Source organism: Lytechinus variegatus, chromosome 3, assembly GCF_018143015.1.
Source record: "Lytechinus variegatus isolate NC3 chromosome 3, Lvar_3.0, whole genome shotgun sequence".
Taxonomy (NCBI): Eukaryota; Metazoa; Echinodermata; class Echinoidea; order Temnopleuroida; family Toxopneustidae; genus Lytechinus; species Lytechinus variegatus.
The window spans coordinates 32,391,833-32,503,343 of NC_054742.1; the positions used below are offsets into that span (position 1 = coordinate 32,391,833).

Here is a 111,511-nt window from a genome sequence, read left to right on the forward strand (position 1 = left end):
ATAGAATATATATCTCACGAACTAAATAATGAGAGCGCGATCCGCAAGCTTAAAATTTGTGATATTCCACCTGTGAAAACTGGACATTTAATATTTTTTTGTAACCAGGAATAGAATGAGTTCCTAAATAAACAATACTTGATGCGAGCGAGAAACGTGAGCCAAAATTTTCCGATTTTCCAACCTGAAAACTGGACATTCTAAGCATTCTTGTAAAAAAAAATAATAGCTGGGAGAACAGTTTTCAGAACTGAAGTTGCTTCCCTGGGTAAATAATATCTATATCATTATTATCATCATTCTAGGCCTACATGAAATTTCCAAAAGTTTGAGCACGTGATTCGCTCGCAACATCTCACAAGGATGCCCTTTTAACAGTAATTGACCAAAAAGGCGAATTTTACATCTTCAGATTTGATTTCTTCCCCCCAAACCGCTTGCTCGCTACGCTCGCAGAAATGAAACGTAAACATATAATTTATCAATCAGTGATCACTTAATTTTTTTTGCTCAATTCAATTACTACAAAACACACAACCTCTTTACACAGATGATAATCTCATGGTGAAAATATACGTTTGCACCAAATTGCCCCTATTGGCCCCTTTTTTTGGCTTTGCCCCCCCCCCCCCCCCCCCAGGAAAATATATTCCGCCGACACTGGTTCAAACACGCATCGTCTTCATGGCTAACTGCAAAAAGTTCTTTAAATGTCCCCTTTAGATCAGGTCAGAGCTTATATACTTAAAATTTCTGTTTGCGATCTTGCTCGCAGTTATTATCTTAATTTAGTTACATAGGCATCTCGTTTTGAAGATCACAAACATATTGCCCATCATATTAGAAAAAAAATATATAGCTCGCGCTCGCATTATTTTAAAAGGGTTTATTATGTTATTACATAGGCATAAAGCTAATTATTGACTGTTAGGACTACCCTTTCAAAGAAACAATCCAAAATCAACTTTAAACTGCCGATCGAGGAAAATGTGGCTGAAAAAAATATTGCCCCCCCCCCTATCTGACGAAAGTTGGATCCGCCGGGAGGGAGGCAGGGGGCACTTGCACCCCAAAAATGAAATAAAAACAGGGAAGTGAATATTTTCCAAAATGGGAAAGTTCCTTTTTCAAAAATAAATATGCCGTTTTTCGTGTTTTTCGAAATAAAATACTCTTTTTAAAGTATACAAGTTAAGTTTTCAGGCTGGAATATTGCAAATTTTCAGCTTGCGCTTCGCACTCTCATTCGATTGGTGAAATATGCATCCTAAAGAGGTCACTAAATGCTTTCTTTAACAGGTTCCTTTTCTGGTCACTAGGTTTAAGCTCGCGTTTTAAGTTTTTAGTTAGATGCACATCTTTTAAATGACAGCAGAAATCTGCTAGGATTTTTAAAAACTTATTTTCATTTTTTATTGAAATACCCTAAAGTTTTAGCTTGTGATTCACGCTCGCAACACCTCGCATTTATGCCATTTTAAGAATAATTGACCCCAAAAAACGTTTTACAACTTCACCTTTGAATTTGTCTTACCAAGCCGCTCGCTCATTACACTCTCTCCCGGAAAATAAAGCCTAAATATACGTTTTGCCATAATAAGAAATCACTTTAAAAAAGGTTTTTCTCTACTTAATCACTATCAAACACACAATGACTTCAAGCAGATGATAATCTTAAGGGGAAAATATCACCAAAGTGTCCATTTTGACGTTTGAGTTTCATTTTTTGGCTTTACCCCCCAAACGAAAATTCGTTCGGCCGCCCTTTAGTCCAGTCAATATAGGGTTTGACCCACCACTAATTGCAACACTTGATATTCCACTGCAATGCTTTCCAGGAAGGTCCCCTGAACAACATATTAAAAGTCCCCAAAAATCCAAGGTGTGGAAATTTTTGAAATTAGCCATAAAAAGTTAGAAAAATAAGGAAAATAGTCCAAAAATTACAAATTAAGTGTCCAAAACAAATTTATTTGAGCGGAAATTTATGATAAATAACTTTAATGAATGTTTTTAATCAAAAATGCAAACAAATCTACCTCATTTGCATAATATGCAAATAAGCATCCATATATAAAAAAAAATGTCAAGATATTGTGATTTTTCTCTCATTGACTGCTTGAAAATTTGAATAATGTTGAAATTACTATGCTGCTATCACTAAGGACGTTGAAAACATTAATATTAAGCTCAGTGTCTGTAGTGTCATTTGCATATTATGCAAATAAGTATCTAACATGTAATAAATATTCAAGAAAACACACTGGTGACATATTCCTCAAAAATTGCAAGTAGATTATCTATTGAAATTGGAATATGGAAATGCCTTACAGGAAAGTAATACCATATTAGAAGTCATTAAATAGACAATCAGGAAAATCACAAAATTTGCATATTATGCAAATTAGCCATAATAATTTGCAAGTGAGGAAAATAATCAAAAATTTGGAAATCAAGGGCGGAAAACAATATAAATTAAACGGAGGCTCATGGTAATCTTTACAAATTTTATAATTCTTCAAATAAAAAAATTGTAAATAAATCTACATCATTTGCATATATAATTATGAGCATCCTTATATGATAAAACCCCCAGAAATTTTGATTTTTCTCACACAAACAGTTAAACCCCCATTCAACAGAGAACAAGACCTCTGAAAGACTGCTATAAGACGATAAAACTTGCTTGATCTTTCAAGGGTCTTTCAATGAACTTTCAAAGATCTCCGATGTCTTTCACGATTCCTGATAGATCTTTCAATGGTCTTTATGTTCCTCGTGAGTCCCAAAACTTTTGAAACGGTTCAAAACAGTCTTTCAGTGGTCTTACAGTAAAATTATTTTTTGATGATTTTTCAATGGTCTTTCAATGAACTTTCAAAGTTCTTATTAGTCTTTCTATGATCTTTCGGCAGTCTCTCAAGCTTTTTACGGAGATTACTGTAAGACTCATGAGAGATCATTGAAATATCATCGAAAGATAAATGAAAGATCAGGCAAAGTCTATGGAAAGAATTTTGAAAGATCACTTAAAGCATAAACATCTCTGAAAGACCATTGAAAGATCTCTATATGACAGGTGTCTTTCAGAGTTCTTTGAGGGGTCTTTCTGAGTCATTCCACAACAGAGATGACAAATTTCAGTGATATTGGAGACTGCTGTATAAATTAAGACCTTGCCAATTTTTGGTCTTTGAAAGGTCCTTCAAAGGTCTCCCCTCTGTGGATCTATATCTGAAGTGGAATGTACATGTTATGCAAATAAGCATCCGGCATGTTATAAATAATAATGGAAACTTGTGATATTTTCCTCTAAAATTCCACGTAGATTATGTGTAACCTTGATGACCTTGCTTGGTTGATATTGACTTTGATGAGCAGTTACCACCGGAGCAGATACCCCACTCATGTTGTGCAATGATGAGTCAGTTCTACATGGGTCCCACTGTTTGAATGCTTGAATGCTTCATCCAAGTCTTGCTCTCTCCTTGACTTAACGAACCTTCGGAATTACGAACCTTATTTCGTTTTCGGATTAACGAACCTTCGGAACAACGAACCTTATTTCGTTTTCGGATTAACGAACCTTCGGAACAACGAACCTTATTTCGTTTTCGGATTATCGAACCTTCAGAATAACGCCACAAATGTTCGGATTAACGAACCCTTTTTCGTTTTCGGATTAACGAACATCGAGGTATAGGCAATTTACGTGTTTCGGAATTGCGAACCTTCGGAATTACGAAGTGAAACCGCTGTGTACATATCAACGCATGCGAAATGTTCGGCTGGAGAGGTTGATCTGACCCATGAAATCAATTGCCAGTGATCCACCAATAATCCACATTAAATGCAATATCGATTCGATGGACTGTAATGATCTTCATTCAGTAAGTTTTTCCTCACTCAATATGTACTCGATTTGTTTGAAAAACCACTTTCTTTTCCATGTCATAATCTATTTTACGTCCTGCACTGATTTCGAATATCTCCAGCCATCAGTCGTAATATACATGCATGTATTGTGCGGGTGTCGCCGGAAAGGATTTTGCACACGAAAAGCAGATCTGTAGGGCCTGTAACCCCCCTGTAACACAAAGCTTAGCATTGATTGTAGAGCAGTTTTCTACGTTTGATTCTATTGACTATAATGTACAATCAATCTTAAAAATCAAGTGTATGATTAAGCGTTAAATTTTGTGTTAGGGGACCCTAATATTAGCGTCCGTGAGGATTGCGAAATGTTCCAGATGGCAGGTGAGCGTAGCCCTTCCCGTTCAGTGTGAGTGCCCCATCACTGGTCAGTGGTAAGCCCTCTGTCAATGACAACGACAGTAATCCCTCATGTCACCCGAAGTGACTATCGGAGAAAACCATAAGTTTAAATAAGAACAACAATTTGAATATTTATATATTCATATACAGATTTCGCTCCAGTGCTTATCCACGACACAAAGGATATTTAAAACTAGAGGCCAATTAGCTTACTTTCAAATACCTACAATTTATTTACAAAACTTCTAACAAACAAAATCACTGGAACACTATAGTCCAGTCAATCTAGCCAGAATAGGGGGGTGACCCGCCACTAATTGCAACACTTGATTTTGCACTGCAATGCTTTCCATGAAGGTCCCCTTAACAACATACTAAAAGTCCCAAAAAATCCAAGCAGTGGAAATTTATGAAATTTGCATATTATGCAAATTAGCCATAAAAATTTTAGAAAAATAAGGAAAATAATCCAAAAATTACAAATTAAGTGTCCAAAACAATTTAATTTGAGCGAAAAGTAATGATAAATAACTGTATTCAATGTTTTTATTCAAAAGCGCCAGCGAATCTACCTAATTTGCATATTATGCAAATAAACATCCTTATATGGAAAAAATGTCAAGATATTGTGCTTGTTCTCATATAGACTGCTTGAAAACATTTCATTTATGTAGACATTTTTTGTTTTTGGTTTTGGACACTTGCTACTATCACTACAATTCATCACAATGCCTGAAAATTAATTTGCATATTATGCAAATTAGCCATTAAAAATAGCAAACAGGGAAAATAACACAAATATTATAAATTAAATGTCAAAAGCAAGCAATTTGAACAAACTTTCACGATGAATAAATAAGTACAATGTTTTTATTTTAAAAAGCTAGCCAATCTGCCTCATTTGCATATTATGCAAGTAAGTATCCATATATGGAAAATGTCAAGAAAATTTGATTTTCTCACATTGACTGTTGTTCAAATCAATATGCTGCTATCACTAAGCATGCATATTTATCCTAATATAATTTGCATTTAAGGTAAAATACTGCAAATGTGTTCTTCACGTCCTAAAGCCATGTTGTTAGTCTGACAAGATGATGGGATTGGCAAGAACAAAGCACAGTATTTGAAATTGGTGAGTAGTTTGTTAGAGCTGACGTCCGTTTCTTATATGGATGGGAACGACAGAAGGAAGGCCAAGAAAAGCAAACTTATGGCAGGTGAGATCTGATGAGTAGTCTCATTAAGAAGTGTAGCAGAGATTCCATCTGGCCTAGTAGTTTCATGCAGGTTGGTTTCTTTAACAATTTCTTCAGTAGTTTGGCTACACCCGCTTGACTAAAAAATATGTTTTCTGGCCATGTCTGGGTCAGAACAGGGTTCCAGGACTTGCAGAGCAGCGTCATCATCATCATGATCAGTGGTAAATACTAAGACTAATAATCAGTTGTCTTCCAATGTAGTCATAGCATGATAACATGATATTAAGGGCTTTCAACATGCTAGTTGTTACAGCCTGGATCATTGCCAATCCGGTCAACAAATGGTGTATTATAGGCTTGTCTAAAACCATTCTATGGTCCTAGTGTAGCAATTCTGAGCTTCACCAGATGCTTTAGGAGCTCAACATGCGCAAGCCTTCCTATAAAACTCTTCTTCCGACACAACTTATGTCCAGCGTCTATTAAATTGAGGCATCGTGTCGGAAGAAGACATGGGTAATGGTTTGGTTCTTGCCAAAGTCCTCTTGATTAACATTCAATCTCCTATGCTCGACTTGTCGGATTTCAGTACAGAGAGTTGTATGATTGTCCAAAGTACATGTGCATGACACTATGAAAGTCAGCATTCCTCCAGACTAACATCCTCAGTCGTACCATAATTTCTGACAGGTTTATTCCTCTGTATACTCACAGTATACCAATGAGTAACACAAAGTGGCAAACAAATCCTGGAATGGGTACACACTGTTTAATCATTGTTGGATGGTATTTGATGGGGATGTTAAGGGTGTTTCGTTATGTTATGCCCTCTTGTTGGAAGGGCAATCATCTGGTTTAGTCCTTCATCTGTTAACGTCTACTTGGTTGTTCATTGTCTCACTGAGGAATTTCCATTTGCCATAAATATCAGGAAATTGATATTATTTGCATACGATTTGCTTAGAAACTATAGCTACAATATTTGGAGATAGTTGCCATTCTTAGGACATTCATCAAAGAGGAAAGAACAGAAAATGGATGCTTCATCCTGAAGCAGCAACTGGATTCAGCAAGAACGTCTAATCATGATTCCTGTATCTGGGAAAGATGTCTATATACACTTTAAGCCTTTATCATGACTTTATGAATGGCTTTCATGTTGCTCGTATGGACAAATGCTCATTGGTACTCTTATAAACCATGCCCAGAGATCTCGTGATTCGAGCAAGTACTCATATTCACCACCACAAGTGGTGTGCTACAAGGATCAAATATTCGAAGCTAACAAGCTTTTATTTGTACTGGGTGTGACATCTTGTGCTGATCACTTGACAATCAAGGAGAATGCTAGCGTGGACTATACTAGCAAGAAATGCAAAGACTCTACCAAGTCAAGGAGAGAGCAAGACTTGGATGAAGCATGGAGCTAACAGCTCTATGGATAAAGCATTCAAGCATTCAAACAGTGGGACCCATGTAGAACTGACTCATCATTGCACAACATGAGTGGGGGTATCTGCTCCGGTGGTAACTGCTCATCAAAGTCAATATCAACCAAGCAAGGTCATCAAGGTTACACATAATCTACGTGGAATTTTAGAGGAAAATATCACAAGTTTCCTTTATTATTTATAACATGCCGGATGCTTATTTGCATAACATGTACATTCCACTTCAGATATAGATCCACAGAGGGGAGACCTTTGAAGGACCTTTCAAAGACCAAAAATTGGCAAGGTCTTAATTTATACAGCAGTCTCCAATATCACTGAAATTTGTCATCTCTGTTGTGGAATGACTCAGAAAGACCCCTCAAAGAACTCTGAAAGACACCTGTCATATAGAGATCTTTCAATGGTCTTTCAGAGATGTTTATGCTTTAAGTGATCTTTCAAAATTCTTTCCATAGACTTTGCCTGATCTTTCATTTATCTTTCGATGATATTTCAATGATCTCTCATGAGTCTTACAGTAATCTCCGTAAAAAGCTTGAGAGACTGCCGAAAGATCATAGAAAGACTAATAAGAACTTTGAAAGTTCATTGAAAGACCATTGAAAAATCATCAAAAAATAATTTTACTGTAAGACCACTGAAAGACTGTTTTGAACCGTTTCAAAAGTTTTGGGACTCACGAGGAACATAAAGACCATTGAAAGATCTATCAGGAATCGTGAAAGACATCGGAGATCTTTGAAAGTTCATTGAAAGACCCTTGAAAGATCAAGCAAGTTTTATCGTCTTATAGCAGTCTTTCAGAGGTCTTGTTCTCTGTTGAATGGGGGTTTAACTGTTTGTGTGAGAAAAATCAAAATTTCTGGGGGGTTTTCATATAAGGATGCTCATAATTATATATGCAAATGATGTAGATTTATTTACAATTTTTTTATTTGAAGAATTATAAAATTTGTAAAGATTACCATGAGCTTCCGTTTAATTTATATTGTTTTTCGCACTTGATTTCCAAATTTTTGATTATTTTCCTCACTTGCAAATTATTATGGCTAATTTGCATAATATGCAAATTTTGTGATTTTCCTGATTGTCTATTTAATGACTTCTAATATGGTATTACTTTCCTGTAAGGCATTTCCATATTCCAATTTCAATAGATAATCTACTTGCAATTTTTGAGGAATATGTCACCAGTGTGTTTTCTTGAATATTTATTACATGTTAGATACTTATTTGCATAATATGCAAATGACACTACAGACACTGAGCTTAATATTAATGTTTTCAACGTCCTTAGTGATAGCAGCATAGTAATTTCAACATTATTCAAATTTTCAAGCAGTCAATGAGAGAAAAATCACAATATCTTGACATTTTTTTTATATATGGATGCTTATTTGCATATTATGCAAATGAGGTAGATTTGTTTGCATTTTTGATTAAAAACATTCATTAAAGTTATTTATCATAAATTTCCGCTCAAATAAATTTGTTTTGGACACTTAATTTGTAATTTTTGGACTATTTTCCTTATTTTTCTAACTTTTTATGGCTAATTTCAAAAATTTCCACACCTTGGATTTTTGGGGACTTTTAATATGTTGTTCAGGGGACCTTCCTGGAAAGCATTGCAGTGGAATATCAAGTGTTGCAATTAGTGGTGGGTCAAACCCTATATTGACTGGACTACTCGGGCAATACGTCAGCATGGATCATGAACAACTGAAGTTAAAAGGACAAGAGCTGGATGGGTCGCTTTGGGGAATTTCAATGACATTAAGAGCAAAATGCCAATTTGCTGTAAGTCAAAAGTCTTTGACCAGTGCTATATACCGGTTACAGCCCGATAGACCGCGGGTCCGTTAGACTGCGGGTCCGATAGACCGCGGGTCCGATAGACATCGGGCCCGATAGACCGCGGGTCCGATAGTCCGCGGTGTGTGTAAAATTATGATCAGGATATAGTGAAATCCAATGTCAGCAAGAGGTCAAAAGGTCAATGATACGAGTCCATGGGGTTCTATAATGATGACCCGGACAATCGCCCCTGACATCTACTTCAAGGAAAACATTATCCCCATATTTTTATCGTCGGGGACTGTTAACCCCCCCCCCCTCAAATTTACCCTCTAGACGCCATACGGGGCCTCGAAAATGCCATCGACTTGACGACATGGCGAGATACTTTATCTTGCCATGTCGACTTGAATAAGTTACATGTCAACATGGCGATATATCGGAATTCTTGCCCGGGACTTGTACATTTCATATCTCTCCATGCGGACATATCGACTTGACAAGATATCGCTATGTCGAAATAATAAGCTTATTAATTACTTAGGCGGCGGAAGCGGGGGGGGGGCCTTTCCCCCCTAAATTTGAGGTGGGGGGACGGTCCCCCCCTAAATTTTTAGTTGAGAACCTTTTTTTTGCTCGTCAATTTGTTTTCTACGTCCCCCCTAAATTGAGGTAGACCCCCCTAAAATATTTTTGTCCCCCCCCCCTAATTTTGGTTGATAACCTTTTTTTTTCCTTGTCAAAAAATTTTGGTGGTCCCTCCTAACATTTTGGTTGATTTGCTCGTCAAATTTTTACCTGTGTCCATCCCAAAATTTCAGGTGGATCCCCCTAAATGTTTTGCCTTCCGCCGCCAATGATTAATTAAGACATGGTAAGATAAAATACCACGCCATGTCGTCACGTTGATGGCATTTTCACAGCTCCTTACGAGGGGTAAATATCTGGGGTAATTGTCTGGAGGGTAAATTTCGGGGGGGGGGGTATCAGTCCCCGGCGGTAAAAATATGGAGATAATATTTTCCTTGAAGTAGTTGTCAGGGGGTGATTGCCCTAATTGGGTTATTGTTATAGAACAATGAAATGTCATGAAATGTACTGTATATCGATTCTGCTGTATTAATGTATTGTCATTTTTTCAAGCAATCTGCTGATGATGACAATCCTTCTCCTGCAAATTGTAAATGTTAACTAATTTGGTATGAGATCAGTTTTGTTTGTAATGATAATTTTAGTACACTTAGTTATGATTCATGCCAAAAAAGTTCTCAATATACTATGTTTGTTATGTTATGGAAAATGTATTATATACGAATGATGTAATTGCAGAAGTAAACAATAAAATAAAATCAAATCAAATCAAACCCAGGCGCGGATCCAGGATTTCGTGGGGAGGGAGGGGAGGGGGGGGGTAAATTTGACCTGATGTTTGGCGCCCATGTGTACTTTTCGAAAAATGGCGCCCACTCCCTCCCGGCCAGGCTAACTTAAGTGCCTTAAAGGGATTTTGAATTATCTTATAATCACATTTAAAAAAAAAATAAAGACCACTTTCTAATGTGTTCTTGCAAAAGAAAATCCATGAATATATAATGTAATATCAATGGGAGCGCGAAGCACGAGCGATTTTGGGGGTTTCAATTTGTTTTAACTTCTCACCAGAGTAGGCCCTACTACTCGCATAAAATTAATAAGAAGTTGGCAGTTGGGGAAGCGAGCAAGCAAATATGTTGACATTTTTATTACAAAAATACAAGGTTGTGATAGATTTTGACATAATATTTGGAAAATGATATTATATTTCATTCTAATCCCTTTCCTTTTCTCTCTATTTTCTCCTAGTCTCGATTCTCTCTTTTTTTTTGGGGGGGGGGGCAAAACGCCCATGTCCTAACAGTCATTTCGTAGATTTACTTTTTAAGCAACATAAATGTGTAATGATCTCATAAGCCCTATGCAAGCCAAAATTCATGTATTTTGTCCTGAAAATTTAACATCATGGGCAATGTTTGTGAACCTCAACAGGACGCGTATGTAACTAGATAGTTGCCACGAGCGCGAAGCGCGAGCAGAAATGTAAAATATTAGTTCCGACCTGGTCGAAAGGGACCTTTTAAGGATGTTTTGCAGTTAGCCATTAAGACGATGCATATTTCAACGATTAAATAATGCGAGCGCGAAGCGCGAGCTGAACATTTTTGATATTCCAACCTAAAAGATGAGATTTCAAATCCCCCAATGGGACATTCGATTCATGTTTGTCAATCATGAAAAAAGATGGGTAATTTTTGGAATCTTCCTACAATAATAATGCGAGCGCAAAGTTCGAGCAGAAAACTTTTGATATTATGATCTGAAACTGGATAATTTTAGCACGTTTTGAATCAAGCTTTGTATCTCAAAAAACATGCGTGCGCGTGTTTTAGAGTTAGACAGAATCCTGGCATTCTGAATATACATTTCATTTTTCATCATAAAAGTCAATAATGCGAGCGCAGAGCCCGAGCTGAAAATAATATTAGAAATTCCGATATGAAAAGGATCAAATTAAGCACTGTTTACAGCATTGCGTATATCGGGAAATTTAATAGCACTATATAAATGATGCGAGCGCGAAGCGCGAGATGACATTTTGTAATTATTTTAACCTAGGATCGAGACATTTTAGGCCTAAAGACATTTTGTCATCATATAAGAATGATCACAATCTTCTATTTATTTTCCTAAAACTTGTCGATATTTATTTCTGAAAAAGGGACAATTTAGTTATTATGAATTCATACAAATTTTATGTCATATTTATTAACCTATTAAGCCTAATGAGTGTGTGAAATTTGTTGACAATGCACGAGGCCTGAAAACTGGATATTTTAAGTATATTTGTAATCATAAATAGGATTCATTGGTTGATATTATTTTAGCAAATAATGCGAGCGCAAAACGCAATCCGGAATTTTTAATGGGGGAATTTAAGTAGTTTGTTAGAGAATTAGGTATACATAACTCACCAATCAAATGCGAGCGCACAGTGCTGCGCTCATAGGCCTTTATTTTTTTTTTTACAATCGAGACACCTGAAAAAGGATATTTATATAATCTGAAATATAAAAAGACAATAGGTAGGCCTACTTGGCTAATAGTGCTAGCGCACAAAATGTTGCAAATGTTGATTCACACCACAACACGGACATTTTCCAGAGCACTTAAAAAACATAAATTAGTAAATCAAACACAATAATGAAAGATCGATGTCCGAGCTGAATGATGTTTTGTATATTGATGTAAAAACTTGATATTTTAAATTAAATATCAGCCTATTTACCAAGATATGTATCTCATCGAACAGGCAATGCGAGCGCGATGCGCGAGCGAAACTTTAATATAGTGACATTAATTATTTTCAAAAATAGTTTTCCAAGTCTTCTCCTGACCTTATTTTATTCACTCGTCTTCCTCCTTTTATGTTTCGTCTTCTTTTTCCCCCTTTTCTACCCCCCCCCCCCGTTTTTCCCAATTTATATGCTCCGCCTATGTTAGTAGTTGTTATGATGAACACGATGCATATCTATTGAGAAATGAATGCGAGCACGAAGCGCTAGCTGAAAACTTTTATAATGATGAAATGAAAAATAATTTTTCAGTTGTCAGGTTAGAATATCAAATATTTTCAGCTTGTGCTTCTCGTTCGCATAAAAAAATGTGAGGTCGGGATGCAAATATAACTAAACAATTCATTGATGCCAGCGCAATTCGCGAGCTCATTTTTTTTTATATATATATACTGACTTAAGAAATACTATTTTAAGGTATAATTCCTATTCTAATTGCTTGTCCTTTTTCTCTTCCCTTTTTCTGTTTCTTATCCTTTTTTTGCGCCACCATGGGGGGAGGGCAAAATCTTTGCCCCTTGGATTAGCCTATGTATGTTGACTTGAAAAACACTTACATGTGGGATTGATGCAGAGGATGCATACCTCATTAATCAAATATTGCGAGCGCGTAGCGCGAGCTGAATTTGTAAATAACCATTTCTGTGACCCTGAACAGGATATCTATCTCGCTATAAACAGACTTGAAACTCGAAAACATTGTGTTTGTCTATTATCGTAAAAACGGGATATTTCAATTCAGCCGCATTAATTTAAGCTTTTGGGCAGGACATATATTTCACTATAAACAGGCCATACGAGCAATGTTGCGCCTCCTGTCGAAAATGATTTTGCATGAAGCCCCCTAAGTTCAAGATCAATTTGGCGCCCTCGGTTGAACATAAACGTGGCGCCCCTATGTGAAATATAACTTTGCCCCCCCCCCCTCTGAAACATGAATTTGTCGCATTATGGTCAAAATTCAAATTAGCGCTCCCCTAGTTCGAACATCAATTTGGCGCTCCCATAGTTCGAACATCAATTTGGCGCCCCTTCCAGTTCAAACATCAATTCGGCGCCCCATAGTTCGAACGTCATTTTTGCGCCGCCTAATTCGAACATCACATCGACGTCCGGGTCTAATTCCCCTTCCTTTCTCTTTCTTTCTCTCCTTCTTTCCCCCTCTTCCTCTTTCCTTTTCTTCTTCTCTTCTTTTCTTTCCTCCTCTCTCTCTCTTTTTCTTCTCTCTATTTTTACACTTTCTTCTCTATTTTTCTTGTCTTCCTTTCACCCTTTTCTTTTTTTCCCATCTTTTCTTTCCCCTTTTCTTCTCTTTTTTCCCCCGTCTTTTCTTTCTCTCTTTTCCTCTCTATAATTTCTCGTTTTTCTTCTCTTCCTTTCCCTCCTTACTCTCTCTTTTTTCTCCTCTTTTTCCCTCTCTCTTTTCTTATCTTTCTTCCCATCTTCCTCTCTTTTTAAATATTATTCTCTTCCTTCCTCTTTTTCTTCTTTTCCTTTTTCTTTTCTTTCTTTTCCCTCTTTCTCTTTCCCACTTTTCTTTTCCCTTTTTCTTTTTCTCTCCTTCCCCTTTTTTCTCTTTTAATCTTTTTCTTTTCTCCCCCTTCCACTCCCTCTCTTTTTCTTCTCTTCTTTTCGCCTCTCTATCTCTCTTTTTTCTTATCTTTCTTCCCATCTTCCTCTCTATTTAAATATTCTTCTCTTCCTTCCTTGTTCTCTTCTTCCTTTTCCTCCTTTTCCTTTCTTCTTTCTTTTCTTCTCTTCCTTGGCCTCCTCTCTTTTTTCTCTTCTTTCCCCCTTTTCTTATCCCTTTTTCTTTTTCTTCCCTTTCCCTTTTTTTCTTTTTTTTTTTCTTCTCTTCCTTTCTCCCTCTTACTCCCTTTTCTATTCTCTTCTTGTCCCATCTTCCTCTCTCTCCTTGTTCTCTCCCTTTTCCCCTCCCCCCCGCTTTTTTTGAGCTGGGGTGCATGGGGGGATGAGGGCAGTTCCCCCTCGCCCCCCCCCCCCCCAGGATGTGCACCTGATAGAACCCCATGGTCTCACATCATTTGACCTTTGGACCTCTCGATGACATTTGAAATATCTGATCATAATTTTACACACACTGCGGTCTATCGGACCCGCGGTCTATCGGACCCGCGGACTATCGGACCCGCGGTCTATCGGACCCGCGGTCTATCGGGCCCGCGGTCTATCGGACCCGCGGTCTATCGGCCCCGCGGTCTATCGGGCCCGCGGTCTATCGGACCCGCGGTCTATCGGGATGTCCCCTATATACCGGCAGTGTTATACCTGACCTATGGTTCTGAAAAACAGTATGGAAATTATAATGCTACGGATATCAAAACGTGACATGTAAACCCGGAGCCAGACTAGCTAGAGTATATCAAAGCAATTAAATCAATAAAATGGAGATAGGCTGCCCCCCCGGGGGGGGGGGCACTTCCATTGACGAGTGGATACCATGCGCGAACATGGGGTCTCGAAAAGCACCCTAAACACGTATTTTCCATATTCTGAAAATACACGTACCCTAAACAAGTGGCGTCTCAAACCCTACCCTTAACAAGTATTGAAATCAAAACGATACTCTTGGCAAATATTCCCTGAAATGAACCCCTAAAGTATAATGATGATGATGATGATACAGATTTCACACCTCACACTAAATTAAAATAAGATCAAAATCATGAAAAGGTAGATCACTTTAATTTTAACAATTAAGATCCGAGAATTTTAGTATGACAAAAGGTATCCAACTGGACAACAACACAACTATGTACATTGAATCCAAAACAATAAAAAAGTAAACAAATTTAGAAACCTTTGAATGTGATATTATCACATTATATAGAGATATGTTACTAGTTATTATTAGTACCGGTATATCTCTACCAACGAACGTAGAGGGCAGCAACACACAAGCGTGTTGCTCTAAGGAAGGTCAACTCGATACGCGCATGCAAGTGAGCTGCGCGCATATTTTATTGTTCATGACAACGAAATCAAATGCCGATCAAATACAACAACAAATTAGTAGTGATCAAGAAACGAATATGAAAGAATATGACTACAACGATATCAAAGATAACATTAAAAAATATGTTGAGGGATATACATAAATATGAAAACATACTTTGATATTTAAAACTTTACAAATTTGTATGCAAGTTTCAGGAAACTAAAATCAGTACCAAATCGGTGATTGTTGTTATCAGCGATTTCACCAGACGGCTGAATTAGGTGATTTGCGCCGAGACGATTTTGTGACCACTCGCAAAGCATTTCGGGATTGAATATGTCCCCCTTATCTTCTCTGGGCTCTTCGCTGAACCCATCATCATTCTATCCTTAAGCTACATTATGCTCCGTCGTCTGCTGAGATTTCAACCCCTAGTCTAGCACTGGTACTTGTTCTGCTAGGCGTCGATCAGCATTTATCTGCAGTCCATATAGGCCGTGACTCATTTATTTATTTATTTATTAGAGCAGGCAGCAATGCCAATGGGTATTAAAAAAATAATTCACGTATCTATCAGTAGTATGTTATCATTTCTTTTCACCATTGTCCCCAAAACTTATAAATTTAGAAATACATTCCAATCAGTAATAAGTGAAGTCCACATCTAACCTAGATCTTGATCATGTTGATCGATAGACCAAAAGCTTCAGTCTCTGTATTTTGGTTGCTCTGCTGAACTGCGCTGGCTCACTCACCGATAGAGATTATAGTAAAATGTCAGAAATTGTTGAATAAATCCCCAGAAACGACGGTTATTCCTGTCTAGTTGATCGATAGACCCAAGTCTAAAGATCTAACTTTATTTGTCTAACTAGACAAATGCTCTGACCAGTCTCGATCTGTTTGTTGAAGATGTTGTTCCACACTGGATATCTAAGTAGATCTAGAATATATATAGATCTAGCACGACTAGTCTATGCAACAATAAAAAAATACTAAAATAATAATAAACTCAAAACAGATGAATTCCACATTGTCTTTTATAGTATAGGACGCCTAAATCATTTGAGGGTTGGTCCATGCAAGCTAAGTTTGGTTCAATTAAGGCCAGCCTGCATGGGCTAGCCGCTAGGAGGTTATGATTTTTTTAGTCCGTACGTTAAATGCCTACAGGGTAAAATCTAGATCTAGAACTAGAAGATTTAATGGTTGACAAGTTACCGTTAGGCCTTACCGTTAGGCATGAGAATTAAAATTCAGTTAGATAATGCATAAAAATAAAATCACGACGGGCTTAGTCACTTTGCTCTTTCACTTTCGAAATTTCTCCAAAAAAAATACGCGTTCTGCCAGCCAAGCCCAGGCCATGCAGGCCCAGGAAAATTTACCAATTCTTGCAATATGGCAAACAAATTATGTAAAAGTCTTTGATTGCACAGAATCAATGGTCAAATTAAGATATGGATGCTGTCTATCAAATCTACTTTCTGCCCAAAATCATAAATTAAGATGGTGTATAATATCCAGCTCCCATTTCTTCTAGTCTAGGCCTAGATCTAAGTATAACTAAGGTTAAGTCTAACGCAAAACGATGATGGCACTCTGCAAACGATGTAACATTGCAATCAATTTCCCAGAATTGGCTGATTTTTCTTAGAAATTATTGAAGAAAACCAGGGAAAATGTGAATAGGTTTAATTTTATTCAAGCTTTGATTTGGCTTTGGAAGTTTGGTTGCTCAATGATTATCGACCTTCGACGCGACGCAGCTCAGCTGCAGCGCAGCCAATGCAATGCATCCGATGCATGGGGGTTTTTTCGCCGTCCATAGTCTCGGACTCGAAGGTGAAATTTATACCCGGATTTCGGGGTTTAGGCGCCTTGTATTAAGATTTATAGACTTAAAAGTCAAATGCAAATTAAAATTTGAAATCTGACCTTGAACAATCATCGTTGATAAACTTCAGCCCTGAAGCGATTGCACTTCAAATCAGACCAGGCAAATTAGACGTCATTGTGTATGTTGCTAGAAGATCTATGACGAGTCGACTGAAGCCCCAGCGCATCATTAACGTTACTAGTAGCTACGCGACCGGCCCAGACTCGGCGCACCCAGGCCTGAAAAATGACCTCGATTATTACGATGGTTGTCTATGCATTCATTAGTGGTGCAGCGAAATTCAGCAGAGGAAAATAAGAGATAAGAGGTATCCTCGTCATAGACTTAATATTCCAAAATGAGAAAAAATGTCAATATCATGATTATTTAAGCTAAATAATTTCTTTAAAAATAAAAGTAATATTTTTAATATTTCTAGCTAGAATAACCGACGTGATAATTGTTCATTAAAAATATTTAAAATTAAGAAATAAAAAAAAATCAACTCGACAAATTTCCGAAAAGTCCCCCTTATTTTTTAGACTGGTCACAAAATTCGAGCGGAGTTGACCCACTGAGATCAGTGAGTTGACCTTCCTTAGAGCAACACGCTTGTGTGTTGCTGCCCTCTACGTTCGTTGATCTCTACCACAGCGTCTTTGGATATTACAGTGAGTGCGAGGTGGATCGCCTAATTATCCATGGGCCTTGGCAAATGCTTTTGGGCTCGCGCTCGTGCGTGCCCGGCCCGCGCGCGAGCGCAGCCGCGCAATTAACATGTGTGATCATCCCGCGAAACTAGATTTATCGACGACGACCTCAACAAAAAACACTGAATTTCTTTGAAAATTTACAGTCGTTCTGTCAGATCAAAGTTCAGCGAAGTCAGCAGCAGCACAAGACAAGTGAATTCGCATTATAGGTTACAAGTACGGGCCCAATTATCTTTCTCGTGGTACCACGGTAGGCTCTGAAACCAAGGTAAACCCAGTGTGGTATGAAGTTGAAAAACTAGGGAGGCCAATAACTGTATTACCGGCATGTTCAAATTCTTATGCATGCAAGTGAATGGGTGATATCACGTTTTATTGAAATATGCATTCATTTACTACACAAGCTAAATCACAATCCTCAACACAGGATAGGACTTATGTAAGTCTAGGCCTAATCCCTATGTCCAAACTAAATTCGAGAAGCATGTCAGCGTCAGCATGTGTGGATTCTTTGACAGCCAGTTAATTCTATTGCCACAAGGATTATTTTGGTTGTTTTCTTTTAATCTTGTGTGTGAATGTGAGAGTAAAGAGTGCCCAAATAATTGACACTAATTTGAAAATAAAAGCAAAAAGAAATGAATCAGTAAGTAGAGTAACTGTGTGTCTGTGCAGGGGTTGGTGTGCGGCCGTTCAGCAGACCACAGTGGCAAATTGTGTAGAACGGATAGCGGAGCGTTCAACGCTAGAGGGCGTGCACTCACACGTATTGCCAGCTCAAGGTTTAGTTCTAGTATATGGCCTGGCACCATGACCATGAACAGCGTTTGGCAGTGGATTTCTAACTACAGTGGGTCGCACCTGCTGTAATCTCACTTCTGATGTCCAAAACACATGACTTCTATGGCTTGATTTTTCTGTGCGAGGCATCATGCATGTAATGAACCCTTGAGTGGCGGGCGTGTACATTTTGCTTATTACACCTGACTTCATCTAGACAGGATTAGCCAGGAGGCTCCTATTAAGTTTGCTCAATCTCGAGATTTTAGCCCGATCGGCCCTCTTCGCGATTAATCTCGAGATTCTAGAAACCCGTCTCCACCATCGCAAGAAGAGCGATTCCTGCTCGAGCGAGGCAACAAGCCCGATATTCTGAGCATGCGCACTTTCAATCTTGGAGTTTCAACGGCCCGCGCTTTTGAATAACTTCCCGCGATATGCAATCAAAATAATACATGTACTCCTTTCACTAGCACTTTCGCCGAATTCTACCGGTGTTATGCAATAATCCTCTCAGCTCAGCCGCGCTAAGCGAGTGAAGAAGTGATGTATTCTTCGTTAAATATGATGGCGGAAAAGGAGGCAACAACAGAGAGGGAGGGAAAAAATGCTATTTGCTCACATTTTGCGAAGGAATAAGACGACACTGCTGACAGTGTTGTTGTTGACTTTGACCATCGTCGATAATGAGCGCCTCCCCCATCGGTCTGGTCTCTCCCAAAATCCATTCACTGGTGTGACACCATCGTTGCTGATTGGGGAATCGATGAACGCTATTCGCGATAATGTCTATTCGCGTTTATAAAGTTGACTTTCGCATGCGTTCGGTACGATCGCGATGTGTTTATGTTTTGACCAAGGCGGAAATGGAACGCGAATTGCATTATGGACTGACGTCATGAATAAATTACCCTGAGTCCAATGCACCTACGAATTAGTGGGATAATTCGTAAAATAGCACGCTATTTTGCAAATGAACCCAAGTTGACTTGGGATTGCAATCTCGAGATTAATCCTACGAACTAGCACGATAATTGCGTCTCCATTGCAAACAATCTCGAGATTTTTCAGATCGGGATAATTTGCCGGATCAGAAATAGCGCGCTAATTTGAAAACTCGGGATGGTGCAGACGGCCCTCTAGAGAGTAAAAATCATTTACTAACATATGCTTACTCTCAACGAAGCCAGGAATTGCTTCCCATACATCTGCACGAACCGCCAATATTAATGTTGTAAATCGGATAAAAAATCAGATCAGCAGTTGAGCTTTTAAAATCAAATCGGCGTTGTTTAAAAACAAAGGAAAACATCATAATTTTATTCGCGGTCGCGGGCATCTTCCTGACAAAGTCACAAAGACGAATGCATTGGAGGGCAGGTCCAAGCTATTTGACTTGTGACGTACGGGACATTTAGAGACTTTAAAGTTGTGTAACGTAAAAAATAAATGCACAACAGAGAATCTTTCATGGATTTTGAAAGGCCAGTTGTGCCCTCTTTATTCAGTAAAAAAATTGGTGATCTACAATTCCATTAACGATGTAATATTTTAATTAATATGCACTGACGTACGGGACCAGACAAAAGCTGATTTAAAAAAAAATTCATTAAAACTCTGTGAATTGGAATGAGCTGGAAATCTCTCATCATGTTTTGGTCTTGTATCTTATCAAGTTTCAGTAGCCATGAATGAAATGATAGAACTCATTGTTGTTATTATGTAGTAGCTCAAAATATATACATCCGCGCTGTGACGTACGGGACATTTGTCCATGTGTAAAACCATGGTAGGTCCATGGTAAAACGAATGGAGAAAGTGAAATTTCATCAATAGCATACACTGAAACAAAACATACCAAACACTTTATGACCTTATATTATGAAAGATGTCTTGCAAATAATTCCATGTGAATGGGAAAAGTGACATTTCATCAAAATTTATAATCAAAGGACAAGTCCACCCCAACAAAAACTTGATTTGAATAAAAAGAGAAAAATTTGACAAGCATAACACTGAAAATTTCATAAAAATCGGATGTAAAATAAGAAAGTTATGACATTTCAAAGTTTCGCTTCATTTCACAAAAACAGTTATATGAACAAGCCAGCTACATCCAAATGAGAGATTCGATGATGTCATTCACTCACTATTTTTTTTGTTTTTTATTGTTTGAAAAATGAAATATTTTGATTTTCTCGTCATTGTCATGTGAAATTAAGATTCATTCCTTCCTGAACACGTGGAATTCCATTATTTTAACATTTTGTGCTTCAGGCAAGGAGGTCCTAATCCTCAAATTCGTAAAAATTGAAATATTGTAATTCAAACGATAAAAAAAAAGAAATAGTGAGTGAGTGACATCATCGACTCTCTCCTTTGGATGTAACTGGCTCGTTCATATAATTATTTTGTTGAAAATAAGCAAAACTTTGAAATGTCATAACTTTCTTATTTTACATCCGATTTTGATGAAATTTTCACCATTGTGCTTGTCTGATTTTTCTCTATTGATTCAAATCAACATTTTTCTGAGGTGGACTTGACCTTTAACTGGATAATAGATAATTATGATTGATATATATTTCTACCGGTATATGAACAAACAAAACATAAAAAAAATTTATGACCTTATATTTTATGAAAGATTTAATTAATAACATATATCAGGGCTCCACACTAACCCATTTTTTCTACTGGTCCAACCTATTCATGTCGGACCAGTAGATACCCAGTTTTTGTCTCACCTGCGAAGCAGAGTGAGACTATAGGTGCCGCTTTTCCGACGGCGGGGGCGGCGTCAACATCAAATCTTAACCTGAGGTTAAGTTTTTGAAATGACGTCATAACTTAGAAAGCATATGGACCTAGTTAATAAAACTTGGCCATAAGGTTAATCAAGTATTACTGAACATCCTATTAGAGTTTCATGTCACATGACCAAGGTCAAAGGTCATTTAGGGTCAATGAACTTAGACCATGTTGGAGGAATCAACATCGAAATCTTAACCTGAGGTTAAGTTTTTGAAATGTCATCATAACTTAGAAAATATATGGACCTAGTTCATGAAACTTGGACATAAGGTTAATCAAGTATCACTGAACATCCTGCATGAGTTTCACGTCACATGACCAAGGTCAAAGGTCATTTAGGGTCAATGAACTTTGGCCGAATTGGGGATATCTGTTGAATTCCCATCATAACTTTGAAAGTTTATGGATCTGATTCATGAAACTTGGACATAATAGTAATCAAGCATCACTGAACATTTTGTGCAAGTTTCAGGTCTAATGATTAAGGTCAAAGGTCATTTAGGGTCAATGAACTTTGGCCGAATCGGGGGTGTCTGTTGAATTACCATCATAACTTTGAAAGTTTATTGGTCTAGTTCATTAAACTTGGACATAAGAGTAATCAAGTATCACTGAACATCCTGTGCGCGTATCAGGTCACATGACCAAGGTCAAAGGTCTATGAACTTTCTCCGAATTGGATGTATCTGTTGCAGGCCTGCCAACTTCTCCGGGTTTTCCGGAGTTTCTCCGTTTTTCAGAATTTATAGCGGCCCAAAAGCGGAGAACTCCGTTTTCTTTGTATTTCAGATGATTTTCTTTTTTCTTTGGGAAATGACGCACTTTCCGTCTGCATCTGCCTACGGCTCTCTTTCTCTCTCTCTGAGTCCTCTCAATGTTACATGTACGTACGCACGGTAGTATATACCGTGCGTAACGTTAATTAAACGCATGCACTACGCGCGCGTACGTGGAGTTCAGAGTTCAATGGATAAGAACGCGTGATGGGCCTGTGCTCCGTGTGTGCATATACGAAGCGCAACAAGCCACGGCCAGCGCGCTATTTATCCGACAGCGATCGTGTGTATTGACATTGGACAGTTCGCCCGCGATCGCGAGGATTCATAGCGCGTGTAGTGCGAATGTAACTCTATGCATACGGTACGATGCAGCGCAGCGCTTGCGTGCCTCCGCTACTATACTACTACCGTTCTGGAATACCGTGTGGGAAATGGATTGTTTCGCCAGCTGAGGGTTTAGAAACGGTAACATTTTAAACTAATATCTTCTCATGATATTTTTATATGTGCTTTGTGCTTAGTGAGCTAAATGCTTTGGATTTTACAAGTCTGCCGTTTCAGTGCCGATTCTTGCAAACTTTTAGACCCCTGCTGTATTTTTTTTTAGTCTGTGAACTGTCATGACTGTGTGAATGATCCATGATGCCAAAAGCAAAAGGGCACACTCAAAAGTTTCGCGACGTTTACAAAGATATGGACAAACTTGAACAAGAATTTAATCTTTATCAAATAGATCAAGATATTGATGAAATTGTTGCAAGTTCAAATAATACAGACAGAATCGATGAGAAATGGCACAAGATAGGAGCTATTAAGGATATCACAAATTCACAAGGCACACAGAGAAGTACTCCCTCCTATGCAAAACAATGAAAGCAGTTCTGCTAATTTTTCATAGCAACAGTGACTGTGAAAGAGTATTTTCCATCGTGGTAAAGAACAAAACTAAGCAGAGAGCAAGCCTGAGCACAAGAACATTAAGTTCTCTGATGGTACATGAATTGGCTATGGAGAGTAGAAAGAAACTATGCCATACTTGTACTTACTCAAGAGAGGTAATACATGGTGCCAAAAAAGCCACTTATGAAAGGCTCCAGAGAAAGGACAAGGCATAAAAAGCTCAAGAAGGGCTCCAGAAGGCTTGTTTTTAAGGTGAAATTTCCTAAATGTCTTCCAGCTTCATGGGGGCTCCGCCCCCTTGCACCCCCGCTGGGGCCTTGCCCCTGGACCCAACAAGGGGCCCTAAGGCGGGCCCCTTGACCCCCGCCGTTGGGAGTTCCGCTTTCCGCGTGATTCGTGGACTCCTTTTTTCCATTTTCAAATGTTGGCAGGTCTGCTGTTGAATTACCATCATAACTTTGAAAGTTTATGGATCTGATTCATGAAACTTGTACATAAGAGTAATCAAGTATCACTGAACATCCTTTGCGAGTTTCAGGTCACATGATCAAGGTCAAAGGTCATGTAAGGTCAGTGAACTTTGGCCATGTTGGGTTTTTTTGTTGAATAACCATCATATCTCTGTAAGTTTATTGGTCTAGTTCATAAAAAGTGGACATAAGAGTAACCATGTATCACTGAACATCTTGTGCGAGTTAGAGTAGTTTTCAATGTCAGCACTGCTGCTATATTGAACCGCGTGATGCAGGTGAGACGGCCAGAGGCATTCCACTTGTTCAAATTTTTAATGGTCCGAACCTAAAATCTACTGGTCCCAAAAATAAAGAAAACATTAAAAAAAGGCGCAAGTTTATTTTTCTAGCCTTTCGTTACCCCCCCAAAAAAAAAAAAATGAAGGAAATGAAGGCCAAAAAAAGCAAGACAGAAACAAAGAAAGAAAGGAAGGAAGGAAGAAAGAAAGAAAGAATAAAAGAAAGGAAGGAAGAAAAAAGGTAAAGAAAGGATAGATGTGAAGGAAAAAAAAAGAACTAAAGAAGGAAAGGAAGGAATAAAGAAGGAACAAATATAAGAAAGAAAGAAAAGAAAAAAAGAAATGAAGGAAAAAATGAAGCAAGCAATACAGAAAGAAAGAACAAATCCAGAAAGTAGTAAAGGAAAGAAAGAAGAAGCAATAGAAAGAAAGGGTAAAAGGAGATGGAAAGACAGACAAAAGAAAGAAAGAGAGGAAGGAAGGATTGAAAAAAGGAAGAAAGAATTAAGGAAGAAATAAAGAAAAGGTAAAAGAATAGTTGAAAGGAAGAAAAAAAGACAGAAGAAAGGAAGGAATGAATGAAAGAAAGAGAGAAAGGGCTGAGAAAAAAAACAAGAAAGGGTAGATAAAAAAAATGGATGGAAGAAAGAAACAAAGAAAGTAACAAAGAATGAAGGGAAGAAAGGGGTAAAAAGAAGGAAAGAAAGGAAGAAGAGAAGAGATGAATGTTGGATGGATGGACTCAAGAACTAAAGAAAGAAAGAAAGAGAAAAAAGAAATAGAGAAAATATTTTATAAAAGGATAGGAAGAAAGAACGAATTAAAGAAAAAAAAGGAAATTAAAAAAGAAAGACAGTAACAAAAAAATCGAGGGAAGAAACAAAGAAAGATTAAGAAGGAAAGAAAGATAGGAAGAAAGCTAAAACTATCATCATAAATAATTTATCAGTTTCTTTTTGGCTCAATTAAAATAACTACGAAAGAAAGTCAGATACCAGGTGTATCAACACACACATAAATGCATGTGTGGGGCTATTATGTATTCAGACGATGTCACCCGTAACCCGATCTGTTTGAACCAAAACAGAAGTGAAAATTTCTCCTTTTACTGCTTACAAATGACAGAGTTACTCCAATTTTTAGGAAATATGGACATTATAAGAGCCTTTCATGAGTATGACCTGTGAATTTTGACAGTTCTGTGAGAGATTTCTACCAGAGTTTAGCCAGGCTTCATTTGTGCGGCCAGTAGAGAATTTACCATGTTGGTTGTATGGCTGACTACATGTACACTGTAAGCATGCTGTATGGTACTCTAGTAACACGTGCGATTCATTCTGTGTTTATTCTGTGTGTGAATGGCAAAATCTAACGGGGGGAAATGGTTTGCTGTGAATTTGACCATTTCTGGAAAAGTTATTGGCCCTATAATGGTTTTTATTGTCTCACCTGCGAAGCAGAGTGAGACTATAGGTGCCGCTTTTCCGACGGCGGCGGCGGCGGCGTCAACATCAAATCTTAACCTGAGGTTAAGTTTTTGAAATGATGTCATAACTTAGAAAGTATATGGACCTAGTTAATAAAACTTGGCCATAAGGTTAATCAGGTATTACTGAACATCCTATTAGAGTTTCATGTCACATGACCAAGGTCAAAGGTCATTTAGGGTCAATGAACTTAGACCATGTTGGAGGAATCAGCATCGAAATCTTAACCTGAGGTTAAGTTTTTGAAATGTCATCATAACTTAGAAAATATATGGACCTAGTTCATGAAACTTGGACATAAGGTTAATCAAGTATCACTGAACATCCTGCATGAGTTTCACGTCACATGACCAAGGTCAAAGGTCATTTAGGGTCAATGAACTTTGGCCGAATTGGGGATATCTGTTGAATTCCCATCATAACTTTGAAAGTTTATGGATCTGATTCATGAAACTTGGACATAATAGTAATCAAGCATCACTGAAAATTTTGTGCAAGTTTCAGGTCTCATGATTAAGGTCAAAGATCATTTAGGGTCAATGAACTTTGGCCGAATCGGGGGTATCTGTTGAATTACCATCATAACTTTGAAAGTTTATTGGTCTAGTTCATTAAACTTGGACATTAGAGTAATCAAGTATCACTGAGCATCCTGTGCGCGTTTCAGGTCACATGACCAAGGTCAAAGGTCAATGAACTTTGGCCGAATTGGGTGTATCTGTTGAATTACCATCATAACTTTGAAAGTTTATGGATCTGATTCATGAAACTTGTACATAAGAGTAATCAAGTATCACTGAACATCCTGTTCGAGCTTCAGGTCACATGATCAAGGTCAAAGGTCATGTAAGGTCAATGAACTTTGGCCATGTTAGGTTTTTTGTTGAATAACCATCATATCTCTGTAAGTTTATTGGTCTAGTTCATAAAAAGTGGACATAAGAGTAACCATGTATCACTGAACATCTTGTGGGAGTTAGAGTAGTATTCAAAGTCAGCACTGCTGCTATATTGAACCGCGTGATGCAGGTGAGACGGCCAGAGGCATTCCACTTGTTACTGGTCATTTCGGACCCTTAAATCTTGCTATTTTTGGAAAAATTACTGGCCCGACAGTGATATTTTTTACTGGTCATGTCGGACCAGTAAATCTTCCTATTTCTTGAAATCTACTGGCCCGACAGCGATTTTTACCGGTCTGGGACCGTTGGACCGCCGCTAGTGTCGAGCCCTGCATATATGTTAACAAGTATGCTAATATATGCACCCTTGTTATTTATTACAAATCATAACTTTATTATCAGCCTTTTACCAATATTCAACCACTCATAATATTATTTATCTCAATTTACTTTATCTTTGCTCCTAATTGAAAAAATAACCCCAAATAGAATTACATAGAAATCCTATGGTCAAGCCTTGAAATAAGCGGGCGCTGAGTGCAAATTCGCGCTCATAAAGCCATGCAATTGCGCCCATAAAGCCCCAAAATCATCGAAATTTTGACGACCGGGCACAAATATTTTCCAGGTAATTGCGCCCGCCGTGAGTGAGCAGTGAAGCCATATCATACATGTAATTTGAATAGCTCCAAAATCAAGTAAAGTTCAATTTACGATAAGCACAGTTTCAAATTGCCAAGTGCGTCTTTTTTTCAGTACCATAAAAAGTGAGCTACGTCCCGTCTTTTTTTCCCTGTAATACATGTACGCGCGTGCTTCCAGTAGCGGTAACTGTTTTTCCCTACTTCACCATGTGCAATTTCTAATGCACACATTTCCAGTTGGGATATCACAATTATGTGATATAGTAATTCGAATTGCACAGGAGATAAATCCCTGTTCACAGCACATACGATGTGCAAGTCTTTTATCCTCACAGTCGCCGATTTCGCTTGTCAAAACGGAGCCTTAATAATCCAAAATCACTTAACTTATAGTTGTGAATTATAGCTTCTTAATTTCTTTCTTGGTGAGGGGTAAATATCAGACAATAAATCACCTAACAAGGCTCCATCTAAAAAAAAAAATAGGACGCCGTGCACTTGAGTGTGGTACTTGTATGCTGTTAGCTAGCCAGTTTGAGCTCTTTTTCTCTGCCAGAGCTCTTGGTGAGAATTCTATCAGTAATGGCCTAAGTGCTGGATATTTTCTGTTTCAGATAGTTTAGATTTCATGTTAATTTTTGAAAACTGTCAAAAAACTTCTTGATTTTTTCATTGTGATGAATATTTAAGTTATTAATGAATACATTTTCACAGAATTTAGACTCTCCCCGAATGAAAGGCATTTTCTGTGGAGATCTGTGTTTTTAAATAACTTATGAAAAACTTAAAACCTACAATACATGTACATACATGTAGCCTGTGGCTATGTACTGGAATTTGAATAGACTGAGTTAGATATTGATTTTATTTCTTCATTTCTTCAACATAATTTATATGCTATCCAAGTGCACCTCACAGTCACACACAAACACCCACACCCATGATTCTAACCATGAAAAAACCTTTTAAAAAAATTCTAAATTTAGTGTTATTTGATCTGAATTTTCTCTTTATCTCTCTTTTTTTATTTGTTTATTTTATTCATTTATTTATATTATAAATATATTTTTTTTTGGGGGGGTCATTTTTTGTGGTTCATTAAAGATGAAAAAAAAATAAGCCCATGTGTGTGTGGTTGTAAAGGGGATGTGGTGTGAGGGTGTCAAAACACACTTAAATATTTAAATCTGATTTCTTAGATGTTTGAATAAGCCTATTACTTAGCATGCTATTCATGTACTAATTGACAAATTGCAGGAGCTGCGCTTACTATAAACAAATTTGGAGTGTGGTTCACCGTTATATTCTTTTTTTTAATTGCCCCTGGCTCCAGAAAATTGCCCCCGGTTCCTGTAAAAAGCCCGTGAGCCGGGGGCAATTTTTTTTTCAAAAATTGCCCCAGGTCTGCAGCTGCTTATTTCAAAGCTTGCCTATGGTGTGTCATGTAAGTCACACTTTTGTCCCGTATGTCACAAAGCTTAATTAGCTGATATAATTAGACATGAAATTAATTCAGTATATTCATTTTAATTTTTGTATGTATAGCAAGGCTCGACATTAGCGGTGGCCCGGGGCCACCAAAAAATCATCTCGGGCAACCATTATTGAAAAAATGTTAAGTTTTGGTGGCCCGAATCGGGCAACCAATAATTTTCAAAGTAGCGCAATTTTTCTCCCGATTTTGCATGCATTTATCAACTTTCTACAGATCAAATTGCAAGAAAATTCGTCATGCGCCTTTTTTGTTAATCTACACACAAATACACACACACAAAGATTGCATAGTCATGAGCTTTGCATGCGCAATGCATGAAACCACTGCAGCTAGCCGTGCGCTTGCAGACTATTCAGACTCAGGGAGCTGCGATACTAAATGTTACTGCTAAGAAATCTTCCCCAGAACTTTGAAAATCTACGTCAAAGTCACATGAAATGCCCTTCTACAGTCCATATTACTGAAACCTGATTATTTGCAAGCATTAAAAGGAGGAATTATGACCTCTCTTTTGACTCAAAAAGACCGATTTCCAAATGCATTAATACACATAGGTGAGTACATCACAGTCCCACATGTGCATTTGTATGTATGTTGATATTTGGTTTATTTCGACGCTGAGTCTCTTCTAGCCAAAAATGAATAGACAGCTTCTTTCTTTCTTGTTTATAAATGACTTCTTAAACAACTCTTAAGGAAGTAAATACTTTGGGAAGGCATTTCATTGATATGAAATGTGAATTTTTTTCCATCATTTTGTCAAATGTAGGGAAAGAATTTTCTCACTGTTTTTTTCCAGATAACTTTTGCCGTTTTCTTATTTTTTCTTTCATTTTTTTTTACAGTGATTAAACCATTTATACCCCTTCCCATTGAATATGCCTGATTAAAGAACATGTTTCTACTGAATAATAATAATTTTCCCCATTTTTTGATAATTTTGTCTTCATTTTTCTTACATTTTCTTTGTTTTTTTTCTAAAAATTTTTTTTCTCTTTGTTTTTTCTTTCCACATTTTTTCTTTTGTTTTATTTCACTTATTCATTTAAAAAAAAATTTTTTTTTCAATATACTATTCTAAATTTTTTTTTATTTCCCCCTTTTACACATCGTTCTAATTCTGCAGCATATTTTTCTGTGATTTTCTCCTGCTATAATATGCTGGAAAAGAGAAAATAAACTGAATTTGGGGCCTGCATAATCTAGGTTTTATGAATTACCACAAAATAAGCAAAGTAGTATAACAGCAAGCACGATTTACATACAAGATGTACAAAGAATAGTGGTACGTAGTAGTGACTGCATAATATTTTAGTTTGTTTTAAATTTAGGCCCTATTCATTTTAAATTAATGTTTTTCTTTATATTTTTCGGGCCACCAAACTTTACTAATGGGCCACCAAAAAAAATTATTTGAAGGTTTTGGTGGCCCGTTCGGGCCACCACCAAAAAAAGTTAATGTGGAGCCTTGTGTATAGTAATATAAATTAGAACTCTCCAAAGTGTGAAGAAAACTGTTCAACTTTTATTCATACTAAGTCCCTGCATTCTGAGTTCAATCACTCGTTTTCTCTCATTTTCTGATGCATTTTGATCTTTATTCCTTGCCATTGTTGTTATTCTCCTGTCCTTTAAAACGGAGGATGCACCCGGAAGTTATCAAGTAGACTTCACAAAAATGTAGTAGCAACTTTTTTCATACTAAGTCCCTGCATTCTGAGTTCAATCACTTGTTTTTTCTCATTTTCTGATGCATTTTGATCTTTATTCCTTGCCATTGTTGTTATTCTCCTGTCCATTTAAACGGAGGATGCACCCGGAAGTTATCAAGTAGACTTCACAAAATGTCTCCAAAAAAAAAGCTTAAATTTCACGCTGGAAGTTTCTACACGGAGGCTGCCATCTCTTGTCAGTGCAGGTGCATTGACATTGGCTATTTCTATTCAGTCCAACCACCAGAGGGCAGCATACATGATTATTTAGCTAGTGTATACTTCTTCTCTTGTTTCAGTTGCTCAAAATATCTTTAAAGAAATTGAAAAGATTTCTTTTAATTTCATTTGGGGTGGAAATGACAGAATAAAACGGAAAATTCTACATCAAGATTATTGTGCAGGGGGACTCAAAGTAACTAATTTTGAAGTTTTCATTAAAACTCAGAGAATTATGTGGATTAAAAGGCTGCTGTACGGTGAGAAATATTTAGGTTGGAAAGTAATGTTTGACTACTTTTTAGATCATTGGGAGGCCGGAGTATATTTATTTGTAATTATGATGCAAATAAAATGGACTTACAAGGTATACCAATATTTTATAAAGATATGTTGAAAGCATGGCAAGATTTGGATCAATGTATAAACTTTGAGGAAAACAAGATCAATCCTGTGATTTTTAATAACAAATTTATATGTCTTCATGATAAACCGTTTTTGTCTCACCTGCGAAGCAAAGTGAGACTATAGGCGCCGCTTTTCCGACGGCGGCGGCGGCGTCAACATCAAATCTTAACCTGAGGTTAAGTTTTTGAAATGACATCATAACTTAGAAAGTATATGGACCTAGTTAATAAAACTTGGCCATAAGGTTAATCAAGTATTACTGAACATCCTATTAGAGTTTCATGTCACATGACCAAGGTCAAAGGTCATTTAGGGTCAATGAACTTAGACCATGTTGGAGGAATCAGCATCGAAATCTTAACCTGAGGTTAAGTTTTTGAAATGTCATCATAACTTAGAAAATATATGGACCTAGTTCATGAAACTTGGACATAAGGTTAATCAAGTATCAATGAACATCCTGCATGAGTTTCACGTCACATGACCAAGGTCAAAGGTCATTTAGGGTCAATGAACTTAGACCATGTTGGAGGAATCAGCATCGAAATCTTAACCTGAGGTTAAGTTTTTGAAATGTCATCATAACTTAGAAAATATATGGACCTAGTTCATGAAACTTGGACATAAGGTTAATCAAGTATCAATGAACATCCTGCATGAGTTTCACGTCACATGACCAAGGTCAAAGGTCATTTAGGGTCAATGAACTTTGGACGAATTGGGGATATCTGTTGAATTCCCATCATAACTTTGAAAGTTTATGGATCTGATTCATGAAACTTGGACATAATAGTAATCAAGCATCACTGAACATTTTGTGCAAGTTTCAGGTCTCATGATTAAGGTCAAAGGTCATTTAGGGTCAATGAACTTTGGCCGAATCGGGGGTATCTGTTGAATTACCATCATAACTTTGAAAGTTTATTGGTCTAGTTCGTTAAACTTGGACATTAGAGTAACCAAGTATCACTGAACATCCTGTGCGTGTTTCAGGTCACATGTCCAAGGTCAAAGGTCAATGAACTTTAGCCGAATTGGGTGTATCTGTTGAATTACCATCATAACTTTGAAAGTTTATGGATCTGATTCATGAAACTTGTACATAAGAGTAATCAAGTATCACTGAACATCCTGTTCCAGTTTCAGGTCACATGATCAAGGTCAAAGGTCATGTAAGGTCAATGAACTTTGGCCATGTTGGGGTTTTTTGTTGAATAACCATCATATCTCTGTAAGTTTATTGGTCTAATTCATAAAAAGAGGACATAAGAGTAACCATGTATCACTGAACATCTTGTGCGAGTTAGAGTAGTATGCAAAGTCAGCACTGCTGCTATATTGAACCGCGTGATGCAGGTGAGACGGCCAGAGGCATTCCACTTGTTTTATGTTGAACTCATCAGAAAGGCATATTTCAAGCATCAGATATTATTGTAGGAGGTCAACTAAGACCAGTCTCATACTTCCATAACCAGGGTTACACTGCTGATAATCTGCTGATGATTCAACAAATTTTGTCTGTGATTTAAAAAGAATGGATACAAAGTGATTTTATAGTTATAGATAGTGAAAATTTTCAAATAGAACTGAAGATCTTTGGTTACCTATATAAATTTATGGATTTAAAAGCCAGATATGTATATAATTACCTTATCGAGCAATTGCAAAAAGAGTACATTTTAAAGGTTTATGATGGACATTGTGAATATGATCTTGGAATAGGGGAGTTGAAAGAAACCTTTACAAGATTGAACAATTTTATATGTAGTAAACAAAGGGAGTTTCAGTACAAACTATTACATGGGGCAGTGTATACAAAAGAGAAGCTCTTCCAATTTGGTTTTGAGTCAGACAATTTTTGTTCTTTTTGTAAACAACAGGTAGAAACATACCAACATTTATTTTTAGATTGTTTAAAGGTTAAACAGTTATGGAAGGAGGTCATCAAAAAGCTTCATTTAAAGGAAGTTAGGATTGATGATTGTAAAACAATTTTCATCGGTTTATCTGGTAAATGTGTGAGAATACATGCAATAAACTGTTTAATCTTTCTGTTAAAACATATAATTTTTATTTCCCACAAAAAAAAGGTTACAGAAACGAAGAATATGATATAGCCAAGAAAACAGGGAATTTGGGAGTACACTTAAGAAAATGGGAACAAATTGGTGCATTTCTTTGACTTATCATTTATCATATTCTACTTTAGTTTATTGTTTTTTTCAATGATACAAAGTTACAGATCGACAGACCGGAACGGATGTGATACCTGTTGTATGATGTGTGTGCGTGAGGGTTTTTTGTGTGCGTATGTGTTTGTGAGGTCATGTGTGCGTGTGTGTTTTGGGGGTGGTATGATTGTGTGGTAGGGAGTGTGGGGTGCGTGGGTTAGTGAAAGATTATATATATGTAATCTTCCTCATAAAGGCTTGTAGAGTTTCATGAAAAAAAAGTAGTTTATTTGATTTGACATAATTTTGATATTAACATGATATAAAAATTGAGGTTAATTTTTTTTTCACAAAAAAAAAATGTTTCACATTGTTATAGAAGAGAAATTTGGCAGTTTGATTTCATTTGTAATCTCATTGATATTGATATATTTATTTGTTTGATTGTTTATTGATTGTATACATGCAAAGAATCTTCATTTATATGAATTGTGATTGTCAACTTATTGTTTTGAAAGAGGAAGAAAATAAAAATATTATTAAAAAAAAAAAGTATACTTAACCGCATCACCCTTTATTTTTACTTTTTGTTTTGCTTGAAGTTTTTGGCAGGGTGCATGAAGGCTTGTGGGCTGCAGTTTCAGAACCCATAGTTTATTATGACATTCTTCATCAAAACCATCATTTACAAAGAATTCCTTGCTGCAGACCTTTGATTGTTGATAAAAGATTAACATGTTAAGGAAAGTGTAAGAACTAATTGTGTTTGTTGTACCTGGCTTTGCCTACATGAAGAATGTGGCCCCATTTTAAAAAAACTTTTGATATACAGTAATGACTATGAGTGATAACGAGAGAGTAATCATGAACAAAGAACAAGAAAATTGTATGTTTTGATCATCACCTCATATGAGAGTGGTTCTCAATTTATTTTGATTTTCTTTTCACCCCCCTCCAACCATACCCCTCAACCTCAATCGTACTATAAATCTATAATTTTCTCTTTTCCGTAATAGATGGGAAAGAAGCAGAGGAAACCTGAAGATGGTCCTGAACCAGCAGATGATGCTGCAGATAAACAGAATGAAGGAGATAGTGATGAAGGGGAAGAGGAAGAGGAAGTTTACCAAGTAGAGAAGGTGGTTGACAAGAGGACTCACAAAGGAAAAGTAGAGTATCTCCTCAAGTGGAAAGGCTATGGAGAGTAAGTAAATTAATAGGATTATTTCTTTTATGCAAGATAATCATTCTGAGGTCATTCACATAAAGCACAATTTGTATGTACATGTATAATTTTGAAATAGAAAGTTAGTAGCAAATGATCAATGTACAAATGAAATTAAAACAAATATTTTGAAAAGTTGTCAAAAGAAAGGATGAGAGGAGTAACTTAGGTTTTAGTAGATGTCTATAAGATTAGATTGATATATAAATGGACATTTAGTTAGATTAAGAAAGAAACATTTTTATCTGTATATTATCTCAAGTATGACATGACAGTATGTTGGGTTTTTCCAGTGTGTACAAAGGCATATGATGCTTGTTTTACCCCCCCCCCCTCCATTGGCCATATTGCTATGATAATGTAAAGCTCAGGTAAAGATTTGATGAAGGTTTAATGATATGAATAAGAGTGCTTTAGCTATGCTTTTATAACTACATGTTGCACCAATTGCCTGTTCAATATGAGAGTGTTTTCCTGAAAGGACTGAAAACTGACAAATATCCTATAGGCTCCTGTACAAAACCTGCTGTTCAATACTAGACTGTATTTTACAGTCTAGTGCGTATGCATGAATGTATGAAATATAAAACACGTACAACATTGAAAGCAATGATATGCACAGCATAGAACACTGATATTCCATGAAGTCATGATGAACTACATGTATGTAAGTTGCATATCGATCAGATTTGATCATATGAAGTGTGGTATAAAGTGACATGACTTGCTCAGTGAGATTTCTCCCTCTTTTTGTCACTGGGGGGGGGGGGGGAGTTGATAATAATTATATTAGATGGCTTTATTTCATGGAATACCAGAAATATTGTACTAGTTATTCTACTCATCTGCAGTTCGTGGAATATTTGCCCAAACTCTTGGAATATTTCTGGTATTCCATTCTGAGCCATCCAATATAATATACATGTAAGTATCATCTCACATTCCAAAGGTACAAAAGTATAGTGGCCATTGAATGTTTTTTCCATGGTTATTTCTATACAAAAATTGGATTTTGAATTTTGCTTTCCAGCGCCCTCTCGTGGTAATTCAAGGTAGCTTACAGGGTTGGGCGGTAAATACCGGTAGTAAATACTGATAAATACCGTCCGGGTAAATAAGATGGGCGTCCGGTAAATATGATTTATAATTCTTTTTTTTTCAATAATTTTAGTTGTTTTTAACCTCAACAAATGAAAATAGTGTTCTGAAATAATTAGAATCACATAACTCATAGTAGAAACACACAAACAGATAAAATCCATACTGCATACATGTACATATGGTCAATTCCAGCGTAACGGACATGACGTTCAGACAAAATTTTGTAATTCAAAGGTTTATACAATAGAATTAGCAGAATTAGTCTTTTGATAATTGTTACTAAGCTTATCAGACACATTTAAGTATCAGTTACATACACATAAAATTTCAAATCGTTTTGTTGAACAGTTGCGGAGAAATTGCACTCTTTGTGAGCATAACGGACATGACACGAAATGGACGAAGCATTTTTACCTCCTATTGCTTATTAAAATTCCTGTGAATTCTTAGAGTGCATGCACCTGACGTTGGTGTTAATTTAACCTTCAGATCATGCTCTATCCATAAAATGGTGTTTAACAACAGTTTTGCAGTGCATTCTGTATTCCTAGCTCAAAATGTAGCGTAACGGACATGACACACGAAGCGTAACGGACATGACAGTTTCGTCCACTTTTTGTAAGCGAATATAATTATTTTATTACAACATATGGTACAAGTCTAATTGTTTACATGTTAAGGCTAGAGGTTAGAGACACATATCATAACTGGTAATCTGTAATATCTCCTATTATTTTGCAATTTGAGAGGGGGTCTTTTTGTACAATATTTATAAAACAAAGAAATATTTAGAAAAATTTATTTTACACCGGTTAACAACAGTTAATGAGTATTTTCCAGTTACTACCATCCACCACACCTAATTTAAGGAGAAAAAGTTGATAGAAAAGATTATTTTTTATTCATGCCCTAATATTTGATAATGTACTAGCGTAACGGACATGACACCCTTACCAGGTGAACTTCATCAGCACTTCTTAGTTTGAAAATGAAAGAAATATGAATAATGAATGTAATTATGTAAAAGCAAAGTACCTTTACTATTAAACACTCTAAAGAAAAATATGTAGATATTATTAGCAGGTATCATAGCTATAGCCTAAGTGATAATTTTATATTGAATACAATGGTTATCATACCACTACGGCACACTGAGAAGACTAAATCTCATTTTTGTGAGAAAACAATGTACCAGACCTGTATAAATCCAAGAAGAACATATTATGGAATGTATTGTATGATAAAGAACAAGTACTAGTATTAATGTCAGTTTTAAGATTACAAAAAATGATATTAAAAAGTATTTTAATAAAAATTTAATAGCAGTACCTGGAAACCAGTCTTTCATTATCAATTATGTATGAGTTGAAAGGTAATTAGAATGTTTGTAAATAGCTTCTGATATTCTGTTTTCATTCAATATAACTATCATCCTGAGTATAATCATCCTTTCATCAAATCTTGGATGTTCTAAATCTTACAATCTTGCTTGCTGACAAATGTGGCTGTATCTAATTTTGTTGTATTGTCCGCGCTGCTTGTGCACAATTGAAGATACTTCATTCAAATTGTGATTATGGCTGACCAAATTACTATGATGACATAATTTATTGATCGCGCCACATTCTTTCCACGGCCCCTTTGCTTTGTGATACTGCAAAGAAGTGCCACTGTAGATTCATGGATTCATAGAGCTACATCGTGTAACACAGATATCCGAATACAAACTTGCTTTTAAATGTGAGCTCTTGACACACTGAAGAAGTACACATGTAGAGGTTGGTGAAAGTCAGATACTTTTAAGTAATATCATCAATGATCATGAATTCACAAGTTGGAGTTTTATCATGCTCCAAACTGTCAGTGCAAAAACCTAAGATAATCAAATGTTTGTTCAAACACAAATGATGCAGATTGTGATCTGAGTATGTTGCCAGATCTAGCTGCATCTTATCCTAATATCATGTGGCATACCGTTAATTCTCAGAAAAATCTACCAGAACAAGAGCTGAACTTTCATCATTCACCTACTTCTAAAATAGCTTGAATGACATGCAGATTCTAGGAAATGTTACATTCAGCTATCCTCAAACAATTGAGACTGACCGCAGTCTGTGACAGTGAGCCAAATATTTTGTTTTTGTGAATGCTGCCATTTGCCATATATAAAATTAAAAATTTGCCATATATAAAATGATTGCTACACATGGTAGGGGGTTTAATTCTAACATAGAATCTGAATCTGCAGTACCTTTAGACAAATTTCCTGTAAGCTGTGAAAACTTTAAGTGAAAAACGTAACGGACATGACACTGATAATGGTAAAGAAATCACACAAATCTGAAGACAGATTTCTCTAAAATTGATGAATGGCATAAAATTTAATGATTATTTTCTGTTGATTTAAACATTAATCAACTATTCAAAAGTTAAAAGAGACCTCTGGGACCTTGTTTGCTTTTAGTAGACACATGAAAGATGAATTGATTGAAAATAGCCACATTTTTTACATTTTGCAATTTACTATTCTATTATTTTGATGATGGAAAAAAAACTACAAAATTTTATCAATATTGTGATATTTCTATTGGAAATTGAGACTTTACAGATTACTTTTTCAGAAAATTTGACTGCTTAAGTGAAATCTGAAACTTCATTTTTTCTCTAAAGTGAACATTTTTCATGGAATTGCCCATATATCCAAACACACATAGGATCTAAGTCCACACATACATACACAAACTCAAATTATGTTCCTGGAAATTGAATAATCATATTAAAACATAAACAAATATTTCTCCCGGGGTTTAACTTTTTACATGCCATTGTATCTCATTACAATATGATTTTTGTTTTTTTTAAGTGTGAATAAAGCTCATTATCACCCGTATCAGACATCTGAGCTGGTCATTTACAAAACCGTATTGCCCTACATTTTCTCAATATCGGGAAGGGTAGGTATATTGTTTGTATTTTCCTCGGTCTCAATGCGCGTATTTACTTTGCATGCAGAGACGAAGCAAAATATACCTTTGTATTTTCCCTGGTCTCACATCCGGGCATTTGTGGATGCGTATAAAGAGATACGCTTCAGAAGGATCCGCCCACCAACAATATACGTCATAATAAAGACAACGCTGAATCCGAGCGCTTGCAAGTACGTCATAATGGTTAAGTGCAGAGCCTAGACCGATATTAACATGACACAATAGAACTCTATTTTTAAAAGAAATATCCCCATTATCATGATTTTTGCTCTAGATATCTGATTTGGATGATAATAAAAATATTGACTGGCTCTTCTTTCGGGGAACATCAAATATATTGCCCTTAAAAGACCCATATTGCCCTCGTCTAAAGACTCGGGCCAATATGATTCTTTTGCTGGCAATATATTTGATGTTCCCCTCAAGGCCAGTCAATATTATATAAGTATTCTATTGTATGTAAGGAATTTTTAGTGTGTACATGTATCAGTGTGTACTAGTGGTTGCTGGTTTTGAATTTTTATATTGCTTACAGAAAAAGATCTTATTGTAGCCTAGAAAATTACACAACTCAATTACACAAGCCATTTTTAATGTTGCAATTCTTTTAATATAACTTTTAAAAGAAGTTTAACAAACAAAGCAAACACAAAAATTAAAAAGCATAACTTATACAAATGTACACAAAAGTGGAAAGAGGTGTCAAAAGTTGTTTCCTTTAAGAAATATAAAATGAATACAATAACAACATAATTGAAATAACTGTTGCCCCCAAAATGATAATTTGGTATTGATTATTATGAAATGAACTATGATTGTTCACTCTGTTTTTTTTTTTTTACAGCAATGAAAATACTTGGGAACCTGAAGACAATCTGGAGTGTCCTGATTTAATTGAGGCATATGAAAAGAAAATAAAAGAAAAGGAGGCCCAAAAAAGAAAATCAACATCCGTCAATGGGGCAGCAGGAGATGTTGCAGCAAAGAAAAAGAGAAAAGAAGATGAAAAGAAAGATGCATCAGTAAGTAGTCAAAACAATTGTATCTTAAGCAAGAGATTTGGCAGAATTATTATTTGATCATATTATGGATATAAGCTATATAGATAAAACAATATTTTTTTTGGTTTTAATTTGTGTTAAAACATTGGATACTAGTTAATGACTTTATGAAGGTGGATCAGTAGAATACAGACCACTGCTCTACCAATATGTTCATATGCATCTATATGTCAATTCAATCTACATCTACATGTACACTGATTTCTAAAAAGAAAATAGAAAATCTTACATTCAAAGTCTTTAAGGGGGTGAGGTATAAAGCTCTGATATATAGATTCTACTTTTCTAACATTCTTTAATTTGTTTATTTTATTATTTTTTTTTTGGGGGGGAGGCCTTACAAAATGGCCTGAAATTTTTTTCGTTTTTGTCTCACCTGCATAGCAGAGTGAGACTGTAGGCGCCCCTTTTCCGACGGCGACAGCGTCAACATCAAATCTTAACCTGAGGTTAAGTTTTTGAAATGACATCATAACTTAGAAAGTATATGGACCTAGTTCATGAAACTTGGCCATAAGGTTAATCAAGTATTACTGAACATCCTATTAGAGTTTCATGTCACATGACCAAGGTCAAAGGTCATTTAGGGTCAATGAACTTAGACCATGTTGGAGGAATCAACATCAAAATCTTAACCTGATTTTAAGTTTTTGAAATGTCATCATAACTTAGAAAGTATATGGACCTAGTTCATGAAACTTGGACATAAGGTTAATCAAGTATCACTGAACATCCTGCATGAGTTTTATGTCACATGACCAAGGTCAAAGGTCATTTAGGGTCAATGAACTTTGGCCAAATTGGGGGTATCTGTTGAATTCCCATCATAACTTTGAAAGTTTATGGATCTGATTCATGAAACTTGGACATAATAGTAATCAAGCATCACTGAACATTTTGTGCAAGTTTCAGGTCTCATGATTAAGGTCAAAGGTCATTTAGGGTCAATGAACTTTGACCGATTTGGGGGTATCTGTTGAATTACCATCATAACTTTGAAAGTTTATTGGTCTAGTTCGTTAAACTTGGACATTAGAGTAATCAAGTATCACTGAACATTCTGTGCGCATTTCAGGTCACATGACCAAGGTCAAAGGTCAATAAACTTTGGCCGAATTGGGTGTATCTGTTGAATTACCATCATAACTTTGAAAGTTTATGGATCTGATTCATGAAACTTGGACATAAGAGTAATCAAGTATCACTGAACATCCTGTGCGAGTTTCAGGTCACATGATCAAGGTCAAAGGTCATGTAAGGTCAATGAACTTTGGCCATGTTGGGGTTTTTTGTTGAATAACCATCATATCTCTGTAAGTTTATTGGTCTAGTTCATAAAAAGTGGACATAAGAGTAACCATGTATCATTGAAGATCTTGTGCGAGTTAAGAGTAGTTTTCAAAGTCAGCACTGCTACTATATTGAACCACGTGATGCAGGTGAGACGGCCAGAGGCATTCTACTTGTTAAAATTACAATTTGAGTTACTTTCTGGTACTAATCTGCTAAGTGTAAATTATACCAATGTTAAGATTGTTTGAAAATGAATTAAAATAAACAAATCCAGAAGCAGTTGGGAAAGATATGAACTAAATTAGGAAAATATTGTTGTGAAATTTCAAAACTTTAATAACCCCAGATATGGAATCTCATTTTGTTGGATATTTTAATGTCATTCAGATGAAGTGTTTACGTGAATAGTTTGTTTGATTATTCCAAGAGAGAAAATGACATCTTTTTCCAAATTTTTTCTCATTATCACATTATGATGGTAAGGTCATTTTCAGGTCAACATTAAAGTTTACATGCAAGACTCTCTTTCTCTGCAACCATAAGTCACTTTTCAACCACACTTGGATGGTAGATGGACTTGGGGGACCTGCATGCTAGGGTCATTGTCGCCATGATAATTGTATTTTTTTGTCAAATTTCTGTGTGAGCTCTATATATCGCAATGACGGATGACGCGGTGGGTTCGGGGGATACATGTGCTCGGCGGCGCGATCCGCCGAGCATCTCTAGTTTCAATGTGTAAGTAAACCATTGTTGTAACATTAGGTATTGCTGCTACATTACCTGTTGTAACAGCCTCCGTTAGTGCATTGTTAGCGCTAACAGCATTTCTCTGTGGTCAGTACAGATAAATAGTGATATAATTTCTTAAACATCAATATTTTCTTGTATTTTCCCCCATTTTTTTTCTTCTGTATTTCTTGTTTCGAATAAAAGTTGTTTAATTACCAAGGTTGGATTTCCCGCTTAATAAGATTCTGTTTTGCTTTTTCATATACAATACAGGGTCCTTCAAAAGAAAGCAAGCAGGCTAAACATGATGAGAAGAAGTACAGAGGATTTGACAGAGGATTGGATCCAGAGAGAATCATTGGTGCCACAGAAGCCAACAATGAGCTTCTGTTCCTTATGAAGTGGTAAGATAACTCTATCGCAACCCTCACCTCAAAGTTCTTAGTGTCAATAAGTAACATTCAAATTCCAATGTCGGATTGGAGCATTAGAACAGCAATTTTTTGCTTGGTAAGTGGACAAAGAATCAAATAATTGCTTCTGTCGTAAGACAGTTCTTGCCACTAAAGTTCCCAGATGTAGCTATGCTGTTTTAATGTGTGACCTGGTAGCTAGGAGGTAAAAATAGTGTAAAGCAAGAGGGATAACACAAAAAGCAAGTTTTACACTGATTTCTCATAGCAATATAAGAAGGGATTGAGAATCCGGTGTGAAAGCTGATGCGACTTGACTAGTGCTAGCTACGGTACGAATAAGCCCAGAAGTCGTTGGGTCACACATTACTGAACAAGAAGTAGAATGTCTAGTTCAGTGCACAATGTAAATGGCAAATTCACACTGCGCTACATCATTGGTTATTGTTAATGGGGAGAATTTGTTGCTGTCTATTGGATTTTGTACAAACATGGAGTGTGCAAAATCTTGCACCACTCCAGTCTGACCTCTCTTATCCGGGCACGTTGGGACTAGCACTAAACCGGATAAGGGATTTATCCGGATCTGAGAGACCCAATATTAGATACATGCAGCTGTGCTGCTGGCTGCCTCCCCAGGCCAATGGCAGTAGCTACACATCTATTGTAGTGGGCGTACAGACAGTATTCACTGCAGTGTGGGTGCAAATTATAGGCAGTATTTTTATGTAAATGAAATCAATCGATGGCCAAAACTGTTGGATAATTTACTTGGTAAAATGATTGAGGTACATGTACACATGGAGCATACCTCAAAAGAAAGAGAATGACTCGATGAAACTAAGTTTAACAATTAGTTGGTGGCGGGTATCGCAGCTTTGCAATGTCAGCCATTGTTATACTAACTGTAGGCTCAAACATGATAGATGGTGCTGTCCATATTGAGGCCTAGCTTAAGCTAGGGAGACATGTGGTGTTTTTCCCGGGAAACAAAAAGAGAACTTGATGAAATGTTTGCGCTGCGCCCTGGTTTACTGGAAAATGATAATAATAATATGAACATTTGTAATGCGCCGGTATCCATCATAAAAAGATGCTCATGGCGCAGAAAAGAAAAGGAAAAACAAAAAGAAAGAAGGAAGAAAGAAAACCTACAAAAAAAGGGGTAGAATAACAATTACCTAAAAGCTTGCGTGAATAACCAGGTTCTAAGAGAACTTTTGAAAGTGGTGAGACAAGAAATATTGCGGATTTCTATTGGCAGTTTACTCCATAGGAAAGGCCCAGCATGTTGAAATGATCGATCCCCCCATGAATTATGAGATTGTGGTACAGCGAGTAAGAATGAACTAGAAGACCTAAGGTTGCGAGAGGGATTGTATGGAGTAATCAAGGAAGAGTTATATTGAGGTGCAGTTCTGTGAATAGAATGGAAAACAAGTAGGAGGATTTAATGTGCGGTACAACAGGTAACCAGTGAAGAGATTTGAGAATGGGGGTTATGTGATTCCTCTTGGGGGATATGGTGACGATACGGGCAGCATTATGTTGGAGTTTCCTAAGGCGATCTAACTGAGATTGTGAAACATTATATACTAAAGCATTGCAAAAATCAAGACGGGATGTAATAAGTGCATGTATAATCTTCTCTGTACAAGACTTAGTGAGATACTTCCTAATGAACCCTAAATTCTGTAATTGGTACTGTACTGATTGACATATACTAGAGACCTGGGTAGACATGGACATATTAGCATCAAACATAACCCCAAAATTATCCTGCCTAAGTTTATTCGGGGATTTGGGTGAGATATTTTCATGAAAAATGATGTTGTAGGTAAGGTAGACTATATTGGAAAATATATGTAATCAAAGTGAGTTTGTGTGTAGGATTGAGTTTAGAATTAAATCTCATTTCCTCACATACTAGATTGAATTGAAAAAAAAATTAGATAAAATATCGGCAAGTGTGCGTCCGGATAATAGAGAGATCCAGATAAGTGGAGGCCGGATAAGAGAAGTGGGACTGTAATATGAAAACTTCCAATACAAACGTATTGCATGCCATGCATGGAAGGAGCAAACTTTTTTTGAGGAGTTTAGTAGTAAAGTTTTGAAGGGATGGTCTGCATCCTATTGGTGTGGTGATTGTGAATATATACAGATCAACAGACGTAGGTGAATATAGGATTCCTTGAGATTTTACATTGAATTGCTTTTAACATGTGCATCTCTCCTCAGGAAACACAACAATGAAGCTGACCTGGTACGAGCAAAGGAAGCCAACCACAAGTGCCCACAGACTGTCATCCAGTTTTATGAAGAGCGTTTGACATGGCACAGTGATGATGATGAGGTGGACAAGAGATAAAGAGCACAATCCTAGGGTGGCTCATTTCTTTATGTATACATCGTTTGTATGTCCCATTTTTGTCATCGATGGTTAAGCCTTAGTAGGCATGAGTTATGGATACAGGGAAACCTCAAAGACTTGTGATTGATGCAAACCTCTTTAACTTCCCTTGTCATATACTCTAGATATGATATATTATTCACAGTTATTACCCTTTTTGACTTAGGGAGAAAAAAACTTGATTTGAATTGAATATCTTTGACAAAGCATAGTTGTGAGATTTCTTGTGGTCTGCACAGTATGTACACAACCTGGTCTCTGTGACAGGATGTCATTGCCTCAGGCATTATTGTTAAGTGGAGAAAACTTTTTTATCATAAGCATCATCAAGGCAAGATCTATCTTTACAGCTATTTTTAATGAAAATATCTGGTAAAGTAAGATATGATGTTGGATTATTTTTTTTACAAATGTGACAATGCCTTGTCATAATGATAATGCACATGAGATTTTTTTTCTCTGTAGGCAGCTTGTTACCTTATAACACAAAATTGACCAATAGCAAAATGATATCTCCTTTGAATGATCATGTACTTGTTTTAAGTTGCTTGTTTCGTTTGTGATATTTCTCTTGAAATACCATATTGTTTCATTTGTCTGCTGTTAGCCAGAGTGATGTCTTGTCCCATAATTGAGAAAATGTTTGTAGGAAACTGTTTTATTGCTGTGCCTTCCTTTTGGCAAATATTAATATAGATAAGACTGATGTTGAGGTTTGCTTGTCATGGAGGTTTCCCTGTATTAATTGTATATATGAAACTCTCTCTTCTTCATCTTTTCTTCTATCTCTCTCACTCTCTCTCTCTCCCACCATTTTCTACAGAATCTTAAATGGGAACTCTGCTCTGATGTCAGGTTGGTTTAGAATAAGAGAAATGTATTGATGAAAATTTGCTGAAAATCTGTCAGAGAAAGGCACAGTTGTGGATTTTTAGAAAGAGGTGTTATGGATAATAAGTCACAATTCCTTAATTTAATATTTTAATGTGTTGCTGTAGGGCCCTTCCACACGCGTAAACTGCTTTCAGGGGACCGTTTCATGGAAGTTGTTGGCACTAAAATGTCTTTCTCCGACAGTAACCATAGTAAAAGTCAGAGACCAGAGCCTCTTGGCCAATCAAAACCAAGGATTTCACAGATATAGTCAGCACTGACAATTTAGTCAGTGCTGACAACTTTCATTAAACACCCACCTGATTGCTTGGTTCATTATTCTACATATATTTGTGATTGCTAATGATTTTGATTTTCAATGATGCCAAATAAGTTCAGTTCTATTCAATTCATTGATTCACCCATATTTTGTGTGATATGAATTCTGTAACATGCAAATTTTCTCCCTAATAATGAACATGATTTACCTTTGAATTCAGAGTAAATATCCAGATGCTTAGTTAAAATTCATATCCATATTCAGCATATGAGCCATTGTAAAATGACAATGGAATTTATATTACATGATGTATGAAGAAGCTGCTTGGACATTAAATCACAAAATCAAAGCTTAAAAATTCTTATTCGTGATATTTTGATAGATTTTCACCAAATATAGTATTGTTTCCCTCATTTTTCTGCTTTCATTAAAACCAGTTTGATGTCAGGGCAGTCTGTCCCTTTAATTCTGGATTATCATGATATAGAAAATATATTACTCTCCTTTATATATTGGAGGTAGTCAAGTCTTGATTTGCATCATTGTGCATGTGTGCTTGATGCAAGGATTTTATGAATGTATCCAGTGATCATATACACTATTGCTTTACACTTTGAAAGTTCCTTTTCTTTTCCACATTTGGAGAAATGAACTGCCTCTGTATGCTTCTCTCTTCCCGAGTATCATTTGTTTATTTCTTTTTCATTGTAAAGGTTTCTCTATTCGTTGACGTATTGTGTTATCGTATTTGCAACTATTACTGTATGTTATTCACTGTATGTTTTTACTACACTCTGCATAGTGTCTGAGTTTCAATGGAAGAAAGATTTTTGCCAATTGCTATTATCACTCTAGTTTAGTATGCACTGCATATCAAAATACAAAAGTTGATAGACCTCAATACATTCCACAAAAACACTCACCTTTTTTTATTTGTAGGGTTGTTTGGTCGCTATTTTGTTGAAGCATCGATTATTGCTTTAAAAGCTTTTGAAAAGTTGCTGTATATATATCATGTCCAAGAAATGGAAGATGGATTTAGTATTTCACCCATGTATGCCAAACTGGAACTGTTCAAGGCAAAAAGCACCTTCAGCCAGAGGAGAACATTTTCTGTAGACTTGATATGGTCTGTGTATAAGGAGCATGGTGATTGCTATGTTTAACTTGATCTCATAAAATTACATCTCAATGTATCATAAGAACAAAAATATGTGCAGTGGTATGTATCAATGATTTCCTTATAATATTTTCATTAGTAAGACTCCCAGACTAACTTGAAAGATTACAATAGTTAGTGTATCTGATGATTTTGTATTATGTTGTATAAACTTTCTGTCAGATATTGCAGAATAATCAAAGCTAGTCGAAGATTAAACGTATCAAATTGCCAACTTTTTCTAATCGTGTCATGAATTCAATCCCCAAAGTCTTCTAAACATGAACTGCATGTGTATGTCGACAATAAGTCTCTAACTACCAGTAGTTAGGGTATAAGTTGTAAAGAACATTTTATGAAAAGTAGACATTGTACTCCATAGGAGATTTTCTGATACATTATATTCTCATGATGAAATGCTGATCAGCTGTTCTTGTCAGATCATGCTCCAAAAGTGCTTGCAGCTTTGATCATTGACCATTGCAACCGTTCACAAACATGGTCATATCCTGCTAGAGATTCTAATGCAAGTGAAATGCATGTATTCTTATTTAGTGGTTTGTGTTAATAGTAGTTTTCCTTCTGGTGTGCATTTCACTACAATCCCAACATGGACTCTAGCTTTCAGCACAAATCTTTTGCCATATATACTGATTTAAATGTCACAGACATGATGGTCATTGTCATATTTTAAATGTGTTCTACAAAATTATTTTGATCTTAAATAGGTTTAACAAAATTTAAGAGTAACAGCTGATGTGCCCATTTTCATCATACCCATTTATTGAGATGATAATCGTCTTCTTTACATGAACCCCATGTGTGTTGTATTCCATTACTGTGATAATTTCATCTTGTGAAAATTTGATACATAGTCAAGATCAAACGTGAGAATATACATAATTTATTGTAGACTTCAAATGCTAATTTTAAAGAAATAAAATATGTGTGTTCTGTCACTTTATGTTGATGCAAAACTATGATGTCATGCTGCATGACATTATCTTCCCAGGTCCCAGATGAGTCCAGCAAATTCTGATTTACCTTGTAATAATATTGTTTCAACATATTGATCAACAAATGATTATGTCAAAGCTAAGTAGATGTAACTGAATAACATCTTGAGTATAATTTGGACATTTTGTAAACCATAAAACAATAAAAAAAATCAATAAAAAACAAAGGCCTGTATTCTGGAGTCGGGTTTAACTTAGATCATGGTCCAACTCTCTGCTAAAATTATGAGAAACCAAAATTTGTCTTAGGATGTATGTTTCTTACGTTTACTGTGCTCTTTTTTGATTCATCAATGGTGAAGACAATCATCTATTTATACTTCTTAGACAATTCTGAATGATTTGAGAGCCAAATGAGCCTTTAGTGAGTTATGTAACAATGGGCTATCCTTACTTAAACCAGAACTTCAGAATATGGGTCGTTGTGTTTTGATATCTGTTTCGCTGAAGGTTTTATTCTTGATAACTGTTTTACCATGTGTAGTTTTAGTAAATGGAATAAAGTGAAGTCATAAAATGCTAGTGTTTCATGAGTATTTCTTATTTTTTTATTGAATGGTGCAAGTATATATTTGATGATACTTATATATAATAAGTATCAAAAGTATAATATACTATATATGGACATGCACAACAGACTATAATGTAAGTCAACCTTTCATAAGTTCACCTTTCATGAGTCAAATAATCTCCTTACAAAGGATTATTTCAGATCTGTGGTCCCAAGAGATTCAACTTGAGCAGAGTCACATGTATGAAGTAAAGGTCAAGGTTATAAACTCCTAGAATACAAGCCAAGTTGTAAAAGCATGTTAAATTCAGTACAAATTCATGTACAATGTGTCCTAGTTTGGTTTTTGTGAATTACAAATGATTCCTGTGGCAGTTTGAAAACTTTTGCTACCAACATGATGAATCTAGAAACCTGAATATGCCGAAGCAATGGCTGGCTCATTACAGAGTCAGAGACTGTGTAGGGGCTCTTCAATCAAGCGCTGGGGCTTGAAGTGAGATATTCCGTTTGGGTTAAAGTGGGAGTCCACCCTGACATTACATTGGCACTAATATTGAAGAGAATTAGAAAAATATCTAAATGACTGATTAAGGTTAAGTGAAAGTAAGAATAACAGTGATATGAATTTTCAAATGTTTGATTACGCGATGTCGTATACAAGCACTTCAAGCATGTTATTTAACCCCAAAACGGTCAAATGTTTGTTGGTACTTCGTAATGCCGCAATATTTCGAAACAAAATGTCATGACTTTCCTCTGATCCTTTACGCATATTTTGATAACAAATTTATGATGATTGGACCTACCGTGCGGATATCAGATTATGTTTACCGAACACACTTCACTAAAATTTTGCTATTTCTCTATATGACTGTGTATAACCCTATGGACAAAATCAGGAGCTTTTCCAATTTATGTAAATACTTTTTTAGTAAGTTCCCTCATTGTTTCAAATAGTGTAAATAATTATCACACACATACACCCACACCTCCGCATCTGAAAACAATTGACAAAAAAACAAAGAAATGCATAATAAAATTGAAAAACAATAAAATACATATGAAATAATTACCACAACCTATCTTTTTATTTCAGGAATTGATGAGGGATTTATGAAAGACATCTGTACCAAAATCTATGATTTCTCACATAACTTGATTATAAAAAAGAAAGCTATACATCTTTGTAGATTACATTATTCTTGGCGATCGGGAGACCCATGGCAGAAATCTCGAGGGGGGGGGCTATAACAAGTTTTGCATTCTTTACACCGTAAAGGTTAAAAGCTCCACTTGCAATGTGATCTTGTAAACATTTCATATGTAAATATGATAGTGATCAAAGTTTGGAATAGGGATATGAAAACTACATTGAAATTCAAGTCTATTGTAAACCTCCCTGAATAAATATAAGTGAAATGAACTCCAGGGAGGTCAGATCAATCTTTCCATCATTAACTTGAAGCCAATTTAGACTTAAACCAAACCACAAGACTTACAGTAAAGCTGAATTTGATTAAAGTACTAGCATTAATCTGAACTTCAAATAAGAGAATTTTACATGTTTAAGATTTCCTATGTAATACAATATGTTAAATTATTTCAAAAATCATGTTGCAGTTGAATCATATGGGCATAACTGGTCACATCAAATTAAGATATTTCTTGAGCATGTCTGTCAAACACAAGGCTCACTGAGAAGAAAAATCCAGAAACTGCAACATAAGGCTTTTATCCAGCAAGAATTTCTGGCATATTTATTTTTCATATTAAAAATTTACTAAGATGATCATACATAAATACATGAGATAAATATACAAATACATAGAAAAAGTTTGATATTTACTGTATGGACCTATTGTCATACACTGAGACCTCATGACATGTAATCAATTCAAAGTAAAGGAACATTCCAAAGCTACATGCTGCTCCTGATCTGTTTACCTTTTTTCGTCACCTAATAACACTTGGTATTTTAAAAGGTAATTTGAAAAAATCAACAAAATTGCATACAGTACATTACAGAAATAATGAAACTGAGAATTATTGATGTTTTGATTACTTTAATCACAATATTTTATTAATGTTCAGATCATCCTTTTTTTTTCATTTGATCATACTTTAGTCTTGAGAATGTCTAAACATAAAAAGGGGGTGCCAACAATTCATTTTGAGGCCAGTTTTTAGAATGCAGAGAAAAAAAAAGTTTGCACCCTTTGATGTGGCACCTAAAGGAACAAGTGGAATGCCTCTGGCCATCTCACCTGCATCACGCGGTTCAATATAGCAGCAGTGCTGACTTTGAAAACTACTCTAACTCGCACAAGATGTTCAGTGATACATGGTTACTCTAATGTCCACTTTTTATGAACTAGACCAATAAACTTACAGAGATATGATGGTTATTAAAAAAAAAAACACAACATGGCCAAAGTTCATTGGCCTTACATGACCTTTAACCTTGATCATGTGACTTGAAACTCGCACACAGGATGTTCAGTGATACTTGATTACTCTTATGTCCAAGATTCATGAATCAGATCCATAAACTTTCAAAGTAATGATGGTAATTCAACAGATTCGGCCAAAGTTCATTGACCTTTGACCTTGGTCATGTGACCTGAAATGCGCACAGGATGTTCAGTGATACTTGATTACTCTAATGTCTAAGTTTAACGAACTAGACCAATAAACTTTCAAAGTTATGATGGTAATTCAACAGATACCCCCAAATCGGCCAAAGTTCATTGACCCTAAATGACCTTTGACCTTAATCATGAGACCTGAAACTTGCACAAAATGTTCAGTGATGCTTGATTACTATTATGTCCATGTTTCATGAATCAGATCCATAAACTTTTAAAGTTATGATGGAAATTCAGCAGATACCCCCAATTCGGCCAAAGTTCATTGACCCTAAATGACCTTTGACATAAAACTCTCGCAGGATGTTCAGTGATAATTGATTAATCTTATGTCCAAGTTTCATGAACTAGGTCCATATATTTTCTAAGTTATGATGACATTTCAAAAACTTAACCTCAGGTTAAGATTTCGACGTTGATTCCTCCAACATGGTCTAAGTTCATTGACCCTAAATGACCTTTGACCTTGGTCATGTAACATGAAACTTTAAAAGGATGTTCAGTAATACTTGATTAACCTTATGGCCAAGTTTCATGAACTAGGTCCATATACTTTCTAAGTTATGATGTCATTTCAAAAACTTAACCTCAGGTTAAGATTTGATGTTGACGCCGCCGCCGCCGTCGGAAAAGAGGCGCCTATAGTCTCACTCTGCTATGCAGGTGAGACAAAAACTGTGGATGAATGTATTACGTGTTAAATCGATACCCCCCCCAAAAAAAAATAAAAAAATCAATAAATAAAAAATAAATAATAACAACAATAATAATAAAACTCATGTGCCAAATGACTCTGGAAGAAAATAAGTAATTGCTGAGAAATAATTCCATCAAATGTTTGGTATTTTTCGAAACAATATTAATGCACTGTCCCACAAATGCTTTTCTGTGTTGGTGACTATCAGATCTCATGATTTTACAAAGATAGATTTACATTAATGTACCAGATCTAGATATATGATTACATGGTGACAATTAATCTTGATTTACCAAAATTTCTTGTGAAATAATTGTTTGCTGCAACTACTTTCTTTTACCTTTAATCTTGGAGGTACCTATATGGCTGCAGGTAATACAAGGCTTGCATTTAGGATAGCATTTATATAAAATTCAGTTATTGTGAATATTGGCATGAAACAAAGAAATCAATGATTGGCATCCAACATTAAGAAATTAAAACTATATGAAACTTGAGTAAAGGATAAGTTGCTATATGGTTACTGGTCACAATGCTTCCTTGATGAATTATATAGAAATACATATTACATGATAATAATAATAACATGTAGGGTGCTTAATACAGAGGTTTCTAAGTGCTCAGTTATCTGCTTTATCAAATTAAATTACAGGGGAAACTAAAAAGTAGTCGTAATGAATTTTAAAACAAAATTTAAAGAGACAAACAAAACACAACTAAGATGTGCACCTCCATATGAACCAACCCACAACTGATATCTAGACATTGAAAAGATGGGTTTAATTAATTAGCAAGGTCTGAAATTGATCAAGGGAGTTGGCATTATGGATATGAGATTAATGTAAAAAATGTCTGTAAAATCAAAGTCAGATAGATTCTGATTTTTTAAGTGTATCCCTTATCATTTTCTGTTGTGTTGCAGTGTAGAAAAGAACATTACTTAAGGTCAAGGATCATTAAAGAAGCCACTTTTTCCAATCTTAAAGGCACCTAATGAGGTCTAGACAATGTTTATAGAGACTTATGTGTTCACCACTGCTCTGAATTAAGAAGCAAACAAAAAGAGGTTCAGTGCAAGAAAATCAGTTATATTTCACAGTACATTACACGCTATCTATTGATTTTATCCATCTACTACTACCTGCTAAATACGTATGTACCAAGAAACATGCACTGATGTTAACAATGCCTAATGAGTTGAAAATACAATTACAGCCATCTGTTTTCACATAACTTAAACATATATTATAATATTAAGCAAAATAGACATTTTAAAATATGAAAATAATATAGGTTATATGTAAGTAAAGTGAAAACTAGTAATACTTTGTGCTTGACTACAACTACAGCAAACATGGAACAAGTTGGTGTGTAAAAATAGCCCTTGTTTAGTGCATCACAAAAGTCACAATGTATGGTCATGAATGCTACCACAGAAACTTAGCTTTTCAACAATTGTCACTCATTATTGGTAGATTGAAATTCTTGATATTTTCTTTGTTTTCTCCACAGTAGGTAAGATACAAGACTAGAGTAAATCTTAGAACAGTCATGTAACACACCTTTATGTATTTAAAAATGGACCCTCATCAAGAAAAGTCAGTCCTCCTTCTGCACCATAATAGAAGTTATATAAAGAGAGCCCATCGATGAGATAACCATACAGAAAAGAGTGGTTTCATGTAAATTCTATTTCCAGAATAAAAGATAGCCACCCCCCCAAAAAAAGAACATATGATCAGAATAATAGAAAATATGATGTACATGTTTGAAAAATGTATAAAAATAAAAAATGTATAACTAAAGTGATTATCATAATATGTGAAATATATATACTTAAAATAAAAATTGTTCATACTGAGATGCATTTCTCGTTTAAATGCTGCATATTTCACTTGCGAATGAATGTATTCAGTGGATATATATGAGACTTCCTTCCTTACTGCTTTGCCAAGAAGTGACTCTGAAAACCGCCCAACTTTTCAAAGCTTGCATCATAAACTATATGCCATCATTAGGTAGGTTTTTGGCACCAGACCAATTTTGCTGTTCTTCTCACCTACCCACCAGTTGAAGGAGTCGAACTCTTTACTTATGATATGAACCAATTCTCCTCTCTTGAACTCCAATTCATTATCATCATCGGGAAAGCAGTCCCACATACCCATATAAATGTTGTCATAATCCTCTTCCCATGGTTCTGGTTTGGGAGGTACGGTCGGGGTTGAGGTTGGTAAAGGTGGCAAGCTTTCAGTCTTTGTAGGGGTCTTCTCGTCACTTGCCCTTCGTGCAGGTGCAGGCTTCTCATCCGACACCTTCCTTGGGAGATCTGGCTTGGGACGCTGAGACGTAGGAATCGCTGGAAGTTGCATGGTGGGTTGGGATGGCGAATGTGGTACTTCTGGTAGTGCACCGTGTCGAGCTGGTGGTGGTCTGGGTGCTGCTTCTGGTTCTTTGGTACCACTGGATACATCCTCATATACTTCATCAGTGTCAATGATCTCTAGCTCGGTATCATCATATATCTCACCCTGGTCACCTGGAGGCGGAGGAACTTCAGGAGGCTTCTGAATCTTTGACTTTTGATAAGTCTCTACGTCATCATAAGTCTCATCAAAGTCTTCGGGTATTGGAGATGGTGGTTTTTCAGGAGGGGGAGGTGTACCTGCCACAGCCTCTGGAATGGGCTTTGTGGATGATTCTATAAAAGGGGAAAGAAAAATAAAGAGAGTATATTCAAGAGATGGCTCTTTAAGCATAAGATCTGCCAGATCCTCCTATCATATTTTCATAAAAGATTTCAACAAGTGTAAAAATCCAAAACACAAGTGACCCCCTCTCCTTCATTTTCACAAGATTTTCAAAACATTTTATTTTGATGGAGAGGTGTTTGGACTGATCCACCTATAATTATCCAACTAGTCGTCTCCATCCAAAGAAGACTGTTTCAATTTCCTATTTTTGTTTGTTTAAACAAGGAAGTATAGCTTGTAGATTTAATATGATAATGAGGGTATGTAAATCTTGCTTTCTCTACATGAAGAAAACCACTTGATACATATAATCTCATGAGAAATTTAGCACTTATGGTAGTGTGACATGATATATGAAACACTTACTAGTACTAAACATGTGGACTGTTCAGGTAATTACAAAAGTAAGTACAAAAAAAGAAATAGTTGTATCTTCCTGCCAAGCTAGTTAAATACACTAGCCCAGAATCCATTAAGTCACGTTTCCATGTCCCAACAATGCTAAAATATCTTATCACAAAGTGAACAAAATCTCCAAAGACCAACCGTTAATAAAAGAGTGCAGTTTCTGTGCCTTTCCATACTGAGTATTAAAACTTTGCCTATTGCACATCAAAATTACTGTCTCTTGGAATAATATTATATTTGAAAATAAAGGCACCTTTAACTCTAACTTCTTATAGGTTTTGTTTCTGCACATTAGCAAGATATGACTGTTTTCTGCAAATTTCACTACATTAACTACTTGAGAAAAACAAATACTCCCAAATGGAAAGAAGAAAGAAAGAAAATTGTTGGGAACTGTAAGTTTTTACTTCAGACATTTTCATTTGTTATATTGCATCTTTCATGAAATATTATGTACAATAACCTTCCATTCTATCTGACAATGAATTCAATTCAAAACTTGAAAATATATAACCTTTATATTCACTAAGTATGTATACCGCATTACTGGGAATAGCATGGATCAACATCTTGATGTACCTTGGAAAACACTTTTGAATTTAATTGTTACTTAACATGCTTTAATTGTTCCTTGATCTACTTACCAACAGCTGGGACAATAGTGCTGGCAGAAGATATCGCATCAATCCAGGATCTCATCTCTTCATTGCTAGATGCTATGAACTGAATGTCAAGAACAAGAGAAACATTCATGTGATATCTATAAACTGTGATCTCAATGTAGTGACACAATTAAAAGGTTTATCTTGACTCTCTTCTTATTGAGCTCTTTGTTGATAATGATATTGGATTTGTTAGTGCTATCCATGAATTTGATAATTTCAGCCAGGCTTGGTGCCAAAGTGCATCCTGTTGATTTTTCCTCTGAGAAGTCCTCTCAATTCAGTGATTTGTCAAATACCAAACTGAAATATTAGACAGAATGTAATTGAAATAGTTAAATAATTATATTATACTTGAACTATTAAATAGCCTGAACTCTAATTGACAAAATGCTTGATACATTCATATGATAGCATGCAAGAACAGATACACTGTCAGATCACCCCTATCCCTACCCCAAAAAAGCCAATGGTAGGAAAGTACCAAGGGAAATGCAAAATTATTTTGTAGAATAAACCCGCTTTGTAAGGGAAAATCCTGTTTCAACAAGTTTATGCTAAATTACTTCCTGGCGAGGCTTAGGTTACTTCCTAGTGACATAAAGATGGCAATGGTGAATATTGCAGTTGTTCTTTGCAGCCTATTCTAAACTCTTGTTTAACCCAAACCATGGTCTACATATGTGACTTCATTGTGAATACCCAATGTAACAAAAATATTCAACAGCAGATGTGACTTCACTATGGATAGCCAATGTAACAAAAATATTCAACAGCAGATGTGACTTCACTATGGATAGCCAATGTAACAAAAATATTCAACAGCAGATGTGACTTCACTATGGATAGCCAATGTAACCAAAAATATTCAACAGCAGATGTGACTTCACTATGGAAAGCCAATGTAACAAAAATATTCAACAGCAGATGTGACTTCACTATGGATAGCCAATGTAACCAAAAATATTCAACAGCAGATGTGACTTCACTATGGATAGCCAATGTAACAAAAATATTCAACAGCAGATGTGACTTCACTATGGAAAGCCAATGTAACAAAAATATTCAACAGCAGATGTGACTTCACTATGGATAGCCAATGTAACCAAAAATATTCAACAGCAGATGTGACTTCACTATGGATAGCCAATGTAACAAAAATATTCAACAGCAGATGTGACTTCACTATGGATAGCCAATGTAACAAAAATATTTAACAGCAGATGTTTTAACTGATCAAACTTTCATACTTACTTATTTTGTAACCAAATTTGATGGGATTGACTTCAGATTCAAAACTGGTTTGCTCTCCTCTCTTTTCATTATATATCCCCCCTTTCATAAAATTATTTGGTGAGCCTAACACAACTTACTTGATATGACCTTTTTGCTGGGCAGACAACTTCAAAGATGAAGTCTCTCTTCTTGTGTTTCTTATCAAAGTCTGAGTTTGGCCTTGCCTCGTATCCATTCAGTATAATTACATTCTTCTGCTGTTTGTCATTGGGGTTCTTAAAGTAGTAGAAGATGTTTTCTTTGATGACACAGTAGCGACGCTGCCACTGGGAAATTCCAAGTTGACCCTCTAAATGAACGGCAGGATTAATCAAAGTGAATTAGGTAAAACAACATAAGTTTCAATATCTCTGGAACATGTTCCTAACTTGCTCAATTCAAGTTCATCTTACCTTTATCTCATAACAATCATCAAGTAAGTTTACAGTGTAATTTACTTAATAGATTATTGAACTGGTTTTAAAATGGGAACAATTATCCAAGTTAGAGCACTCAGGAACAGTTTAATTGTTCACAACAGGAAATAACAAAAATATCATTACATAACAGTACTGGCATACTGTTGGAAAAAGTTGAAGAAAATGTTGAAATACCTTTCCTCCTTTTCTCTAGATAGCCTTCCTTGATGGGTTTGGTGAGGTCCGTAGCAGCTATTGGACCAATTTTCATGTCACCTGAAAAAAAATTATGCACGATACAATGCACTAACCGCAATGTAATATACATGATTGGGTGGGCTAGAAACATGGGAGGGAACTCAAGTGGGTGGCTGGGTTGGCAAAAAAGAGCTTTTGAACTTAACCATACTGTGGTTTTGTAATTTTTTTTAGATCTTTTTAACACCATCTCTATGAATAATTACTTTACTTTATCACATCAGGCAAGTTATGGGAGATAAAGGGGAAGAGATACAGCCAGAAATTCATCACACAACATGTTTCAAATTATGATGTTCTTTGCGTTTATATTTTCGAACTTTCAAATTCATATCAAATTACATCAAGCTTTTATAATACTTCATGCAAGTATTTTGAGTGTGCAGTTAAAGTACCATTCAAATCAGATGTATCAAAACTATTAAAAAAATAACAAGAGTGTCTTTTCCTGGTAGTATATTGCACCAGACCATAACAAGTGCCGAGTACAAAGAGTTGTAAATAACTCAAGAGAGGGCTTCTTACTGTATGGTTCTCCATTTTCATCCTTTTCTGATGCCTGGGGTAATTCTGGTTCTTCCAAGGTATCATGGTCAGAGCCTTGGGACATCATGTTCTTATTGGGAGAGTCTGGGATGGCTGTATCCTCATACAGCTCACCTTCTTCCTCGATGGGAGGTGCATTGTGGGATTCCTCTATCTCCACATCAGCATATTCCTCTATAAAAAAAATGATGACCAATGTGTACATTGAAGAATCTTGAATGACAAATGATGATTAGTACAGTGTTGAAATAATTTCAAGTAAGATTAATGAACAACAGGTTTTTAACTGTTTAGAACAACAAGTGGAATGCCTCTGGCCATCTCATCAGCATCACGCGGTTCAATATAGCAGCAGTGCTGACTTTGAATACTACTCTAACTCGCACAAGATGTTCAGTGATACATGGTTACTCTTATGTCCACTTTTTATGAACTAGACCAATAAACTTACAGAGATATGATGGTTATTCACCAAAAAACCCCAACATGGCCAAAGTTCATTGACCTTACATGACCTTTGACCATGATCATGTGACCTGAAACTCAAACAGGATATTCAGTGATACTTGATTACTCTTATGTACAAGTTTCATGAATCAGATCCATAAACTTTCAAAGTAATGATGGTAATTCAACAGATTCGGCCAAAGTTCATTGACCTTTGACCTTGGTCATGTGACCTGAAATGCGCACAGGATGTTCAGTGATACTTGATTACTCTAATGTCTAAGTTTAACGAACTAGACCAATAAACTTTCAAAGTTATGATGGTAATTCAACAGATACCCCCAAATCGGCCAAAGTTCATTGACCCTAAATGACCTTTGACCTTAATCATGAGACCTGAAACTTGCACAAAATGTTCAGTGATGCTTGATTACTATTATGTCCATGTTTCATGAATCAGATCCATAAACTTTTAAAGTTATGATGGAAATTCAGCAGATACCCCCAATTCGGCCAAAGTTCATTGACCCTAAATGACCTTTGACCTTGGTCATGTGACGTGAAATTCATGCAGGATGTTCAGTGATACTTGATTAACCTTATGTCCAAGTTTCATGAACTAGGTCCATATATTTTCTAAGTTATGATGACATTTCAAAAACTTAACCACAGGTTAAGATTTCGATGTTGATTCCTCCAACATGGTCTAAGTTCATTGACCCTAAATGACCTTTGACCTTGGTCATGTGACATGAAACTCTAATAGGATGTTCAGTAATACTTGATTAACCTTATGGCCAAGTTTCATGAACTAGGTCCATATACTTTCTAAGTTATGATGTCATTTCAAAAACTTAACCTCAGGTTAAGATTTGATGTTGACGCCGCCGCCGTCGCCGCCGCCGTCGGAAAAGCGGCGCCTATAGTCTCACTTTGCTTCGCAGGTGAGACAAAAATGTGAGAAAAATATTTTGTAAAAGGTTGACTATTTTTATTTTGAATTTGTTTCGTGACTTTTTTATTATCACACAGCCATAGGCATAAAATGTAGGAACAAATACATGTATAAGGGAAAATCAACTAAGAACACTTAAAATATGAATAAAAGTTAAATGTTAAAATTCACGTTAAAGCATGTTCTGTTCTGAAAAAAAATGATCCATTTCAATGTTCCAACTTACTAATTCATTTAATGTTCAACAATTATTTGCTAAATACACATAGAATGATGTTTACTCAGTTGGGATGCAAGATAAATAAAAAGAGTCAATACCTAATAAGGCTAACTTACCCTGTTCTACTGGCAATATCTTGTCAACTTTACCAATGACAGAGGTGATCTGTTGACATAAATCTTCTCTCTTAGATCCAACATCTTTCTTTAGCTTCTCCTTCTTCAGTGTAATTGAAAGAAAGTCATTCACCTCTGCAACCATGGAAACAAAAGACATTACTTACAAATTTCAGAACTTTCCTATCAGAATAATCAGTGAAAAATTTTGACTAACGAACATTCAAAAGTACTTACTTTTCAGTCTACAAGATAAATAACAATTCAGTTAAATCGCGCACTCAATTTTCATAAATATCTAAATTCATCAATAAATAAGATTGATTAGAAAATAATGATTGCTTTGATATAGGCCTGTATGTAATTAATTTTCTTGTTATGTTTTGCTTTGTTTTCTTAATGTAGAACAATTTCTGTGCACAAGTACACAGAACTAGCTCACTGTGCAGTATGCAGTCACCTGAATGAATCTCAGTATTATGAGGGTAAATGTTTTTCAGCATAGAATAAACCAACAAGTAGGAAAATATAAACTAGATTGACCAGGAAATTCAAGCTCTTTCCAAATCATTTTGGATTTCCCCAACATTCTTCCTGTTAAGAATGCAGTTAAAGTAGTGTCATTTTTCCCCATGTACAGATACGGGTTCTCATACATGTACATGACTACATGAGATCATAAAGAAGATAACACAGTTTCTCATATACAGATTAAATATTGCACTTTTGATTTCAGCTTAATTTATCAACCAACAGCATCTATCTAAATATTCGCTTTTCATCATTATTTTTGTTCAATTGGTCATTATCTATTTCCTTATTCATTTATTCATTGATTTTATTCATTCATTCATTCACTCACTCACTCACTCGCTCATTCACTCACTCACTCATTCATTTATATCTACATAGATTTATTAATTCATCTAAATATTTCATCTTCATTTATTAATTCAATTTTATGTATCTATTCATTAATTAATTCAATCATTCATTCAGACCATACATCCATTCATTTAAACATTCATTCACTGGATCACATTTCATTCTTTTGTTGATCATTCATTTATTTATTTTTTAACTTAGGGGGGGGATTCTTCCTGAGCCAGTCAGATGATTATGCTACGTGATACCAAATATTGCATACACAAACAATACATGTATAAATAAAGATTTATTTAAAAGTGAAGACTGAAATTTGTTAAAACAGAAAATTTTGTGAAAACTTCAATGAAGTAATACATTTTTGCAATCAAATAATAACTTGTGAAAATTAAAAAAAAAAATCATGATAAAGACAATTTATAAGGTTTTCTTTTTTTTCAGAGACGTTTCATCTCAGCCAAAATTTTAGTTATTCATAACTCTTCTGTAATGTTTGTACAGTACGTGTTAACCACAGATAATAAAATCCCTGATTGATAATTCATGTCTGAATATATATAAATCATTTGAAAGAAAAACTTGTGAACATCATCCAGGCTATGAATTTACAGATCTAAGAGGATATGGATTATTAATGCAGAAAATATTTTTTTTATATTGATCACAAAAAATAAACAAAATCCCACAGCCACCATGATCTCTTAATTTGTGAAAAAGGAGAAAAGGAAACAAAAAGTGAAGAAATAAGAGTATTAAAGAGAGATCAGGGCCCCGTAACACAAAGGTTAGCAATTAATCGCTAATTTGAAAAAACAATTCTGATAGGTTCCTAGTAAATGCGCATGCAACAGAGATCTTGATTGGTTGTTTCATTTTGATGATTGATCGCGAAACCTTTAAAGGACAATGAAATCTTTGGAACAAGAAGGCTTGTGTCAAAACAGAAAAATCAAAGAATAAGAACAAAGAAAGTCTGAGGAAAATAGGACAAACAATGAGAACGTTATGAGCATTTGAATATTGCAATCACTAATGCTATGGAGATCCTCCTATTGGCAATGCAACAAGGATGTGATTATGTGAACTTTCCCTTTGATGGACTATAAAATAACCTCAAAATGTCTTTTTGTGCCTTTTCTTATGGTGATACAAACTCTTTATCCATGATGTATGATCTGTATTACATGCCCTCCTATAGAAAGAACACATGATCTACTGATAGATGTGATAAAAGAGGCAATTTAAGTGATATACTAAAGTAATGGGGAGAGTTGTTCACAAGTGACATCACACATCTTTGTTGCATTGCCAATTTGAGGATATCCATAGTATTAGTGATCGCAATATTCAAATACTCACAACTTTCTCATTATTTTTCTGATTTTTTCTCAAACTTTTGTTGATCTGTTTCTTTGGTTTTTCTGTTTTCACACAAGCTATCTTGTTCCAAAGGTTTCATTTTCCTTTAAAGTTTGTGTTATGAGGTCCTGGGCCTGCATGGGTCACCCCCCCCCCCCTCCATCCACTTCCCTTTTGCTGCAAATAACATTAGGACAAGTCCACCCCAACAAAAGATTGATTTGAAAAAAAGAGAAAAATCCAACAAGCTAAACACTGAAAATTTCATCAAAATCGGATGAAAAATAAGAAAGTTAAGACATTTTAAAGTTTCGCTTAATTTCACAAAACAGTTATATGCACATCCTGGTTGGTATGCGAATTGGCAGACTGATGGCATCACCCACTCACTATTTCTTTTGTATTTTATTAAATATTCTAATTTTCTCCTCCTTGTCAAGTGTAACAAAGTTTCATTTCTCCCTGGACATGTGGAATTACAATTGTTTTAACAGTTTATGGTCAAGTTAAGTTGGTCATTCTTGTCAAATCTGTAAAAATTGAAATATTGTATTATTCAAACAATAAAAAACAAAAGAAATAGTGAGTGATGGACATCATCGACTCTGCCTTTTGCATATCACTGAGTTGTGCATTTAACTGTTTTGTGAAAAATAAACGAAACTTAAAAATGTCATGAAAATAACTTTCTCATTTTACATTTGATTTCGATGAAATTTGCAGCGTTATGTTTGTTTGATTTTTCTCTATCGATTCAAATCAACAATTTTCTGGGGTGGACTTGACCTTTAAAAAAAATTAAAGGAACACAATCATAAAGCTATATCAATTACCAAAACGATTTCATGGGGAATATATCGCATGTCAATGAAAGGGTATTTGCTCTTCCTCCAATTCCATGCATTTTAGCCTAGCCTAATCTAGACAGCTGGCAGCCGTCTGTTTCGAGGAGTTTTTAACATTTTTTTTTTTTATTTCTCCTCGTACACATTGGTGAGTGAAGCCAACGGAGTTCAGCTGAACAACCAACATAACAGAGACCGAAGCTTTTGGTCTAAGCCTAATCTAGCCTGGACAGTAACTTAGACTTTAGTAAGAGTATTTCTTATTTCATGAAAGTCCTAATAGGCAATTAGCTCTATGGAAAGATATATACCGGTAGACATCCGGGCATCCGCATAAATGACACATCATTAAAGAGTAGAAACTGCACTAACTCTAAACGAATTGTTATATTTTTTTTAACTTGAAAAACTTTTTATACGTGTAAATCAAATGAACAGAACACGGAAGTGGCGCATGCAAAATAAATGATCGTAGTTAGTAAACACGCAAAATCCTGCTCAAAATATCTCTCACATTCTTTCTCGATTATTATAATCGATGTTTTAGCATTACCTTTCAGGAGGTGCTTGATTTCTTCTAGAAGAAAATCCCGAGTATCTGCCATATCTAAGCACAGTCGACATTCATTATTCTAGTCCCTAACTACATGAACCTCTCAAGGTCTCACCCGATCTGAATCTGAAATCAAGTTTACTCGAACTGCACTGCATGCACTGGAGCTAGCTCGAGCTGGTGTATGTACGTACGGTACTGGCTCATGACCATGCAATATGGAAACACAAGCATTTGCAGGGACTGTCCCTAAATTTTGAGACGCTGATGGTCGATAGTGTATGGGTGGGGGTGGGGTGGGGGTGGCCGTGGGGTGGGATGGGGCGTCCAAGGGATAGGTGAATCGGGGCCAAATAATTGTTGTCGAAGTACTGTGAGAGTGTTGCAAGATTATGAGCTATTGCAGTCAAATTTACAATAAATTCGATAGATCGCTGCAGCAATATTGCAAACTGCGGTCACAGGCATTGCGGTCGGGCCCCGGGCCGGGCATTGAGCGACCCCGGGGGAGTGACAACCCCCCACCCCCCCACCCTCCACGTTGACTGCCACCCCCGCTGCCACTCGGTTCCATGTCATTTGCTTCAGCGGAGATTGCTCCGATGGAAAATGAACATAATCCTAATCTTCACAACTAAACCCCAATCCAGTATGATACTGGATTGGGGTTTAGTTGTGAAGATTAGAATAATAAGATAATCTTATTATTCTGAACTCAGGTTTAAAAAAATAAGTAAAAACTCTATATAGGCCTACAATCCTGCTAAGTACCATATGCCCTCTGAGATATCAATATTCCCCCATAATAGGCCTATTTTGGTCTACTTTACCCCGTTTCCCCTTTCCTTCTGCTATTTCTTTTCTGATCATAAACCATGCAGGGGGCCATCAGTGGCGTACCGTGGGTCACGGCATTGGGGGGGGGCACCACCAAAAATTTTGAGTAACTTAGTGAGCGCGCGAAGTTTTACTGACCTAATAGAGACATTTTAAGGAAGCTCTTGCAGTCATTGTGATCGCGAAGCGCGAGCTGAATTTTTTTTATATTCAGACCAAAAATGGGACATTATAATCAAGTTTTTTTAATCATAATACGTACCTGTCTCGCTAAACAATGCGAGCGCGAAGCGCGAGCTGATTTTTTTTGTATATATTGACCTCAAAGAGGGAGATTTTAGGGAATATATTTTAGGAATCCATTAATAGTATAAATATCTCACCATAGTGACAATGCCAGTGCCAAGCGCTTGCTGATTTTGTCAGAATTACATCTGAACACGTGAAGCACATTTGTAGTCATTGTAATCATGATTATCATACGCATCTCACTAATCAAATATTGAGAGTGCGAAGCGCGAGCTGAAAATTTAGGAAATTCAGACCTGAAGAGGGGTTTTTAAAGGCTTGTTTGTAGGAATTCACGAAACCATACGTATTTCACTAACCAAATAATGCGAGCGCGAAGCACGAGCTGTAAATTTTTGATATTCAGATCAGCTAAAGGGACATTTTAAGGACTGATTTTAGGAATTCATGAAGAGCAGGCATATCTCACTAATCCACTAATGCGAACGTAATCACGGACAGGAAATGGTTTATATTAAGACCTTAATATTGGGTAATCACTTTAAGTAGTCATGAAAAAGAAGCATATGTTGCTAGGTAAAACAATAATAACGCGAGTGCGGGAATTTTATTTGGTGTGTATATTGACTTGAAAACGGGAGGTTTTAACAGGATTATACATGCATATCCCGCTATACAGACAATACGATCACCAGGAACAATGGAGACATAGGAGGAAAGAAAAGCAAAGGAAAAGTGTAGGATAGTTTTACTGAATATGATGTCAAAAAATATCTCAAAGTTAGATTCTCATGAAAAGGTGATTTTTTTTCTCTCGCTCGCTTCTCTCGCTCGGGATTTATTTTAAGCAGCTTTATAGCACATGTGCCATACTGCGCCGCTCGTTTCTTAAAAAAAAAAAACTCTTCATGCTACATGCCGCAAAGAATCTTGTTCACAGTGACGTACAAAAAGGGAATGGAAAGCGAGAAGGGTTAAATATATTATTCTCTGGATATCACAAAATTTGATTTTTGTATTAAAATGTCAAAATTGTTGCTCGCTCGCTTTACTCTCTCGCAACTTGTTTTTAAAGATGGATTCTACCCGATACGCAATATCTGGCCCTCTCAAAATTGTCGCCTCATTACACCATGTTAATTCATACCATGATATTACGGGAAAGTTTTGGCGGTTGCCCCCCCCCCCCGGCCCCCACCCCTAGCCACCGACCCCTGTTATGCCGCTGTGTATACGGGGTATACAACGTGTAATTGTTTTAATGAATTTAGATGTCATTTACTGAATTCAAGTTGATCTGACCGTACAATGTTCGACCGAACGAAGCAATTTGCTCAGAATGGGTGTCCAAAAATATCTTTCATGTACATGGGAGAGATTTAAGCTTGCGGCCAGTCGGAGTGATAAAGTTGCTCCAGCATGCGTTTAAAATAATATGAAAGGAAAATAAGGATCTTTGTTCAATGAAGAAATCAAACTTCAGAATATGAAAATGAATAAGCTAAATATAAAGTTGATATATATATATATATATATATGAGAGCGAGCAAACAGGAATTAAACTCATTAAAAGATGAGATCATGATTATTGCCTTATGAAATTTTATTAGGGAATGCAGACTGTAATATACAAACCTGAAAACTGGACATTCTAAGCATTTTCGTAATAATGAACAGAATGAGTACCTAAACTAAACAATAATTGATGTGAGCTAGGAGTGAGAGGCGAGATACAAAAAAGTGATTTTTTTTTTTAAACCAAAAATGTATTTATGTCTTACTAAAAAAATGCATTTTCCATTTTGACAAAAAAAGTGAAAAAAAATTTCTCCAGGGATTTTTTTTTTTTTGGGGGGGGGGAGTTAAGCAGAGGTACCACCTGCCCCCTCCCGGCTGCCGTCCCTGAATGAAGCCAATGAAAAGGAAAGATATGTTACTGATCTGTTTTAACTCCAAAGAACATAGAACTACACAATTAAAGCCCCGGCCATGATCTGTCATGATGGAAGTTACCAGAGTTTTTTTCTGGGGGGGGGGCATTCCCTGGGCAAGATGCATTAATAGTAAAAGTAACTCGAAAGCGACCAAATTTATGGCCGAAACGCTTTTGCATTTTCTCGTGCACACTTTGAGTGAACTTTGTGAAAGTTAATTTGTTTGAAGTTTTGGGACTGACTCATGCCCTCGCCCCCATATATCACTGCATAGGATCGATAGGATCGTGTCCCGATTTGGTAAATCTAAGCATAAATTTTTAATCTGTTGTCAGATAAACAGATAAATCAATCATAAACACATGTATTGTGTGAAAGAGATTGCCACGGGAGATTAACCTGGAAAAAAATACATACTACGGGGGCCGGGGGGGGGGGCGCGGGGGGAGAAGCTGAAGGGGAGGGTAAACCTCAACGATCGATCCGGTTAAGGTTTCTGAACGAGAAGTGTTGGGAGGAGTCCGTTTTGATCCTGCAAAATTATATTTCTCGTTCTATACTCCTCCATTTTCGTTTCGTTGAACGATCTGTTATTATCATGAGTTTTGACGAAGGCCACGTTAATCAGGCGGAATTCCCAGAGGCTGCATCTGCTGTTCAACAGGCCAGGGAAGAATACAGTGCAGGTACCTATGCAGTCCCACTAATTGCCATTTCTGGTGTCTTAACTCTTATTCTTAAAATGTAGGATGGTGGTCCCCAAGACAAAGAGGCCAAGTCTGCGCACCTAACGATTTGAGTTAAGATGTAACATGAACTTCTTTTTATTTCACAAAATCTTTCTGTTAGTAATGGTCCTTATATTATCATGAGTAGGCCTAAGTGTACCAAATATCTCATGAAAATTTGAAATAAATTATATAGGATTTTCTTTGAAAAAACCTCGCCCTCGGGCAGTCATTTTCAGATTGAAAAAATAAGGTACCCCATGTCTGCACACCCATTCACTTTGCACACAATTTGGGAATTTTGAGGCTGTCACATGAAATGCCCCAAATTCATTATTTTTCCATCATTTTGAAGTCTCAATATTTTGTGAAAACAGTTCTATGCACATCGCTACCACCAAGTCTCACGCATTGTCCGTGACGAATCGAGAGTGCAGTCAGCGCACAGCTAGTACGTGATACAATGAATCGCGTGCGTGCATCGCATGGTTTTGTAGTATGGATCGATATCAAAATGAAGCCCATTTCGAAACGTACAAGTGTAAGTACTGGCCGCGCTCATGCAGAGATGCCGAGTCATGAAAATCTCATGCATAACATTTTTTTAACTTGGCATCTCTGCATGAATATAGATTAGGTGGGCTGATGATGTCACATCCCCACTTTCATGAAATCATAAATGTATCATTTTTTCATACATGTATATATGATGTGTTTCCATTATTATGAAATAAGTTGCGGCAATGAATAACTATTGCATTTAATCAGTTGTCAATCCAATTGTTTTAGTTTTCGGTAGAAAAAATTTGAATAACCTTAATTTCGCATAATAAAATACAAAAGAACAAGTGGGGATATGAGTCATATGACAACATCAGCCCACCTAATGAATATTCATAAAGACATGCCTAGAAATGTTTTACCCTAATAATGCAAATATAATTATCTCCAGCCTGGACCATCCCTTTAAAACACAACTTCACAAGCATGACAAGTAGCAATTTGAAATTAGATCTAGCATGATTTTGATAACTGTCTAAGAGAAAGAGCCTAACTTTTTATAGCCTAGGCGACAATTCATTGTACAGGGTGGTTCATATTATTGTTTTCAAAACTATAATAATTGGTTGATCAAGGTTTGAAAAATAATAGATAATAATAGATCACCATGAGCACTAGAAAAACATTATAAATCTAGAATCTACTCATCTAGACAGTCTAGATTAGGGAGTTCGTTGAGTCTTTGAAATCCTGAAGGAATCCCAACAAATTTGATACCATTGGAAAGCTTGTGAAATAAGAAAATAATGGTGCTTCAATCAACTCATTGTCTGATATATAAGCCAGTTCGTAGTTCCTTTCTGCGCATGATCAAAAGATTCGCATGATCAGAAGAAGGTCATTTGCACTAAAGTGACATGGTGCTTTAAAATCTAATGAGATAAGCACCAACTCTGATGTCTTGATTATTCATATATTCTTTTGAATTGTCGTTTTTATTTACATCCACAAAAAACAACAATGCTTCCACGAACGACTAGTATTTCACAGTTTGTCAAGTACATTGTGCAACATGCTAAGATATGCATTCAAAGTAGGAATGCAACAAATACCTTCATTAAGCGTTCATTGGTGTGCTATTCTGGTCACCTGGTCTATTCAATTCCTTCATCCTGCTATGTAAGGCAAGCTTACGTAATATCTTGCTTTGAAATCTGCCTATCATGATGAAAGAAATGAAAGGTCAATTGACCAAAATTGCCCATGAAGTAATTACGAACTGGTCTATTGACAGAGATATTCCAACTTATAGGGGAAAATATGCAGATTTTGTGAACTGTAAAAAAAAAAAATAAAGCCAGCATGTTTGAGTTGGGAGACAGTGACTTTTTGAAATCTTGGAGGAATCCCAACAAATTTGGTACTGGTTTTGGAAAGCTTGTGAAATATCATGGTGCTTAAATCAACTCATGATGTCAAATATTGACAGAGATAATCTTGTTTAAAGGGGAGAATGCAGGCGCATAGCCAGGGAGGGCAGTGGGGGCGGTCGCCCCCCCCAAAAAAAAAAAGTCCTCAAAAAGAAAAAAAAAAGAAGAGAAAAGAGAGAAGAAAAAGAAAATCTAAGGGAAGAAAGGAAAGAAAAAAAGCTTCATGGGTTTTTCTTTATATCCTTAATTAGTACCATAATGAAACTACTTCACTCTCGTTCTAAATTTATACATATAATTTTGCTTCAGCGCTTCACGCGGTTAAATGACAATATCAAAGTTCTCCTTTGTTTCCCTCACCCTTTCTCTAACACTGTTTTTCCACCTCGGCTGCAGGACTAGTGTGTTTCTTGCCAGTTAAAGTTCAAATGTACATACATAAGGGCATTGAATTAGAGTAATTATGGTTAGGCTGAAGAATTTTTTTAAAAATTGATCACGCAACATTTCCACACTTCTGGTTGGGTCGGCACCAGGCGGGTAAAATCTTTATATCAATTTTTGCTGTCATACCCATATAGGCCACTTCTCCCACTGTTAAGCTCATTACTAAACAGCCATTATTAGGTGGCAAACAAGCCCTCATTTATAAAGAGGAAGTTACCAAATTTGTGTCGTATTGAATTAAAAAGAACAATATTTTTTATCAAATTCTATGAAACTTCATGTCATTTCTCTGCAGATTCATATCATGTCTTTTTTTTGCGCCCTCAGTATGAAATTTCGAATGACACATCATTTTCTTAATCATTTAAAATAAGCACTTCAGGATGAGTCAAAGCAGCGTCGGAATTACACAGGGGTGATGGGCGATTCCATGACAGCCCAAATCGCCCCTAAAAATTCTCAAAACCCAATGCTTAGGGGCGACTATTTATTTCAGAATCACCCCAATAAAATACCATCGACAATGTAAAAAATACTTCACATAATTACATTCTCCAGCGGCGGAGCAAGCGCATCTTTTATATCGCCCTTGCCAGCCTTAAGTTGAACGGTCGATGCAATATCCGAGCCTTCCGTAACACCGGAAGCTTCGCGATTGTATATAAACGCGCAATGCAATATGGGATGCGGAGTACGCAGTCTTTAGCACTGGGTTTTTAGAACTGTTGACGCACTTGCACTTGTACGCGTGCACGATTAGACTGCACAGCTGGTAACGAGACCACATGCATCGTACGGTATATTATGTGTACTAGGCATGCACAGAATTGTATGCGATCAGCTGGTGATTGTGACAGCGCTGATTATCGACATCGCCGTGTCGGAGTGCGAGATGGATAAGTTTCTAATTCTAGTTAAACCTGGCTCTGCCAAACGGTCAGTAGACTAGCAAAACACGCAATCTGCAGCAGACTATGCGATAGCTTGATGATCAATTTGATGAAGTGAACATTCTGATGTTATTCATGCTCTTAAACAATTAAAATTAAACTATTTAAAAAAAAAGAAATTATATAAGTATAAGTTAAAACATTTTTATAGTTCAGTTGGAAAATACTATTGAAAATATTTGAAATGTTTGGTTCCTGAGTTTTAATAGTGAAATAGGCCACAATATAGCGAATCACACACATAGAGCGCAAAAACGTCACACTCCCCTGGAAGTCCAAACAAAATGACAGCATGCAGCTTCATATAAAATCGTAGCTTTCATTTGATTTCAAATTTACAATTTCTCAAATTTGTAAGATATAACTTGAAATTAAGACTAATACCCCTTTCATAAACCCAATTATGCGGCTAATAGCAGCATAATTTGGTCGTAAAATTGGAGAAGGACCAGAGTTATCCGCATTATTTTGATGCTGCTATTAGCCGCATAATAGCAGCATCGGGACAAGATTTTGAGTTTATGAACGCATTTTCAAATAATGCGGATAATTGCCATGGTACGGTCACACGGTTACCCTTTTTCCAACAAAACCACATCGGAGGGGGCGTGTCCAGTTGTCATGACGATTATCCGTCTTTTTCAGGACGGGCGCTCGTAAAAATAATGCGGCTTATTTTCAGAGTTTGTGAATGCAATTTTTATGGAATTATCCGCATTACTCTTAGGCGGCTAATTGGAGGATAGGTTTATGAAAGGGGTATAAGAAGCCCCAAACATGAATTTTAACCTTTATTCTCCTTTAAGAAATGAAGACCAAAGTTTAGTTCCAGAGCCCCCTATTTTTGCTTTTGGTGTGAGACGTACATGCAGGTATCATGTTATAATTGGAGTACCCCCCCCCCGCTGGTTTAAAGGACAAGTCCACCCCAACAAAAACTTGATTTGAATAAAAAGAGAAAAATTCAACAAGCACAACACTGAAAATTTCATCAAAATCTGATGTAAAATAAGAAAGATATGGCATTTACATCCAAATGAGTGAGTTGATGACATCACTCACTATTTCTTTTGTATTTTATTATATTAAATATGAAATATTTTGATTTTCTCATCATTGTCATGTAAAATGAAGTTTCATTCCTCCCTAAACACATGGAATTCCATTAATTTAACATTTTGTGCTTCAGGCAAGGAGGTACTAATTGTCAAATTCTTAAAAATTGAAATATTGTATAATTCAAACAATAAAAAACAAAAGAAATAGTGAAGTGAGTGACATCATCGACTCTCTCATTTGGATGTAACTGGCTCGTTCATATAACTATTTTGTTGAAGATAAGCGAAACTTTGAAATGTCATAACTTTCTTATTTTACATCCGATTTTGATGAAATTTTAAGCATTGCGCTTGTCTGATTTTTCTCTATTGATTCAAATCAGCATTTTTCTGAGGTGGACTTGACCTTTGAGATCAATGAACTTTGGCCATCACTGATCATCTTGCACAAGTCTAAGGTCACGGGATCAAGGTCAAATTATGTCATTTAGGGTCAATGAACATAGTATTGTTATTCTCATATGAAATATTATGAACGTTGTTTTTGGTGAATAATTCATATACGTAGTCATTTTCAAAGTCAGCATTGCTGTTTTTTATCATTAAAGGTCTTTCTTTTTGGTTTATCCTCTTACATGGAGGCAGTCAGTTGAGTGATGAGTCAGATGTAGTCTAAGCATACAAAAAGAGATGGGTGCTTCTGGTCTTAAGTATGTAAATCTTTGTCGTTTCTGTTATATGTATTGCTGGATTATTATTATTACTGTTTAAGGAGAATGTAATCCTTGAAGTAAGTTAAAGTATGCATACAACAGAAATATCCAGGAAACAGACCTATCAATGATAATTTGATAAAAATGGAATGAATGATAAAGAAAGTTATGACTATTTGAATGTTTAGATAGCCAAATCGTCCCATCGACATTACTACCAAGATGATGCCACCAAGGAGATATGATGCCACACATAAAATAACAAACCCTTTGGATAACTACATGTAGTTTGCCATGGCCATGATGGCCTGCAGACCCTAATTGAAACTTTGATCAATAAGTGGGTCTTTACAAAAGAACTGGCACATACATTGAGTGAGAGGGCCTTCAGTACTTGTACACTAGTCATTGTTGGCTGTATGGGTCTGTATAGCAGAGTAGTGATGGATCTTCCCCTAGACTGGTTTCATATATCCTTGTCATAAGCAATGTGGTTCATATCAGTATTTTGTGTAGTGCCCTCAAGCTTCATTATCTCTACTTCATACACATGTGTTGAATCATCACACTTCAAGCATCGGCAACCCTACTTAAAGGGGAATGAAACCTTTTAAACAAGTAGGCTTGAGTCGAAACAGAAAAATCAAAGAATAAGAACAAAGAAAGTTTGAGAAAAATTGGACAAATAATGAGAAAGTTATATGAGCATTTGAATATTGCACTCACTAATGCCATGGAGATCCGCCCATTGGCAATGCGACAAGGATGTGTGATGTCACATGTGAACAACTTTCCCTTTGATGGACTATAAAATGCCCTCAAAATATCTTTGCTTTTTCTTATGGTGATACATGTGTACAAACTCTTTATTCATGATGTATTCTTTAAAAAATATGTATTATATGCCCTCTTCTAGAAAGAACACATGATATACTGAAAGATGTGATAAAAGAGGCAATTTAAGTGAAATATATAAGCCTACTAAAGTAATGGGGAGAGTTGTTCACAAGTGACATCACACATCTCTGTCGCATTGCCAATTTTGAGGATCTCCATAACATTAGTGATTGCAATATTCAAATGTTCATAACTTTCTCATTATTTGTCCCATTTTTCTCAAACTTTACTTGATCTGTTTCTTTGATTTATCTGTTTTCACACTAGCTATCTTGTTCCAAAGGTTTCATTCTCGTTTAATAAATTTGTACATAACATATAATACAGTAATTTTATATTGAAATATATTATTTTTCGGCAAGATTAAAGGTAATTATTCTGTCATTAGAACTTACATTATTTAGAAATGATTGATAATTTTAGGGAAAATTAAAAGAAATGAGCAATGAAGAGGGAAATGTGCATATTTGCAGAAGTGGGATGAGCTCAGCTCTCAGAAGGAATGCATTAAATTTGAGCCAACACCAAAATATGAATGGTGCTTGTGAATGTGACTATGTGGCATGTGTCAGAATGTGTTTTTGGGATGGGGTGGTGGTGGGGGAAGGGAGGGAGGGAAAGGGGGAGGGGGGGGGGGTATTACAGGGATTGACTTGATGTGGTCTTGAAGTATCTTCTTGTTGTTTTGGTTTCTTATCAAGAATGGTTGGTTTTGGAAAATTGAAATTAATGAATGTCTTTCATGAAAGATGAAAAACATGAAGGTTTGATTTTTTTTAATGTATGATTTTATCTATTACTAATAATTGTTTTGTTCTAGATCAATAAAAGTATTTGAATGGAAAAAAACATACATCAAGTGGAATGTAGATGACATGAAAGTTAGACTGTGTGGAAATTGGACTAAGTGGAATAAGCCAAAATGGAGATTACATGTAGACCAACTGCAATTTAGACCAAATGAATAATAGACCAAGTGACGATTAGACAAACTGGTATTAGACCAACTATTATTAGACTAACCGACAATTAGACGAACTAGTATTAGACCAAGTGACAATAGAATACATTAGACAAAATGGCAATTAGACCAAATAAAACTTATACCAAGTGACGATTAGCCTAACTGGGCATTAGATCAAATGGCTTCTAGACAAGTGGCTATTAGACCAACTGGTCATTAGACTAATTGGCTTTTAGACCAAGTGGTCATTAGATCAAATGAGAATTGGAACTAAGTGGGTTTAGCTGGATTGATGTTAGCTTATCAGAATATTAGACCAAGTGATATTAGACCAACTGTCAGTAAACCTTCTCTTGGAATGTTATGACCTATTACATTAAAATAGATTTCTCTGAATATTTTGCCAACTTGACCTGATTTTTTAGTTTGAGAGCACTAGATAATTTAAGAAGAGTTGCTCTTGTTCATGACATACATTGTGCACATACATGTATCAGGTACCCTAACAAATGTGTGGGTTGTTTATCTAGTAAAGTACAACATTAACCTATAATGAGAAAAATATGCGGATGTGTTGGTACACTTTGTCCAATGCAGGACAAACCTGTTTCACTTGTTGCTCAAATAATTACATGTAACAGCACATGATAAAACATGAAAGCAAAGACACTTTACTGTTGATTGTTTAGATTTTTGACAAATGAATGCATACTCACTTGAAATCTTTCGGATTTATATAGTCCTCACAGAATCTTTCACTTTTTTGTCTTGCCTGAAAACAGAATTTTCTGAGACTCTGAATACAAGACAAAAACCAAGATACTCAATCTACACAGTACTCTATCATTTCCCATCTTTTTATGCATTCTCAAGTTTTTGTTTGCTTAATTTCGGCTCATCCAGCCCAGAGGGCCAAATTAGCTTATAAAATTCCATGGCGTGGCATGGCATCCGTCATTCTTTAATTGTTGACCGATTTTGATTTTTATTCTTCCATCTAGTAGAACTTCATAAGGTTCATCAAACTTCTACACAGAATTTTGAAATTTTGAGTAGAAAATCATTTATGCTAATTTATACAAAATTTATTCATAAATCACAGAAAATGCCTCTTCTTTATTTGTTGACCAATTTTGATTTTTTTTTTCTTCCATCTGGTAGAGCTGCATGAGGTTCGCTAAATTTGTACACAGAATTTTGAAATATTGACTGGAAAATGCTAATTTATGCATAAATCACAAAAAATGCTTTTTCTCATTCATTTGTTGATCAATTTCAATTTTGTTTGTTTTATATATGATAACTCTAGGTGGGGATACAAAATTTCAACACAGAATTTTGAAACTCATTAAATATGCTAATTTATGTATTTTTTTTAAACTCACAAAAAATACTTATTTATTTGTTGCCTAATTTTGATTTTTTGTTGTTCCATCTGAGAGTTACGTGAGGTTCACCATGCAAGGTTCTACACAAAATTTAGAAATTTTGACTAGAAAATTATTTTAATTTATACAAAATTTATTAATAAATCCAAGGAAAAAATGCTTCTTCTATGTCATTGCACAAGTTATCGCAAGGGAATTTAGGCTGCATATTCAGACCACTTTCCGTGAGTGAAGGGTTTGCACAGCAAACTAATGAGAACCAACTAGATGAACCACATAAATCAACATGGCCAATGCAGTAATACATGTAGTAAAGCTACCCCGGGGGGGCCACTTCCATTCACGAGTGGATACCATGCGCGACCAAGGGGGCTCGAAAAGCACCCTAAACACGTAATTTCCATATTCTGAAAATGCACCCTTTAACAAGTATTGGCGTGTGAAACCCTACCCTTAACATGTATTGGAAACAAAACGATACTAGTCTTGGCAAATATTCCCTGAAATGAACCCCTAAACAAGTACAGGAATGTTACGGGTCCTTAATTCGGTCGTCGGCTTTACCCTATTTGGTTTAGTACGACCCCAACTTCTACACCTCGCGTAAATCGGACTCTAAACACGAAGTGTTGGGGCAAAAAGGACATCCTTTATAAAACATTTTAATTTTGTTTTATCATCCCGCAAATTCGACCCTAAACACGTAATTTTCCTAGCGAAATAGATACCCTTTTTCATTATTTTTGTGTTTTTGACACCCTTATCACGTTACGTACGTAACGTGCCCTATCGTGAAAAGGACATCCTATTTACGTGTTTTTTTGGTCGCGCATGGTATCCACTCATCAATGTAAGTGGCCCCCCCGGGAAAGCTACATGAACACAAGTGCAGCTTGTGCGCACAGGAACTGATGCTGCCTAGATTTTGATATTTGATGAGTGAAATTCGTATTCAGTGATAATATCAACACATATAGTATCGATTAGTATTGATCATTTTTATATTGTGAGTTTCCCAAATTATTTAGTCAGTTCACATATGACTCAAACACCCGCAGAAGTAGAGAATCTGAAGGTTGCTAACAACCCTCTTCCTATTACAAGCTAGCAAATTTGCTGGTGGTTTGTTAGTTGTTAGTTGCAGACCTTTTTATACATATCAAATTGCTGAGGATGTAAACTTTGTAGATAAAAGCAATATTTTTTTCTGTGAATTGATCTTTCATGATGATCTCAGATAAGGAGTCGTCATTTTGCCCTTTTGGTCACCTTGTGCTAGAGATAATGTCCATCAAAATTGCATCAGTTTTGCTGATCTGATATTTAATTGATGGCAGTTGATGCATAACATTTTAGCCTGTTACTCCTCAATAAAAGCACCATACATTGATATATTTTTTTTTTATCTTGAAATTTTGTGTTTGCCAGAATATCTAGAAAGTATGATGTCTCTATGTTTACAAATTACTACAGAGAATAACCCAGTACCAGTATTACAATGAAGACAAAAGGTAAACTATCTTTTTTAAATTGAAAAACCAACTGAAACACAGAAATGTGTTATACATGTACGTACATGTTAAACTCAACAGTTGCCTTCACCAATGTACCATAATGCATTCAAATTTTCTTTCTGGCTTCGTACCAAATAAAAAGTGTTTAGGGTTTTTTGCCACTTTCCTGTACATTTATGGTCTGTAAGCCTAGACTACCATTGTCTGTTGAATATCTGGGTGTTCGATATATCAAAACTACTCTCACAAGTCAGTTATTCAGTCTGTGAGAGGGCAGAGGCTAGTGAGGAAAAAGTTTGTTTAACTCTTCATCTCAAGTCAACTTTTTTATTTCCTCTGATAAAAGGATTTTTTTGTTTACAAGAAGCATTTTCATCCTGTTGAGTTATCAGTATTCAATCCCCAATGGCTCCTAAGACAAAGAAGACTTTGAAAAAGAAGGGTAAGTTTATTTAGAAATAAGAAAATTCAAAATACTCTGAGGTGATAAAGTTAAAAGATTTGAAGATGTTTTGATATTTTTTATTTTGTTAAATACATGTATCTTCACATGTATTTTTATTGTTTTGACTTTTGTGTCATGGCATTTGTCTGCATCTGGTATATTTGAGTATAGAAATGAATAATTTATGAAAAAGATGAAAATATATTATACCTTAGTATGAAATGTGTTTTTCTTGACATATATACTTTGGTATATTATTGACAAAAATAAAATGGCTTTTTGATAAACAAACTAAATTCATGTGTGTAAATCACCATAGGAATTTGGTTGTGATTGAATGATTTTTAGAAATTGAATTCAAAAGTTTGGTTTGTATTAAACACCTGATGTTGTGTCTTTCTTGAATAGTTCAGAATAAAGTGCAATGAAAGAGATAATGTCGTAATTCAATACCAGTGTTAAAGCAATATTTAAATGAAAATCAGTTTAGCTTGTAAAATCAAAATCAATTAAAAAATATATATTGGCGATATTAAAACTCAAAGGAGTAGATTTTATTGTTTGTGGTCGCGCATGGATAACAGTATATTGACAGAATCAGCCAGGATGGATGCAGCCAACAGCACTGTGATATTGATGTTGATATGATGTTGTTGACTGTTTGAAACAGTGGACTCGTGAATAAAATAGTTTTGGACATGTTTTAATACACACAGTTAATAGCGTCATTTATTCAGGCAATCTGCATAAACCATGGGTTCAACTGACGTATTTCAAAACCACCTTTAAGAGTTCGGACCATTGATATCATCCGTCAAATGAAATGAGGATTCAGTGATACATGTAGCATAATTTTAAAGAAAAGGAAATGGTATTCACTTGGCCTATTGGCCTGCCCCCTGGAAGCTCAATCTTTTATATTTTTTTAAATTTTTTTTTTTGGGGGGAGGCCTTGTCAATCTGTTAACTTTTTTGGTCCCCTCATTGGTCCTCGCATATCCTTGATGCGATGGGTCCGATGCGTAAATAGTAGCAATTGCTTTGTTAGGCTTTTGCTTTGCCTGATTCTGTATTCATAAAATGAGTTATTTCTTGCAGGCAAATGCTTTTGCTATTAAGCTCAAGTGACTTTTAACTGCCTGCTAGCATTCCCTCGATGATAATACTCAGTTGCTGAAAAGCATATGCATAAAGCAATTCTTTTGCTTTAAGTGGATCTAAGCATTTGCTTGGGTTGTTCTCAAGCTCCGTCAGAGCAGCTTGAGCATTTACTTGATTAACGTTCACGTAATATAATCATGTTTATGTATACATTTAGGAGAACCCCAAGGTGTACAGTAGCTACATGTAGCTGCTAGCCTATGCATGTATATACATGTTTTCTTCCTCTTAATTGCAAACAAAATAAAAACTATATAAATCTAATAATTAGAAATAAGTTAGGGAAATATTTTGACATCAAATCTAAGGGAAAAAATGTTACATGAGAGTACTGCCATATCAGGAAACCCTTTGCATACTAGTTCCGCCTTTGTTCTTTAATGTTGCCATTGTTCAAATTGCTACCAGTCGCTTTCTGAAGGCAAGCAAAGGGTTTAAGCTCAAGCAAAGTGTTATGCATATGAAATAAAGTAATTGCTAGTAAAGGCTTGTTGCTCATACATAGCAATTGCTTTTACTACAAGCAATTCTTGTAAGCTGTTGCTACTTTTTATGCATCTGAAAATCTGACCCAATATCATTGGCAAGTTCCAGCTGTTTTTTCTCAGCTTTAGTTCGACCCATTTCTTGCCTGGGCAAATAAGCCGTGATAAACTCAAAACCTCAAGTTCCGGTATCTTAATGAAACCAATTAGTATGCATCATGTAAAGACATTAAAATTAATTCATTGTTTTCTCAAATTTTTAAGTCAATTTATTTATTCAACCATCATCAGGTACAAACAATTGCACAAATACATGCCAATACTGATAATCATATACAAGTACAAACAGAATAGCAAAAAAAAAACAACAGAATGATGGTTTGGTGACCCGTAGAAAGCAGAGCTTATGAAAAGGGGCCACCGAGTGAAAATACACACTGAAATTATACAATAAATAATGATTATTGCACTAAGTACACCGATGCAAGAGCCGAAAATGGTGCCAACAAGGAAATTATTTTCTATTTATTTCATTTATACAAATAATTCAGAAGAGCCAATAATTCATATCCTGCACCCAGCAGCTTGCCAAAGTGTTGGATCATTAAACAAAACAGAATAAGACCCTTGGAGAACCAGATATAAACACGTACATGTACCAGCAACTTTTGGCACCATTTGGCAGAATCTTGATTATGTATACAGAGCTATCCCAATATATACATGAAATTATTGGGTATGTGTATTATATCATGTAGTAGGTCCATGATTATATTCACGTACAGTCCAGTAGTCTATGTACAATTCATATTTATTGTAGTGTGATATTTGCTGAGGTGATTAACAAGTATTTAGATTTTTAATTGGTTAATTAGATCTTTAATTGATTTTGATTTCCTTGATATCCGTGGTAACACAATATTACTTGAAATCACTTGTAAACATTACATGTCATTGTTGCTATATCTATCAACCCCCTGGCTAGCTTTCCCGTTGCCAGAATAACATTTGAGCTCAAATCATATCAAGTGGAAATAATAATACATGTAGATTAGCAATTGACTTAATGTTAGGTTGTTTTTTGGAACCTTTCCAGGGTGAATGTGGATATTTATTTACAAATCATTTGCCTGAAATTTTTAATAAGTTTATTGACTCAAAAGTTCCTTAAATTTAACATGTCACTCTTGATTCCAACTGCAGCTCATGTATTAATGCTAAGCAAATTTATATTTCAACTGTTTAATACTGATAATGGCTTCCTGTGTTTTTTCTTATAAATTGTTTGACAAACAAGAAAATGTCATTCAAAGGTTTCTTTTACTAGCATTGGTGGTACCAAGGGGAATTGACACTTTGTCAAAGTCAAATCTTAATTGGTCTAATTTTTCTTTGATCTGATCCAAATTGGTTCAGTTCCATTTTGTCAATTCCTACCCTTATGATTATAAGACTGGTGGGGAATTTCTCCAACGTACATGCTGTGCACAGCCTACATGTATATATATAATTCCTGGGGGCCGTTTCGTAAAGCTGTAAGTTCGTAAAGCTGTAAAGAGTGACTTTGAAAACGACTTGTGATCCTTTCTTGTGATAAATGATATTTACCATTAAATGTTCATTGGTGATTATTTAGCGCATAGGACAGGTTCACCAATTTTTCTTAAAGTCGCTCTTTAACACCCACCTGGCCTCCTTTTGGATACTAGTGTGAATGTAGGGATATTGGCATTGAAGATGTGGAGATTAGACCAAGGTAGAACCCATGACCAAAATATCTTAATTTCTCTGTTGTACCATGGAGGTAGTACCTCCTTGGTTTTACCCACTGACCTGCTTGTGATGTCCTGTTCTAGTACCCCTGCCCTACTTCACCTCAAGACTTGTTCCTCAAGTAAATTAATATGTGATAATTACCCCCATCCTCCAACCATCTTGTGATATGTAAACTTGATCTAAGCCAAACAAGACATGGCTAGTTCTGAGAGAGTAACTGTGTTGACTTTAATCTTTGAAGTTTTATGGGCCCTAAGGTTCGGTTTACAGGTAGTGTGTTCACTATTGGTTGAGGTCACAGTCATAAATTTTACCCTTTTTACACAGGATTTTTCTTAGCCCCGGATTATCACTAACCCTGTACTATCCTTAACCCCGTACTATTTTTTGCTTTTCACACATGCCAAGATATTGCTAACCCCGGATAAGGAATGCTTGCTTTTCACACACGAAACTCGCTAACCCTGGACTAGTGGTAGCTCATGAATATTCACGAGCGTTGATGAGGAAAGTATTAAAACACGAATTCCAACTCGCTGACTTATGGCGCACCCTTTTTCTCATCGCCGTGTTCTCTGTTCATGAATATTCATTATGCTTACCTCTGATTGGACAACAGGGCATGAATGGGAGCGCTTAGCCCACTTTCATTTTACACTAACGATCTTAACCCCGTATTATCGCTCTTACATGTAGCACCGCAATTCCTGGGATAACCCTGCTTTTTTGCAGGGCCAAATAATCCCGTACTAAATGTGGGGTTAGCCCACTTTGCAAAAATGCTATGTAAAAAGAAAAAGGGCTAAGCTTAACCTCGTACTATAGGTGGGGCTAAAATCTAAATGGCAATTTAGCCCCACCTATAGTATGGGGTTAAGGAAATTTTAGCGTGTGTAAAAAGGGTATTAGTAAATGACCTGTAGCTAGCTTGTGTGAATACACTCCCCGCAAATGGTAGTCATTGTAAATTGTACCCATAGTTGGAAATCACATGGGGGGGGGGCTACCCGTTTTCAATTCTTGCATCTTTTAAGTTACTTTTTTTCTGTTTTCTTTACTGGGGTAAAAGTGTATGAAAGGAGCAATTTGTTGTTTGCCCCAAAATGTATATTTTCTTGCTATCTTGTAATTGATAAACAATGAATATTCATTGAATTTGTCCGGATATGAAGTTTAAGGTGTGAAAAAATTATGTTAAAAACTCTTCCACAGGGCCGTCTGCACCAGTCTGAGTTTTCAAATTAGCGCACATATCTGATTTGGCAATTAATCCGATCTGAACAATCTCCAGATTATTTGTAATGGAGACGCAATCATCGGGATAGTTCGCTCATTCTCGAGATTGCAATCCCATGTCAACTTTGGATTATTTGCAAATAAGCGCGCTATTTACAAATTATCCCACTAATTTGCAGGTGCAGATGCACTCTGGATTATTTATTCACGGCGTCACATCTAAATGCATTTATGTCTCGCTCAAGCACTAATTGATCTTCTTGTGCTGGTAAAGATAGGGTTTCTTGAATCTCGATTAATCATGAACGGGGCGAAGAGGGCTAAAATCTTGAGATTGAGCAAACTCGGGCTGATGCAGCAACGCCTCATGTGAACACACGTTTATCTTGTCAGTCTGCCTTACTGATGGTGTGTTTATGCTTCCATTGCGAGGACAGAATCAGCGTTTTCAAACATCGATTCAAAACGGCGATCGTGAACGTGGTTCTGGGAGTGCTGTTTATGCTTAACTTTTCAGAGGCGAAATCACGATCTCCAGCTGGCTTCGCATTGTAATTTTCGTTGAGCAGGAAAGCAAGGTCAAATTGGGCGCACCCTTTTTCAAAAGTTTTTTTTTCCAAGTGTTGTTATTGGGAAGGTACGTTGACTGTTATATAAACATCGAGTCATTGCATGGAGCTTCTTGATATAGCTGTATAATTTCCACCATGGTGAGATAATAGTAAGAAAAAATAAAGAATATTAAGTATACAAAATAATAAAATATCTATTTGTTTATGCTACTGGGGCATCTGGTGATGTCTCCTCATTATAACTCATGTTCCAGGTTTTTTGTGTGTGTAAATCCCTCAACGTTAATGGTGATGACAAATTGGAAGAGTAATACTAGTAATAGTACTACACATGCAATGGTAACAAGGGAGATGAGAGGTAATTCAGTGGAAGTAACATGTGACCATGGAGCAATGCGACTGTATTTGCCTGCGGATTTTCATCTCACCAGAAGCATGTACCAAATGACGTCATTTAAACACGTTTACGATGTTGGTCCTGTTTATACTTCCCCAGAAAGCCTGATTCTAGTCAAACAATGTTTACAAGCGCACCTTTTTGTGAGTTTACGATCGGCATTTTGAAACGGCGTTTTAATGAAAGTAAGCATGAACGCAACCGTGTTTTGGACTAATCACGTTTGGAAACGCTGTGGAAGCATAAACATGGCCTGAGTATCAGAAAATGGAAAGGAAACAATCATGACTTCTTGAGAGAAGTGACAATCTTGTGACAGAAGCCATGCTGTTGCAAGATTACATGTAGGATGGTAATCTTCTTATTAGGTTTTGGGGTGATAATTATTTTTGGCAATTTTTTTTCTTTATACATGAAAGATTAGTTTTTTTTAGTGAATGGGTTAGGGTTCGTGGTGTAATCACATACAAGACAAGTGTCATGAGTATACAGTGTGTACAGACTGTACACCCAGCCCAGGTTTATCGCTATGTGATACAATCATAATTGTTCCAAATTTTGCATGAAAATTTGGGATTTTGAAATACATATTGCTTTCATGATTTCTATTTAAAAAATTTTTTAAAGCTTACTTACTTGTAGATCGAAACTGAAAAATGTGTGAGTTTTTCCTGGGCCTAGTTTGGAATTTTCTGTTTGATATTCATTGAGTAAAGTATACTTGAAAATGTGAAAATGGGGTATTATTTTAGCAAATACTGTTTACTTAGAATGTGAACAGGGGGTGAAGATGGCTCAAAGTTTTCTTGAAACACTGCTAGTTAAATAGGAGTCAAATTTTGGATTACACAATGATCATCATAACAAGTTAGTGTAAACACAGTACATGTACATGTAGTTGTTAAAAGGAAAGAAGTAAAACTAACCAGTGAATATAGATAGAAAAATTTGTCTAAAAACAAATCTTTTGATTGGAGCAAAAGTATGCATGGTATACTGGGGACTATCCTAATATGCCCTTGACGTGTGCTTCTAGATAATGATGATTTGGTGACCCTTTGCTTGCTTTCAATAACATTTATATGGAAACTGTATCATTTTGAGTACAGTATGTATTGTACAATATTGCATGATTAAATCGCGGTTGTAGTTTACTCAAGATTACGGCGGTCATTTCCTGCGATTGATAATATTCTGCTTTGTTCATTATAACTGAAAAGTGAGGAAAAGGTGTGCATCAAATGATTAGCGTTGATTACTATAATAGGGCTGTTACTCTGTATATATTCCATCTTAAAAGTTGAACATAACAATGTCATTTACACTGTGTGTATAGTTCTTGATAATTTCATTCATTCTAGAGATATAAAATTTAGATGTTGATGTGAAGAACAAAACTTCACAAGCAAGAATTTATTGTACTGTTAGTTTTGTAATATTTTTATTAAAGGAGAATGAAACCTTTGGAACAAGATAGCTTGTGTGAAAACAGAAAAATCAAAGAAACAGATCAACAAAAGTTTGAGAAAATTCGGACAAATAATGAGAAAGTTATGAGCATTTGAATATTGCGATCACTATTGCTATGGAGATAGCAAATTGGCAATGCGACGACAAAGATGTGTGATGTCACTGATGAACAACTCTTCCCATTACTTTAGTATATATTTCACTTGAATTGCCCCTTTTATCACATCTATCCATAGATCATGTGTTCTTTCTACATGAGGGCATGTAATACATATTTTTTAAGAATACATAATGGATATAGAGTTTGTATCATCGTAAGAAAAAGCAAAAAGAGACATTTTGAGGTTATTTCATAGTCCACCAAAGGGAAAGTTGTTCATCAGTGACATCACACATCCTTGTCGCATTGCCAATAGGAGGATCTCCATAGCATTAGTGATTGCAATATTCAAATGCTCATAACTTTCTCATTATTTGTCTGTCCGATTTTTCTCAAACTTTCTTTATTCTTATTCTTTGATTTTTCTGTTTCTACACATGCCTATTTGTTCCAAAGGTTTCATTCCCCTTTAAATAGTTCCAAATTGGTTAATAAATTTTAAGCTTAGATTTTATTGACATACAGATACCAATGTTATTGTTTTGTCAATCTTGTACTAGTACCTACTGGTAATTTTGTGGATAAAACCTTAACTTCATGAAATGTATTGCTTTTGAAGATCAAGTTGTATCTTCTCAATTTATTGATTTATCTAAATTTTATTTTAAATTAAGTTCCATTTAATTTTAGATGCTTGAAATAATGTTTAATATTTCTATTTCTTTTGTTTTTAATTTCAGATTCTGACTCTTTTGGAGAGAAAGACCCTTTCAAACTCAAGAAAGAGAAGAAGGATGCTGATAAAAAGAAGAAAGAAAAGGGCTACAAGACATTTGAAGCTGCTGAAAGCTTCTCAGAAGAAGATGATGAAAGGTAAAAGATACAAATCAAAGAAAGCTTCATACTCCAGTTGTGTACTTATTTGTCACTTGTCTTATAAAAAAAATATAACATTATTTCAAAACTTATTTTTACATGATCATGTGATTTTTTATTTGTATTGTTAAATACTAACCCATCATTATTTGTTTATTTTAATAAATAAAAAAAATTAAACAAGCTGAACACGGAAATTTAATTAAAGTGACAGGAAATTATACCTGTATTTGAAAGTTCAACATTCTTTTCATGACACATTTATGCTGATGATTCAATGATTCATAATTTTGTGATATATGGGTGTGTGAAACCAAATGTTTGTAATGACATTGTGATTATTGCAACTATGGTATTAAGATACCATGTAGGTGAATGCTTCCCTGAAGTACTGTAAGCAGATGCTGCATTTAGCAGTCCTTGCTTATGATGAACTTGTAAAATAAAACGATTAATCTTTTGATCTGACCTGGAATTTAATTTATGACTGACAATCTTTAACAGTTTTTTTCTTTTTGTTCTTTAGGATATTCATCCCTTCACCCACCAGTTTTGAAAGTATATACTAGTTTAGTTATCATTTATTACTTTTAATAGAAAGGCGGAACCAAAACCAAAAATAAAAAGAGAAGCTATGCTGTCTAATGCTTTGAAAAGCTTTTCGTAAGGATATTTCTTGATAAAATATTTGAGCACCTGCAATCTTTCCTCATTTTCAGAGGGAAAGGAAAGAAGAGAGGCAGCCTGTTCAGAAATCGCTTTGCTCCTTCTGCAAAAGCCAAACCAAAGGACAAAATGAAGGGCGATGAAAAAGACGGAAAGATAACAGAAGAGCGAAGACCAAGCAAGGAAAGGGCAAAGGAGGATAAGAAGTCGAAGGGTAGTGGAGAAGAGAAGAAGATTAAGGCAAGCAATGAAGAGAAGAAGGTTAAAGCAAGCAGTGAGGAAAAGAAGAGAAATAAAAGCAAGGAGAGAGAGAAGATAAAAAAGAAAGCTCACACCATTGATGTTCCATATGTTAAACCAGGTATGTATTTCAGTCTCATTGGCAGTGAATCGCTCAAGATATATCTAAATCCTTTTCAATTTTTTTCTAAGAATAAAGTTCATTTTCTGTACAAAGTTTGATTAATGCAGGTAATATAAAACTCAGTTTATTGTTTACCAAAACTTAATTGTTATAAATTGTTCAACTACATCATTTAGAATCATTGTTGAATTTTAATTAAAAAATAATAATAACCTAGATGATCATACAACTGTTACAAACTGAACATTCTACAGCTGTGTCTGAAAGATCATGAAGCACTTTGATTGAGATGAAAATTGCTTGCATTAGAATATTAAATGTAGATTATTCTTAAGTCTAGGCAAGTTTTGTGCAATAAAAACCTTTCAAAACACTCTAACGAATTTTAAGGGAATCAGTAATGTTATTTTTTTTTTGTTAATCACAACCCTAGTCTAGTCTGCTGGGCAAACCCTTCGCTTGAGTTAAGGGTCTGAATGTGCAGCCTACTCATGCCTTGTGTACTGAAGGATCTCTAGTTTTGTATGTGCTAGTCTTTGCGTGGAGGCGCACTTGATCAAAGTTCGAATGAGGGTCTGTGCCTGCAGACTAACCCTGGTCTGGGAGCCCATGGGTTCAGAGTAGTTCTGGTAATTACCAATCACTTCTTGACCTGATAACCCAGAACATACGTATATTGTCTTCATTTTGTTGGGAAATAATTGTATTTTGTTTGGTTGAATCATTAAGGAAATTTGATTATTATTTGGAATTGAGCGATACATATCGCATTATGCAAGTTTCCAAACCTTCTGTACAGCTGCTGTTAATTGTCACTAAATATGGATTGGAAATTAGTTTATTTCCTTAAAGGACAAGTCCACCCTTAACATTAATTGATTTGAATAAAGAGAGAAAAATCCAACAAGCATAACACTGAAAATTTCATCAAAATCGGATGTAAAATAAGAAAGTTATGACATTTTAAAGTTTCGCTTATTTTGCACAAAACAGTTATATGCACATCTCAGTGACATGCAAATGAGACAGTCAATGATGTCCATCACTCACTATTTCTTTTGTTTTTTATTGTTTGAATTATACAATATTTCATTTTTACAGATTTGACAATGAGGACCAACTTGACTGAACCATATGTATTAAAACAATGCTAATTCCACATGTTCAGTGAGGAATTAATCTTTGTTTCACTTGACAATGAGGAGAAAATTAGAATATTTCATATTTCATAATAAAATACAAAAGAAATAGTGAGTGGATGACTTCATCAGTTTCCTCATTTGCACACAGACCAGGATGTGCATATAACTGTTTTTGTGAAATTAAGCAAAACTTTAAAATGTCATAACTTTCTTATTTTACATCCGATTTTGATGAAATTTTTAGCATTTTGCTCGTTAGATTTTTCTCTATTTATTCAAATCATCATTTTTCGAGGGTGGACTTGACCTTTAAGAATTGTGGTTCTTGCTCCTTTTCTGTGTATGTCTTCTACTTGTTTGATTTGTGTCTACGTGACCCTTCTTCCCACCTTGTTTTCCCCAGCATCCCCTTCCTGTTTTTTTTATTGTCGGTTTGTATTATAGAGAGCTCTACTTTGAAAACCAAACATTAGCCAATCACAAGCAACTTAGCGGAAAGTCAAAGTTTATGTTAAATGCATGTTGTGTGGTAAAATAATCAATATTCATGAGCACTGAGCAGTGCTATAATTCCAGCATAAGGCCTGCATACTTGGAGTGTGAATTGCGTTAAATTTCTTGACCTTGGCTGAGAAAATGTGGGGTTAAGAAAACAGTCTGAAAAACAAGAGGATTAGAAACTAATCTAAAATCATATGAACGGGGTGGACAGTTAACTGTTTTGCGGTCATGATTAATCCTCATCAGTCTCAGATGTTATGGTTTATTGTTAGAAATTTAACTAAATAGTGGCTTGATGTAATGATTATTTCAAAATGAATATTAATTTTTCGCTCTGTCGCAAAAAGTTGAATTCCTTTGACCTGCAGTAACTTGTAAGGGTTCAGGCATGAATGACGATTTTTTTAAACATTATTTATAATTCATTTCAGACAATCATTCATAAAGTATGATTCTCTTAAAGGCATTTTAAAACTGAATTTCAGTTATATTACGTCATTTATTTTATTTGTACATATATCCTAAAATCATGATTAATAATACATTTACATGGTTATTAACCCATTGACCACTGAAATTGATAATTCCCTAATACGTTTTTTACAGGAACTGCCTGGTTTCAGAAGGGTTCAGGTTAATTTTGGGTACTGCATGGATGTGACATGAGGGATTAGAAAACGGCTTATCTAAATCTCAGCCTTCCTATGCTTCTCAATATATATCATTATTGTATCCATGCCTATGATTCAAACTGAAGGAAATATGTTGTATGTAGTTATTTTCACTGTAAGTGTTGTAACACTGCCAAGTTACACAATATTCCTTAACTCTGTTTACTTATAGCTGCTTTCATTTCAGCTGAAAATAATGTTGGTCATGATGGGCATGCACAAGTTTATCTTTTTGAAAGGTTATGGTATTATTGCAGGAACACTTGACTTCCTACAGTTATTGCAGTAGATGGTGTTGGTGATTTTATTTTTTTACCTGATTGCTAAAAAGCATTAACGCTTGCAAGCAAGCATTCAGAGGACAGATAGCTTAGATGAATTTGTTTGTTATATTTGAAAAGTGCCTGTAGTGCCTGTGTAGTACATTCATGAACTATGGTCACTATGGGTTATGTGGAGGGATATTTCTTTCTTGTATGGTCACAATATGAATATGAAATATCAATTGGCCTTAAGAGATATGAATTAAATTAACTCTAATCTAGATGCATGCTTAGAGTAACTGTCTGAGAAAATGAAATTTAACTTCAGATGCGCTGCAGTATACTACAGAATAATCAGGAAATGTAAATATACAAATTCATTTCAGAGTACTGTTTGGGGCTATTCTTTATTGAGAGCCATGGCAGACTAGCACAAATCTAGATTTCCTTTAATATAATTGTATTTGGATTGAATAGTTTGGAAGCCAAACTCCTTGATCTCATTATAATATTCCCTTTCGTGTTTCCCCTTTTAAAACAGTCATCAATTGTTAAGCTACTTTATACTCTTTATACAATTGCTACAAATATACAAATTTGATTTGTACACTTTTATATCATTATTTATTGAATTTATTAAAGTTTTGTTTTAAATGTAATCTGACTTCCATTTACCTAGTTTTAACTTCATTCATTTTGATTGTTCTTTTTTTGGTCTTTGTTATTTTTCCCTCTCAGAGCCAATATTTGGGGTACCTTTGGAAGCTGCTGTTGCCAGATCTAAGCTGTATGATAATGTTGATTTACCAAAGATCGTCAGAGAATGTATCGATTATGTGGAGGAATATGGTGAGAATTTTTTTTTTCATCTCGCTTGTTCTTATTCCAAGGATAATGTATTTGAGCCAAAAGGTAAATATTTGGATTTTCAATGATATTCCAGGATTTGGTGAATGTTAATGAGCAGATTTTTTTTTTTTTTTTTTTTTGGGGGGGGAGTGTAGCACATTATTAAATCTGATTACTTTTGCTAACAGAAACCAATTCAGTAAGTATTATCACAGTTTAAATTTACCATGACATCATCAAAGAATTCAGTAATTAGAATGATAACATTCAGCATTCGCCCCTCCAATGCTGTATGATGTCCACTTAAAGTCAATTGCTTTCTACCGTCCTGTCACATACATTTTCCATAACTAAGGTCATAGGAGGATTTTATGAATTTTGACACCCTTTCCTCACCTCAAGTTCTTTACAACAATATCTAAGAACCTGGTGTCATCTTTCCTTTTACAAAAAATATTTAACACTTAAGATTCCCCCCTTTTAACAAATGTGCCATATGGTTACACCCATCAATGTCTCTGAAGTGTGTCATATCTGAAAATAGCAATTCACCTTTAATGCAATATTACTCATGAGAACAAAATACCTACTCTTAAACCTTGGTTTATTGTAGAAGATACCAGGATAGTGTGACTTCATGCTAGATTTCTTTTTTTTTCACATAAATAAGGCAATACATTCCTTAAATTGATTTTTTTTTACCAACTTAATGCACTTTTGTAACTGCCGAATATTGACTTTGTAGTACTAGTAATTATGGTTTATTAGAATGATCATTGTAGCTGTAGGCTGCATTAAAATCAATATACAAGTTTTAAAAGACATACCATCATAATGAGCAATAAATACATGAATAACAATATTGCACACTATGAAATCATATGATAAAGAATGAAGGAGAATTGGGACAGACAAGTGTGGAGAAGAGGGGCAAAATTATTAATAATAATAATGGAAGGCACAAGAAGAATATAGACGGTATAGTGGAAAAAGAGTGAAAGATATAAGCCATTGGAGAGGAAGAGGATACAGTGCTTTTAATGCTTGCAGGGAAGGAAAAGAGTTGAAAATAATAAATGGAGCTAAAGGGGAGAATAGAATAGAAAAGAGAGGGAGAAATTATATAGGCAATCAACAGAAAGGGGAAGCAAAAAAATAGTTATATACAAAATTTATGGTATTATTTTTTGTTCAAAATCAGTATCAGCTTTCAAATTTCAAATTGAAAATGTTTACATTATCATATCATCTATAAATTTGGAAAAATTCACAAAAGGTAAAGAATATAAAAACGACTTTCAATAAGAAGTATTGCTTTAATGATTGATGATTGCAGGTATAAAAATAAGTCGGTTTGATCAAAGTAAAATTTAAATATACTAGGCATGGACTGACAGTGAACAGGCATGTTGTCGAACGTAAATGACTAAATGAATGAATATACTGCCTGTAATATGAAATATCATGAATATTGATTGGATTATTTGATTCCTTCTTTCTTATGTATGACTGGGATGGAATGGTATTTATGAACCTGGTGTTTTTTTTTAATGGATTTGTAAATTCTTGAATTAGCAATATATTTTAGGTACACTGTGCATGTACCTGTCATGAATATGTGAATAAGCAGAACAAGAAGTTACATGTACGAACATGAAGAGTGTATGAAATGAATCAACTTATCAAACAAGAAAAATGCTAACATTAGAGTGATTAATAAAATGCATTAATTATCTACATAACCTGTAAAGTAATGGCTTGCATTTACAATTGGCAATGTATCAATGCATGCTGCCAGTGCCGCTGTGCATAAATACATGGAGTGCTTTATTAACAGTATTTATATATTGCAAATTTGTGTCACCAAACTATACAGTGTTTATCTGTGATAGTATCATAAGTAAATTCATAAGTAGAATAACAACCAGCTGGTAACCTCAAAAAGTGGGCAGGGCTGATTTTAGGGATTAGATTCAGATCCCAGGGCCAGCAAGATTAATTGTATTTCATAAGTTCATATGAAAGCGGGTTCCATATGTGCATTTAAACCGTATTATCAGTTTCATCGGTTATCTGCACACAGACGTGTCACACAAATATCATTTCTCACCATTAGCCAATTACACAGTACATAGTTAGAAGGGCATATTGAAATGGTCATTGAACTACCTGTTTTTATTGAATGACTAAAGATGTGTGAAGATATTTAATCAAGGATACTTGTTGAATTTTTGGTATTGCTTCTTCACTAATTTATCTATAGATATAAGGTTTATAGTGTTATGGTCATGATAGGGTTTTGGGTTCAGAATTAGATGATGATTGGGATTCAGGTTCAGGTTGGATTTGAAGCTTGGGTTTATGTTTGATTTATACCCCTTTCATAAACCCAATTATGCGGCTAATAGCAGCATAATTTGGTCGTAAATCGGAGGAGGACCAGAGTTATCTGCATTATTTTGATGCTGCTATTATCCACATAATAGCAGCATCAGGACCAGATTTTGACTTTATGAACACATTTCGAAGTAATGCGGATAATTGCCATGGTGCGGTCACAAGGTCACCCTTTTCCAACACCACCGCATCGGAGGGGGCGTGCCCAGTTGTCATGACGATCATCCGCCTTTTTCAGGACTGGCGCTTGTAAAAATAGTGTGGATTATTTTCGGAGTTTGTGAACGCAATTTTTATTGAATTATCCGCATTACTCTTAGGCGGCTAATTGGAGGATGGGTTTATGAAAAGGGTATGAATGTGTGTGCATTTAAAGTATGAGTAATTGTTGCGGGAGCAAATGTCACCAAACAAAGTTTGAAGGGGGTATTGGAATTGGTGTGCAGTCGGGCGGTCGATCAGTCAGTCCATTGCAAATCTTCCACATCGAACTACTTCCTCAGTTTTAAACTAATTCTCATAAAACTCAGCTCACACATTAGTTTTGAGGTAAAGATGTCCAAGACTGAATTTTTTAGTTCCGGAATCTGCCAGTGTTGCGCCGGTCGGAATCCGTTATCCTGATAAATGATTTACCGAACGGGAAAGTACAAAGAAGTCACAAATTATCCAAAATTGTTTCCCATCTTCTCATCATTTTTTTTCTCTGTGCTCACCTGAAATGTAACAAAGAAACCTGGGTTATGATTGGTAATACTGGATAAAACATACTTGATAATTATGTTAAGATATTCAGTTTGAAGAAATTGTTAATTTGTTATGTATTACATTGTTTTATCGGAATCCCGGAACGTAAAAACCAAACTGGAACCTCACACATCAGACAGATTCTGGTATTCCAACCCAGGCCTATTTTTAAGCAACCATTTTTACAGTCTCATGAATAGCAATGTAAGATGAAAATATTGACAGCCGTAAAAATGACAATAATTACCATGTCTGACAAGAGGAAATATCTAGTCAGTAAATTGGCAATCAACACATTATGAACAGGAACAAAGAGTGAATAAAGAGGAGGAAGGTCATGTTAATGATGGGGAGGGGCGGGGAAGAGTGAAAAGGAATAAAAAACACCTGTGAAAAATTTAGTGTTAACTCATCATTTAATAGGGGCAACAACTGCACGCAGCTCTTTTAATACTTAAAATACTGGATTCAGTATGGTAATTCTAAAAAAAAATTTGTGATACTTTGTCAGCCTTTAAGCTTTCATGAAAACAATATCAATAGTTATTGTTGAGTTGGCGGGGGAAAGTAAGTGGTAGACAGAAAAAGGAGAGAAAGAGAGGGGGGGGGAGGGTGACAGACATAAATATACAAGTATAAATATGTGGTGATAAACAGGGTAAATTGCCAATTCGTCTACTGCCAACTACTTTCATTAAGTCCAATGCCATTCCGTCCAACATTTTGTCTAAAAACCATTTGGTCCAATAACCATTGGATCCAATCATCACTTCGTCTAATCACCATTTCGTCTATGACCATTTTGTCTTGTAACCAGATGGTCTAATATCCGTTTCATTGTCATTCATTTTGCACAATTTATACTTAGTCCAATTGGACCAAATGGTATATGGACTAAATGGCTATCATTGATTAATATATACCCAATTTTCAGAGTGTCTTTTGGAAAAAAGGATTTAGTAAACTGTATCAGGAGGGTGAAGATGATGGATGCCCTAATCGTCTGTTCCTTTGAAATTTTCAAGATTTCCTGTTAATCTCAAAATGCTTGTAGACTTCAAAGGAGAAATCCAAATATAGCCTTAACTGGGACATGACAATCCATATCAGTCAGACGGCTTTGTTGACTCAAAAGTCCAATACACACCAGAGTTTTTGTTTCACTCAGTTTTTGGTATTCAATCTTTAAGTCTCCCTCTCTTCTTTACTCTGTCCCCCTATTTCCTTTCTTGCCCTTTTATTTTCTCCTTCTTTTGCTTGACCCCTTCAACCATATCCTTTTCCTTCACCCCCATCTCTCTCTCTTTTCCTGTATATCTCCATTTTCATTTATCTTTGCTGTATTTCTTCTTTAATTAAGCTCAGATTTGTGGCATTTTTCCAGATCTGAAGCTGTACTTTTTATTTCTGACTCACTACCATATGATATGAGGCTGCGATTTGGTGTTTCCTATAAGTTACACATGTTTAATTGAGGTCATTCATTACTCAAACTGAAATCAAGGTCAAATTTTTGATGTTTGTAATATTATTTTTGTGGGAGTCTCCAACTCCAAGTGATGCTACAAAACATGACCAAACATTCATTCTACAGCAGAGGTAATAATAAAACTCAATTTATGGCAATTTAGATTTAGGAAGACACACTGAAATATTTCTAGAATAGAAATTGCAGATTACTGCAGTACTATACTTCTTCATGTTATTTTCCCTGAAATTGGAGGGGGGATCCTGAGTTGTAGTTTGATTGCAATAATTTGGAAAATGTGCATACACTTACACAATTTTCTGCTTTCCTAATCAACACAACTGACAGTGTGCCATCCTTCATTTATTTTCCATGAGGGTTTTGAAGTCTGATACTGAACATAAAGACTTTTTAAAATGTGGTCATGTACACCCCTAGAAACTTCACGACATGTAATTCAGTGATTGCCAAAATTATACAAATCAATTTTGATGATAATTTGATTTTCCTCGAGACACCTGTTCATTTGAGAGAGTGGTGGCAGTCATAATTTGAGGCGAGGTAATTTCTTCATTCTCCTAGAAGAAATGCTGGAGGTTCTTTATGATATTATTAACAACTTCCTTTGCAATTATACACACTTGTCAGCTGCTGTCATCTATTGTTGAGGGTTGCAGTAGATATTGGACATAGAGGTATATTTTTCCCTCCCTGAGGCAAAAAAATTATTTGCTATATTTCCATTCCTTGCAGATTTCATGAAAAGAAAACAGGCAGTTTGTGTCTGCATGTCATGACATGGGAGAAAAATATTTAAGTACAGGCCTACAGGGCTATTTCAAATTACACCCTGTTTTAATAAGGCCATCATTGTTCAGAATATTAAATAGGCACATCAGGAAATAAAAAGCTGTTACATGTTTCATTACCAAATACATCCTGAATGAAGAATGTTGTGTTCCAATATAAATGAACTCAACTATTAATTTCATATTTTCATCTTCATGAATTGATCTTTGATTTGTTCATCATCATTTTAATTTTTGCTTCATTTTCTTACATTCATTATGTATTCTATTATTTCAATCATTAAATCATTTTAATGTCTCTCATTTTTTGGTTATTTTTTTAGTATTAAGTATTTATTTAAATTTACATGTTAAATAATTGAGATTTTTAAACATTTTGTTTGTTTATTCTTCCCTAGTTTGGATATTCAATGTGTCAGTGTGCTAAAATATATAAATATTTGTCATTCATTTTATATACTTCAACGATTGTACCCCTTTTTATCAATTAAAATTAGGTGTTGACTAACTTGTCTGCAAGCTAATTATTTGAAGGCCATGTAATGTAGGAAATGAGAATTTAGATGTAAACTGACTTTTTAATCACAGCATCTCAAAGCTGTCCACTTTGGCCTGTCTCTTGTAATTCAAGCTACATAGGCCTTCATAAGCTTCCGTTTACTTGCTAGACTGGTGAAATATGATTCATTATTGAGAAGTATCAAAGATGAAAATAAGGAAGTTTGTCACAAAAACAAAAATACTTTCCATTCCATGAGTCATTCAATCTTTAAGTTTTATCTGGATTGAACTATCAGTATACAATGTTTTATGCCCAATATTTTTTTTTAATGATGTTATTTCATTGATGTAGATTTTCTTCACACTTTGCGAAAGAGCTACTTGATAGTATAAGCATGGAGGTCCATGGTATAAAGGATGTCTAGTAATTATTGAGTGTGTACATGAGAAAATATGTTCATTAAAATCATATGATTTTTTTCAGGAAAATCAAAATAAGGAATAAAACTGAATTGTTGGAATAGTAAAAGCTGAATGTAAATGCGAAACACTTCAAATCTCCAAGAAAATTATGCAAATTACTGTTTAGTCGGGAATTCAGGTCAAGTTGTTTGAATGCACAAATGTAGATTGAAAGAAGTACGGTAATATTTTGGCATGAAACAAAGAACAATGTCTTGTGGGAGCTCTTATTTTTGTCACACAAATCATGTATGTTTTGTTTGTAAGTTTGTCTTCATCTATTTAAGGGACTCTTTCCTAGGTAAATTGCCAGTTCATCTACTGCCAACTCCTCTTCCACTCACCACACAGTCTACTTTCATTTGGTCTAATGTCATCCCACCCATCAACATTTCATCTAACAACCATTTAGTCCAGTAACCATTTGGTCCAATCATCACCTCGTCTAATCACCATTTCATCTATGACCATAGGGTTCGTCTCATAACCAGTTGGTCTAATATCAATTTCATTCTCATTCATTGTGCACAATTCACACTTAGTCCAATTAGACCAAATGGTATATGGACTAAAGGGCTATTGGGCCAACTGGTTAATAGAAGAAATGGTGGGTGGACAAATTGGCATTTAGACCATGTGGATAGTGGATTAACTGATGGTAGACCAAATGATACATGTAGTAGATGAGTTGGCAGTTGGACGAATTGGCATTAGACGAATTAGAAGTAAACCTCTTTCCTCTATCCATCTGAGTTTCATCATAAAGCAGCCATGAACACAAATACAAGGCTTTAGTTTAGAAGATAAGCCATCTTGACTCAAGGAAGGAATCAATGGAGGATATCTCTTACAGCTTTGGATTTCATGAAGACATGAAATAGCAAGATTGGAGATTTAGTATTGTTTGCTGACTGTAGCAATACCATTATTGTAATCTTTGATGATTTTACTGAAATGCTCATGTCATTTCAAGAATTTGTTATAGAGTTACTTATTTATAGGCTAGCAAGTCAGTAGCAACACAAAGGCCTTCATATTGCACAAATTTTTTAGACTCCCCAGAAAATGTGAATGAAAAGTCAGATTACTGCATACAGATCTTCATATAATTTACTTTTAATCATTGTCAGGTCAATATTTCTTTTTACTTCCAGCACTTATAGCATGAGCTTTGACATTTTTCATAAATATCAAATGAATTATTTTTGAAAAAGTAATTCTTTAAATGTAAGAAAATGAAGTGATTCCTTATGTTTTACATGTAAGTTTCTATTCACAAAGAAATTTGAAACTTTATAACCCTAGGAGCTAGTAAATATATATGGAATCATGTCAAATCTTTGTCTTTTTTAAATTTTTTATTTGCACAGGGTTAGCAACAGCTGGGATCTACCGTCTGTCTGGTGTGAAATCAAAGGTGGAGGCTTTGAAGGCCCAGTACAACAATGACGAGAAAGTGAACCTGAGGGACCATGATCCAACCATTGTCACTAGTCTCTTTAAATTGTATCTCAGAGAACTGCCGGACACAATTTTGACTTCAAGATTTACCCCAGTATTTGAACATTCTGCAGGTTGGTTGGCAGGACATGATGGAGAGGGAATAGATTATGTAAATTGTGAAGATGAATATCATTATCTGTTTGATAGTGAGCTTTAATATAAACATTCTCGCCCATACTTTTTTAGGATTTGCTTTATTTAAGATTCTGTAATTGACTATCTTGATCCCCCATAATTGAGTCTTTGTAGAAATGAGTAGAGAAAGTAGAAATATATTTAGAGAATAAATGCTGAGCCAGGGGGCCGTTTCATAATTTTTAAAGCTTTTCGTAAGTTAAGAGTGACTTTAAGAACGACTGGTGATCCTATATTGTGGTAAATGGTATATTCATTGGCGATAGTTACGCATGTAAGAAGGGATCACCAGTCGTTCTTAAAGTCGCTCTTAACTTACGAACAGCTTTATGAAACACCCATCTGATTCCTGCTTGTAGGCCAAAGTCAAAGTGAGATTAACTCTTTCTAAATATCCCCAATATTAGATTTCACCTTTAAAGCAAGTTCTTGAATAAAGACAAAAAAGAAGACTTTTTAATGATACAATCTTTCTATGACAATTTTATGTTTAGCCAGTAAGATACAGTGATTTCACCTGCTTTTGATGATAGTTTGTAGCTGAAACAAGGCCTAGGGTTCCATAAACACAAAGTGTAAAGACTGATATACTATACATTTCACAACTGAATGTGCAAAATGCAATCAGTTGTGAAAGTTTTTTTTTTACTATCAACTGCAAATCTTTGTGTTACAGAACCCGGGTCTTCCCTGTTTACTACTTTACCATTGTTTACCCCAATTCATTATCCAGGTCTTACCACAGCAGGGTCTTCTCCCTGTTTACTACTGTTTACTACTTTACCATTGTTTACCCCAATTCATTATCCAGGTCTTACCACAGCACAAGAGAGAATAGGGGCATTCAAGAAACTCCTAGCCCAGTTACCCAAATGTAACTACACCCTTCTTTCATGGACAGTAGTCCACTTGGCTCATATATTAGAAAGGGTAAGAGAGTCATTCTAAAATTTTAAATCATTGCCCCAATCATCTTTTGATCTATAGGCTCACACCTATTTACACTTTCTATGACATTTTGTCAAGATGATAGACCCTGCATATATCTGTGTTTGTTCACCAGTGATGCTGTGACTTGAAAGCAGAATAAAAATGTTAACCTCATTATTATATTCTTTGGTAATCTGTCAAGTTCAAAGCATCGCTGGCCACTGAGCACAGACTAACGGTGCAGCTTTCTTTCAGTTCATTATTGTCCTGATGAAATTATTATTATTGTCTTGATTAAAGGGCATACATGGGGTGTGAAACTATAACCTAAACATGCAAAAAAAAGAATTTTTTTTAGGGGCTACTTTTCACAATTTTCTTCCTAAATCTGCAACATGGATAAGCTTTGACATTGCAAGCAGTGGAGATTTCCAGGGCCCTTTTGAGCATTTTAGGGGCTAAATCGCCCCAGCCCCTGTGTAAATTGTTCCATGAACCGAAAAGATGGTTCTGGGGTGTTTGTCATGAATTCTGATGTTTGCTGTTTGGGGGAGAAAATGCATTAAATTATTTTGTTTTAATTGTTTCAACCTTATCTTTAAAACATTTCTTGTTGTGTAGAATCATACAGGAAGACATATTAGGGTATCTAATAGCATTTGCCTTGTTTATAATTGAGGAATACATTTCCTATATTTACATATTATGATTATTATAAAGCTGTGCATTTTGTTTCAGCCAAGTAGTTTGATCTATTATATGTTCATAAATGTCTGTAGCTATAGCTATAATGAAGGATTGATTCCTTGTGAGGTAAAGTAATGATATTGTGCTTATTGAACACATGATAAAATGTTTTAAAAAAATGTATTTTTAGTTTTTTATGTGCTTCAGGAGTAGCTTTTATTGAAGATCATTCCTTTTATTTCACAGCATGGTACTTATCCTGTTGAAGTTAATCATTGTTCCATGTTTGTTGCCAATTTGATAGAAAGAGGATACCAAGATGACGATACAGAACCTATCCATCGTAATGTGTCCTACCTTGAGGATAAGCCACCGTACTATGAACCTACTATTCACATATTGGAAGGAGTTTTTCAGCGATGTCAAACTCAAGAGGTATGTACAATATTCAATTAGTTTCATTGCCTGACATAGCAGTTTTAGGGTTACGGGTTCAGTCTCTGATGCAGAATTGGCATTATTTAGCAAGGCAGTCAATACAATTCTTGTGTTTAAAAAAATATTGTTTTCTGGTAAGGAGGCATTAAAATTCCAAAATATTACAAGAAGTTTTTGAGCTTTTGTTTCCAAGAAAGTTGAAAAAATGATTTGTATCATGCCTCACTATGCAGCCTATTTGGATGGGATTTAAAAATAATTCACAATATATCTACTGTTACTACAAAGAGACACCTAAAATACATTTGTTGACATTTTGAATAGCCATTCAGATCTAATAAAATCTAAATTATTATGTTGTAAGATTTCTCGTTTGAGAAAATGCTTGATTGATTCCAAATCATTGCTACATCAGATCAGTTAGTTGATTTGTACAATTTGAAAATGATTTGGCCTTTGTTCAAGATGCAATACTTACCTTGCCCAAAATTCATACACAGAGTATCGAAAGCATGAATCGGGTAGATTTGATAAGTAAAAATGCTCAAATTCCATGATATTGTGATTAAGATGAAAATGATTTGATGCAGGTTTAATATTTGATGTTATTTCAATCCTATCCAGGTGCCCTAAACCTCTTGAATGGATACCAGGGACTACATTTGAAATTCCAGATACCACAGCGTAAGTAGCAATTATATCATTCAATAAATAAGATTGGGAAAGTAAAAACAATGAAACTAAGAGATAATTATGCCTTATTTATTGACTTTCTTCTGTAAGACAGAGGTCAGCTCCAGCTTATACATTGTATGGATACTTCAAAACAAGAAATATCACCTTTTTGCTTTTAACTGATGAGTGCTCGTTTATCTCTAGATACAGAAGGATGATTTATCATAATGATGAAATGAATGGGTAGTAATCATATACAAGTAACTGAATAATTTGTCAAGCAGTCTTCATGTAAAAATACATCACTTTTGTGAAAAATTATAATCTATGATTGATATGGAGTGCCATACTTGCAAGTATCTTGAGCAAATGTTATTTTCTATTTGATTTACTGATACCACCTAGTCTATATGTACATCTTGTTGTCAACCCCTTGGCAATTGTGAAATTAAATTTGGACACTTAGTTACACAGTGGAAACCGCTAGAACACTAAATCAATTATAGTCAATCAATTAATTTCCTTCTTTCGGCCCTATCTATTATGTTCAGAACCAAAAAGCTTTTAACTCATAGTCTTCAACAGGCTGACCGTGCTTATTTCCTGAATTTTATTTTTGAAGTTCATTTTTTTTGGGGGGGATAATTACAAAGAACCTTGCATGGTGACTTATTGTTGGTTTAGAAGCATATGGTCACATATGGTTTTTCCAAATCATGAATTCACAAGTTGTAATACAACCCATGTCTCTGTTATTAGTGTTTTTGAACTATAAACTTTTTCTAGGTTAGGATAGGTGGTGTGTTATAAATCTTTGTCAATGTAAATGGTACTATAAATTGATACTTTAGATTGAACATCATATCCTATTGGGATGAAATGTTCTTATAATAAGCTGGTGCTTTATATATGAATGTCTTCTTTACCATTGTCTGCTTGTTGGTAGATTAAAATGTTTTAATCATAAAATTTTGTACACTTTGACTTATAGTGAAGATTTTTAAGATGTGAAAGATTGAGTTGGTTAGAGTGTATCAGTCCATGATTTGAAAATGTATAGTACCCAGGGTTCCCAGCCCATCAGGGAAATCAAGGAAAATTATTTTATCCAAATTGTGCTGCACTCAACTGTTAATTGCGACTAATGTCAGTGAATTGTTGTCCATAGTAAATCACGGAATTTGATTTGATAAAATACCTCAAATGAGGGAAAAACAGAATTTTGAACAGCCCAAAAGTCGAAAGCACAGTAGTCAGTCAGACTCTTATACATTTTATTGCATATCAAAACAACATCCATTGAATGACTGGTTATGGCGGTACTGATTAGCTAACATTATTGTTTTTATACTGAAAATACATGTAATTCACTGCAACAACTTAGAAAACAGGCGAAACTGGGAATGGGTTAAGATGATTATCAGGGAATTTTTAAACTTCATCAGGGGAAAATCAGGGAACTTTGTTTTCTTAAAAAGCTTGGAACCCTGGTACCCCTCCACGTGACATTATTAAGTTGGTTGCTCATAGGTTAATGTACATTTAGAAGGTCACATTTTTCTCTTATTAGGAGTACAAGTTTCATGAAAACAATTATCTTGTTGAATTATGTATACTTCCAATTCCATATTGTCAGCCAACCATGCCATGTGGATTTGGCAGCATATGTTTTAGGTTTTTATGGCAAAGGACAGACAGATTTTGATATCACAGATATCTTGTTATATAGGGACAGACTTACAGAAATCTTGTTGGTGTTCAAAAGCAGTTGAGTGTGATGCAAAGTTAGACTTGAATTCACAGTTGTGTGTGGTACACTTAATATCACTCTATTTCTCAGACCGATGATGCTCCTAAAGGTCATACACGATATTTCTTATATGTACTTGACCAATTAGTTGGAGCATTAAATACTATACATGCAATGCTTGTCATTATTCTTTGTGTTTTCCTTTCGTACTCATAAAAACTAAGCCTGGTATATCTCCAACCATTTTCTGTTGTTTCCTCTTTACTTTCATCATCCAATGATTGACTTGATTATTAAAGTATACATATTGACACTAAGCTGTTTCCACTCTTTATTGTATGAGTAAGTATTACACATTGATATGCAACAGTATGTTTTGTTATATTGAAGTATTCTTTAATTTCTATGAATATTCTCTTTTCTTTAATAGGGAGCTTGAGGAGGAACTATTACGACATGAATTAATTCTTGCCAAAATGCATGAGGAGCTAAATCGAGGGGTGGCTCATAAGGTATGGTGATACATTTCATCTCAATTCATATTTTTTCCATATTTATGCAGATATCCTAACTGCCTTTCAGTTAAAATTATTAAGAAATAGGGATAGCTTAATTTTCATCTTGATTTGGAATATTGTCCAAAATAAATGCAAGAAGTAAAATTGTATGTACTATAAAAATAAAAAGAGTATTTTACATTTTGAATGTCTTTATCTGTGAATGCTTGAGCTGTATAAAAAGAATAACAATACATTTTTTCCTGATCTAATTTTGACGAACAGAATCGGTTAGATGCCATAATTAGAAATTTGTTGCCATTATTAGTAATTCAAGTTGAAATCATGTTAGCAGACAGAAATAGGAGGATTACTCAACATGGATTAGCCGTACAAGGAATCTGATCTGTAAGATTGAAATCAGTCCATGCTTGGTATTCATGTGTGGAGCATCTGACTTTGTGTTTTGACTGGGTATTGTTACTATAGCCTTGAATCTCCAACGGAAGATTGGCATGTCTGCAAATGATATTGCAAGCCAATAACTTTTGGAGACAGATAATATGACAATTCTATCCTTTGCTATTGATTTTCTTGCATGCCTTTACAAAGCCATAGAATGAATGATCAAATTAGATTTTTAGGTAGAAAGTGAGATACATGATATTTACACAGATCTCTGGCAACATTTATGGGTAAAGTGTCATTTTTCAAACTCTTTATCTTTCAGAGTACGGAAGATAATCTATGGGAGGTACAGAGAGTAGTCACACAGCTCAAGAGAAAGGTAGGAATGCAGTGCTTGTGATTTGGTTTCAATGTATTCATGTTTACAGATAAAGACAGAATATGAATTTTAGAGGAAACTTGTTCAAAGTGAATGGAAATTCTTGATTATTCCGCACCATTAGAAGTGGTGTTGTGTTGTAAAAGTTTGAAATTATCAAACAAAAAGAAATGTAACTATATTTTATTTATTAAGGGTCATGTGCGCTGCACGCAGAAATGCATGAATGGGACAAGTGAAAAATTTTGCTGGATTTCCCCAGCTGCTTTGTTATATTGTCATTATGGGAATTAAAAAGTATCCCAAGAGCAGTCCATCGCAGTGACTATTTTGCTAAAACATTATGTTCAATAACGATACAAGAATTTGAAAGTTCACAAGAGTAACTTTCCTCTTTCCTATAACTTGATTGTCCCTTTAATATTTGGTTTCTATCCGTTCATGCCTACTTTTGGAATACTGAGCCCCTGCTATTCATTGAAGCTGTGATGAAACAAAACTCACCAAGATGACCAGTTGGTTATTTTTAGTGAACATTTCGTAATACCCAGATATAGACTGGGACTGATGTGCAATGACTTGCAAAATATTACATTAAAAGTATTAACATGATTATTTCCATGTAGGCATATTTTTTTCATTTAGTGTCCATTCATTATTCTGTTGTCGAGGGGTTACGACCTTGCAGCTGTGTGATTGTCAATATCCATCAAACTCTGCTGGGAGATGTAGAGTGGAGTTCTGCAAGAAATTTGTTTATACTCTACCTGAATTGGAGATTGATTTGAAAAAAAAGTAAAGATTTTATCCTATTGAGCTTTATTGGATCATAATGTGATAGTGATTGTTAAAGCCATAGTGTCTTTTTACTTTTTGAATTTATCATTTCATCTCTCCCTTTCCTGCACCATATATCTTATAAAAGCAACTGTCCTTATTATAGATTTGCTGCATGGTGAACTGCTTTATGTGATGTCAGTTGTAACAGGACAATTCCTCGTAAGGAAAATTAACTTGAATGGGATTCTGAGACAAACATTCTCTCCTGGAACACATCTCTCTTGAAGGAGAACTCCCTTCTCCCCTGGAGAACACCTTAACCAAACAAAAATTACATTATGTCTTTGACTTAGTACAGACTCAAGTTTGTCTGATTCACACACTTGCTCAAATAAGGTGAAGGAAAATCGCAGCATTACCATCAAGTTCCACAATTTTGGTGTCAGGTATTCCAGCACTGTAGCCATTTAGTAATGTGTGACATGATGAATTATTGCACATTCTAAATTCTATATTTCAGTTACGAGTCAGTAGGAGAGTGTCTGAAACTAGACTAGCAGCCAAAGAAAAGGAGCTAGAAAACAAAGATACCAAGACATCATCATCTTCATCTAAAGAACGTTCCCCTGTAAAGACAATGTCTCTGTCACCAACAACACTCAAAGATGATGTCAAAGAGAAACCTGTTGGTATGTATGTTTGTGCTTTGATGATTAGAAACGGTATTTATGGCAGTGAGTCTATCCATATACTCTTTGTGCACTGTGGTGTTACAGTGTTTCTGCATATACACAAGGTTAGAGCATAGGGTTTTAATATAACACTCCCTTGTAATGAAAATTATAAATTTAACTTTTCAGCAGCCGTTTGATGCATATGAGCATTACTCTCATTTGTTAAGGTATTCTTTCCCTTCTGCTGTCATGTACAGGACTTTTTTTGGCCTAAACCAACATGAACACATTAGTTTATATTTTACTTTAATGAAATTCTTTTGTCTACACTTTAGAGGAATTAAAATTATAATGAAATATTACATTTGTTATCATATCTGTTAAATCTGTTCAAAACTGACATCCTGAATCGATGTATCTACAAAATTGAAATAGCAGAAAATTATTTTATAGTTCATTTATTTTATTTTATATGAGTAGAAGTTGAAAAGCCAGTTGATGCCCAGGCACCAGAGGACAAGCCAAATGAACCTGTTACCGGTGGTGATGAGGTCGATAATACTGAAGAGAAAACAGAGGAGGAACCACCAGTCAAAGAGGAGGAAAAGGAGGAATGCAAAGAAGAATCAAGAGTTGAGATTGAAGAAGATGAAGAAGAAGAGAAAGAACCTGAACCAGATTTAGGTAATTACTTGTGCAGGTTATTTTACTTCTGTTCAGATGAAGATGGTTTTAATAAGTTTTCTTCATTTTATATGTCCAGTTTTTGTTCTTTGCACTTAGTAAAAATTGCTACATAGGCCAACATCTATTGATCAGTTGATGGTAATGTAAAATGAAATTGTCATCATTAGGTGCTATACTTTTATATTGTATGGAGTTTCTAATCTTACAAAAAATAAATCTGAAATTTTCAGTTACTTTCAAATGAATACTATACTTTTAAGGTTTCTTGTTAAGGGCAAATTTGTTTATATTCTAGGTGAGGTACAATGCTGCAAAATCATTCTTTTTTTTTTAATTGATGATGTGGTAGACTGAGCAAACTACCATGAGCAATGAGAGAAACAAGATACGGGGTGATTTATAACTCTCATGGAGTACAGTTTCTAACTGAATTTTGGGTGCAAATTTTGAATGTAGACTTTTCATCGAGATATCTATTTTACGTATGCAGAGTGTCAGTATCTATACTGTCTCTTCTGTTTCCTCATTCGCTAGAAATGATGAAGCTTCTTCTCTTGTCACAAGCCGAGGTGGTCGCAGAGCATGATGAGCTGATGAACATCCGCAACGAACTTCAGAAGCGCATTGAGGCAGAACGACAGGAGATAGCCAACTTGCAGTCTGCCATCATTGAAGCTAAGCAAGCAGCTAGGAGGAGAGGTGCCTCAGTCGATAGCATTGATAGCTCAGTGGCATCAGAGAGCAGCAGTGAAAGTGTATCCTTTCAAAGATATCAGCAAGGAGTCACTTCTTCATGATGACCAGCCTGTGTGGAAGGCAATGAGGGAATGGAGACAAACTCACAATATAACCGGGAGGGGGTGTTTCACAAAGATTTTAGGATATGGATATGCACATGATATGTAACACGCAACGTCATTGATTAATATGCGGTAGCGTGCATCTTCTTAGCATGATTTGACCAATGCAATTGGGAATGTAAGTTCAACTTTAAGTCACACTTACATGTAAATCTTTGTGAAACACCCCTTAGGATGAATTTAATCTGGGCTGTCTTTACCCGCGTTATACTAATGCCAAGACCTGAAATGTGTCGTGTGCCCAGTCTCAACTCCTCTGTGATGTAAATACACATTGGTCCTGGTTCTGCAATGTGCATGGTAGTAAAGAAAAAAAAGGAATAAAAACCAGGGAGTGTTGCCATAATAAAGAAAATCATTTTCACAGAGAGAGAGAGATTTGATAAGTACTTATATTGATTAACAGTCTTATTTTCTGAAGTTCCATATATTTTCCTTGACAATCTCTAACAGGAGGATGAAGAAGAGCTACAGAAGATTTTAGAAGGACTTATTAGAGAAAATGAGGAATTGAGAGTAAGTAGAATTCCAAGAATATCCATTCTATCTTTAACATACACATCAAGAGTAATATATATCCACATGAAATTTCGAGTCAGGAAGAAACATGATTTATTCCAAATAGTGAAGAATGTAGCCATTGCTTATCTGAAACGATCCTTGTAATTTAATTGGTTTTGCTATTTTATTAATCAATGCTTTTAATTCAGTATTTATCTGTGGAGAATAAATTTCTAAAGATATGCTGGAATAGAAATGTTTAGAAAATTTGGGATTGCATTAAGATTGAAAATGTTGATGATTATGAAGTAACACTTTTATCAATTGAAATACAGCTACCTTTTTTCAAAAGCTTAATTTTGCCATTTTTTTTCAACAGCGGAAAAACATGCAATTGAGTCACAACATCCACAATGAACGTGAGGCCTGCGCCGAGCTTCGTGTCCAGATCAAATTACAGGAACAGATGCCACAGATGCTGGAGGCACTTGCCCAAGCTGGGATCAAAGACTCTTTAGCCAAACAGAAATCTGTTCCGAAAGATCCCTCTGGTAAACCCAAGAAAGTTGCAATAGTTGCTGAACCTATCAATGAATCATCAACTGAGAAGGACATACCTGAAAGTAGGGACGTAGAGGACAAGAATGAAAATATGAATTCCAATAATAGTTCAGGAGTAGAGGAGAAGATGGAGGAAGGTACCGGGAGCGCATCTTCTGGTGTCACCACAGAGAAGGAGAACTCTCAAGAGAGACATCTAGAGGAAACTGCTCTGTGAGACCGATGATACTTGAAATGAAATTGAATTGACTTCTTATGTTTTCTCTGCACTCGATATAGCTTAAGCAAATCTTTAATGAATAGGAAAGTCCTGGATGTTTGAACTTGTAATCCTCAAAGCCAATATTTTATGTCTTTCCTGTGGTAAGTACCCATAGCATGGTGAATTCAATTGTAGGTAAGGAGTAATAAAGGTGTATTTGAATGTAGGTTAAAAGTTATTTGCCGCATATGCATTTCAGCATTGCTCATTGCAAGAGCAATGGCATTTCAAATGAAGAGCAAAATGACATACCGGGTAAGTTTTATTTCACCCCCCCCCCCCCCCGTTGAAAAATTTTGGTATTGAAGACTTCCTCAAAGGTGTTGCATAAAGCTGTTTGTAAAGTTATGCACAACTTTAAGCATGACTGGAACCTGTTCTTGGGCGCTAAATCAATACATAGGGATATCATTTAGAGGGAAATCATTAAAAACAAGAAAGGATCACCAGTCGTGCATAAAGTCATTTGTATCTTTCGAACAGCTTTATGAAACAGGCCCCAGATTATGTTTTTAATAATCCTGTTTCTTCTCCTTCCTTCTTTTTTCTTCCTTCTCACTACTTGAAAATGATTGTCGGGGGGGGGGGGGATACACCCCTCCTGTGCCACCATCCTTGCTTGCAAGATTATAATCAGGTAACATGTATGTACCCTAATTATAAATTACTATCTGGATCTGATAGAATCTAAAGGATGTTACATACCATTCATAATTATAATTCTTTCTCCCCTTCTTTGGTATACTAAGGTAATGATTGATAAATTATGTTTTGTTTTACCTATTTGGGACCATTACGATCAGCATTAAAACAGTCCAGCTAATATTTTGTTATTCCTGTTGGTCTAGTTATCATTTATTACCCCACCAGTGTATTCTTGCCATATATTCCTGTAGTAATTTAATCTTGAATATATTGTTCCTAACTCCATTCAATGAGAATTGAAATGATAATGATCCATATGTCATAAGTACATTCTGTCAATCTCTTTTATAGAAACGAAACCAAAAGTGTCCACTGTATTTTGTGCTGTATAATGATTATGGTTTAACATAAAAAAGGAGAATATGTATACTGATCACTATTCCTCTTTGTGTAACACAAATTATATGTGCTCAACTTAAACCTTTGTTTGTTATGTAGTTGATGTTGCCATGAATACACGGTATTCCGTAATAAGGCAGTTGAATACTATCAGAAAATATTTGCCTGCATAGTGCCTCAGTGTCATAGCCCTGAACTATTATACCTCACCTTCTGTTTCTTAACAACTGTTCATCTAAACCTGAAAGGTTAGAATCTATTAAAAGATTTCCCTGAATCTATTTCAGAACAAATGATACTTTTAATAGTGATTTTGACACCTTTACCATGGCAACAATGCACAGTAAACAATTAGAATGAGGTTCATTGGAGGCCCTCTGTAAAAGGAATTGTAAAAGGATTTTTTTTGTATGATTTCATCCAATATTCTAAAGGGCTGCTAAATAACATACTTATAAATGTGTAGTGCCTGAATCATTAGAGGGCTTCTTATCTCTCTCTCTTTCAGTGTTGAACATTATATTGTATGTAAGGATGCTTGATTTAGAAAAGTCTGCACATCTGCAAAATCATAAAGGACAAACCTAAATCTTTTGCAGTTATTTCTATGTCTTGATTTATTAAAACATCAGGAACAACTGAATATTGAATAACAAATAAAAAAATATATTTTAAATGCAACTGATCAGTGGTAAGGGATAAAAAAATCTCTGTTGTTAAACAAACCCAGCAGTATATTTAAGATTTTCGTTTGTACCAATTTCCCACCAATGGATCAAATTGGAAATTTTTTTTTTATTTTTTAAATATGAATCGAAGAGTAAGAACCCACCAACATTGTACTAGAATCCCAATGTTCCTCATTTTTGAGACATGTCTTTGCAGGGCTTATATTTTACATACTCTTTTTGTGTATGAAACCATATTTCATAGGATTCTGCATATATAAAGCACCCACTAATGTTTGCATCTCTGCAAAATCTTAGAACCTAATTACTAGCTTTATACTAATCATATTATCCTTATCCTTACATTGGACCTATATACATTTATAAATATATTCTAACTAAATCCTTCATCTTAAGACAAGTGACCTGTGCTTGTGTTGTTTCACCCATGTGTCATATGGTATAGAAACTGCACAATATAGTGATTAGTTGATTGATTGTATGCAAATTTTATGCAATCATGGCCAAAATAAAACTAACCTTTCAGTTAAGATTCAGTCATGCATTCAAACATCAGCAATTGAAGGGATATTTCACCCCCTCCCCCCAAAAAAATACATAAATAAAGCACAAACAATCATAATAATAAACTTAGTTCTTAAAAAAAGATGGACAAAGAATTACTAAGTTATTTAATTTCAATGTTTTGAATTATTTTGGTGGAACAATTGTGTGCATGTTGTCATGAATATGCAATGAGTAAGCTGATGATGTCATATACTCACTTTCTGTTTATTTTTTTTTGTATGAAATGTTTATGTTTTATCACTGTAGTGAAATATGTGTAAGTTTCAGATGATCTGAGACATTATAACAGTAGTCTGTCTTGCTTGTATGTAGTGGGAGTGGAAAAATCAACAATGATAATATCATGTAATAAAAGAGAAAAAGGTGAGGTGATGACATGAGCTCACTCACTGCATATCATGTGACATGCATACAACTGTTTAAAAAGTAGTAAACAATTTAAAATGCCAGAACTTTATTATTTTTCTTCTGATCTGATGAATTTTTCAGTGCTTTACTTGTTTGTTACTCTCAAATCATGTTATATTGCTTTATACTGGAATGAATGGTTTATGTTCAAATCTGAGGGTAAAAAACATAAGTAGTCAGTAGGAAGTGGTACAGTGTAAATTATCAAAAATGTAATGGCCATGAAATTCCATTGCAAAAAGAATATTGCTAGAAATTACTGTTTTACAGGGTGAGGTGAACAAAAAATTTAGAATCGTTGCCATGACATGCAAACTTGTCTCAGTCATGCGGAAAGTCCCTTTACAGACTTCAGAAATGAAGATTTCTGCAAAAGAAAGTTATTTTTCTTTTTCATGCAAAATAGCTGGAATAGCTCACCCTTAGAAGTTAGGAAAGCACCATCTGTAAACAAGTTTAAATCAAAACTCAAAACACATTTATTTAATTAATAAGCATTTTAGAAGTCCTAAAAGTGCAGTAGAATATATATATTTTCTGCGCTCTATAAATATATAAAAATATATGTATTATTATTGAAATTACATTTTGTATTGAACATAAAGCAATCTATAAGCCTTTGTTTATCTAGTTTCTGTAACCCCTCCCCCCTTGCCAGTAGGTTCTGATTAGGTCAGAGATTTCATCTTTTGCATGCCATAATGTCATGTATATGAACACACTTGTAAAGCATTACCAGAATTTGACCTGTGTGGTCATTTGAAAGAACTTAATGGCTCCTTGGGCGACAAATTCTTATAACTCAAAGATCGTGATGTGTTCAAGGGATTGGTAAAGTAAAGATGACTGTTTCAATGCTGTATCCACTAGGATAGCCATACCTTATTTTGCATTTTTTTAAATTAGATGGAAAGCTGGGTTGTGGTTAAGGCATCACTTGATAAATAATCTGGTCATTCTAACAAAATAGGGGATCCCTAAAGAAAAATTGAGATATGAAACCTTGTTGATCCATGACCTTATGTAGTATACTACATTCTACTACTTGTGTGTTACCACATATTGTAATGAATTGTATTCAAGTCAATCTAAATGTGTAGAGGCTGTACTGTTATAATGTAATATTAGTTCCTTTCTTATATATCTTTTGTGCATTTACCTATTTGGAATTTTATCATGATTTCATTTCAAATGTTTGTAATTTGTTCTTATAAATATTCACAATATTCAGCATACATGATCTAGTGGAACAGAGTGCATCAGGATAC

General features: G+C 35.4%; 3 protein-coding genes across 5 annotated transcripts; 2 read left to right on the top strand and 1 right to left on the bottom strand.

The window, feature by feature from the left end:
- The first annotated feature begins 17,703 nt into the window (after positions 1-17,703).
- Positions 17,704-46,608, top strand: LOC121410794 (chromobox protein homolog 1-like). Of its 2 annotated transcripts, XM_041603107.1 has the most exons (6): positions 17,704-17,936; positions 27,088-27,092; positions 33,745-33,934; positions 38,888-39,065; positions 41,403-41,533; positions 43,784-46,608. In XM_041603107.1, the coding sequence occupies exons 3-6, from the start codon at positions 33,747-33,749 to the stop codon at positions 43,911-43,913; spliced, it is 627 nt and encodes a 208-aa protein (XP_041459041.1). In that variant the 5' UTR covers positions 17,704-17,936; positions 27,088-27,092; positions 33,745-33,746; the 3' UTR covers positions 43,914-46,608. The 2 variants fall into 2 exon arrangements, with proteins under 2 accessions (XP_041459041.1, XP_041459040.1); XM_041603106.1 differs by lacking the exon at positions 27,088-27,092 and having other exon boundaries at positions 17,705-17,936; positions 33,747-33,934.
- Positions 46,609-52,206: 5,598 nt separating this feature from the next.
- Positions 52,207-63,051, bottom strand: LOC121410793 (src kinase-associated phosphoprotein 2-A-like). The gene is made up of 7 exons (XM_041603105.1): positions 62,841-63,051; positions 59,199-59,333; positions 57,440-57,634; positions 56,852-56,932; positions 56,336-56,547; positions 54,945-55,023; positions 52,207-53,840 (listed from the first exon to the last, which is right to left on the bottom strand). Exons 1-7 carry the CDS (start codon positions 62,890-62,892, stop codon positions 53,134-53,136), a joined length of 1,461 nt encoding a protein of 486 aa, XP_041459039.1. The 5' UTR covers positions 62,893-63,051; the 3' UTR covers positions 52,207-53,133.
- Positions 63,052-66,312: 3,261 nt separating this feature from the next.
- LOC121410795 (ralA-binding protein 1-like) lies at positions 66,313-107,807 on the top strand. 2 transcript variants are annotated; one of them, XM_041603108.1, is made up of 15 exons: positions 66,313-66,546; positions 84,833-84,965; positions 85,688-85,995; positions 89,314-89,424; positions 97,179-97,382; positions 98,258-98,376; positions 99,368-99,498; positions 100,126-100,185; positions 102,357-102,438; positions 103,154-103,210; positions 104,511-104,679; positions 105,145-105,348; positions 105,886-106,106; positions 106,665-106,727; positions 107,092-107,807. In XM_041603108.1, exons 1-15 carry the CDS (start codon positions 66,459-66,461, stop codon positions 107,488-107,490), a joined length of 2,349 nt encoding a protein of 782 aa, XP_041459042.1. In that variant the 5' UTR covers positions 66,313-66,458; the 3' UTR covers positions 107,491-107,807. The 2 variants fall into 2 exon arrangements, with proteins under 2 accessions (XP_041459042.1, XP_041459043.1); XM_041603109.1 differs by lacking the exon at positions 66,313-66,546 and adding an exon at positions 76,691-76,892.
- The last annotated feature ends 3,704 nt before the right edge of the window (positions 107,808-111,511 follow it).

What these genes read in the sequence shown, in the direction of transcription:
- LOC121410795 (XM_041603108.1), top strand. Translation starts at nt 66,459, where the DNA reads ATGAGTTTTGACGAAGGCCACGTTAATCAGGCGGAATTCCCAGAGGCT. An exon ending in TGGCTCATATATTAGAAAGG is followed by an intron (nt 98,377 to 99,367) that starts GTAAGAGAGTCA and finishes CCAATTTGATAG; the next exon opens with AAAGAGGATACCAAGATGAC. An exon ending in AGAACCTGAACCAGATTTAG is followed by an intron (nt 105,349 to 105,885) that starts GTAATTACTTGT and finishes CTCATTCGCTAG; the next exon opens with AAATGATGAAGCTTCTTCTC.
- LOC121410794 (XM_041603107.1), top strand. Translation starts at nt 33,747, where the DNA reads ATGGGAAAGAAGCAGAGGAAACCTGAAGATGGTCCTGAACCAGCAGAT. An exon ending in AAGTGGAAAGGCTATGGAGA is followed by an intron (nt 33,935 to 38,887) that starts GTAAGTAAATTA and finishes TTTTTTTTACAG; the next exon opens with CAATGAAAATACTTGGGAAC. An exon ending in CTTCTGTTCCTTATGAAGTG is followed by an intron (nt 41,534 to 43,783) that starts GTAAGATAACTC and finishes ATCTCTCCTCAG; the next exon opens with GAAACACAACAATGAAGCTG.
- LOC121410793 (XM_041603105.1), bottom strand. Translation starts at nt 62,892, where the DNA reads ATGGCAGATACTCGGGATTTTCTTCTAGAAGAAATCAAGCACCTCCTG. An exon ending in GATATTGCCAGTAGAACAGG is followed by an intron (nt 57,635 to 59,198) that starts GTAAGTTAGCCT and finishes TTTTTTTTATAG; the next exon opens with AGGAATATGCTGATGTGGAG. An exon ending in CACTATTGTCCCAGCTGTTG is followed by an intron (nt 53,841 to 54,944) that starts GTAAGTAGATCA and finishes CCCCTTTTATAG; the next exon opens with AATCATCCACAAAGCCCATT.